Here is a 120,000-nt window from a genome sequence, read left to right as displayed (position 1 = left end):
GCCCTAAGGGTTAAACCTCCTGCATGTGTCTCTGTGCCTGTGATGAACAAACAACAGACTCTGCTGACCGGCTGATATTTTTCCAGAGAAATTCCAGGGAAATGTTCAACTGTCATCGTTCTCATCCGTCCCTTGTTTTGTGATGTTTACGGCTTTTTGTTCCAGTTCTCCGTGTGGACACAGGTGGGGTCAAGCTGGTGAAGTTCACGAAGGTTGTTTTTCAGGCCTTCCCGTCCAGGCTTGCTGACAAAAATGTTTTGATCCCCCCAACTCACCGCCCCCCACCGCACACACCACCAAGACCCATGTCCTGCTGGAATGTGTTACAACAGAGTCAACAACCACGCACACACACGCACACACAAACACAGATACCCACACATTTTAACCAGAATGAAAGCACAAACACAAACACCATGGGGGAATTAGCAGGAAAAGAGAGAAACATTCCAGACATTCCAGAGTCTCGTGAAGGACATGCACATGGCCTTCTGCCCCCACTTTCCTCTACACAAGACACACACACACACACACACACACACACACACTCAAAAGACCCCCAGGCCTAAGCACATGCATCCATTGAGAAATAATCTGGGAGGAGCCCTCATTAACCACTGAGGCCCAGAGAGAAGCCTGCATTGTGCAAAAGTCAGAGACCACCTTTCATTAATTTTTCATAAGATATTTCTAAAAAATATCATATACAATGCGATGCCAATCCCAGTACAGCATATGGGACTCCAACAAAAGGTGCAAGGACATTTTGTTTTCTGTTAAAACAGTCACATAAACTGTATTTGAAGCTTGCATCTTCAAAACATACAATAAAAATCAAGCTCCTCTCTCACTTCCAAGCCTCACCTCTTCCAAAACTACTCAGTGCTATGGGTCTGAAAGGATGCGCAGTAAAGAAGCCCTGTGTACAATGTGTACAAACAAAACACTGAACAAATGTTGTATTCCTGTCACACTGTGTTTGTTATGAATGGTGTAAAATGAAAGACTCCTGTTCCTTTAAATGAGAAAGAGCCACAGTTCACCCCACCCTCAAGTGCGCAGCAGAAGTTCTGAATTTTAGCCATTTCACTTGGTTCTCTCTCTTCTCTGTGCTTGTTGTCTCCATGTTTGATGTTTGATAGTGTCTTACTTAAAAGTTAGTTTTGCTCTGTTTAACATCCTCTTAGCGCTCTCACATTAACACATGAATGTGCACATGCACTCAACAAGTGATTTGTTCGTATTATTTCCCCATTAACCGCAAATGAAGTAGGCCCCTGTTATTTGTTTGTAGGTACTGTTTGTCCCTAAAGAAAAACCCAGATTGGTAAAAACAGCCCTGGCCCACTGAGTTTTTCCCATCAATGAGGCATAAGCGAGCCACATCAGTGAGAGTGAGGGTGGCAGATAACAGTAATATATTGTGTAAGAGCTGTTCCTGTGAAGAGTGCTTTAGAAAAACAATAGCACTGCTAATACCCTCTGGGTCAACGCTCTCCCTCTCTCTCTCTCTCTCTCTCTCTCTCTCTCTCTCTCTGTCCTTCTTTCAGAGTCATTAGCTTTATTTCTAGGAAATCCTGCTTTCCTACCATTCCATTACGGTTCAGTGGACGTTTCCCCAGCAGCTCTTCATCCTCTCAGTTAAATGTTTTGTTTTCCTGTCCTTTGCTAATAGTGTTTCTTGCTCATTGATTTGTAGCACTGCAGGCTTGTCATCGCTGAGTCATTTCCCATAGTCCGCTACGCTAACAGTGACCATTCGGAAATGACAACTAATGATCCATATTTGTCCATGTTACCCACCCCAATGTTGTCATCCCTGGTTCCTATGAGCAGCTAGAACTCCCTGCAATCACACACAATCCTACCGACCTGAACTGAACTGATGCTAACACAACATCAAGGAATATCTCAACACGCTTGGAGGAGAACATTAAGTCCAGGTCTGTTCCTGGACTCTAACCACTTGGACGTATATAGGTGGGTTCAGTTGTTTCATATGGATTCACATATTACAACCATTTAGACATGTGCAGGCGATCTAATTAGATATCACTGAAAACAGTGATCCAAACATTTGAACTCGTGTGCATTCTGCCTCTAATAACAGAGGTACTATATTACAGCTTACTCTCTCATATGACTTTGTTGATGACAGTCACACTGTTAGAGCTATGACTCATAACTCTGCCCTGTGCTGTGTGATGGAAAGACAACTGGCCTCAATAACCACGCGCTACTGCAGGCGGCCATTTTTCTTCAGTCATGTGCTGCCACCTTGTGTTCATATTTACGAACTACACCTCAACCCCAGTTCCTTAGTACACAATTAAAATCGATAGCACGCTCAGGAAAAGTAACTGAACTCATATTCAAGTAAAAGTATTGGTAATTGAGTAAAATAATGACTATAGTAAAAGAAAAATGTAGAATTGTAAAAGTGCTTAGTACAGTAATTAAACATTTGATAAACCCCTAATTATTTTATTTAACTTATAAGCAATTTCTTGTACTTTATGTATTGTATTGGTTCTAGTGCTTTCTTTCTTTCTTTCTTTCTTTCTTTCGTGGTGCAGCAGGTTGGTGTCGCAGTCACACAGCTCCAGGGACCTGGAGGTTGTGGGTTTGATTCCCGCTCCCGGTGACTGTCTGTGAGGAGTTGGTGTGTTCTCCCTGTGTCTGCGTGGGTTTCCTCCGGGTGACTGTCTTTGAGGAGTGTAGTGTGTTCTCCCTGTGTTCGTGTGGGTTTCCTCGGGGTGACAGTCTGTGAGGAGTGTAGTGTGTTCTCCCTGTGTCCCTGTGGGTTTCCTCCAGGTAGGCTCTGGTTTCCTCCCATGGTCCAAAAACACACGTTGGTAGGTAGATTGGCGACTCACAAGTGTGAGTGAGTGTGTGTTGCCCTGTGAAGGACTTGCGCCCCCTCCAGGGTGTATTCCTGCCTTGCGCACAATGATTCCAGGTGGTCTCTGGACCCACCGTGATCCTGAACTGGATAAGTGCTTTCAGATTATGGATGGATAGATTTATTTATTTATTTCAACAAAAATATTTATTGTATTAGTTATTGTGTTTACCTCTCAATCAGTTGATTCTTTTGTCCCACAGCCCTGAAAACTCAACGACACCCCAAAACTCACGATGACATCACTATGATCACATCAAAACTGGGTGGTGCTTTTATATATATGTGTAGTTATATGTGTAGTATATAGCTTTTTATATATGTGTAGTTTCTATAGTGCCGAGCCCAGAGCGGCCCCGACAGGAGCTCTATTCTTCCTATTACAGGGTCAGTGGATCATGACTGTGTTTTTGAAGCTGTAACTTTGAGGTAAATATACTACATAGTGTTCCTTTAAGCAGGCCTAGAGTACACAGGCTTGAGTAGAGTCGGCCCTCCTGGAACCCTGCCCCTCATAGACCCATGGAGCCTACATAAGCCTACATACTGGCATAGTATTTGCTTAAAACAAGGATACGGACCCCGAGGATCCAGAGGGCCAACTGTAGATGTATATTTATGTGTAATATTTTGGTGCTCAGTATTTCTTCAATCACTAACCCTGCTTGTTGTACTGCCATGACTGGCACAGTGCAGAAAGCAGCAGTGCTGTTCAGGCTGTTGATGTCCTCATTCAAAATTCTCAGTCAAATTTCTTGCCACATGGAGGCAGTAGAACTGTCTGCAGTGAATTAACATAAGTTCACTCTACTCTGTTTTTCTGTATGTGGGTCACGTATACAGTGTCATTGTTGATGATTTTGGTGAGAAATTTTTCTGTTTATTCTCAGAACCTACTGAATATAATGACTTTTTCTCTGATATGAAAAAAACACAAGCAGTAAACAGTTACTGCATTAAATTGTGTTTCTCACATGTAAGTGAAGTTCTCCCAATTTCACTTAGAAAATGTTCAAATAGTGAGCATCTGGTTGATTTCAATGTGGTGCATTGTGGGATTGTTTTTGAGGTCACTGAAATTAGTTTTCAGTTGTTTATTACATTTAAAGTTTACTTAGCAGTACCAGTTTTAACTTATGCACAACTGAGATATTGGGCCTAATATCTCAGTTGTGCATAAGTTAAAACTGGTACTGCTAAGTAAACTTTAAATGTAATAAACAACTGAAAACTAATTTCAGTGACCTCAAAAACAATCAGGGTGGCACGGTGGCGCAACAGGTAGTGTCGCAGTCACACAGCTCTAGGGGCCTCGAGGTTGTGGGTTCGATTCCCACTCCAGGTGACTGTCTGTGAAGAGTTGGTGTGTTCTCCCTGTGTCTGCGTGGGTTTCCTCCGGGTGCTCCGGTTTCCTCCCACAGTCCAAAAAACACATGATGCAGGTGGATTGGCGACTCAAAAGTGTCCGTAAGTGAATGTGTGTCTGTGTTGCCCTGTGAAGGACTGGCGCCCCTCCCCTCCCTCCCCCTCTTGCGCCCAATGATTCCAGGTAGGCTCTGGACCCACCGGGATCCTGAACTGGATAAGCGCTTACAGATAATGAATGAATGACAAATATAAATCATTTACATTCATAAATCCACCACAGCAAGGAATTGAGAAGTTGTGGATCTTATTAATGTCATCAAATCCTGACTGAAATGTGTCAAAGTGTACAGTAAAGCCTTCTTTAGAAGAGTAGACACTGTTACTGAAACCTTTTCATAAGCTTACACTGCATTTCAGGAAATACAAAACACATTGTAGATAAACAGGTGAGGCAACAGGTGCTGTCGCTGTCTCATAACTCCAGTCCTGGGGCTAACTGTCCAGAGGTCTGAGTGACTGGGTGAGTGTGTGAAATTGCTCACTGGTAAGTGACTGGGTGAGTGTGCGATGCCTTGTAATGGACTGGTATCCAGTCCAGGATTTGTCCCATCCTGCCTTGCATGGATTGTATGTATTTATTAGCAGATGTCCACAACTTTTGATCGTTTAGTGTACTGAAGTTTTACCTGTATCCTTACACCTGTTCCAGTTCACCACTGAACATATTCGCATAAGCCCCGCCCATTATTCTGATACCTCGGCTCCCATTGGCCGACTGCACTGCACCTGTTTGGCTCTTCGTCCAACCGCGTCAGCCGAGCGGCGACCCAAGATGGCGGCGTCCAGCGCGAAGTATCATCCTCTCACTTTGCGCGGATAAAAACAGAAAGGCTGAGCGGTTCACGAGCAGAAACACAGCCCGGGACGGCGTGGAAAACCCCGCCGGGATTTCAGCACACCGAGAGGGATGCATGCCTCCGGCTCAGGGGCTGTTTGGAGGTGTTTTTAGAGCAAACGTGTGGGGTTTTCCAGCTATGAGCGCCGACAACAAACTTCATTTCTGGAGGAGGAACGCTAAGGTTCCCGGAAGGTGAGGACACCGGGAATTATTAAGTTCCAGTGAAGAATATTTTAATTACTATGACAGTTTCTTAAAGAAACGATTCAACACACGTGGGTTTTCTCTGCCTTTTCTGCTCTGGTGTTTCTCCTGAGCTCCATCAAACCATGAGCTCCAGTCCTCTGCCTTTTGTAAACCTTACAGACACACTGCTCTGCCAAAATATTAAAATCATACCCTAGTTTCTACACTCACAGTCCGTTTTAACAGCTCGTTTCTATATAGGTGCACTTTGCAGTTCCACAACTGTTCAAATGCACTGCATACAATGTTCTTCAGTAGTCAGCACCAGCACAGAGCAAATATGATTTGGGTGGTGGACAATGACATGGTGTTAGTGTGTGTTGTGCTGGTTGGAGTGGATCATACACAGCAGTATTACTGGAGTTTATAAACGCCTCAATGTCACTGCTGGTATGAGAACATTCCACTAAACGCCAAACTACAGCGTTCTGTGACCACTTATATAGGACCAAAGGACAACAAGCACAAACTCTGCAGTGACATTATGTTTACAAGGTGGACTTACAATGTGGGTGTGTCTGATAGGGTGGACAGTGAGTGGACACACTCCAGGGTTAAAATGGGCTTACAAAATGTGCAGAACAACGAATGGACTACAGTCTGTAACTGGAGGTCTTCAAAGTCCAACTGGATGGTCAGTGCAGCTGGTAAAATGAACAGGTAGTGTAGAAACAAAGAGATGGCTTTAATGTTGTTGTATCATTGTATCATAGATATTTAGTGCTTATTCATGAGACTTAAAGACTGGCTGAACTTATAAATCCTTAGGGAGGTCTCTAAGCGAGAAAATGGAGGAGCGAAACTAGCTATTATTTTGACCACCTATAACCACCAATGTCTGTAAATCTGTCTCTTGAGAGTTTTTAGTAGAACAAAAGTTGGTGTAGTGACTAATATGCTGTACAATATCCTGCAGTTACCAGATAGATGGATAGATAGATACTTTATTGATCCCAGAGGGAAATATAATCTACCACTAAAGTGTTTAAAGGAAGTAGGCAATATTTTTGCCTTAAAATTACAGCTTCAAAATCATTGTGATGCTCTACTGAGCTGTACGAAACTTTTGGAGGAGGGTAGGAAACCACCCCACTTCCCTTTGATTTCAGGAGACTGTTGTAAAGGTGAATTTGACTCTGCAGTTCTAGGGGGAGCCCAGGGGCAAAATCTTTAAAGTGCACTATTAAGGGAGTAGGTCGTTGTTTGGGACAGAGCATAGTTTACAAGCTGGCACGTTTTTCCCATGTCGTCCCACTTCTCGTTGAGGGGGAACCTCAGTGTTCCCAAACAGGCGGACTCAGACAGTCTGGGTTTCTTACATCATAAGCCTAAAGAGTCAATCCTATCAACTTGAATGGGTTGGGCTTTTGAGCTGAATAGGAGAGGTGGATGGATGGATGGATGGATGGATGGGTGGACTTACCTAAAGATTGTCATAAGAAAGTGTCACAGAGAAAAGTTCATGTGGCATTATTCAGAACTATTCTGAATAATGGAACATTCCACACCAGCCCACTCTGCTTAGCTCTGTTTACATCGTAAGCCTTTAATTCTGTACACTTTGAAAACGGTGGAATTCAACAGCAGGTGAAAACTGGTGTTGCTTCAAGGAAATATTGATTTTATTCTAATTACAATATAGCAATCCTTTAGTTTCTAGCTTAGTATTTTGTGGTTCTTGATGCATAAATGGAACAGAATGTGGTAATCTCTTGGCAGTGGAAAATCTCTGTCAGCGTTCAAGGTTCAGAAGTCTTGATATCAGAGTGTGTGTTGGTATCAGTGTGTGTGTCAGTATCAGAACACATCTGTAGGTTGTTCTCAGGGTTCAGATAAGAATTGCTGTTTTTTTTTTAAACGTTTAGTGTGTGTTTTGTAGGTGCCGAGCTGGGACGTTGAAGCTTGTTACATTTCTGCTGATTGGGGGTAATTTGTACTTGTTTTAGTTGTTTTTTTCACTCTGCTGGAGGAAATCATTTAGTTCCATTGCTGTCTGAGGTAGCAGTGACTTGCATGAATAAACGGTGATGCACTGAGAGATTACGCCTTGTGGTTTTTTTATTGTCTTGCTCAGTCTTTTACAAAGGGGAAGTCCTAACTGCCTCAGTATTATCTACAGACACCAATAGCTGTTGGGTACTTCCCTGTTGGTGAATATTTCTCACCGCTTTATCATGTTTTTTTCAAGTTAGCTGGTGTAATCCTGTATTGCTGATCATAGATTCTTCTCTACCTTTTTTATTATTCTAAAACACTTGTTCAGGTGCTTGGACGCTTGAGGGAATGTCCTTTTTATGGGTGTAGTGTTACAGTGCTCAGGGACTGAACAGTGTCTTGTGGATTAATTACGGTATTTTCACTGCTGTTATCATAGGCTAGCCATATGCAGATGAGTCCTCTGGCCAGTCGGTATTTATTTTACTTTGAGTTTTGAGTCTCTTGACCAAACACAGCTAGCCGGAGGACAGCAGCGAGGACTCGTTTATCCATGTGTTGTGATGACCTTCAGATAGAACAGCAGAAAAGAGGGGTCCCAGCTAGAATGGAAATTCTAACCATTGCTTTGTCTGCTGTGAACATGTCTGTTTGCATTTGGCAGTAGTTTCCAAAACAAGATTTTCTAGTTTAACGATGAAGAAAGCCCCCATCTGATGGTGTATCTTGAAGGTGGGTGGAGCTTAAGTGTGTGAAGGAAGACACTGGAAGCCAAGCTGCATGCAGTGTTTTTTTTGTTTGTTTGTTTTTTTAAAATATTTATTTATATATTTAGTCGTAGATTTCATTTTACGACTAAGTAGTCACACCTATACGTCTGGTAGTTGTGATAGTTCCTAACACTGTCGCAGACAAATGACCAAACAGTCAAAAAAAAGTGCTGCAGAGTTTTAGCGCGATATAACCGAAATAAAAATAATCGTGAACAATTCAGTAGGCGGTTTGAAGTTGTGGGAGTAGGATTCCAACAGCAGTTTATATGAATGACTTAGTACTAAGTATTATTATAATTTATTTTTATTATTTAAAGGTGGATTAGTTTTCATGAATTATTAACACATGAATAAAAAAATAACAGTAAATTCTAATTCCACCTGTTAAAGGTACAGTTCGTGATTGTAATCAAAAACACTTTATTTGTTTTTTTTTTTATAGAGGTCAGAAGGTGTTTCCTCGCCATTTGTTAGCTCTCCAGTCCGTTTGCATGCTGGAAACCAGTCTAATGTGTTTAGAAAGACCCAGTGCCTTTTAAATGCGTATAAAAACAAACTGGCTCAGTCCGGTATGCTAGGCTCTCGCTATAGCTCTCTCTTTTTATCTCTCTCGCTTTGGCTCTCTCTCTGTGTTCATGGAAGAGGCATCTGGAGTCTTCTTAGACAACAGAAGATTTGACTCTATTCCTGCTTCATCGGTGGATAATATTGACTTATGTTTGCTGTTTTTGATCACTTAAGGTGGAAATGTCTCAATTCAGAAGATGGCCAACTGCATTATTGTATATATATTATGATATATATATTACTCCAGTTACAAATGAGTTTCTATTGTAATACAAAAGGTGAAATAAAAACTGACAGACAAGTTAAACCTCAGCCACATACAAACAACTGTCTTTTTTTTTCCACCTTAAAAGACGCTGAGCTTCTCAACGTAAACAAATCAGAGAACAGCGTTTCCCCACAGTTGTAGATGTTCCCTTCAACTAGAGCAGCCACAATATGATGGTACTAAGTTGAAAGTGTGAGGAAGCCTTAGCCTTAGTTCCTCTGAGCCACAATGTTTCGAACTGTCACTTACACAACACCATCTGACAGCTCAGAACGCTTGGAGGAGAACACAAACAGCTCAGCTTTTATGTCAACTCATAGATACCATTGGGAATAGAAGAAGGGCCTTTGAACTTGTTGATTGACATTTGTGCCTCTTAGAAACACTGTTTTTGTAGTGATGGTGAGAAGGATTTCAATGTTGGGGTGGGGGGTGGGTGTTACCTTGGCAACCTGCTTACGCAACACTGCAGTGACCTAAACACACAGCACAGCAGCTTACTGCTTAACTATATTTTTCTTAAATAAAAGTAACTGCCCCAGTACATTACTCCATCATGAACACAACCTATAGAAACAGTCCTGGAGGTCTTTGTTTAGGACTCTATCCCTCAAAGGGTGTGTGGAACACTGTTCTCTCTGTGTGTAATAAACAATGACTTGGAGATGAGCTGCAAAGGCCCTTATAGCTGCTCTGGTGTGTAATGAGATGGTGTTTCAAAAGAGCACAGTTTGCTGTGGAGGATCTGTTGAAGCTGGAGGGCAGTGGGTGGAGTTCTCCTGTAATACAGTTGGTCACACCCACACAGTCATGTGATTGGTCCTCATGGGGGATTAGCAGATGGGAAGATGACACCCGGTGTTATTGAATAAGCCTGAGCACCTCAGCAGTGTATGGTACAGTAGCACAAGGGTGTGTCGGGGGTTTTCAGGGTCACGTGGTGAAGGCATTGAGCCCTTTCAAAGCTTGTGAGGACCTTGTTTATATAAAATAAAGCCGTCACTAAAGTATTTCTTCTGTTTATTAGGGGGTGTTTTTGAAATGTGAGCTGAATTTAACACATTTGAAGGCGTAGATTAGATTAATGCACATGTTATTGTTATTATCAATGTTCCACAAGTGAACACAGGTCTGGGCTCTTAATGAATCGTCTGTGGCATGTTTTGGTCAAAACACCACAAAGATCAGACACCACAGCACAATTCTCCACACTCTCTAAGCAGGAGGAGATCACACGTCTTGTGTTTGGAGGAGAACAGGTGTTGTTTACTGATGATGCCATCACCTTTTTAGAAAATAATTATCTGTCCACACAGCTGTGTTTTGGATTAGATCTGATTTTCTGGAAGTTCTGGCAGTTTATCTCCCTTTGATCCAGTGATAATGTGAACATTAAAGGAACACTAGGTAAGATTTGGTATTTTTGCACCTGCCGCCTCCAACAGTTGCAGAGTGTGACTCACTTGTGTAGCACTGTCCTGAAATCAAGAGGGAGGGTGAAGGGTGGGGTGTTTTCTGCAGTACTGAGCCTGGAGTTGGAATGATAGAGGCTCTCGTCGCTGTCTAGGCTAAGAAGTTGGTGTGTTCTCCCTGTGTCTGTGTGGGTTTCCTCCGGGTGACTGTCTGTGAGGAGTGTGGTGTGTTCTCCCTGTGTCCGCGTGGGTTTCCTCCGGGTGACTGTCTGTGAGGAGTGTGGTGTGTTCTCCCTGTGTCTGTGTGGGTTTCCTCCGGGTGGCTGTCTGTGAGGAGTGTGGTGTGTTCTCCCTGTGTCCGCATGGGTTTCCTCCGGGTGCTCCGGTTTCCTCCCACAGTCCAAAAAAACACACGTTGGTAGGTGGATTGGCGACTCCAAAGTGTCCGTAGATGTGAGTGAAAGTATGTGTGTCTGTGTTGCCCTGTGAAGGACTGGCGCCCCCTCCAGGGTGTATTCCCGCCTTGCGCCCAATGATTCCAGGTAGGATCTGGACCCACCGCGACCCTGAACTGGATAAGCGGTTACAGATAATGAATAAATGAATTCTAGGCTAACAATTTCTACCTAGTGTTGCTTCAAACCACTTGTTGGCTTTGTACGTCTTTAGCTCATTCATTTCCTACTTTTCTATATAGTGTGGAAGATACTGTGAGAAATACTCTTCCACTGTTTTCATTCACCTTCTGAACAGTTCCACAAATCCCCAGGGCTCGTGCTGTTTGCTTCTTGAGGTCACCCCCTGTGTTTACATGCAGATTTATGCTGCTGAAAGATGCGCTCTGAAAGGCCCGGGCTCTGAAAATGGTGCCAGAGAAGGGGACAGGTCCCAGGTCCACCAAACATGGATCTGGGCCACCAGAGAATGTAATTGAGTTTTATATTTGAACAGTTCTCCTGCTCCAAGAGGCAGGAAGCGCTGCCAGTTTAATGCACAGTGAAGCAGATCCAGAGTAGAGCAAAGTACAGTCGTTTATAATGGAATTATTATTTTATGCTGGTAGCGAATTGGACTCGTGGGCCACCTATTACCTCACTAATTGGTGTGTGTGTGTGTAACAAGTTGGATACACCATATGGTAAAGGTAACAGTTACCTGAGGGAAACTGCGTAGAGGACAAAGCATTCCCCGCTTGAATATCCCTGTGTAAATATACGGCAAATAAAGCCTGGGGAAAGAGCCTGTTTCTGCCAATTTATACATACCTTGAAGATTATTTGTCTTTGTTCACATTCAAAAATTGAGCATTATTTAGCAGTGTAAGGCTACCTCATGGAGCCGCAGTCCAAGCTCTTCATCCCTCTTTAAAAGAATCACTGATATCTCAGAATAAACAGCTCAGTTCATGGACTCGTCTCTGCCGTGCCAAAAGTGCATTAGAGCGAGTAATTAATGATCTTTTTCTCCGCTCATTTTCACATCCACTGAATGACCAAATGTGTGCAGACTACATTTCTTCTGAAATGAAGAGCATTAAGAGGCCAGCTGTTGTTGTTCTGTTGCAGGAACAGTCTCTACTTCTTAGGAAGGATGCAGTTATGTTCCTGTGAGGGTTTGATTGCTTTAAAGTACATAAACATAAGGCAGGTTGGGTACTAGTGTTGGCGGTAGAGCTGGACAATAATTCAATATCGCAATATAAAATGTTTCAATACTTTTTAATAATAATATTTTTTACAGCTTCAGTCACTGATTGACATTTATTACAGGGTGCGTCCATCAGGTCATTGCACTTAATTTTAAAGTTAGTTTAAAAATATTAATATTGACAAAGCCAGGAGGTTGTTGTTCGATGGTGATGTCGTGTTGCTTTCAGTTCTTGAAAGGTTTTCTGTGGCTTTTTTATTGTTTATATCAATATCGGAATTAAATTTTGGCGGTATCATCCAGCTCTAGTCGGATGAATAGTTTTAGATCTCAAACACCACTCAGCCTTATCCAAAAGATACTCTCCAGTTCCATTGCTGCATACCCCACCCTCAGGAGCTTTATACCCCTCCAGGGGACGCTTGGCATTGAGCTCGGTGACTTTAAATTCATGTGTGGCCTCTTCTGAACCTCGGTGTGTCCATCCATCCATCCATTATCTGTAACCGCTTTTCCAATTTAGGGTCGCGGGGGGTCCAGAGCCTACCTGGAATCATCGGGCGCAAGGCGGGAATACACCCTGGAGGGGACGCCAGTCCTTCACAGGGCAACACAGACACACACACATTCACTCACACACTCACACCTACGGACACTTTCAAGTCGCCAATCCACCTGCAACGTGTGTTTTTGGACTGTGGGAGGAAACCGGAGCACCCGGAGGAAACCCACGCGGACACGGGGAGAACACACCAACTCCTCACAGACAGTCACCCAGAGCGGGAATCGAACCCACAACCTCCAGGTTCCTGGAGCTGTGTGACTGCGACACTACCTGCTGCGCCACCGTGCCGCCCCGTGTGTACATTTCAAATAGAAGAATTCACTAATAAAAGGAAGAGAAAATTTGGTATTGTTGCTCCTGGGCTCCCCCTAGTGTTGCAGGTAGTAATTCACTTCTACAGCACTGTCCTGAAATCAAGGCTGAGGGTGGAGGGAGCAGAGGGAGGTTCCTTTGTGTCTGTGAAAAGCCCTTGTTAGGCTGTTGTTATTGTCGTCTCTTCTGTCTTTTTGATATTGTTTAAACACGTAACTGGAACAGACGGATGTAATGCTTAAGTGTGTCACCTCCTTTCTTTCTTTTCATTCTCTCTTTCCTCACAGTTCCTCTAAACGTTTCTTCTTTCTCAGTTTACAGCCCATCTATGGGGCGCAGTACCCACCTCTGGACCCACGGGTCCTCCGCTCGTAAGTGCTGCTATCTGCCTGCTGTCTGCATGGCTAATGACCTGGTTTATTATTATTATATATATATTTTTTTTGGTGCATCGTTTTCATTTCAATTTTTGCATTGGCCAGAGTCCCACTGTGTTGCCTTTTGAAGTCGAGAACATTTTTAATTTTTTTCACCCAATAGTTTAAGAATTTTTTTAGAAATCTGTTTGTTGACTGTGTAGTTTTCTGTTGTTATTATGAGGTTCCTTCTTGTCTGAACTGGTCTTTTTTCTTTTACAAATTTGAAGGTTTCTCAAAGACACTCCAAAGACTACGGTTCCGAACATCAAATCAAAAAAGCCATCCACGTTCCACGAGTTTGCACGGAGCACCAATGACGCCTGGGACATCGATGACGAAGAAGACAAGGATTTCTTCGCACCAGCAGCCCTCTCATCCATTCCCACACAATCACACTCCAAGCCTCAATCGCCTCGGCCAATCGCCAGAGTGTCCAAACAGGCAACGGACACAGAGCCACAGCCTCAGCCAGTGGACAGACTGCAGGCAGTGAGTCCAGAACTCTGCCCAGATCAGTTGAAGGTGGGCAGTGGACCCACCAACGGCAGGGTGATCAAGTCCAATAGTGATGCCCAGCTGAATAGTAATGCAGGTATGGAGGTGTATCCAGAACTGGTTTCATTGTGTGGTGCCATGTTTCTGTTATATTTTTCAACATTATTTTCCCACCAACATGTAGCAATTGATATTTATTTTAAAGCAACATTAGGACTCTGTTGTTGCTACTCTGGGCTCAGCACTGCAGAAACGGCACTATGTAACTGCTGTAAAAGCAAATTACACTCCGCAACTATAGGGGGAGCCCACCAAATTGTACCCTGCGTTGCTTTAAGACTCGGATCACTCTGTATTCCCTCAGTGTATCTGTTTATCCTCTAGAGAGCAGGTCCCCTATGAGGGACAACATGTTAAACGTGTGCTTAGTACAGAACCGCTGATTCATCCAGGCCACTAGGTGTCAGTATAATATGTTTCATAATATTAAGAAGTGTTACTGGAGAAAGACAGACCGGTGCTGTAATAAACAGACCCAAGTTTAAGCTCCTACAACAATTACTGACCTGTCCATGCCACGTAAAGTATGCTATCTGCCAAAACGTAGAGTGGTCTACTGTAGCAGCAACGTTGTAATCACCCACCCACCCACAACAATACTTTATCTAGTGAAACATACGCTAAACATCATTAGGAGTTTGGGGACACCTAGCTTTTTTTTAAAGCTATGATTGTTTTGTCATTTTGCATTAAATTACCATATTAAACTGAAAGCCATTACACCCTGGAAATGAAGCCAGAGTTTATGCGTTTTATTCCCTTGTGGTGATGCGATCATCTAGACGCAAACGTTTCAGGTTTGTAAACAACTCTGGAGCCAAACGTATCAGTGTATGCCTTCAGCGATTATTTGCAACGGAACAGTTTTATACCAAGGAAGCACATTTGAGCTCAGCACAGTGTACCTGAAATGTCAGCATATAGCTGTCTAAGTGCTGATAGAAATGTACCAATTATGAATATTTATGACCAAATTTCATTCAGATTTACTGCCTGTAGAGCAGTTTTTAGGTCTTTGGTATTTAGCTCAAGCTTCTCTAGCCACGGTCGAAATACAAATGGTATTTGTTCTTTATGTTTTTTTTAAATTCTCAAACGAAAGCCAAGTTTAATTGAGCTGAATTGCCCCAAAGCTGGAGTCAGCAATGGCCAAAAGATTAAAAATGCAGGCCCACAGGCTTCAGAGCGATTGCAGGTTTGATGCCCTGTACCAGCAGGAAAGTAGGGGTTGGTTGGAGTGAAGAAACAGTGCTTTCTTCTCCTGCAAAATCCACAGCTGAAATTCCCTCGAGCAAAGCACAACATCAAAAAGCTCCCTTGAACCCTGGATGACTCCAGGCCACTCCAGGTGTGTGTGAGTGTTCTTTGCCTCTAGAGCACCAGTCTCTGTCTCCATTTGTGTGTTCACTGCCATGGATTGGTTTAAAGTCTCAAATCTGCTAATTTTGCTCCTCCCTGTTTGAGTTTCTGAAAGTCTATTTCAATCAAATACGAGAAGAAAACCTGTTTGCATTGACCTGTGTTGCTCTGTTTGTGCTGCGTTTTGATGCTTTTTGTTTTGTTTTCCAGTGCGTGGCAGCCTGCAGAAGCAGCAGTCTCTCCCGGTCCGGCCCATAATCCCCCTGGTCGCCCGCATTTCAGACCAGAACGCATCAGGAGCTCCGCCCATGACGGTGCGGGAGAAAACACGGCTGGATAAGTTCAGGCAGTTACTCGCCAGTCCCAACACTGACTTGGGTGAGTGCACATGAGAACAACAATAATACTAACAGGCCTGACCGCACACACACACACACACACACACACGCACACACACACAACTGATGAACATCTGTGGAGAAGCTAAGTTCTCGTTCTTGTAAGGATCCCAGTTTTTAGTCAAGCAACACTAGGTAAAATTAGGTATTTTTGCTCCTTTGCTCACGCAGAGTTGCAGAGTGTAGTTCCCTTTTACGACACTGTTCTGAAGTCAAGGTTCCTTACCCTCCTGCAGCGCTGAACCCACAGTTGCAAGGACAGAGGCTCCCTGTTATAGCTCAGTAAAGCATCACAATGATTTTGAAGGTGTACTTTTAAGGTACAAAGTACTACCTAGTGTTGCTTTAAATCCATTACCTTCAACTTCAAATTCAACGAGTTAAAGGTGAGGGGAAAAACATGGCTAGCATCTACAAAGCATCTGTGGACTCTCAGGATAAAGTGTCCCCTCGTTCCTTTAATCAAATTTTAATAGTCCTGAACTTCTGCTGCTTCTGAAGCTGGGTTCCACAGCTCTTGTCCACAGGGAGCCTTTGAATGGCAAAATGGACTGTTCTCCCTGATTCGACTCATTAAGCTCTTGATAATTAGCCGTTTTAGGTGTGTTACATTAACTCCGGGACAGAGGTCCCTCAGGACGCGAGATGAGAAACTCCACGATCGGGCGTTTCCTCCGGGGCCACATGAACAGAAGCTACAGCAGAAAGTAGCGACAGAGTGCTGAGATTTCACGACTGAAGTTTGAAAATGTTTTTTTCCCTTCACGTTTCTGAGTGTGTGTGTGTGCCAGGTAGAGGAGTGTGCGATGGTGGGAGTGCTGAAGCAGACAGTGTGTTATTTCAGACTTCCTGAGGTCATGCTGAGAGAGCCTTCTGTTGTATGAGTCTGTCTCCTTCCCGTGCTGCGATCAGGCTTTTTAAACACACCTCGGAGCTGTTGAGAAAGCTGAAGTCGTCTGTGGGTTTTTCGCTCAATGAGCCGCACAAACTGTTATGATTTTATTACAGAAAGTTGCGCCACAAATGTTTAAAGCTCAACTCGGATCACTAGGACTGTCAGGATGGAGAGAGGATGAGATTGTTTTGCCTCTAGTTTTTCTCTACGATGCTTGTTTTAAACGCTAGATGTTGAGTGATATAGTTATGATCCGTACTCGAACACACCCCAAGAGATATGGTTAGAGTTCTTTAGTGAGTGTGAATATGACTTAGATTTGTGTACTTTTATAAAATATGGCATATTCAAGTGTAATTACCAGCTTGTGTTACTTAAAAGGAGAAAGACATATTTAAAAATTATATATGAATTAATTTCTGTGCATATGTACACAGTGTATACATAGGGCCTTCCAACCCACACACTGTGATACAAGTTTCTTTTATTATAAATCATCCGTCCATCCATTATCTGTAACCACTTATCCAATTTAGGGTCGCGGGGGGTCCAGAGCCTACCTGGAATCATTGGGCGCAAGGCGGGAATACACCAATTTTTTTCTACACATTCATCAGTCTATTTTTTGTCACCCAGTCTTTATCCGGCATAAAATAAACGAGTCAGCAATTATCGGAAAAATCAAAGCATCGGTCCGATGCCAATTATCTGCCCGTATCAATATAATTTCTATAACATTGTGCATCGCTAATCTGTTGTCTTTAATACAGTAGGGTGTATGGGTCTGTTCTCTGGTTCTGAACACAGTGTTAGTGTGTTTGTCGAACACCAGTCACTGGGTGGTTTGATTCTGTCGTTCTGATCGATTTAACCCAAAGTTCCCCAAAGCAAGTGAGCCATATGCCACTCATCCAGTCCAACAGTGGTCACGGAGGGTCATGCGAAGTTTTACATAATTGGTTCCAATGCCCCTTAGGGTTTCACGTGAGTTTTTAAAAGACGCAGCCTGCTAATTAGCTAAATGCATATTAAATTACCCACCTGTCATCTCTTGAAGAGAAAGCTCCTGGTGTAAAAGAGCTCGGAAAACGGAAGGTTGTAAGAAAGGCAGATGGAGTTTGGGAAACATGATCACAGAGAGTGAGGAGGCTGCGCTGTTGACGTTTCCTGAGAGAACCAGAGGGGGGAGCAGGAAACACAGAAACGAACAGCAGAACATGGTGTGGTACAGCAGCTTTGCTTTTGATTTCTCCAGTAACATGGCATCTTCATCAGATGAGAGAAAGGAAGGGATACAAACCTGGAGTCTAATGAGCCCCATTCCCCCAGCGATGGGGCAGGATCCAAATCATTAAAATCGCTAACAGACGAGGCAAATAACATTGATTTTTCTCATAGCAACAATGCTAGTCAAGCACTGGGATGAACATTAGTGCAAATGCTTTTTAGACACCATCTGATTTGGCCAAATGTCACTCCAACTCATCTCAACGATATTGGATGGACCCCCATCATGCCAGACAGAATGCAGTTACTCTAGAGACCAGTTTTGTGGGCCTCTATACCAATCCATTCATTCATTGTCTGCAACCGCTTATCCACTTCAGGGTCACAGTGGGTCAGGAGCCTACCTGGAACCACTGGGTGCAAGGCAGGAACACACACTGGAGGGGGTGCTAGTCCTTTGCCAGACGAAATAAATTGACACTCGCACCTATGGACATTTTTGACTCGCCAATCCACCTAGGAATGTGTGTTTTTGGACCATGGGAGTAACCCGAAACTCGTGTGGTATTATGACCCTTTACTGCGTAACAAGTACAAAACATCTCTAGTACTTTGGCAGTATGTACCACCTAAATACTAGTAATTGCATTAATTGCAGAAGTAATTGCATTAAAACCTGGCATTACTGCAACATTTTAAGGTGGAACCTAAAATTCCAAACCAAAATCTGCCAAATAAGAAGCTGAATTCAGCTTCATATCACACAAGAGTTAGGAGTGGGTGATGATCATTGCTGAATGCTTCTGAAAGATACAAGGCCCTAAATTTGAACTGAAGTCCAGTTGCACTCCTCTGATATCACTGCAGACTGGCAGAGTTGCCTCCAGAGCACTGCTCTTATTTGTGTTCTGATGACGTAAAAGGCTCTTGAAAGGTCGTCCCAATTTTTAGGGGAGGGTTTTAACCACTACACTTTGTAACTCAGTTCGAAGGGGGCAAGTTAACACTCAAGGTGTAGTGGTATAAATAAGAAATAGGATGAGCCATCAGTGTATTACAAACAGTGTTAACAAACAGCTGCTGTGTTGATTGTAGGAGAAATGGGCAGGGGTAAGAGCTCGGGCAAACTATGTTAAGAGCCTAAACAAGATGTTAGGGAGGTGGTCTTTAATCTACTGGTTTATTAGTGCATACTGATCAGCCACATAATTAAAACCACTGAAAAACATGCCGTCGTTAGTGGTTCAAATAAAGACAAGTGTACTGGTGATGGTCATGGACACCCGAGACATATGCGTGAGGGTGTCAAATGGGTCAACACCAAGCTGCGACGCAGGGTGTGTTCAGCAGTTTGTTCTTCAGCAGATTTGAGGGACTTTACCAGAAACTTTACTGCCCTAAGGCATCAGGGAACGCGGGGCGCCCATGGGCCTGTCGCAAGATTTGGTCAGTTTTACCCACTGAATACTGGGTACTCCCCAAGAACTGCCACTCTGGAGATGTTTTGTGAGGCTTTGGCAAAGTGACGCATACATTTCTCGCTTTTCCATCATCAACTTCAAGAACTAACTGTTCATTTGCTGTGTGATATACCACAGACCTTGTCACGGTAATCAACGTAATCAGATAATCAGTGATAATCAACTTCACGCGTTAGTTGTTTTAATCTTTTGGCTGTGGTTTACATGCAGGTAATGAGTTTTGTTCTGGACATGTTTTCTTCCAAATTCTAGTAAAGCCAAATATAATTGTCATCCATTTTGCTGATCCTTCATGAAGTGCTTTAATAATCAGATTCATTAACAGTAGCTCAGAAGGGGGCCATGCGTGTAGGGTAAGCTTCGTTATTATTCAAAGAGTTGCATGGGGAAAGTTTTGCTTTGCCGAAGAAAGTGGGAAAGGTACGTGTTCTGATCCAGACACACTTGCCAGTGTACAGAAAGGTCAAACTACATGCTCATAAGCTACTGGATGAGCACTCTGAAAGGAGGGAAATAAAAGTATGCTGGTTAGTGTAGATGCACAATGAAAACGGCCTTCAGATGTTTTTAGTTTGGTGCCTATTAAAAAATTCTTTTCCCACCATTTTCACCAGAGTAATAACAAACTAACTCGAGATTTTACGAACTGAGCGAACTTCCCTGTAATGGTTGAAATGTCCTGCCACGGCTGCTCCAGTATAGTCCAAAAAGCCAGTCCTTCATTTTGTATAGTTTCCATTCAAAACAAACAAGGACATGTTTTTTTTGACTAGGTTAAGACTTGTTTTTCAAATCCAGTCATTTCCGATGACTACCCATGCTGTTATTTGCAGGTCAGGTTGGATTTGTGTGTCCAAATATAACCAATATATCATCGCTGCCCAAAGAAAAACATCTCCAAAATAGTAACTTTCCAGAGGAGGAAAGTTCTACCTTGTGCCTAATGATTCTGGATGAAGTGGTCACAAAATTAATGAATTAATACTATTTTTTTTTTTCCTGGTGATTTCTCCATGTTCACTCAGCCCTGCATTAACTGGCCTTTACTTTTCAGATTTTTCACATACTCACTGGTATTTTTCAATCCGAACCCATTGTTTATGATGTCACAATTATGACAACACCACCCCCTCCCCCCACCACTTTACACTTTTGTTTGTTTGTTTTACTCTATGCTGCTGCTGTCAGTACATGAAGGATATCCACAATGTGGATTTACGGCTTTATTTCTGCTTTTTCCTGTGATTTTCACTTGCCTTGCCTGATAAACTTTGATTGGTAGCTTAATTGTCAACAGCACAGCAATTACTTTTGGAATCAATGCCCGGTTATGTCGTATCTTCCTCGGTGAAGTTCACATAGATCAAAGTGGCACACCGGCGCATGGTGTGATTGCCTTTACTAATTAAAAGTAATTGTTTATTGACGATGAAATGAAACGATGAAGGACGCTGTAAATAAACGGGGTCATATCTCGCCCAACCGGCTGAGTGATCAAAATAAAACAGACCACTGCGCAAATATTTTTAGCGCGCCGGATCGAACGACCTGCACTGATTTACTATATATTGTTATGAAGTATTGATTTCTGCATGTCGTTAATAAGCGAGGTGTTTGTTTGAGTCTGTGATGTATGTGCTCAAGTGATTCGTATTGTGTGTGTGTTGACAGAGGACTTGAGGAAGCACAGCTGGTCGGGAATCCCGAGAGAAGTGCGGCCCATTACTTGGAGACTCTTATCAGTGAGTTCTTTCATATTTTGCATTCAGCCAAAATCTAAACGAAAGTATGTCTGACCTGATTTAGAAGATTGAGAGACTTATAACAATTGACTTTTTTACATTAGAGTTTTTAAAAATATATGTTTATATTTAATATTATTGATTTGAATTGTACGTTTATGCCGTGTAATCAGATACATGGCTTGCAGGGGTAGCTAAAAAGTTTAGCCAAACTTTGCTTAGTGAGTATTGAGTATTAAACAAATCTTGAAATGTTATACACTTGTATTAAAGTTTGGACACTGAAGGTCATGTGACGTGTCATGTGACGTGTCATGTGACCCACCCCACAAACATTTCCTTCCTGCCCCAGGTTTGTATAGCTCTGCTCTGGAGAGTACTGCAGCAACACAGTAGGCTGCAAATTAGCAAGTTTACAGAAATATATAGTGATTGTTCCTTTATTAATTTTGTCCAGGGGGTGTCCTATAATAATAATAATAATAATAGTAATAATAATAATAGTAATAATAATAATAATAATAGTAATAATAATAATAATTAGTAATTATTAGTGTATACCAATATATTTGGAGTTAATTAAAGAAATGTGTGTTTAATATTTATAAAAACACAGAAATCTAAAACTGAACTTAATTTTGTTGTGTAACGTTCTTTATGTAATGGACAGAATGCGTATCTCAAACAGGAAATATCACTTCTGTTAATTTTCCTATTGTAATTGCAGCTTGTTGGGAACGGTGGAAACACTTGTGTGTTCTTTAGATGAATTTTTATATAGTTCTCAGTCATGCCTTATAAAGTACTGAAGAGTAATATAAATACACTGTTTAATGTGCCTCCTTCCTATGGCGAATCTTACAGTGCGTGTACAACTATAAGCAAAATGCTCCACTTTTCATTTATGGTACCTCTAGTCTATGATCCTTTGAAAAACCAGCTCTAAAACCTACAGTAGACTGGATGGTGCTTTATTATCCTTAGAAAGCGCTTTGAGACGCGCGGCTCAGATCATTAGAGGGAAGAATATGTGCGTGTATGTTTGAAAGGCGGTCCTACAAGGCTCGTTTGCGTTTCTCCACATTGCTGGTATTGTCAATAGCACACGGCTCCAGGCAGCACTGTAAAGCAAGTCTCCACCCCATTCTTAAACAGAGCAGCTACTAGCCTCCTTAAGCCTGCCCTGCTTCATGCAGCATTTGCAAGAGGATTAGATGCAAAAGCCTAATTCCACATTTATAAGCTTAAGGAAAGGAGCCGCACGGTGAATGAGGCTTTTAAAACGGCACACAGCACTTTTTAATGCTGTGCCTTTTCATTTAGTGTCATGCATGCGCAAGTAAACCTTTTGTTGTATCTACATATTTACAGCAATAATTTGCATTTAATTTGCGTTTTGGCTTCGGTGTGAAGTGCTCCACAGCCATGGGAAGAGGAAACATGGAGCGATGCAAATGAGTCGTGAGTGTGGGTGCTCATCACACACACACACACACACACTCGAGGCTTCAGATGAGAGTCGATGGAGTGTCGGCTAAGTGATTCCGAATCGCAACCATTATTTATACATCTCCGGCACTTGGTAAACAGTGCATTTGTTCTCGTGAAAACTCATTAAGAGAGAGGGGGGGTAAAGAGAGAGAGAGGGGGATGAAGTAGTAGTGATGGTCGTGGTCATGATGAAGAAATGATAAATCTGATCAAACCCTGCCTTTCAGAAGTTGCACATTTGATCACTGTTAATCTTATTAAGCTCGCTGAGTCTGAGGGATGGCTCTCCTTCCTCACTCATACTCTATAACATGGGTGTTTGTTAGATAGCTACAGAACTGGGCGTTTAGTGTCCTCCTCCAAGCATGTTGAGCTCGAGCTAAGGTCATTTATGCTCCCTATGTTCCTAAATCTATGTCAATTTCAGTTTCAAATGATGTAACCACCACTAGAGGGCACATCTCTGAGTCTCAGAGTCAGAAGTTTTTAACGGCAACAAACATGGCAGTGGTGTAGGAGGTGGTAATGATGCACGTGGTAAAGAGGCCAAAGCAGAAGCAGCGTTGGAGGTGCAGTGGTCTTTGAGGCCATTAAATACATAGCGATATGAGGATGGAGTGTTTTCAATGAGAGAAATTGATGAGTTCTTGTACAACTCCAGTACCCCATGATTTCCAGCGGTGCTGCTCTGTTTTATCTTCCTTTAAGCTTTCAGAAAATATGCACAAATACTGATGTAATAAAAGCAGTGGATGGACAGAATGCTCCAGCTCTATCTGTGTAGGTATTTAACAAAAATGTAATGTTGGCGGATTTGGATGGATTTAGCCAATTAAAACCTGCACTGCTTCCTAGTGTTTGTATGTGGGGTATTCAACATTTCTCAGTATCAATATAATCTACTACGCCTGGGCTTTTATTAAAAATGTATCGATGTAAACTTGCTGAAATCGATACATTCTTTTAATTCTCTTCATCCTTCTTTTAAGAACATTAACACCATACATGTAGTCACATGATTTGGACTCATCCGGTCCGCTACATGGGTGCGCGCACACACATTCACATCTACGGAAACATTTGAGTCGCTAATCCACCTACCAATGTGTGTTTTTGGACCGTGGGGGGAAACCGGAGTACCCGGAGGAAACCCACACAGATACAGGGAGAACACACCAACTCCTCACAGACAGTCACCCGGAGGAAACCCACGCGGACAAAGGGAGAACACACCACACTCCTCACAGACAGTCACCCGGAGGAAACCCACGCAGACACAGGGAGAACACACCACACTGCTCACAGACAGTCACCCGGAGGAAACCCACGCGGACACAGGGAGAACACACCACACTGCTCACAGACAGTCACCCGGAGGAAACCCACGCGGACACAGGGAGAACACACCACACTGCTCACAGACAGTCACCCGGAGGAAACCCACGCGGACACAGGGAGAACACACCACACTGCTCACAGACAGTCACCCGGAGGAAACCCACGCGGACACAGGGAGAACACACCACACTCCTCACAGACAGTCACCCGGAGGAAACCCACGCGGACACAGGGAGAACACACCACACTCCTCACAGACAGTCACCTGGAGGAAACCCACGCGGACACAGGGAGAACACACCACACTCCTCACAGACAGTCACCTGGAGGAAACCCACGCGGACACAGGGAGAACACACCACACTCCTCACAGACAGTCACCCGTAGCGAGACTCGAACCCACAACCTTCAGGTCCCTGGAGCTGTGTGACTGCGACACTACTAAGGCCTGCCTTAGATTTATTTAATATATTTTTGTTGCGAGGTTAAAAGGATTTACGAAAAAAAAAGTATCATCTTAATGTAAGCTACAGTAGCCTCTAGCACCATCACAAAATTACAGAAGTAAACTGCAGACCCCAAACATGTTCTGACTGATTGATTACATCTGAGGGAAGTAGGGAATAGCATTTATTTTTTGCTGAGCTTCTCCTTTAAGGATAAGTAGCAAAATCTATGTTTAGTTTCTTAACAAGCTTAACAAGCATGGTGGGCTTTGGGCCTGGACAGTCATTGAATTTGAAGAGCAACAAGAGAACAAATACATTTTTAACAACTAGCCTCATTTAAACTCAGTCTCTCTCTGTCTCTCTCTCTCTCTCTCTCCCCCTCTCTCTGTGTCTCTCGCTCTCTCTAAGGGCTACCTCCCTGCTAATATGGAGCGTAGGGAGCTGGTTCTCCGAAGAAAGAGAGAGGAGTATTTTGGCTTCATTGAGCAGTATTACCACTCCAGAACAGATGAGCACCACAGAGACACCTACAGACAGGTAACACACTTCACGAGGCGTCTGGCCGCTAGCACAAAAACAACTTTATAGAGGAAAGCGAAGAAAGAAATGTCAGCTGAACACCACTAATGATGCTGTAGGGCTTCCAGCAATGAGCCTGAGCTGACTACAACTCCTGCCTAGTCACGACCTGGGATATGTTTAGAAAAGGCCTTCAAATATTAATGCAGTCTTCTTTTCTTTACCAGTGTTCAGACAGATTTATATTAGATTAGCTTTATTATTGTTCCTTTGATGCAGAATCCATATTAGCGTGTGTTTACACACTCACCAAAATGGTGCATTTACAAGAATTCTGTATTGTGTCCCATTTCATTTAGTTGAGAGCTCACAGTGTAGTTGATTGAGAGGCATTTCATGAGTTCTGAGTGCCATTATCTTTCAATACTTTTATAACAACAATAAACCTTTTTAAGTGCCACTCGTCTTTATTCGCCTGAGGCCGAGTGACAGTCATTACAGAGTGTATCAGGGCTTTAAGCAATTAAAGCCAAATGAGGTCCACTTGCTAGAAATTCCTCCCAGTAAAGGACCAAACTTCATGTCCACTGATTAAACTCACTAACATTTCATGTCATTTCAACAGTCTTTCTTGTCAGTTTTCAAAGTAGGAGACTTTTAACCTACACACTTAAACTCTTAGGGCACTCACATAGTATGACTGGGTGAGTGTGTGAGTGACTGGGTGAATGTTTTTGTGTGAGTGACTGGGTGAGTGTGTGAGATTGACTCCACTTGGGTACTTTTACACACACAGGATGAAATGCTTACAGAACATGAACGCATGAACAAAGGCCCCTCCCATACCCCTCTTACTCTTTCTTGAACCGACAACATGGAGTAAACAATTTGATTGGCTGAATTCAGTGAAGCTATTAAGTTTTAACTGGATCTGATTGGTCCAGCTAAAGCTTTCCTATTGGTCCATCAATTGGCCATCAAAACAGGGTCTTAAATCCGCAACTGCAAAAAGAGATTCGCAGACGCAGCACAAAAGGCGAATGTGTGGATTTTTTTCCACCTCATTCATAAACTCCCACTGTCACATTTGGAACCTTCAGAAGGTTTTCGTTTGCACATTTTAAGCCATTTGAGAAGGTACTGATTCACACATTCACGACATTTGATTTACAAATGCAAATCTTTTTTTCATATTTGTGAATTTAAATTATTATTATTGTTGTTGTTTTAAATTTGTGCATTCCAGTAGTTTTACGTGTATGTAGTTGCTCAAACGCAGTTACAGATTTTGTTTTACGTGTATGTAGTTACTCAAACGCAGTTACAGATTTTGTTTTACGTGTATGTAGTTGCTCAAACGCAGTTACAGATTTCGTTTTTACGTGTATGTAGTTGCTCAAACGCAGTTACAGATTTCGTTTTTACGTGTATGTAGTTGCTCAAATGCTGTTACAGATTTCGTTTTACGTGTATGTAGTTGCTCAAACGCAGTTACAGATTTCGTTTTACATGTATGCAGTTGCTCAAACGCAGTTACAGATTTTGTTTTACGTGTATGTAGTTGGTCAAACGCAGTTACAGATTTTGTTTTACGTGTATGCAGTTGCTCAAACGCAGTTACAGATTTCGTTTTACGTGTATGCAGTTGCTCAAACGCAGTTACAGATTTCGTTTTACGTGTATGTAGTTGCTCAAACGCAGTTACAGATTTCGTTTTACGTGTATGTAGTTGCTCAAACGCAGTTACAGATTTCGTTTTACGTGTATGTAGTTGAGTTGGTCAAACGCAGTTAGTTACAGATTTTGTTTTACGTGCATGCAGTTGCTCAAACGCAGTTACAGATTTTTGTTTTATGTGTATGTAGTTGCTCAAACGCAGTTACAGATTTCGTTTTACGTGTATGTAGTTGCTCAAACGCAGTTACAGATTTCGTTTTACGTGTATGTAGTTGCTCAAATGCAGTTACAGATTTTGTTTTACGTGTATGTAGTTGCTCAAACGCAGTTACAGATTTTGTTTTACGTGTATGTAGTTGCTCAAACGCAGTTACAGATTTTGTTTTACGTGTATGTAGTTGGTCAAACGCAGTTACAGATTTTGTTTTATGTATATGCAGTTGCTCAAACGCAGTTACAGATTTCGTTTTACGTGTATGTAGTTGAGTTGGTCAAACGCAGTTAGTTACAGATATTGTTTTACGTGTATGTAGTTGCTCAAACGCAGTTACAGATTTCGTTTTACGTGTATGTAGTTGAGTTGGTCAAACGCAGTTAGTTACAGATTTTGTTTTACGTGCATGCAGTTGCTCAAACGCAGTTACAGATTTTTGTTTTATGTGTATGTAGTTGCTCAAACGCAGTTACAGATTTCGTTTTACGTGTATGTAGTTGCTCAAACGCAGTTACAGATTTCGTTTTACGTGTATGTAGTTGCTCAAACGCAGTTACAGATTTCGTTTTACGTGTATGTAGTTGCTCAAACGCAGTTACAGATTTCGTTTTACGTGTATGCAGTTGCTCAAATGCAGTTACAGATTTTGTTTTACGTGTATGTAGTTGCTCAAATGCAGTTACAGATTTTGTTTTACGTGTATGTAGTTGCTCAAACGCGGTTACAGATTTTGTTTTACGTGTATGTAGTTGCTCAAACGCAGTTACAGATTTTGTTTTACGTGTATGTAGTTGGTCAAACGCAGTTACAGATTTTGTTTTATGTGTATGCAGTTGCTCAAACGCAGTTACAGATTTCGTTTTACGTGTATGTAGTTGAGTTGGTCAAACGCAGTTAGTTACAGATATTGTTTTACGTGTATGTAGTTGCTCAAACGCAGTTACAGATTTCGTTTTACGTGTATGTAGTTGAGTTGGTCAAACGCAGTTAGTTACAGATTTTGTTTTACGTGCATGCAGTTGCTCAAACGCAGTTACAGATTTTTGTTTTATGTGTATGTAGTTGCTCAAACGCAGTTACAGATTTCGTTTTACGTGTATGTAGTTGCTCAAACGCAGTTACAGATTTCGTTTTACGTGTATGTAGTTGCTCAAACGCAGTTACAGATTTCGTTTTACGTGTATGCAGTTGCTCAAACTCAGTTACTGATTTTGTTTTACGTGTATTTAGTTGGTCAAACGCAGTTACAGATTTCGTTTTACGTGTATGTAGTTGCTCAAACGCAGTTACAGATTTTGTTTTACGTGTATGTAGTTGCTCAAACGCAGTTACAGATTTTTGTTTTATGTGTATGTAGTTGCTCAAATGCAGTTACAGATTTTGTTTTACGTGTATGTAGTTGCTCAAACGCAGTTACAGATTTTGTTTTACGTGTATGTAGTTGCTCAAACGCAGTTACAGATTTTGTTTTACGTGTATGTAGTTGGTCAAACGCAGTTACAGATTTTGTTTTATGTATATGCAGTTGCTCAAACGCAGTTACAGATTTCGTTTTACGTGTATGTAGTTGAGTTGGTCAAACGCAGTTAGTTACAGATATTGTTTTACGTGTATGTAGTTGCTCAAACGCAGTTACAGATTTCGTTTTACGTGTATGTAGTTGAGTTGGTCAAACGCAGTTAGTTACAGATTTTGTTTTACGTGCATGCAGTTGCTCAAACGCAGTTACAGATTTTTGTTTTATGTGTATGTAGTTGCTCAAACGCAGTTACAGATTTCGTTTTACGTGTATGTAGTTGCTCAAACGCAGTTACAGATTTCGTTTTACGTGTATGTAGTTGCTCAAACGCAGTTACAGATTTCGTTTTACGTGTATGCAGTTGCTCAAACTCAGTTACTGATTTTGTTTTACGTGTATTTAGTTGGTCAAACGCAGTTACAGATTTCGTTTTACGTGTATGTAGTTGCTCAAACGCAGTTACAGATTTTGTTTTACGTGTATGTAGTTGCTCAAACGCAGTTACAGATTTTGTTTTACGTGTATGTAGTTGCTCAAACGCTGTTACAGATTTTGTTTTACGTGTATGTAGTTGGTCAAACGCAGTTACAGATTTTGTTTTGCGTGTATGCAGTTGCTCAAACGCAGTTACAGATTTTGTTTTGCGTGTATGCAGTTGCTCAAACGCAGTTACAGATTTCGTTTTACGTGTATGTAGTTGCTCAAACGCAGTTACAGATTTCGTTTTACGTGTATGTAGTTGCTCAAACGCAGTTACAGATTTCGTTTTACGTGTATGCAGTTGCTCAAGTGCAGTTACAGATTTCGTTTTACGTGTATGTAGTTGCTCAAACGCAGTTACAGATTTCGTTTTACGTGTATGTAGTTGCTCAAACGCAGTTACAGATTTCGTTTTACGTGTATGTAGTTGCTCAAACGCAGTTACAGATTTCGTTTTACGTGTATGCAGTTGCTCAAACGCAGTTACTGATTTTGTTTTACGTGTATTTAGTTGGTCAAACGCAGTTACAGATTTCGTTTTACGTGTATGTAGTTGTGAGTATTGTTTTACAAACTGAATCTTTTTGACCCTTTTTTGACTCCATAGCTTCCCTTTGTGCTCAGAAATGTTCGGCCCTGCAGTGGAAAAGGGTCAATGAAACCAAAATATTCCCAATGTATGTTCCACATGAATCATCACCCAACATGGATATCTAATACTAAGAGTTCAGAAATGCAGACTGTTTTGGCCAGTGGTTTATTTGGTTTTGTGCCACAAAGAGAATTAGACCCCACTTGTTCCAATTTGCCAGCAGAGACCGTTAATAATTTAAAACAAATGTTGGAATATTTCATGGCGCTCTGTAAGTGCTGGGACATTGTCTGCAGGGTTATTATGTGATTTGGAGACATTTGGCGAGGCCTGGAAACGTTCTGTGCAGTTTCTTGTGCCTGGTCTCTCAACATCAACAAGGACAAGGTCGTGGAAAATGAACACAGTAACTTCTGCAGCTCGACTGTGCAGGGGGCTGTAAAAGGAAGTCATTAATAAACTGAGAATATATATCCAGTGTTATTAATGGAGGAGCCTGAGATCAATAAGCTTATGGGTTGTAAAAGTCTGGTTAATGGTGCAGGACCAGGACTGGACAGCCGTTAGCCTTATTCTTTCTTTTCCGCTCGGCCGTTCTGTCGCGCTGGCCCCTGGCCACGGGCACCTCAATTTCTTCCTAGCATGGCACAAATGAGTAGCGGACCTTTAGGGCTATTTATGAGGTGGTACCAGGGTGTTTGAATGGCCCCTGGCTGTCTGTGCAGAGACACTAAATGACCTTTTAGTGTTGACACTGGCTCAGCAGCAGGAGAGCTGCCACGGACACAAGCGTGCACACACACGCCGGACTCAACTGGACTCCACATACCTCTCTCTGACCCGTCCATATGTAGCTATTTCCATTCCAGTCCTGCTCGGGGAAGGCAGCTCCCTCTCTACAAAATGACCCATTTTAAGAAGTGTCATTACTGAGAGGAAAGCAGCAGCTAATGTCTTCATCATATTTACATTTTTATCCCGGATTCCTGGCAGAGACATTTGCATATTTGCTAATGCAGATTTGTCCATAGCTCTGTAAGAAAGCAGAGGGGGATTAGCCAAGTCTACATTCCTTTTGAAAATCAAGGCGACAAGGCGAATGTTGGATCATTCACTCATTTAAACATAAAAAAAAAAAAATTCTCAGTCCAGTATGCTAGGCTCCTTTTTGGGCGCAAGGCAGGAACACACCCTGGACGAGGCATAACACACTCACCCAGTCACTGTCACTCACACCTGTGGGCAGTTTCCCCTCAACCACTTCACCCACTAACATGCGTTCTTGGCCTGTGAGGGGGAAACCATTAGCATCCAGATTAAACCAAGTAAAAAGGAGAGACAGCATCTGGATTAAATCCACTAAGACCCAGAGAGAACACCCCGAGCTCGTCATAGACAGTGACGGATGGAACCCAGGACCCCGGGACCCTGTAGCCGTAACCCTGTGTGGGCGACGCCACCTGAAGCACCACCTTGCTACTCTGCGCTACTCATTTATTGTGTAAAAGGCTTTCCATAGAGTTGTGGAATTTTTGCAGTGAAATGCTTTCATTAAAACATTGTCCAGAGGCTACCCTGCTAGATATTGTCTCATTTGCATATCTTAATTATTTTTCTTTTTTGAAACCTCTCAATACACAAAATGCTGGGAAGAATATATCAGTGATCAAGACATGAACGTTAATTGCGATATCTGTTTAAAACAATGACCATGTTGTTAGCCGGGCTGTTTCTTACCTTAGGAGCATTGTCTCATTGTTTTTCAGCTTGTTGTCTAATCAATACCGGTTCATAAAAGAGGATCTATCAATGAGCAGCTATCAGCTTTAACATTAAACCCACCGACCTAAAGTTCTCCCAAGAAAAGCCCCATTTCTGCCATCAGAACAGCACTGACCCATCCAGGAAGTGACTCTCAGGACCTCTGAAGGTGTCCTGTGGTATATGGCACCAATAAAGACAGTTGCACAGATCCTGTAAGTTGAGGTGGACCTCGTTGTATCGGTCTTCGCATCAGATAGCAGGTCTTGCTGGGTCTTGACATGAATGCAGTTAGGAGGTGCACTGAATAAAACACTGAGGAAAGTTATTCCTCAAAATTAAAGGCTCCTCATGAAGCCTGACCCAGTGGTGCAAATGAAAACAAACTTATGGAACAGAAGGAAAGAGGGAGAAAATGGGATTTGGAGCCTTTCAGGAGGTTGATTAGAGAAAAGGGGTACAAAGTGTGTGTGTCTGTGTCTGTTTGTGTGGCGCTACATGTGTCTTCTCAGGCAGTAGAAAGCTCTGAGTGGGTCCGGCTCGTTATAAAGCCTGATCAATACTGCGCTGTTTGGGTTTGATTGATTTCCTGAGCTTACTGTAAAGGACAAAAGCATGTAACTCTATTTAGCACTTTCTGCCTCTTATCGATCGGCTCCCAGATTTCCGCTGTGAATGCCTGTGTTTTTGATACTCTGAATTGTTTGTGTGTTTCTCCCCCAGATCCACATTGATATCCCCAGGACCAATCCGCTGATCCCATTGTTCCAGCAGCCGCTGGTGCAGGAGGTGAGTCTCTTCTTCTTTTGGGTCAGAGCACTCCCTCGCTGCCTTAAATTCTCTCTTTTTTAGAACAAAGCGGACCGTTAATGAACTCGTTTTTTAAGGATGACACTAGAGTTGAAGGGCTTCAAAACTTTAAGCAGTTTCACAAAATTTCACAGCTGTCCACATTATGGTTCCAGTGGGCAAGAAGGTGGAAAAAGAGAAGGAAAGGAAATAGAGAAAAGAGTCCTTATTCATATATGAGCTTCTTCCAGCAGACGTCCAACTTAAAGCACAATAAAGCTGTTGTCTTTAAGAGATAACCAAACTATGCGCTTTCTACAGGTTTGAAAAATATCAGCTCTCTGTTTGTCGTTTCACTGTGAGAAGACCGTTCTAAACAAGGGGTCAGAAAGGATGTGAAGCGGGCAAAAAAGCTGTTACTGAGAAAAGGAAATTTGCTACTGATATTCTCTTTTAAAAATACCTTCCCCAGAGCCCAGGCCTCCACATCACTAAATGTAGTCGCTTTTAACGTTATGATGTGGGTTGAAAAATTAATAAAACCAAATCTATTTGATGGTCTTAAGTTTCTACAAATGGGTCCGTCTTGAAGATCAGGGGCATAACTATGGGTGGGTCAAACTGGACCGATGCCCACACAGTCAGCCATAACCACCTCACTCATTTATTACAACCAAAACATCAGTTGAAGTCATGTCTTATTTGATATGTTCATTTCTTAAAGGCTAAGCACCACTTAATGGACCTCCATGAATATTCCACATTATTGTAGTTACTGACAGATATAAGTATGAATTAAAATGAAAATAGCAGCTTAATTTGCTTTAAAACTGACAATTTTATTAAATTGACGGAAAAACCCGAGCTCGCTACGGAAATTCTCGAACGCGACCGTGACGTCACTGGTGGACAACAGCTGAACAACGCCGCGGTAAAACACCGTTATGACTGACTGTTATGACAGTATCTAGCTAAATAACCAACATTATTCATGACAATAGCCTAGCAATAAGCTAAACTCAAATGTAGAGGTACCGTTATTCTTGTAAATGTGATGGAAGTCGAACTCGAATTCATCTGACACTATAAACCTCCGTAATGCAGCTACGTAGCCGAGTATAATCTGAGCCACAGAGTTTAGCGAGTCAAGCTAACGTTAACTAACACCAACTAAAACAGGCGAAGTGAGTGTCCTTACCCTGTTTACCTCCATGTTACAGAGGCTCTTGAACACCTTTCGTTGGTGTCCTTACATGCCCATATTGTTGGAAACGGTCTTTTAAACCTTATTCCTTGAATTAGTAAGAAATAACATGTTTTCTGACTATCAATAAACACAAGTTAGGAACTCAAATTCCACTGTATTTATTTGTTTGACACTTTGATGTTTGAATAACAGAAATACAACACAATAAACACAGCCTGTCCAAAAAGTATTGAAAAACCACCCTTCATTGCAGTTCACTCTAAAAGGGCAGAGCTAAAATGCTTGTCGATTTCCGATTTGAACAGGTGACCCGATTTGGACTGCGCATGCGCAGCAAAGGTATGTCACGCTCAGCCCCATTCGCTTATAGCAGCAAATAGTCTTCCAAAGCAAAGAAGAGCTTTATATTCAAGGCATAGTAATTTTAAACATGCGCAAACACGGGTTGGCCCTTTCTCACTGTCCTTTACAGTTTTAAACACTTGGACTAAGGAAAATTGTGTTTATTTACAACAGACGATATCCGTGTTGAGGTCATATTCTGTTTAAACAAAACATGACGAATGACGATGTGGGACCTACATGGCATTTAACCAGAAAGGCTGTCAGTAAAGTGTACACAAGCACTGTGTTCTGTGCATGTCCAGTCCAAATTGGACAGCGGCTAAAATCTGGTAGCGTAACCGGTAGTGTCTTTGCAGCGCATGCGCAGTCCAAATCGGGTTTCCTGTTCATATCGGGGAACGACAGCGCTCTAGGCTTGATAAAATGGATGCACTGGGTCTTATTTTCATATTGTAGGCCACTTTACGCAGACATTTTTAGCTCTCCCCTATGTTTGAGCTGAAATGCTTCAAACGCCTTGGAGCTGGAATAACTCGGTATGCTTGTTACAAATGATGTGTAGACAACGTCTCTTAATGAAGGAGGTGCAAACTGTGGGGAACAGCCTCTAGCTTAAGATTTGTGACATGCTAATTGGTGGCTCTTAAATGTCACTTCTCATTAGGTGACATCAGCTTCATGGCTGCAGTGCAACGGGCCCATTTCACACTCGTAAGCAGGCGCTTGTATCTGTAGTTTCATCATCATCACCGCCAGCCTCACTCCGGCAGTTCTCTCTCTCTCTCGTTCTCTCTCTCTCTCTCTCTCTCTCTCTCTCGTTCTCTCTCTCTCTCTCTCTCTCTCGTTCTCTCTCTCTCTCTCTCTCTCTCTCTCTCTCTCTCTCTCTCTCAGTTCCAACACTTCACAGAAAACTCAAATTGAGAAAGTTAGCTTCATACCTTAAACAAACCAGCAAACGTAGGGCAGGAATAGAGCAATCCTCATGTCAGCTGTGCTTTTCAGCTTTTGAAGTGCTCTTGATTGTCTAAAAACCTCTAGAATTCACCTGTGAGAGTGGTAACTAAAGTTGTAAGAGTTAATGATATTCATTCATTCATTTTCTGTAACCGCTTATCCAGTTTTAGGTCAGGGTGGGTCTGGAGCCTACTTGGGCACCTCACTGGGTGCAAGGCAGGAACACACCCTTAAGGGGCTGCCAGTCCTTCACAGGGCGACACACACTCACACCTACGGACCTACCAACGTGCGTTCCCCCCCCCCCCGAAGAAACCCACACGGAGTTAATGATATTTAATACATATTTAAATGCAGCGTAAATAAAATGTAATCAATATTCTGGAGTCAACAGTAGCGACGCTGTGTTTATATATCACTGAATCAAAACACTAGTACGTCATTAAGCTCTGTAAAGAGGGAATTATGTGAGGAAACGGTGACCTAAAAAAATGAACACTTTAATATTCTGCATGTGTTAAAGTGCAGTGGTTATTTTTTGACACTAAACATGTCACATGTCTCCAAAGCATTAACTCATTCACGTTCCTCCAGGGTTGGTTCTAGGGCCTTCAGTGTAATGGCACGGGTGTGTGTGTGTGTGTGTGTGGGTGTGTGTGCGCGCCCGCGTGTGCTTTTGTTGCCGTCCACCTCTCAGTTCACGTCCCTTGCAGAGGTGTCCAAACCCGGGCTAACTGGGCTGGTCTCGCACTAGCGATATCACTCCCCTACTGATGTCACTTAATTTACATTACCATGGTGACACCACTGTCAATCATTCTGCGATTTGACCCACCTTCACAACATAGGCAGGCAGCAGATAGCACTGTTTAGACATGTTAAACTGTGTTGCTGTATTTTGAATATAACACTCTTGAACATGCGTATTCTCTGGCAAATCCTTAACATAAATTTTTTTTATACTTCAATACGAGTGGACAGTGGCTTTAAAGAGAACGCTTAGCAAAGATGAGCAACGCTGGAGGCTTTATGCTGATCCAAGACCCTTGACATAATAGGCTTTTTCATTACTCCTGAATATGAGAAATATGAAATGCTTCAGCAGTATGACACTGATAACATAAGCTGCTCAGATAATCGCTTAAAGGGGTATTTGTAGATACTTTTAAAACTCTGGATGCAGTAACACTCTCAGTTCTTCTGGGAAGGTTTTACGCTGCACTGTGAAACACTCCTGTCAAGGTTTGATGGCATTCAGCCATGAGGTCAGGTACTGCTGTTGGATGATTAGTTCTGGATCACAAACAGAACACCGAAAGGTATCCCAAAGTTATTGGATGGGGCTCCATCTCTCTAGAGAACACACTTCCACAGCTCCATAGAGCCCAAAGCAGCAGGGCTTTACACCTCCAAGTATTAGGCTTTGAAGTATGTTTCTTACTATTCAGTTGAACGTGTGTCCAAAATGTGACCTTAAAGTCTCAGAATTCACTCATAAGGCGTCATTGTGTTTTAGTTGCTGTTCAGGTGGGATTTCCAGCCAGTTTTTAAGTTGTTTAACATTTTTTTAACAGATTTTCTAACCATGTTGTTATGTGCTGCTGCTGGGCTTCCAACAGGGGGTGCTATGGCTGTGTCATGACATTCCAAACGTGGACACTTCAATCCACTCAAGTGCATGACCTATCAGAAAGGCTTTATTATTAACAGCCTATTTTATAATAATGGCCTAACCTGCTAGGATGGATATGATATCGCATTTTTCAGTATTATTAAAATCTAAATCATAAAGCATATCATGCAGATGAAGTCCGTATATTGTACCTGTGCCAGTGGCTGTATTGGTTGTTAACCCCAGGTTGCCTCAGGGTTTGGTTGGAGTTGGCTAAGGATTTTACAACATTTATCTCTCTAAATGGTCTCTGTTCTGAGTGTGTGCCTTGAGTGCAGTCCAGGGTGAAGAGAACTGCATACACTGGGGCCGGGCAGGGCCAAACTGCTGTAGGCTGGATAATGAATTGTTTATAAACTCCAATTGCACTGCTGTGTCTGATCCTCTCATATCAGTGCAACGAATACTAACACACCCCTCCCAGCACCATGTTAGTGTTAGGGTCCTAACCACTGAAGAACAGGGACTTCACAAACAAAAGAGTAGCACAGCTTCTAAAACTCATTTCCTAAAACGACTCTCTGTAAACATTGGGGAATGGAGGTGAACAGCTGCTGTAGTTTTGAAAGTGAAATGTGTTCCCATTAGGGGTGTGTGATATGACGATATCAGATCCTGAACGATAAGAATTTGTCCATGATGCACCATCACAGGGAGATCGTTGGATCGTCCTAATGCACGTACAGTCCGCTGCAGTTCTTATAAGTTGTTTACTTATGATGTAAACATCAGTCGAATGGCCAGATACCGATAATATAAGTCACTACTCTAAAATGTACAACTACTGAATAAAAACCAAACAAATTTGTTATTTCTTAGCATTAATGGTAATGGAATTCGTTATTCCATGAGATCTTTTCCTCTTCCTTAAAATATTAAAAATGCCACCACGAAGCCTGAAGAGCCCACAAACACACACAAAGGATACAAGCGCTTCAAAACAAGACCAAATTTAAATCTTTCCATCAATCCACACATTAGCAATCCTCATGTTTGTGTTAAGAAGACTTGCAAAAAGAGAAAAAAACAGTTCAAAATAAAGTACAACAAATAAATAAAATGTGGACCTCCACTATGGCCGTGTAGCTTGGACTCTCAGCTTTAACGACACGTCCATCAAGTCTGTAGACCAATCAGCATCGGTAGATCAATCAAATGAGTAAAATGTAACATTTTGCTATTAAGCTTTGATAATAATTTTTTTTCTGCAGTAAAATAAATCAATTTCCTTATGGAGAGGTTGGAGTCGTTGAAGATTCCAAAGGAAGATTATAAAGAAGATTAATAAAATTTAGAAAAGTGCCTGAAATGTTTTGTTGTGTTGATCTTATTTTGACCACTGAAGATTAATTTCAATATCTTTAAAAAAAATCAGAAGGCTCTTAGTAACATTACTTCATAAAATTGTGAATTTTAAAATTGTGAACTCTAGTTTATTCACTGCCTCAAGATTTGAGTATGTGATTTCAGATGGGGGGGATAATAATAATCTTGATAATGTATTTTTGCCATATCGCCCACACCTAGTCCCCATTCTTGTTTGATATAGGATTTCAGATTCTCAAAGCTTGGGGTCCCCACTACAGTTTTAGTGTTTTTCATTTTATAATGCACCGACTGTTTTCAGTGGGAACATGTCTGGACTTCTGCTGTTATCCTTACAGAATGTGGACTGGGCTTGTTTTACTGAAATAAACAAGGCTTTCCCAGAAAAAGACATCTAGATGGCAGCATGTTGCTCTAAAACCTGTATATATCATTCAGCATTAACGGTGCCTTTACAGATGTGAAAGTGACCTGTGGCATGTTTTCTAATGCACCCCAAATGCTATCACAGATGCTTCCTCCCTCTCTTAAACCTGGAAAATGCATTTTGAATCCTGTTTTTATTCACACTTTGCACTGCAACCCATCCTTCCTGGAAATAGGGATTTTACATTTTATATTAATGTTTACAGTAAGATGCATTTGTCTTTCTCAGGTGTTTGAAAGGATCCTGTTTATCTGGGCCATTCGGCACCCAGCTAGCGGCTACGTCCAGGGCATCAATGACCTCGTCACGCCATTCTTCGTAGTCTTCCTCTCCGAGTTTGTGGGTAAGTTCAGTTGAATATTGAAAGAAATGTGTCCAAAAACAAAATCTCCTGGCCCAGAGACGAGGAGGGAAGACACATGTCTGGTTTCCGCTGTTTGGCCCAATTATAGCATTGCATCAAGATGTTTTATGATTCTGATTTTCTTTTCCCCGTTTCCTTTCTTTTTTTTGTTCTATTTTTTTTATTTTATTTAATACGCCTGGTGGGTATGAAGGAGTCTGCCAGCTCCTCTTGTCTATAGGCATTCATTCCTTTGCGGCACCACAACACCTGCCACCTGCTCTCACTAATTAGGTTCTTTTCTGTGTAAAAGGGGCGAGCTCATTAGTGTGCGGGTTTGGAAGAACTACCTGCAGACACCACAGCCTTTGCTGGATATAGTTGAGCGCTCACAGTATACGGCAGTGAGTGTTCTCCACTTCTAGTCCCTCAGAGCAACAGCACTACACACTGAAAAGAGGAGTTCGGTGAACGAAATCGAAATCTGAAAAAAGTAGTCCCTCAGCCAGTACAAAATTTGGAGTCTGATATTTGCTTCTGTATTTTGGCAATGGAAATACATGGTTATACATCATTTATTATTATTATTATTATTATTATTATAATGGAAGCTATATGACCTACTGTTAGCAAAAATGGCTAAAAACACACCTTAAAATTACAGCTTCAAAATCATTGCGACGCCTCACTGACCTGTTATATAGAATAGGGTCTCTGTCACTGCTACTCTGTGATCAGCACTGCAGAAACTGCACTATGTAACTTTTGAAGGAGGGTAGGAACCCCCCCTCACCCCCCATGTGATGATTTATTCGTGCAGATGGTTCATGTTAACTATACAACAAACTTGGTTATACAAGACATGTCATTGGTGACTGACTGTATCCCAGTATGTGGAATTGGACTATTCCCACTATTCCTGATAATGCCTCCCTCCACATAAATTCACTTTAGCAGATAAAAATAAGACTCGGTGGGTAAATTGAATAAAAATCCTAACAGCGTGGTGCGCAGTGCTGGAGCTTAGGGTGAGGAAGACTGTCCCATATGTTCAGGTTCATCTCGTGCCTTAACTGACTTGCAGAGTATTGGAGCTAGATGCTTTTTAGCAGGGGATAGTCTGTAATGGAATTTATGAGGGATTTGGCAATTATCCACTGTCTAATTTCCCAAATTTGGTGATTAATTAAGGCAGAGCCTCCTCAGGTAAAACTAACCTTCATTTCCAGTTGAGATTGTGTTTATTGCCTGAGCAAAAGGATGTAACATCAGAGCACACTGATCTAACAAGAACAGACCCCGTGGTCCCTGTACCACACTAGTTTTGATTGCAAAGGGACTCTAGAATGACTTCTTCATACTTGAGACTGTAGAGCCTCCAATTTCCACATTCACTCTTTTACACAGTTCTTACAGATTACAATGTTTTATGTTGTTCTTAAATGCTGTTCCCAATATACACTGTTGTGGGTTCAAGCTGCCCTATAGCAGTCTCGGGAATTGCCCTATTTACCATTGCCTACGTTTGAATATCTGGGTCACTGTGTAGTGCACTATTTAGGGGGCAGTACTACAAAATAGTGGAACCAAAAATAATGCACTATACTATGAGTAGTGTACGGAATTCGACACAGCCTATAGCACTATTACGATGAAATACATTGAGTGCTAGGGTAATGTTAGTTTACAACAGGATGTCAGTAACGTTTATGATGTATTTGGACTGGATAGAACTTGGTGTAAATAACGTGTGGAAGTGGATCAGACACATCATTGCTACTAGAGTTTAGACTGCCCATACAGTCCTGAGATCAGCCCTCCGAATGCTCCATAACAGCCCAAACTAAAGCATCCAGAATCAGAGCTAAGGCACACGAGACGCACAAGCACACCACCCCCTGCCCACATCTCTGGCTGCACCCCAGGTGGAGGGCTCAAAAATATTCTTATCTAAAAAACCACTGCATTACATCATTAAATGCCAACAATTGGACATTGTTTCACAGTGCTTCACAAGGTTTATCAGTTTTTTGGAAGGGAGTAAAACACTGCCAACACTGGGTGTGTGTACTCTGGCCTTTGCGCTCAGTTCTGAGCTGCGGAGAGCTGAAGTTGGAGCTTTGTCTCATTGCTATTCTCCTGCCTTCCTCCCTCCCCTCCCTATTTATTTCCTCTCCTCTGCTGTGAAGGTTAATTACTTCTAGATAGTTAAGGATTACAGGAGAACAAAAAAGCAGTGCATTGATCTCTTCCCGCATGTGCCAGCCTCGCAATGTCACCAGTCCACACACACCGGGACATACCCTCAGATTACCTGGAGCACTGATCGATTTCTGCTCTCTCGCTCTCTCTCACTCTCTCACACTCACTCTATCTCACTCTTTTCCCTTAATCTCTCTCTCTGTTCTCCTCCCAGCTCATTACTGAAAAGCAGGTTTTTCATCCTGATGCTTTGCTTCATTCTGTTTGGACCTTTATGCTGCTAATTTTGTTTGTGGATGTTGTGTGTGTGTGTGTGTGTGTGTGTGTGCACGTGTGTGACTCTGTAAGAAAGACAGAAGCAATAGCTCAAGTTGAATGAGCTTTCATTGATCTGTGAGGTTTAAAAGTTTACCCAGCTTTTCCGTGCTGCACACGCCTCTTCACAGCATGCAGCCCACAGAAATGAGCAAGATGGTCTAGAGCTCGTCTGCAGGACGCCCATCTACTCCCTCAGCTACATGGGGGTCTTCAAAGGCCGGCAGGACACAGCTGAAACACAAGAGATGTTACTGCATTCTCTCGTGCTGACCACCTTAAATAGAGCAGCTGATACATTCTCAGACATAGCTGATTTTAATGCGCATTCTGCAGGATTCAGCTGCTGCCTGATTTAAAGTGGAACGGATGCAAGTACTCCGCCATTTAAGGCGGATATGACAGTTCTATATAAGGCTGAGTTCCCGAAGGTATCATTATTTATACAGATTTGTTTTCTTATGGTTTTTGCACAAATTGTACAGTGATTTTTATTTTACAATCTATCCCACACTCTTTTTTTGTAAGGGTAACTTCACTGCTCTTGTAGGTGTCTTGGGCTGCACGGCTGGGTGACTTTCTAGGACTGCAGGGCGGGCTTTTGCCTTCGCAGAGAACATCCTCAGAGGGAAAAATTGTGTGTGAGACTGAGAGAGGGAGAAAGACAAAGAGAAAGAGAGAGTGTATTGGTTCTCTTCAGCCAGCTCAATAGCAGGTAGTGAAGTGTTTTAAAAGAGAGCCGGCAGGCTCAAGAGTCACATTGCCCTTTGCTTTAAAGTATTGGTATTGATAAGCTAAAGCATTTCAAGTGCTGTGTGTGTGTGTGTGTTCATCTGATCTGTCTGTATCTGTGTCTGTGTCTCTGTGGGTGAGCATGCTCTCAAAAGGCAGACCATCTCACTCCGGCTAGAGGAGTGTCCTATGGAGTATACAGTACAACGGCCTCCGGTTCTTCTTCACTTCTCTAAAGTGCTGAAGGATTCTGTTTGGTTGATTATTTCTTTGTTATAACAATGCTTCTTGGCAATAAATCTTATACCATTGGAAAGCCTGTTAATATCCCTTTTAAATGGTGCCACATTTGTAAGGAACATGCATTTGTGGGATGAGCAGTAGAGCTGGGTATGTGTTGTGCCCATGAAGAATTTGACCAAAACCTGTCTGTCGATGCCAAACAGCTTATTCTGCCATTGACTCGTTTGGTGTTCGGTGGTAGACTGGATGATTGAAGTTTGAAGACACAAGAAGTATTGGCAATTTAACAATTTATTCATTTAACAAACAGGAGCCTCAGTAGCGTGTGGAAGAACTGTACACTGCCACAACAGCCTCCACCTCCTCCTCATGTTGGTCACACTGCTGTGGGATGGCATAACATTCTTCAACCAGCATCTGTCACAAGTCAGCCATCATGGTTGTGTTGGTGTCTGGCACCAACAGCACGCCCAAGCTAATCCCATTGCTAATCCCAAAGTGTTCAATGGGGTTGAGGTCAGGAGCTGGCAGGCCATTCCATCCTCTCCACTCCCACATTCTGGAGGTAGTCTCTGATAAACCCCGCTCTGTGGGGAGCGAGCGTTGTCATCTTGGAGGATAGAGTTCGGTCCCAAACTGTGGAGATATGGGATTTGCCAGTGAGGGAGATGCCGCCCCACACCATCCCAGACACAGGGAGAACACACCACAATCCTCACAGACAGTCACCCGGAGGAAACCCACGCAGACACAGAGAGAACACACCACACTCCTCACAGACAGTCACCCGGAGGAAACCCACGCGGACACAGGGAGAACACACCAACTCCTCACAGACAGTCACCCCGGAGCGGGAATCGAACCCACAACCTCCAGGCCCCTGGAGCTGTGTGACTGCGCCACTAACCTGCTGCGCCACCGTGCCGCCCCTGTGCCATCATTTTAAAGGGAAATTAACAGGCTTTCCAAAGGTATGCAATGTATTGCCAAGAAGACTTGTTACAATAAAGAAATAATCTACCAAACACAAATTTCCTTACTTTTTGTCTGTCATAAACTAGCAAAGGAGTCCCAGCTTAAACTTCACAAAAGTAAAAGAGAAAATAACCCGTGTGGATCAGTAAATGTTGATTTATATATTCGAGCCATGAAACTACTCTGAACGAAAAATTTCCATTTATTATAGTGCTTTGATCAGTTTTGTTTGATGTGTGCCTGCTTCTCCCAATGGTGCTACAACAAGAACAAACCCATGTGAAACAAAATGGCGGAAGCAGTCTCCTAGACCCTGAGCAGTCACAAGTGCCCTGTTCTGTTGAGTAACTTTTACAAGCTTGGGTGCCAACATTATATAGTGAGCGGTGCAGCTTTTTCTGTACTAGACATTTCTACTTTTCTTGATTTGTGGCTTCACCTCAAATGTAACCAGTAGAAGCCGCATTCTTCCTTAAAATTAAATCTGCTTTTTATATAAATATACATATATCTGTTATTGTAAATAGTTTTTTCAGTGTCTGAGGGTGCAGCACGCGGTGTCTACCTCTGTTCTGCATTGCAGGTTCACCTCTGTTTTCTAGGTGCTGCAGTTTGCTATGGGTGTTGAAAAGTGGAGCATGGCACAATGACCTCAGTGCTGTTAGGACTTAGGGTATTGTGACTCCTAAAACCTCTCTTTGTGCCCTCAAACGAGATTTCCTCTGCCTGCTTCAAAGCTGCTTTTTCCAGCCATGCTCTTAGACACACACACACACACACACACACACACAGACACTGTGTGTGTGTCTCCAGGCCGGTGCAGTAGAGTGTCGTGGTGCAGAGTGTGAATATTGGAGGCTAAAGCTAAAGGGATCAGGAGTAATAGCCTGAGTGTACATCTCCGTGTCATCCGGTCATCCAGCCTAGCCCTGCGCCTCACCGCGTGGCCAGGCAAGGCCATTCCTTTCCTATTCTCGGTAGCCTCCCTCGCTTTCTTCTTCGGCCATAATCCTTCGCATTCCTCTCCTCCCCCTCTTTTCTGTCCAAACACCTGTTTGGCCTCACCTCTGGCGCTCCAGCTGCTGGTGCTGCAATGCAGGGATATCACTGCGCTCTTAGTGTTAAAGGAGGAGGGGGAACGGACACACACACACACACACACACACACAAAGATAGGGATGTGTTCCACCTCAGACCCTGGATGAAGGCTGCTAAGCGTTTATTGGGGATTTAAAACGATACCTTTGGGCCAAAATCAAATTTATAGAGGTTTCAGTCAATACCTCAGATCAGCAGGGACCTGTGTGTTTTTGTTTCTTTAGTTTTTAAGGTGAAGCTATGAGGTTAATGTAGCCTCAATTAAAAACCAAGCGCTCCCCGTGTCTGTGTGGGTTTCCTCCGAGTGACTGTCTGTGAGGAGTGTGGTGTGTTCTCCCTGTGTCTGCGTGGGTTTCCTCCGAGTGACTGTCTGTGAGGAGTGTGGTGTGTTCTCCCTGTGTCTGCGTGTGTTTCCTCCGAGTGACTGTCTGTGAGGAGTGTGGTGTGTTCTCCCTGTGTCTGCGTGGGTTTCCTCCGAGTGACTGTCTGTGAGGAGTGTGGTGTGTTCTCTCTGTGTCTGTGTGGGTTTCCTCCGGGTGACTGTCTGTGAGGAGTGTGGTGTGTTCTCCCTGTGTCTGCATGAGTTTCCTCCGGGTGACTGTCTGAGGAGTGTGGTTTTTAAGGTGGAGGTATGAGGGTAATGTAGCCTCATTTAAAAAGCAAGCGCTAAGGAAGCCATACAGAATAGTAAACAAACGACTCTGCCTGACCACACTGCTCACCCATTTACACTAGCGTTCATTTGGCAGTGGGCATTTAAGGCAAAAGTGCAGACAAAACATGATTATGATTAATACAAAAGGACAGTCATAGTATACGGACAGGACAGGGAAGCACGGACACATCACACAGTTCTGAACATGTGTAGTGGATGATTAATGTGCAAAAATATGTATTTGGAATAATCAGCAATGTCACGTAGTATTCTCATTAGGCTGATATTTCTCTGAATGTTCGTAAGGTTAAGCAAGGCCAGGTTCTGGTTTGGGGATCACAGGTCTGTCATTTGCTTATAGAGTCACTTCTTTTTTTAATGCGAGGGTTATGTTCTGTCAGATGTTGTGGAAGTTTCGTTATCAGAAGAAATAGTGGTAAATGGATTAGAAGCATTCCTCATTTCACACACACGCCTCCACCTCTACGTTGGAATGATGTGATGGGGTGCTCAACGTGATTCGCTGTTAGCCTGTGTGGCATGATGAGCTCAGTCTGTATTGCTGCCTTCTACACTTCACTACTGAAGATAAAAATGGGGCATGAAAAGGGTTTATTAGGATCCAGATCGGCCTCTTCCTCCTCTGAGGAATGCAGTGTTGCTCTGACTGAAGTGTCGGGTCGTGGCGGTCCGGGTGGTGGCTCTGTGACGCAGCTGCTGCTAACTAACTTTGTCACAAAAGAGATGGATTTTTCTCTTGTCAGTTCCAGGCCCTTTTTGCCACCGTCTCATCACACGCCTCTGTCCTGGTAATGGAAAAAATAACAGCGTGAATTCTGCGTCCATGGAACCACCGCAGGAGCTGAGGGCGACTGAGGGGAGCAAGTCCTCGGAGCAGAGCTACATACCACCGCCTCGTCTAAGATTCTGATTTGTTGAATAATGGAAACTTTGAAACATATAGAATATTTCAAACGATTTCAAATGGACAATTTATAAAATTAGTTTCAAATATTTAGAATTTTGTTGGATAAGACATTGTTTAAAAAGCGTGATTAAGAAAATAACACATTAATGCACCAGAATCCATCCATCCATCCATTATCTGTAAGCGCTTATCCAATTTTAGGGTTGCGGTGGGTCCAGAGCCTACCTGGAATCATCGGGCGCAAGGTGGGAATACACCCTGGAGGGGGCGCCAGTCCTTCACAGGGCAACACAGACACACATACATTCACTCACACCTACGGACACTTTCGAGTCGCCAATCCACCTGCAACGTGTGTTTTTGGACTGTGGGAGGAAACCGGAGCACCCGGAGGAAACCCACGTGGACACGGGGAGAACACACCAACTCCTCACAGACAGTCACCCGGAGCGGGAATCGAACCCACAACCTCCAGGCCCCTGGAGCTGTGTTGTGACCGTTCTACGTTCTGGTGCCTGAACAGAACGGACCAGCTGCAGCACTTAAGGTGGAATAACAAATATCAATAACTTGATTCCCCTGCTGTTTCCGACTTGTTTAGAAATGTCCTTGTTTACTACAAACATTCAGTGAGCTCTTCATTGTGGGAGTGAGAATATGTACAAATACAGGCCTCAGTTTACATGCTTTCAACACAGCGACTTAAAGCTTGTGTTTGTTCATTCTGTCTTTCATTCATTCATTCTTTATTTATTTATTCACCTATTAAACTTATTTAAGAGATTGGGATAGTTTGTCTGGGTCTGCATGTCTCTCTTTTTCTCTCTCTCCCCTCTCTTCTCTCTCTCTTCTTTCTCTCTTCTCTCTTCTTTCTCTCTTCTCTCCCCCCTCTCTTCCCTCTTTCTCTCTCTCTCTTCCCTCTCTTTCTCTTTTCTTTCTCTCTTCTCTCCTCCCTCTTTTTCTCTCTCTCTTCCTTCTCTTCCCCTCTCTCCTCTCTTTCTCTCTTCTTTCTCTATTCTCTCCTCTCTCTCTCTCCTCTTTCTCTCTTCTTTCTCTATTCTCTCCCCTCTCTCTCTCCTCTCTTTCTCTCTTCTTTCTCTATTCTCTCCCCTCTCTCTTCTCTCTCTCCCCTCTCTCTTTTTCTCTCTCTCCTCTCTCCCCCCTTCTCCCCTCTTCTCTCTCTCTCCTCTCTCCCCTCTTCTCTCTCTTCTCTCCCCCCTCTTCCCTCTTTCTCTCTCTCCTCTCTCCCCTCTTCTCTCTCTTCTCTCCCCCCTCTTCCCTCTTTCTCTCTCCTCCCTCTCTTCTTTCTCTCTCTCTCTCCTTTCTTCTTTCTTTCTTTCTTTCTCTCTCTCTCTCTCTCTCTTTTTGTGTGAGTGAGTGAAATGAGCAGGAAAGAAGAGTTTTGAATGTTTTTGAATCATGTCTGTACACAGCAGCACTGTTTATCACACACCGTTTTAACTGTGAAGCACGATCAGAGCAGAAAGAGAGACGTGGAGAAAAGAGCACTAAAGAAAACTGAGAGATGGATTGTGTGTGTGTGTTAGAGCAAAAGAGAGCGAAAGGTAAAAAGAGAGTGTTAGCAAAAGGGCAAGAGATACTAAAGGGAATACTAAAAGCAGGTTGAGAAAGATGGAGAGTACGAGAGAGAGTGAAAGGTTGAGGGAGGGTCCTAAAGACAGGGCTAGGGAGCATTTATTAAAGAGGTGAGAGAGAGAAAGACCGAGTTGGAGTATTAAAGCCAGTGAAGGAAAGTGTGCGAAAGAAAGCATGGGAGAAATGGGGAAAGTTACAGAGTGTGTGTGTGTAGATGTATAGAAATAGATGCGTATACAGAACATTAAAGCAAGGATGGCTATATGAAAGAGGGGAATAGAGGGAGTAATGAATGGAGAGAATAAAGATGTGAGTGGTGTTACTTAGCGCTCTGACAGCCGTGTGTTGTTGGAGCACACAGGCATGAACTCGTACCCTGAGGAAATGCTAACTAGAACACACGAGGGAGGAGTGAGAGGATCTGTGATCTCCTCAATGACTGTGTGTGTGTGTGTGTGTGTGTGTGTGTGTGCGTTCTCTTTTACAGATGAGGATGTGGAGAACTTTGAAATGGCCCTCTTGCCTCTGGAAACACAACGTAACATTGAAGCTGACAGCTTCTGGTGTATGAGCAAGCTACTGGATGGAATACAGGTGTGTCTTTCTGTGTGTGTTTGTGTTTGAAGATTTCCTGGACAAAAAGAATCCGTCTTCCAAAGTCAAGTTCAGCAAAATGCTCCAGAACACACATCTGTAAAAATAGGGGTGGGTGATATGACAGAAGTACAGCATCCCTGAACCTCCAGGTAGAGGTGGCTGATACCGAAAATGTAAAAGTACTCACAAAACACACAAGGTTCATCATGCGATTTCATAATTCAGAGGTTTGGAGCATTAAACACATTGCAGTTGTGCCACATTTCATTACAGTCTCCAACTGTGTATACAGTGCTTCTGTTAAACATGTCAGATACTTTAATTTCTCTGCAGTTGATCGTATTAAAGCTGTTAATAATGCAGTTGGGCGACACGGTGGCGCAGCAGGTAGTGTCACTGTCACACAGCTCCAGGGTCCTGAAGGTTGTGGGTTTGAATCCAGAGTGTGAGGAATTTTGTGTTCTCCCTGTGTCTGTGTGGGTTTCCTCCGGGTGACTGTCTGTGAGGAGTGTGGTGTGTTCTCCCTGTGTCTGTGTGGGTTTCCTCCGGGTGACTGTCTGTGAGGAGTGTGGTGTGTTCTCCCTGTGTCTGCGTGGGTTTCCTCCGGGTGACTGTCTGTGAGGAGTGTGGTGTGTTCTCCTTGTGTCTGTGTGGGTTTCCTCCGGGTGACTGTCTGTGAGGAGTGTGGTGTGTTCTCCCTGTGTCTGTGTGGGTTTCCTCCGGGTGACTGTCTGTGAGGAGTGTGGTGTGTTCTCTCTGTGTCTGTGTGGGTTTCCTCCGGGTGACTGTCTGTGAGGAGTGTGGTGTGTTCTCCCTGTGTCTGTGTGGGTTTCCTCTGGGTGACTGTCTGTGAGGAGTGTGGTGTGTTCTCCCTGTGTCTGTGTGGGTTTCCTCCGGGTGACTGTCTGTGAGGAGTGTAGTGTGTTCTCCCTGTGTCTGTGTGGGTTTCCTCCGCGTGACTGTCTGTGATTAGTTTATTTATTAATTTTTTTTAATAATGTGGACAATTGTGAGTAAACTTGGTGGTACCCAAGTAGCTGGACGCTGGCATAAAACCCTTGCTCTTTTTGAGGAAATGCCCCATGGATCTTTTATGACCTTGAACAATCAGGACCTCAGTTTTACAGCTCACCCAGAGCTTTTGTTCAGTACAGTGTCCCTGTCACTGCACTCAGGCATTGGGATCCACAGAGTTGGCCACAGCAAAACCACCCTCAGCAGCCACCCAAGCTTTTCCTCAGGTGCCTCACCAATAGAAATGATTTTGAGTTACAGAAAATATGCAACACATACTGCCCTGCGATGGGCTGGTGCCTGTCCAGGGTGTGTATATGTGCATATATTACACTGTGTCCTCAAACACAAGCTGTACGTCTTCACACGTTTCATGCATGTACCTGCTCTGTAATCCCTCACTCTTTGTCAGAGGAAAGACTATGCTCCCTGCCCCAGAACAAAAACACAGTGTCCTTCTGATAAAGCGGATGGATTTTCCTGTATTTTCGGTACACAATGACATTATGATAAACTGCAGGATGATATCCGAAGGTCCGTGAGGTGGACCCCCTCATATCTCCTGTATTTTATCACGGTGACCTTGAGGAGAACAAACTGCTGGATTATCTTTTCTCCCAAAGGACAGTGAATACAACTCGCTCTAGAGCTTGAGTACGAGGAAACAAACGGGCCGTGAGCGTGACGCCAGCCTTGAGCATGAGACACTTCAGCACAGGACGGCAAAGGCTGTGGGTTTTCAGTCTCAAACACACACAGGGGTCAGGGCAGCCCCCTGTAGGCAGGATCAGTCGACGCTTGTGACAATGTTGACGCTCTGCTGGGTTTACTAGTCTGAGCCAGACACACACTGCATGCATCCCTCACTCATCCATCCATCCATCTCTCTGTCCCTCCATTCATCCACCCAGCCATTCATTATCTGGAGACTGGTGCTCACTGACCCTCGCCGGCCTGTAAGGGCAGAGAATCAGAAACACAATCACTCTTAATCTGCAGCATGTGTCTCGCACGTCCAAACTCATTCGGCACAGTTTCTCAGGGACTCTTCCTCACACCGGCTGTGACCGATGTGCTTGATTACACAAGTCTAAAATCATTATTATTACATTTTCTTTAAATATCGTGCACTTTAGCTCTATATTGGGCATATATTTTAAAAATGTTCTCCACAATTTACTCATTGCCAGCTCCAATATCAAATCACATGATGATACCCAGCCGAGAAAAGGAAAACTAGCACGTGTTTTAAGTGTCTATTTTTTAAAGAAAACATTTTCAGACACTTCTAACTATAACTGAACATCAACACGCTTGGAGAACACCAGCCAAGGCTTCCAAAGAAATGTCGGCAGGAAAATAAAATGCATAATGAGATGTTTCCATTCACTACACATTTGCCAATAAACTTCAGATGACATTGGCTCTGATCAGGGGAGGCATAAAAACAAGTGAGAGGGCTTTTGCTTAGATCAGAATCGTTTGTGCAGCCTTTTGCAGTCACGTTATGGCTGTGATGCAGCTGAGAGTCACCCGGAGGAAACCCACACAGATACAGGGAGAACACACCACACTCCTCACAGACAGTCACCCGGAGGAAACCCACGCAGACACATGAAGAACACACCACACTCCTCACAGACAGTCACCCGGAGGAAACCCACGCTGACACAGGGAAAACACACCACACTCTTCACAGACGGTCACCCGGAGGAAACCCACGCTGACACAGGGAAAACACACCACACTCCTCACAGACGGTCACCCGGAGGAAACCCATGCAGACACAGGGAGAACACACCACACTCCTCACAGACAGTCACCCGGAGGAAACCCACGCAGACACAGGGAGAACACACCACACTCCTCACAGACAGTCACCCGGAGGAAACCCACGCAGACACGGGGAGAACACACCACACTCCTCACAGACGGTCACCCGGAGGAAACCCACGCATGGAGCTGTGTGACTGCGACACCACCTGCTGCGCCACCGAGCCGCCCCACACTTCATATATTTAAAAAAATAAAAATAAAAAAAAGGTTGATGTTATATTTGTTTGAAGCTTCTGTGTGGATTGTGGCGTATATTACTGGTTCCTCATGTTTTGACAGCTGTGTGGTCTCTGATTTTTGCACAGGGCTGTATATGTCTATGATGTACACAGTAATTTACTGTCAATGTACTACAGTAATGTAAACATGCATTAAAATAAGAAGCTAAGCCACCGTTATTTATTAATTTTGCATATTTGCTTTATGAATGTTCTAAAATGTATTGCCAAAATCAAGGGGTGAAAAACCCCAGCTCTGCCCAGATGTTTGATATTAAAATTACCAGCCTTGAGATATGAAATATGAAACCACCTGCATGTGTATGTACTTTTTCAATAGGAAGCCTACACAGATGTAAAAAAATAATAATAATTTCATCTCATTTTCTGTAGTCAGGTTGTAAACATTGATTCGGAAGTTTGTAACTGTGATTCTGCACTTTTGAATGGCAGCGTATACAAACACAGCATGCAGTTAGATAATAACAGTAAATTACATTGTGTATTGTGGCTGTTGTATACTTTAGAAAACAGGCACCGAAACACCATTTACATGATATAGAGCTGTAAAGAGACAAGCTAATGATGTTAGAAGCTTGGCTGGTGTGAAATAAGAGGATTTGTGTGTGAAAGCGAATGAGAAAAGGCAAGATAAAAAAGGGGGGAAAAAAGAGCAGGAGTTAGAAAAGCCAGCAGAGAAAGAGAAAGCAGGCAATGGAGAGACTGAGACGGAGATAGAAAGAACACTAAGAACGGTTTCAGTTAATTAAGCTCAGCCCTTCACCGCTGTGCAGCATTAAGAGCAGCGCTAATAGAAAGCCATTTCAGGAAGCAGCGTGTCTATCAGCGTTATTGATGATGTGTGCTCTGCTCTTGCAGGATAACTACACGTTTGCCCAGCCTGGAATTCAGAAAAAGGTAAAGGCCCTGGAGGAGCTGGTCAGCAGGATAGACGGTGAGACCCTCGGTCCTATAACACTCTCTTAACACTCACTTAGCATAAGATTGAGTGCAGATTCAGTACCTTCTTTACATACGACATGCCTCAGTTTCCATTAATGGACATTTAATTTACATGACACAGGGCTTAGATTTAAGCAGAGCCAATAAAAGACTATTAAGCACCTCGTGAGCCAATGGTTGTCCGTATTGAAAAAATTGGGATCTCCCTTTGTAGTGTTAAATTCTTAATGTCTTTTATATCTTTTAATATTTTTAGTGTTACTTTTCTCATAAAAGTACAATTATACGGAGTGTGTATTTGTATTAAAAAGTGGTGTTATATGTATTCATTCATTCATTATCTGTAACCGCTTATCCAAGTCAGGGTCATGGTGGGTCCAGAGCCTACCTGGAATCACTTTGCGCAAGGCGGGAACACACCCCAGAGGGGGCGCCAATCCTTCACAGGGCAGTGTTATATTTACTATGTTAATATTGTGATACACAAAGGGTTAATGCATTTTCATCCACAGTTCTAAGGCTAATGATATGCTTTCACTTGCTTTCACTTGCACCACAGTTTCCAGAGACCTCTCCCTGAGAGTTGTATTATAAAGGTTTTATGCTTTTTCTGCCCATATTCCTCCACACTGCTTCGCTCTGCTGGCCACGTGGGCGTTTCTCTGTTTTTATGGAAGCGAAGTAATCAATGTGTCACAGAACCAGGGCAGGTGTGTGTCTTCTCTGATTGGCTAAACACAATATACTACTAATCAACATTTTCAGTCAGTGTTGTTGTAATGTAATTCTAAAACAGCCGTCAGAGCTTTTCTTTGAAACAGAGTTTGACGTGTGTGTTGTTTCCTTGCTCCTTGTTGGAAAAGACCCACGCACACACCCTCAGCTGTAAATGGAAAGGAAAGCAAAGGAAACTGTTTTCCTAAATGGTTGTTCTGTGTTGCTTTATAAAGGAACTGCTCCATGTCTTGGGGATACTTTTCTACAACAAATATGAGACACGTAATAAAAGTAATAAATCTATTCTGATGAAGCTCATATTGTTGACATTCAAGCATGAATTCATTCATATTGGCTTTTCCTGTCAGCGTTTACTGCCATGAAAAAAAAAAATAGATAAATCAAACCCAGTGCAATGACATTTGAAAAGCTTTTTACATGAATTGCTTTAATGTGGCAGGCCTCAAAACTGAGGCTTGTGTTTTAATCTGATTTTTTTTTTTGGCCTCCAACAGTGTTAACAGGCCAGAGAGGGTGAACCTGACATTCAGAATCATTTCTAAGAATATCATTAACACCAGTTCTGAGGATCACTTCGGCAGCAATTATGGGAACCATTAGAGCAACTGCCTACTGTTCCCTCTCTTTCTCTAAAGGTTGTTCCTTTTCAAGTCTGTGTGATTCAAACCCCAGCGTGTCAGGACTGATCAGCTTTCACTTCCAATATCTCTTAATTTTTGCTTTTGTACAAGACACAATTATTGCGGAGAACGAGTGCTAATCTTATTTCTGTTTCAACCTCTCATCATTATGAATACGGAGAGTTATCAAGTCCTTTGAAACTTTATGACAAAGGAAACTTAACACGTCATGATTTGAATGGTTGTTTGACATACAAACTTTAATCTTGTTCAACGCTTCTCTGTTTTCAGCTCTGAGTGAAACACTAGAACAGATAACTCTTGGACTAAATGTGTGAGTTTAAGTGTGTTCTAACCTGTGAGAGAGCTAACAGACAAAGAAATAAATGTAGTGCTATACGCTACATTTTGATTTCACATTTCACACTATAATCACATCGTATATAATCACATTTGTGATTATATACTAATTAAAAAGTAGCTGATATTATTCAGTTCACATTCACTCACACACTCACACTTATGGACATTTTGAGTCGCCAATCCACCTACCAAATGTTTGGAACATGGGAGAGACACAGAGAGAACACGCCATCACATAGTATATAATCACATTTATGATTATATACTAATTAAAAAGTAATTGGTTTTATTAATTAATTAATTCAATGTCTGTAACTGATTATCCAGTTCAGGGTCGCGGTGGGTCCGGAGACGACCCAGAGTCACTGGGCGGGAACACACCCTGCAGGGGGCGCCAGTCCTTCACAGGGCGACACACACTCATACATTCACTAACACACTCACACTTATGGACATTTTGAGTCGCCAAACCACCTACCAACTTTTTGGAATGTGGGAGGGAACCAGAGCACCCCGAGGAAACCCACGCCGACACAGAGAACACGCCATCACATAGTAATTAATCACATTTGTTTAATTAAAAAGTAACTGATTTTATTAATTAATTAATTCAATGTCTGTAACTGATTATCCAGTTCAGGGTCGCGGTGGGTCCGGAGACTACCCAGAGTCACTGGGTGGGAACACACCCTGGAGGGGGCGCCAGTCCTTCACACTTGTCACACTTATGCACGTTTTGGGCAATCCACCTACCAACTTTTTGGAACATGGGAGGAAACCGAAGCACCTGGAGGAAACCCACACAGACACAGGGAGAACACGCCAAACTTCGTACCCATAACCCCAGGACCTTGGAGCTGTGTGACAGAGATACTACCTGTTGTGACACCTAACTGTTACGACGACCAAAATATTTTGTCTTTCCCTGTAGGCCATAAGGGTTTCCGTTGCTTATAAAAATTATTTCCACCTTATTACTAGCTTAATATTAGCTTTAGCATCAGAAACTGCTAAGAGGCGCTATGAGGGACACTCTGCACTAAAATTTCAGCCTAGAGACTGACGAAGAAATCAATCCCTTCGTGAGGCTCCACGATTAGAGTGTGAAAGCATCAGGAACACGGTGCGAGGGAGAGGAAAATGGAGAAGAAAGAGTGAAGGGAAATGACTCTCCGTCTCGGCGGGAGAAAGAAATATAAAGCGTGAGAGTGAGGCAACGTTGGCGATGAAATTTCAAAGAGAATATAAATTTCAGATTAAATGTTAAAAGTCTTACTCACTTTAACGCATGCGACACGCAGCTGACTGTTTGGCATCCCTTGTGATGCAAAACTTGCGTAATATATTGAGAGCACTCAATACCGTGAGGCTTTCTGAAATTTTAAGGAGTTGCTACTTTTTTTTTTTTTTTTTTCCTTTTCCCCCCCAGCCCCTTTATCAGGAGTTTATATTGCTCTGGCTCTGTTAAAGTGTCCATTATCATTCTGATGGATGCGGTTTCCATTATTCTCCTCTTGGGGCTGCTTCAGACTTCGGTGATATCCATCATGAGCACAGTCAATACAGGCTCGTTCTAAACGCCATCCTTATTCTTGCCTTCCCCTGCTGAATGGAAAGCTTTATATATTAAACACTCTTATTCTGAGCGCTCCTGGCACCGAGCCGCTCGCCTTCCACCCCTCTCTTTATTTCCAGTTGAATGTAATTACACTGAACGCTGTGGGAGGGTGTCGCCTAAACGTGGCGAGACGGGTTCGTGGGGGTGGGGGTTGATGGCATCTGTGCTTCAGAAAGTCAGAATATTAGATGCCTCTGTTTTCGCTTGTTTCTCAGACCTGCTGCTGAGGCGAGGGTCTTTTTTGTGGTGGTCCATTCCAGTCCTTATTTTCACTCCTATTAAAATAAAACACAATATAAAGAAATCAAAACAGATCCACGCCTGAACAGCCCAGACACTAATACAGTTCCAAAGTTTGGAATCGCCCCTTTCAATTCAATAAAACCAATATTGTCTCAGATTGTGTATACAGCAGTCAGCCACAAGATTAAAACCGCTGACACGTGAGGTGAATAACATTGTTTATCTCATTACAGTGACATGTGACAAAAGAGAGTGGGGTATATTAAGGCAGGAACTGAGCAGTCAGTTCTCGAAGACGACATTGGAATCTGCAAATATGTGCATGAGCTTTACGATGGTCATGTTGTTTGGGTCGTCTAATGTGGTGTTCCTTGAATGGTATGAGATGGTGACTACCAAAAGGGGTCATGAGCACTGATGCAGAGGCTAGCCCCTCTAATCTGATCCTATACACTGTACACACTTGCCGCTTAGTTTTCTATTGCTCTGCATACCTTGTTTGCTTGATCTGAAATTGATATTGTAAACAGGAGTGTGTATGTCCTGCTTTTCTCATTCCAGAGGACATACACCTTCATTTCCAGAAGTGTGAGGTGGAGTATCTGCAGTTTGCCTTCCGCTGGATGAACAATCTTCTGATGAGAGAACTACCGCTACGCTGCACCATCCGTTTGTGGGACACTTACCAGGTACACACACACACACACACACACACACACACACACACACACACACACACACACCTCAACCACTGCTGGTAGGCATAAAAAAACTGCCGAAACATTTGGAATAAATGGTCATATTAGTAGTTGACATTAAAGTCCACGATCCTGTAAAACCTCATTACGAATGATATATTGCTGCTTGCTTTTTGCCTAAATGTTTCTCTCTACTGGAGTACAGTAAATTCCACATCAAATATCAAAATATCAATTTCATTGAAGCTGAAATAATCATCCTGTATTGCTGTAAGCAGTGATTCCAATATTTAGAGCCGGTCGTAGGGTGCAGATTTGCTGCCAGTTCTTGACCGGTCATGGCTGTTGATGCTTGAGGAAAGCCTTGAGTTATTCCAGTGTAGGGACAGTCTCCAATTATCATTTATAGTGTGGACACAAGGATTAAGGTCTCTGCAGGGACAGCTATTATTCTGCTTACCCAGTCCCAGCTAATCTAAATATACAGTCAAACAGGGGCACAGCTCAGTAGTTGAACAACATAGAAGATGTTTTGCAGTAATAAAGCTAGAAGTTGTGAGATACTGTTGTTTTGCTGTGGTTAATGGGTGTTGCTAGGCAGAATTTAAGTCAGACCTAGTGTAGTATGTGTAAAATACATTATTCATTAATCCTGATCAGGTTCACGTTGGATCCAGAGCCCACCAGGAGTCTTTGGGGGCATCAGGCAGAAACACACTTTGGATGGGGCACCACTCACTCAGTCACTCGAACACTCAATTTCACACACTCACCCAGCCAATCTTCACAGCAAGATATGTTTTTGGTCTGTGGGAGGAAGCCCGCACATACACAAAAAGAAAACACCAAACTCCTCACAGACACCCACAGTGAGGTTTGAGCCCAGGAATTCAAGATCCTGGAGCTGTGAGGCAGTGACACTACCAGCAGTGCCATGGTGCCACCATAAATTACATCAGTGTTAAAATAAATAGTTTAATTTATATTTATCCTGGTTCACTAACAGTAAACTATGGCTGCCAAGTAGCATTATGGCTAAAAATGATTCTAGGGCATTTCTGATGTCTCGCCACCTTAATAAAGACTTATATATTACCATAACATATGTATAAGTCAAGTCTTTTACAACAGATTTGATGGCTCAGCCAAGTGTGTTTTATAAACCAGTTTTTTAGGGGCGGTAATATCCCTGATTTTTAAAAGATAAATAAGGCAGGCTTTTTATGGCCCAGAGATTTACATCATGCTGGAGGTCATTGGTTGGTTCAGACGGACATATTGGCAGCAGATGTTAGTGCTGAGGTGTCAGCCTCCCATGTTTCATGTCCTCTAAGCAAGCAGTCACAGGAATTTATTGTCGGGCCACATCTTGGCTGCAGCCTGTTATATTCTTAGTTTTCTGACCATCTATATACTTCAGGCCATAATTACCTCTTTCATTTTGTTCAGTTCATACAACTGAGTAAAATCTGCAGAGGATGTATATAGTTATCGCTGATGGAATTGATAAGTTTTTGTACTTCAGAGAAATTATTGTAGCTGGTGAAAAGGGCTTGACTTTGGACTCGGTCCTTTGTTCATTTGTATTCTCGTCGAATAGATCGAGTCCTGATGGATGTTCTGACTGCTTTTCATCCTTGGTCTCAGAAATCTTTTTGATATGTCTCTTTTCTTGATATTCTGTCCTTTATGTCTGATTTTCTGCTTTTTTAATTTCCCGTTTTTACATCTAACTCACAAAGACTTGTGGAAAGTGTATGAGTGAAGGCATATAATTACAAACAACTGAGATTTACCAGAATCCAATGTTTTTCAACTTGCGCATTTAACATGAGCTAAAATATTTTGGTCCAGTAGCATGTATAGGTTAAAAATCAGGCTAAAAGTCACATGGTGTGATCCTGGCTTTAGAGAGTGTTTCAGATTCACAAACTCTCTAGAGCCCTTTTCACCCAGCACAAGAGAAACTTGGAGGGGTCTGGCGCCACGACCAAAAAGACTCTGAGGGATCCGGCACCGCGATTGGAGAGACTTGGAGGGGTCCGACACCGCGATCGGAGAGACTCAGAGGGGTCCGACGCCACGACCGGAGAGACTCAGAGGGGTCCGGCGCTATGACTGGAGAGACCCGGAGGGGGGCGACGATGTGAACGGGGAGACCACATGGTGTGATCCTGGCTTTAGAGAGTGTTTCAGATTCCCAAACTCTCTAGACCACTTTTCACCCAACGCTGTGACAGGAGAAACTCAGAGGGGTCCGGCTCTGCGACCGGAGAGACTTGAAGGGTTCTGTCACCGCGACCGGAGAGACTCGGAGGGGTTCGGCGCTGCGACCAGAGAGACTCGGAGGGGTCCGGCGCTGCGACCAGAGAGACTCGGAGGGGTCCGGCGCTGCGACCAGAGAGACTCGGAGGGGTCCGGCTCAGCGACCGGAGAGACTCGGAGGGGTCCGGCTCAGCGACCGGGGAGACTCTGAGGGGTCCGGCGTTGCAACTGGAGACACTAGGACGACTTCAGAGCTGCGGTTGGAGAGACTCATTAGACGAGGCAGGCCAAATGTAAAGTCTTGGAGATGCATTGAAATCTGATCACTCAAACTACTTTCAGAGGTGGTTTGGGACACATCAGGCCATATCACAGCTGTAGCGTGAAGGATAATGTGTTCTGGTTTGTCCTCAACAACAGATTACTGTCCGTATCCTCTGCAACATTGCTCTAATCTCTCGCGCCATGTCCTCTCCCTTTCTCATAAATTAGCCCAGCCGTCTGCACGATTAAATAGTTTGTAACAGCCATAGTTGGCATTTGAATTCATGGGACTTTTCTGTCTGCAGTGAAGCAGTATGTGGCCGCCACGTCCTTCAGCCGAAATGATCTAGAAATAAAACCTCAGTAGCATTCATTGAAGATGCGTTCATAATGCCATGTTCTGATCAGAACACCCAAGGTACATGTTAATGCCAGTGTTTGTTTGTTTGTTTGTTTATTCAGGTTTAAAGCAGAAGAATGCTGTGGTGTTTGGTTAACTTCAAGCATCATCTAGAGTGGTATGAAGGAAGGAATGTTGTCTGATCTTTGGTCGTGTTGTGTAATTTGCCTGCACTGCATTTTTCTGATTGAATCCTGTGCCCCAAGTCATTGAGGCCAGTCTTTCCTGGCCTCGTCCCTGAGTGAGCTGGTTCAGACCAAGTCTGATGTATGCGCAGTGTTTTTTAATATGCTTTAATAAATATATGTGTGAACCCTCTTCACGGAATGCTTTATAAATCCAGCTGGAAAATGAACGGAGTGCTCCTTTATTGGGTCCGCCTCCTCTGGCTGCTTAGTCATACGATGCTTTCTGAGTGGGTTTGTGCCTAAGGCTGGACTGAATAAGCAATTCAAGGAAAGAGCTTCATTTGTTTGAGAGGAATGAGGTTTATTTCCTGCTCCAGTAGCTAACTGCTCACATGATGTATGGCCTAGACCAAAGGCACATGCTGAATTTAGCTTCATGTTTGTAAATATTTGCAAATATGTTTATAAAAAGAAATATATACATTAAAACTGTATTTCGACAGCTTTGGCCAGCAGAGACCCAGCGCTTGTACGTAATACAGTTGTACGCAAGACAATACTCTCAGTCAACCTTGGAGTACAATGTATGGATTATTAACTTGAAAGCAAATTTGTTATAGAGTTTGTGCAAATCTAATCACGTCTGCTTAAAGGTTTTGATCCGTGTTGCAGTATTTACTCATTTTTTGCATTTTTCTTCAGAAAACATATGGTAAAACAAGGCATTTTGATTTTGTGCCACATTTTATGTAAAGTACAGAGATTTGAGAATTGTCTCGCCGCCTCATCTGACTCTCTGAAATCACAGAAATCATGTTTATGTAAATGCACAAAGACCAGGTTAAAAACAGTAAAACAAACTTTTTTTTCATTCATTTATTTATATATATAAATCCCATGTTTTTTGATTAAGACAAAAAAACTGACTGGGTGTTCCACGTGTGTGGGTTGGTGGGCTCCAGATCTCTGAACAAGATCTGGTGTTGGGTTCCTCACTGGATGGAGATGGGTGTTGTGCTCCTCACTGGATGGAGATGGGTGTTGTGCTCCTCACTGGATGGAGATGGGTGTTGTGCTCCTCACTGGATGGAGATGGGTGTTGTGCTCCTCACTGGATGGAGATGGGTGTTGTGCTCCTCACTGGATGGAGATGGGTGTTGTGCTCCTCGCTGGATGGAGATGGGTGTTGTGTTCCTCGCTGGATGGAGATGGGTGTTGTGTTCCTCGCTGGATGGAGATGGGTGTTGTGCTCCTCGCTGGATGGAGATGGGTGTTGTGCTCCTCGCTGGATGGAGATGGGTGTTGTGTTCCTCGCTGGATGGAGATGGGTGTTGTGTTCCTCGCTGGATGGAGATGGGTGTTGTGCTCCTCGCTGGATGGAGATGGGTGTTGTGCTCCTCGCTGGATGGAGATGGGTGTTGTGCTCCTCGCTGGATGGAGATGGGTGTTGTGCTCCTCGCTGGATGGAGATGGGTGTTGTGCTCCTCGCTGGATGGAGATGGGTGTTGTGCTCCTCGCTGGATGGAGATGGGTGTTGTGCTCCTCGCTGGATGGAGATGGGTGTTGTGCTCCTCGCTGGATGGAGATGGGTGTTGTGTTCCTCGCTGGATGGAGATGGGTGTTGTGTTCCTCGCTGGATGGAGATGGGTGTTGTGTTCCTCGCTGGATGGAGATGGGTGTTGTGTTCCTCGCTGGGTGGAGATGGGTGTTGTGTTCCTCGCTGGGTGGAGATGGGTGTTGTGTTCCTCGCTGGATGGAGATGGGTGTTGTGTTCCTCGCTGGATGGAGATGGGTGTTGTGTTCCTCGCTGGATGGAGATGGGTGTTGTGTTCCTCGCTGGATGGAGATGGGTGTTGTGTTCCTCGCTGGATGGAGATGGGTGTTGTGTTCCTCGCTGGATGGAGATGGGTGTTGTGTTCCTCGCTGGATGGAGATGGGTGTTGTGTTCCTCGCTGGGTGGAGATGGGTGTTGTGTTCCTCGCTGGATGGAGATGGGTGTTGTGTTCCTCGCTGGGTGGAGATGGGTGTTGTGTTCCTCGCTGGGTGGAGATGGGTGTTGTGTTCCTCGCTGGGTGGAGATGGGTGTTGTGTTCCTCGCTGGGTGGAGATGGGTGTTGTGTTCCTCGCTGGGTGGAGATGGGTGTTGTGTTCCTCACTGGATGGAGCCATCATGCACCTTTAGGAATAGGTTAAAGGAATAACAATAAAGAATAGAGAAAGAGCAAAGAAAAGCATTTATTTCCACAGCTCCTGTGATGTAACCTCTCACTTCCCCCATGCCTGTGCAGGCGCGGAGATAATCTGACAGATAATAGGATTAATACATGAATAGATTTTCCTCGAATCCCTGTGTCACAGGGGAGAAAGTGCTTGAATCATGGAAATGTTTCCAGTGTTGTTTCAGCCGAAGCGTGTTATTTATAATATTATTTATTTTTATCTAGATTTTTGTTCAATTTCTCCAGAGTTCAAAGGTTAAAATGTAAATAAGGTCATTCAGAATATGTTCAGGTGAACTGCTTCATTCAAGAGAAACATTGTATATCTGAATTCTTCTCAGTGGTGGTGACAGGAACCAGACATCAGAAGGTTGGAATGCTTTTAACGCTACAGCAATATGGAGGGTGAGGGATGGAAGGTGTGTTTCATACCATGAAGCATAAGGCATTGGGCTGTGCAGACCCATCAACCAATCATCATTCCTCTCTAAACTCAATATTTACTCACATCTACAGCAGGGTTCGTGTGTATCACTCTGTATCGGCTGCATTTTAGAAACTGCTGTAGGTGATTGGAGGATTACTTTTGTAATTTGGGAGGTTGTGATTGCTTCTCTTCTGCAGATTCTCTGTCTCTGAAGATGACACCCCAAGAAGATTGTTTCCTCACCCTGTCAGCACTTGGGTATCATCGGCTGTCTTCTACAGATTTGCAGTCAAGGTTTGCAGGACAATATGGCCGAAGGCTCATTGCCCAGACAATCCGGAACAGACCGCACGCAGCCAATCTCCATCTCTTCGGGCTGCCAGGAGGTCTGCCATGACTGCCCTTCACCGCCAGGCCCATTTGCTCTGGTGTCCAGATTCTGCCTATGACAGTTGGATCATAGGGTCAAAGTGTGGAGAAGACACGGAGAACTCTAAGCTGATTGCTGCTCTGATAGAGCAACATCTTTCGGTGGAGGCCATCTGATGTTGTGGGGCGGCATCTCCCGCACTGGAAAAACGAGGCTTGACATCATTGGAGGCTTCTCAATTCAGAGAGATATCGAGAGATGAAATTCTCCAACCAGTGGCAATCCCATATCTCCACAGTCTGGGGCTGAACTCTATCTTCCAAGATGACAACACTCGCCCCCCACAGAGCGAGGTTTATCAGAGACTACCTCCAGAATGGGGGAGTGGAGAGGATGGAATGGCCTGCCATCGTCCTGCCCTCAACCCCATTGAACACTTGTGGGGATTAGCTTGGGCTTGCTGTTGGTGCCAGAGTGACCAACAGGACCACATTGGCTGACTTATGACAAATGCTGGTTGAAGAATGGGATGCCATCCCACAATAGTGTGTGACCAGGCTGGTGACCAGCATGAGTAGGAGGTACCAGGCTGTTCTTCTACACGCTACTGAGGCTCCTGTTTGTTAAATGAATAAATTGTTAAATTGCCAATACTTCTTGTTTCTTCAAACTTCAATCATCCAGTCTACCACCGAACACCAAACGAGTCAAAAGCTACTTGGCATCAGCAGAGAGGATTTGGCTATTTTTCATGGGCACACACACGTGTGTGTGTGTGTGTGTGTGTGTATATATATATATATATATATATATATATATATATATATATATATATATATATAAGCAGTTGTTAAGCAAAGTTATTGCTTTGAGAGATGTGACGGGGAGTGTTTTATTCTCACTGAGGAGCATTGAGTCCAGACGTTTATCTCCACTCTCTTTATTCTCTATCCCTTGTAATTGCATGTTAGAGCAGGAACACAAAGGCGCTGCCCCACAAGATCAATTAGTTTCCACAAAGAGCTCAGACGAGAGAGGGAGAGAGAGAGAGGGACGCACACCAGACAAAAAAGGAAAGTCATGTTGATGTTCCAGTGCAATCCAGTGTCTCCACCTTGCTCCTGATCCATTAGAGACAGTTCATTCTCTTGTGGTTCGTCAGGACCTCATTGCCCCTGCTCTCTTCTCTACTCTTCTCCATTTGTGTCCTCTCCTCTCCTGTCCTGTGCACTCACTTCTTCTCATTCCTCCTTTCTTCGCTCCTTGTCTCTTCTCCTATTCTTCTTCTGTTGCTGTCTCTTCGATTCTCTGCTTGTTGTTGTTTCCCCACTTTTTTTACTTTTTTTCCTCCTCCTTCATTTTCTCTACTCTGACTCTCTCTCTCTGTCTCTCTTTCTGTCTCTCTCTCTCTCTCTCTCTCTCTCTCCCTCTCTCTCTCTCTCTCTCTCTCTCTCTCTCTCTATATATATATATATATATATATATTTCTCTGTCTGTCTCTCCCTCTTTCTCTCCCTCTCTCTCCCCTTTCTCTCCCTCTCTGTCTCTTTCTGTCTGTCTGCCTCTCTCTCTCTCTCTCTTTCTCCCTCTTTCTCTCTCGCTCTCTCTCCCCCTCTTTTTGTCTCTCTCTCTCTCTCTCTCTCCCCTTTCTCTCCCTCTCTCTCTTTCTCTCTGTCTGTCTGCCTCTCTCTCTCTCCCTCTCTCTCTCTCTTTCTCCCTCTCTTTCTCTCTCGCTCTCTTTCTCTCTCTCTCTCTCTCTCTCTCTCATATATGTTGCACATTTTCCTCAAAAGTTTAAAATGTACTTCTCTTACTGCCTTTTTCCCTTTGCTTTTTTTCCTCTTTTTCTTATTTTCTCTCCACATGCTCCCTCTCTCGTCCATTTTCTTTTGTCTTTCCTGGTTTCTCTCACTCACTGCTTGGAGAGAAGCAAACAGAAAGCGAAACGCAAACAGGAAAACAAGAACAAACCTATTTATAGCCAGACGCCTTGCCTCAAGTGGCTGGAAGTACTGCACTGAGAGACAGAGAGACAGAGAGACAGAGAGACAGAGACAGAGAGAGAGAGAGAGAGAGAGAGAGAGAGAGAGATGGAGTGTGAGAGAGATGGAGTGTGAGAGAGAGAGAGAGGAGTGTGAGGGAGGGGGTGGTATCTTGAGACACGGTAGACTCTATATTAATGCCTTGTTTATTAGCAGCGGTGGTGAAGGTGGTAATTGACATGATTGGTTTCCTCAGTTGATGAATTAAACTGCTGCTGAATAAACAGCTGGAATGAGCTGAGGATGAGTCTGCAGTGGTTCAGCCAGTGCCCCACACACCATTCACTGAGACATTCACTTCAAATACATGTTAAATAACTGAAATTTCAGGCTCATTATTTAAAGGCCTCTCCTAAAAGCAGGGTTTTCACACGTCGTGGAAAAGCATGGAATATTTATTCCACATTGTCCTCTGAGACGTTGCTGATTGCCGTTTCCACGCAGTTGGGGTTCCTCAGATCACACGCTGCTACAAAGCTGAGAGTGTAAAGGCAAGCACATGCTTGAAAGTAGCCATTGTTTGAATAATATATATTTTTTTATTAAAAGTCTTTTCTTGCTGTTGTTTCTGCAGGCGGAGTCGGAGGGTTTCTCTCACTTCCACCTGTACGTCTGCGCAGCTTTCCTCATCAAGTGGCGCAAAGAGATTCTCTCCATGTGCGACTTCCAGGTATTCACAGACTTGTGTGTGTGTGTGTGAGAGAGAGATTATCTTTTCAACGCCACATGTACCTAACTTCTAAGAAATGCCCTGAACATTATCTTCTCAACTTCAATTTTAACCTGGACTGTACCAGCCATGGTACCATGGAATGCTTGTCTTTAATCGGCCCACTCTTGGACCACTTGTAGTGTATGAGGCAAACTGCGATGGGGTGTATCAAGTTTGAATGTAATTCCAGGGACTCAAATCCATGCTCGTTAGGTGATAGCACACTCACTGTTGAAAGAAAACGAAGACCAAAGACAGTGGTGACCCCCCTGTTGTGATGCTATGTGTAGGGCGTTGTGTTGTTGCTGTGTATTTACACAGGCTACAGATCACTGCTGATGCATTGAGTGTATTTTATTTAAGTGTGCATGCTGTGGCCGGCTCTGCAAGGGTGTGTGTTGTGTGTGTGTGTGTGTATGTTGTGGCTAAATGTGTGTGTGTGTATATGTGTGTTAAGTGCATGTCATACTCCACACTGCGCCGTCTCGTCTGAGCCGTCACACACTCCGTGTTGATCGCAGTAATTGGTGCTGCAGCTGAGCCTCACTGTAACTGCATTACACACACCAACGGTCAGCCCACCTCAGAGACCCCCCCCCCCCCCCCGAAACACACACACACACACACACACATTTTTCTCCTCTTTTCATTACTATTTCTATCTTCTCTTCTTTTTTTATTCTCATCTTTCTTTGCTTCCGCTCTCACTTTCTCCTTCACTCTGTTCATTCCCTCCTCCTCCCCCTCTTCTTTCTCCTTTCATCTCTCAACATCTCCCCTTCATTCCTCCATTTCTGTCTTTATCGCTTCTTAACTCTTCCCTCTCTCGTGTGTGTGAGAGTGACTGGGTGAATGTGTGTGTGTGTGTGAGTGACTGGGTGAATGTGTGAGTGACTGGGTGAATGTGTGAGTGACTGGGTGAGTGACTGGGTGAATGTGTGTGTGAGTGACTGGGTGAATGTGTGTGTGAGTGACTGGGTGAATGTGTGTGTGAGTTACTGGGTGAATGTGTGTGTGAGTGACTGGGTGAATGTGTGTGTGAGTGACTGGGTGATTTAATGTGTGTGAGTGACTGGGTGAATGTGTGTGTGAGTGACTAGGTGATTTAATGTGTGTGAGTGACTAGGTGATTTAATGTGTGTGAGTGACTGGGTGGTTTAATGTGTGAGAGTGACTGGGTGCGTGTGTGTGTGTGTGTGAGAGTGACTGGGTGAATGTGTGTGAGAGTGACTGGGTGAATGTGTGTGTGTGTGTGAGTGACTGGGTGATTTAATGTGTGTGAGTGACTGGGTGATTTAATGTGTGTGAGTGACTGGGTGATTTAATGTGTGAGAGTGACTGGGTGAATGTGTGTGTGTGTGTGTGAGTGACTGGGTGAATGTGTGTGAGAGTGACTGGGTGAATGTGTGTGAGAGTGACTGGGTGAATGTGTGTGAGAGTGACTGGGTGAATGTGTGTGTGTGTGAGAGTGACTGGGTGAATGTGTGTGTGTGTGAGAGTGACTGGGTGAATGTGTGTGTGAGTGACTAGGTGATTTAATGTGTGTGAGTGACTGGGTGATTTAATGTGTGAGAGTGACTGGGTGAATGTGTGTGTGTGTGTGAGAGTGACTGGGTGAATGTGTGTGTGTGTGTGAGAGTGACTGGGTGAATGTGTGTGTGTGAGAGAGTGACTGGGTGAATGTGTGTGTGAGTGACTGGGTGAATGTGTGTGTGAGTGACTAGGTGATTTAATGTGTGTGAGTGACTGGGTGATTTAATGTGTGAGAGTGACTGGGTGAATGTGTGTGTGTGTGAGAGTGACTGGGTGAATGTGTGTGTGAGTGACTGGGTGATTTAATGTGTGTGAGTGACTGGGTGAATGTGTGTGTGTGAGTGACTGATTTAATGTGTGTGAGTGACTGGGTGAATGTGTGTGTGAGTGACTGGGTGAATGTGTGTGTGAGTGACTAGGTGATTTAATGTGTGTGAGTGACTGGGTGATTTAATGTGTGTGAGTGACTGGGTGAATGTGTGTGTGAGTGACTGGGTGAATGTGTGTGTGAGTGACTAGGTGATTTAATGTGTGTGAGTGACTGGGTGATTTAATGTGTGAGAGTGACTGGGTGAATGTGTGTGTGTGTGTGTGTGTGAGAGTGACTGGGTGAATGTGTGTGTGAGTGACTGGGTGATTTAATGTGTGTGAGTGACTGGGTGAATGTGTGTGAGTGACTGGGTGAATGTGTGTGTGTGTGTGTGTGTGAGTGACTGGGTGAATGTGTGTGAGTGACTGGGTGAATGTGTGTGAGTGACTGGGTGAATGTGTGTGTGAGTGACTGGGTGAGTGTGTGTGAGTGACTGGGTGTGGTATATTCCACACAGTAGTGCAGATGCTGACCATAATGCGTGTCTGAAGATGTCATGCAATAAAACTATGCTAGTAATGTTATTAATAGTAATAATATAGTTTTATTGCACATCTTCAGATTCATGCGTTATTCATACATGTAGTGTATATTTTAAATGTATAAATAATAAAATAGTAATTTCAGGCTGAGAATTAGAAATACTGAGCTCTGAGGAGCCATTTGCTTGACACACCTTACATTACACAACAGTTTTCAAGTGCCATGCCACCACTGCTCAAACACCACAGGAAGGTCATACTGAAATTTGGAAAAAAATTTGGTGGAGTTCCCCTTTGACGTTAGGTTGTGATATGCTTTGCTTTAGTTTGGGAGCAGTGCACAGGGTTTGTTACAGATTTGTTACAGAATCAGATCTGAGTTCAAGTATCCCAGCCATTCACTCTTTTCCATCACTGCTTTCTGGAAGTCCACATCAACGTCTTCTGCCATGTCTTTCAGGGCCTGCTAATGCTCCTGCAGAACCTACCCACAATACACTGGGGTAACGAGGAGGTGGGCTTGCTCCTGGCCGAAGCCTACAGACTCAAATACATGTTTGCGGACGCTCCCAGCCACTACAAAAGATAAGGATGTCCTGACACACTGAGCACGGCAGTGACCAACACCCCCTCTCTCTCTCTCTCTCTCTCTCTCTCTCTCTTTCTCTCTCTCTCTCTCTCAGTCTAGAGGCATTTCCTTTATCTTCTGTTACGTTTTTGAAGGGGCTCCGTGCTGCTGGGGCAGACTGGAAAAAAAAAAGAGATCTAGAACAAAGAACACAGTTCCCCCTGCTACAAAGCAGGTGGGCTTCACTTTGAGCAGATGAAGACCAACTACTCACCTCAACTTTTATCAAACTAATAATGGGACACAGAAGAAAGCAGAGCACAGTCTCAGTCCCTTTATGAAAACTGTTTTTATTGAGTTTGATTTTTGATTTTAATAACCTCCTGCATTGTATCCGCTCGCACTCCTGATGCTTTTATAGCAGAGTCGTCACTCCTCCTTTTTCATACTCCAGGTGATTTCATTATTTTTATTTGTGGTTTCCATGACGAGGGATGTTTTTTCTTTTTAAATGTTTGTTTGGTTTTTGTCCTGCTTTCCTTCTGCCTTCGTTTCTCCACTGGACCCCAGCAGCACCTCCGGCTCCACTCATCTCCAGTAGACAAACCCGCAGCAGCCAATCAGGGTCACTTCTGATGAGATGCAGCAGTACACGACTCTGGCCCTTAACAAGGGACGTTTGGGCTGGATGCTGGCAGAAGACTGTGAATTGAAACAATCAAGGACGACGTCCTACTTTCTGAAGGTGGCCTAGCTTCACGTGAAGCCCACGCATATTGCACAAAATGGAGTTAAAGATATAAGCACGGGACTTTGTTCACAGCGGCGGAGTTTCCGAATCAACTACTGAGGTGATGTTCCGGCACAGGCAGCTTCGCACTGTGGTGATGTGGTGAAATATAAATAATAATGTTTATAGCCAATGAATCCATTTAGAGAGAGTGTCTGTGCACCCATCGTGAAAAACAAAAAACTACTGAGTCAGTAATGCAAGCTGGAAAATCCTTGTGCAGCTGCTGTCTGTTTTTTTGCCCTCAAAACTGCAGGTAGATGATGTCCTTTTACGCTGATCCAGGACCAGCTCCTCCTGCCCAAAGTAATAGGTTAATCATTGAAGCAGTATATACAAAACTGACCCTGGATCAGTGTAAAGTTACACTGCTTTCATGTGCTCTTGGGTGGGCTGGGACAATGAGTCCTAGGGCTAATAAAGGAAAATAATCACATTATCGTACGTTATAGTTAACAGTTGTAAATCATATTTCATTATAATGATCGTCGTCATGGTAATAATAATCATTCTAAACAAGTGTCTTATAAATAACAGTAACACACGGTGGAAAATGAGGCAAAACCGAACTAATTGTGCATATATTTGCATATTTTAATGTTCCAAAATGTGGTGTTAGAGCTGAATTTATTTCATTGTGACGACACACTCCAGAAAGTGTTTTGCAGGAGAAACTCTTATTGTGCCTTTTATATTTTCCCTTTATTACACACATAGAACATCACTTTGATGTCACATGTTGAAGCAGGACAGGGTACGGTAGCAAACACTGCATTCTGGAAAAATTCAGATTCCGAAAAAATCGGATTAATTTTTCTAAGTAGGTAATAAGACCGTTTTTTTTTATTATTATTTATTTATTTATAATTAAATAAAATATAAACACCAGAGAGTCCCACCTGCCCAGATCTGACTTGTCCGCTAACAAACGCCCAACACCATGCTTGAGTGAAGGGGAGGAGGGTCCATCGTACAGAAAGATCGGGCCAAATTGGACTCCCTTGATCTCTTCTTGATAGATACAGTGCTGAGACTGTGGCACTACTCGAGAGCCCCTTAAATCTACAAGGAATTTGGAGACGTTTCTGGTTTGCATACTTTAGTTGGACATTAAAGTGAAATTCAATATGGATATTACTCCAAATGATTATCCAGTTGTGAGAGATGCTAGGTTTGTAGTTATTTTCCCCCTGTAGGTTACTCATACTGTCCTTACTCAGTCGTCACTTAGAACTTTAGAGTGTGTACACTATCCTGGTCCCTACTGTCCCATAAGTACTTGGAAAAAAGAATGTGCTACATAGACCAACACTGGTTCATATATCTATATTTACTTCCTAATCTAGTAAACATATTCCTCCTCTGAGAAAACGACCCCCCAGTTTGCACTTGAAAGCAGCCGAGGACTCCTCTCCCCAGTTCTGCTAAGCACACAAGGTAAAAAAGAGATTGCCAGATATATTATTTCTTCAGCGGAGACAGGTGAATAGCTCCTCTTTGCATTACCTTTTAACTCAAAGTAGAATTACATGGTACTTTTAAAAGCATGAAGATACAATAGGTGAGTACTTTGTAGATTTGATTTGATTCAGTTTAATTTCCAGATTCAGCATACAAAGATATGCTATGAATAAATTAGGTACCGCAATATTAATCCCACACGTTATTCTCTTTTTTGACTTTTTCCCAAATTCAAAAGGACTTGTTTCCAAAGAGGGCTCGGATCACCTCATATAACCAAGCAATCAGTTTTCTAATCCCATTGATAGTTTTAATAATTAACGAAGAAGTGTCTTTCTACTTTAATTATAGAAGAAAATGGAGTGTATGTGAATAGAGAGAACTGTCAGGATCGGTTAAAAGTGATGGTGTTATATTGGCCATGCTTCTGCGGAGAGATGAAGAAGGTGGGAGGAGGATGCTGATGATGAAGGCTCTGAGCAACACCTTGTACCCAACACCTTAGGCTTTCCACAGCTCCACATGCATGCTGGGTAATGTCGCGGTCATAAAAGCCCAATTACTTCTAATATGGAGGTTTTTGGGTGAAATGGAAGGCACATTGATTAAATTGGTGAGAGTGGTGGAGTTTCAGTTGGCTTATTAATCATGGCATATTCAGAAAGTGTTACCACTGCCTGGCGTCTTCAAAAGTCATCAGATAATATGATCCGAATGTATGGGGTTATGGCGACATGTACCACCATCACTGCTTTAAGACTGTTACAGTGTCTTTACTATAAAGCATTGACAATTGAAAATGTATGCTTTTTTTAAAAACTGGAATGTGTTTTTCCTTTTTGAATTTTATTTGTAATTTTGAAATATATGCGTTACTTATGGGTTTAAAAAGTGATATTTCAGCATTCCAAAACATTTGGAGTCCAGAATATGTTGTTTCTTTAGTTTGAAACTAAAGCTAACTCTGCTAACAAACATTGAAAAGCAAATGGCTTTTGTAAATACATGCCAAACTATTTATATATTTTCTTTAATTTATATTAATAAGCTTCATAATGTCAGTGATGTTTTAGTAAAATCGCTCAGAATGATATTATTCACACATTGAATGTAAAACTGGAACTGTGTTATCGTCCGCATTGCATTTGTTTTCTGATGCTCTTGAGATGTAAAATGTTAGGCATGGAATGAAAGGTGATAGTGTTTACTCTAAAATGACTAATTTTTTTAATTTGACTGAGATTTGTTGCTGTATTCCAACTGACTGTAAATCACACAGCATCCTAAATTCCTGCTTTATTTACTTATTAGGTTTACAATTAAAGTTACAAAGCATTTTTATCGTAACATAAAATTCTCATTTAAAATGTAAACATTTCCCGTTCTGTTGTCATATTGTTCCGTAGAATGAAATATGACATTTATCATTTGAACTGGAAATGAAGTAGTTTGAAAATGCAAAATGATAAGAATTTATTCGTCACAGCATTCATTACGAGTTCTATGAAGGAAAATGCGATGCTAAAGCATGTGCATTTGTTCTGTATTTGGGATAACATTGTATCTAAAGGTACATGAGGTAAAAAGGTAATTACAGTGTTGCTGATGGTTAATGTAACTAATTTATGCATCATTTATATTGTAAATTTTTGTAATTTTTTGAAATTTTTGAAAACACATGGATATATACAAAATACAATACAATGACAAAAGACTATGAGAATGTATGGATTTTGAATTACAATTAAATTACAGACAGAAATTATTTAAACCTAATAAGACCTGAATGTAATTTTTGAGTGGGTTGAGAAGGTTTAGAGGGCTATTTGTGTGACTGTCGACTTCCGGTGTTTGTTAGCAATGTTAGCATCATAGCCCTTGTTCCACACTAAAGAAGCAAAGTTTTGACTCCAAATAGACCTTGACCCATCGACTGCATCTGGGTTCAGTGGAAAATCTTGTAATTTTATTTTGCAAGGACACTGTTTCTTGAAATGTTTTTAATTTTTTATTTAATATTAAAATGGGTTCTTTTTTTTGTGTTGAAAATGTGTTATGCCATGGTATAAAAACAACAGTTGGTATTTAATTGTCTGACTGAGTATGACACACCCACATTTTAAAAAGCACAGAAATGTTTGCAAACTCCTACTATTCCTTTTACTTTTTTGAAATTTTGCGCAGAAAAAAACGGTCAGCAGTTACACCTGTGTTCTTAAGGTGGAACATCATCTCATGAAAGGATGTGGTTCTATGTGAAAGGCTTTTAGGTAAATACTGTCCCTTCCAATCTTTGGTGTAGTGACATAGTTTCTGTGCATCAGGAAACCTCAGGAAAACAGTAGTCCTTCTACAAACAGCTTCACAGAGAAACAATGGGGAATGTAAGTGGCGTGGAGATTGTGGCAATTTTCATGGAAAATAAGCACTTTTCCACCACTCTTCCAGCAAAACTAAGCATTTCAGGCAAAAGTGATATCAGTTCTAAAAACAGGATGTGTAATTTTATCTGCAGGAAATTGCGCTAGATTGACTAAGTGATTTTCCTTTGTCTGAGCCAGTTGTTTCTCTACGGGGCTTATGCTTAAAGTGCATCATTGTGATGTCATGAGTGTTCATAAATACTCCCTTTTTGCTTGTTCTCAGCTTGGAGAGAGGCAGCATTATTGCTGTTATGTGGTTCCTTTTCTAAACTGCTGCAGAGCTGTAGTAATGCCTTTATTTAAAAGCCAGTATTTTGTTTAAGTAAAGAACAAGAATCTCTATAGAGTTCTGGTGCTCAATTCCTGGAGGGATGCAGCAGAGTGCGGTGTATTGTTCTCTCCGCTCTCACACACGTGATTCTGTTTGATAATTAACTGAGTTGAATGAGGTGTATCGTGTTTTGGAGCAGGAAAAGTATTGGCAACCCTGCAGGAATAGTTTTTCTTAATGCTAATTTGCTTTTCATTTCTGTGCCTGTTCTTTTCTCCTGTGGAAAGCTATTTTATTTCCAGGCTAAAATATAAACAGGCTTAAAGAGGCATTCCAGCTTGAAGTCTAAGTTTTTGCATGTTGTTTGTGGTGATGTTCAGCAATTCATCTGTTTAACAGCAGTCATGAATTCATTTTATTTTCATTACATACGTTAGTTTTTATTACGACAAACTCTGGGACTCTATAATCTAGTTTTTTAGTGTTACACTAAGCCAGGTATATAATATTTATAACAGATCTGTTGATAAATAATTTAAAAAATATTTGCAAAAGTTGCTGTGATTAAAAGCAATTAATTCCATTAAAACTGAATATTCTGAATGTAACATTTAAATAATCAATGTAAGATTGAGCACAGTAAATTATATTTTTATTAGTTATTTATATTAATAGTGTCTGCGAATTAAATATAATCACAGGAATGAAATTTGGAGATAAATGGTGGAGTATGATACGCATGACAAACCTTTTAAAAAAAAAACAAAGATTATCTCAGTGTACTTTTGATCACTTTTGAATTAAGCGACTCTTAATTTGCTTTAGTATCAGACACAAGGTTTAATAGAGAATATTAACGCTACAGTGCGACTCGTGGCTTAGACATAGTTTAACCGAGGAAGAAGATGAAACAGGAGGTGTGTGTGAGAGAGAGAGAGAGAGGACGAAGAGTATGATATAATTCAATATATATAAGATCTCTTCAGAACGCATCGGTAGTGATGCTGTGTTTACATCGCTGGATAAAATGGCTAATATGTCACTAACCTCTAAAAATTGAACTGTTAAATTAATTAATTAATTATATATGCCTTAAATTCCCACATGCATTATCATGCATTACTACATTAATTTTAACTGCAAAAATTATTAGCTTATAGATTAGTGGCTAACCTAACCGACAAAACTGATATCACAGACATATTTTCCCCTGAGAAATCAACTCAGACTGAGGTAAAATTTTCCACACGCTTTAATACTGTTATCCTCCTCCTTTGACAAGTCTTTTACGTTGAAGAACAGCTACAGATCTACAGCTGTTACAGCTTCCTAGCTTTAGCATTAGCTAACAGGCTTCTAGCTAACAAGTCCCTCCTACCTTCCCGACTTCTAGTCCTTCTAGGACTTTTCCTAGATTTTAAACTGGATATTCTTGCTCCAGACAGTAATGCTGCACAACACTAAGAGGAAGATGTTTACAGCAGTTTTATCCATTGCTTAATTCAGACTTCAGCTGGAGTGCCCCTTTAATCATATCCTGATTTTCCTAGCCCCAGTGTTTGGTGTGTAAAATGTGATCCCTATCCTCTAACCCCGCTCCTGAATGTGTAAATGACCAGACTTGATTTTGACCTAATGATTGTTCAAGGCTCTGACACACTTCTGATGATTTTGTTTGTACGTTTGATTTAAAGCACACTGTGACGTAGGATTGACGCCGATCTGCCTGCAGCTGTGTCACTTACGCTCTTCATTAACTCCTGAAAGCATTTTTCTTATGATTCCATTGTTTATACGCAATGCTGATGTAAACAGAGTAATTAGAGCTGCAGAAGCTTGGAAATGTGTTTCTTTGGGCGACTGACTGGGGGCTCCTGTGGAGGGTGGGTGGCATTTTTAGGGGGGAAATATGGAATATTCATTTCTCTCTAATTAGGGAGCTTCCTGGTTTGCTTCCTCTTTCTCTTTTTTGTGCTACCACTTATTAAAATTAAAGCATAGACCTTTTAATCTACCAGTTACTAACATATACTGCTATAGCACATCTTTCAGTCTATGTTCGTCCACAGACCAGAAAAAATTAAAAAATTAATAGGTTCGCTTTATAGTTCCACAGATACACAGTTGTAGTCCATCTGCTCTGTGTTAGTTGTTAGTCACCTTTCACCCTATTCTTGAATATTCAGGACCCCGCAAAGGCCGTGTATTCTCTGTGTGGTGTATCATTCTCAGCACTGCAGGGGCACTGACGTGGTGGCGGTGTTTAAGTGCGAGTTGCTATCTCCGACTTTACGTCTACATTGTGAACAAAGCAGCTGTAGCTAATAGTGGGCTGTGAGTGGGCACAGTGTTTTAAAACTCCAGCATAACACACACTAACCACCACCACCACCATGCCATGTCACCACAGCGATGAGAGTCATCCACCACCCAAATCATACCTGCTCTTTTGGGGGTTCCTGTTTGGTTTTGTAGAAACACAGAGGTCGTTTTATTGTTTGGGTTGATCAGTATATGAGGCAGTAAACACACACACACACACACACACACACACACACACACAGCCATCAGCTCTGTGAGATGGTCTTGCAAGTGAGCCTTTGTAGAAACTGAAAAGGTCTTCCGGACGCTCCTGCACTTCACAGCGATCTGAGGAGACAGAACACGGCTTTCTACAGCAGTGACGCTATGTTTTTTATTTATTAATTTTTTTCTGAAGGAAGGAAGAGAAAAAAAAAAAGAGTCCACTGGTGCAGCCACCATGTTTATTTATAGCCATGTCCTAGGTGTCCTAAGGTATTTGTCTCCTCCTTCTGACTTGTCCTGGGTTCCCCTGTTTTGTATGAGGGATATCCCCCCCCCCTGTTTTTAATGATAGCTAAAAATGAAAGGTAGTTTGTAGCCACTGAGTCGTAGGCTAATAGTCGGCCACAGGATTTCATTCATTATTAGAAAAATGTATGTGTGCTTGAGGTGTCTTTTTTTTCCAGGTCTAATTTTCTCAGTGTGCACAAAGCTGTTGTTAAAAATATATAATTTTGAGAATAAAGTTGACTTTTCAAGATTAAAGCCAACCCCCTCGACATCAGTTTTACACCTTTAGCCAAAATGCTACAACATTTACTGGGGGGCAGTGGATTGTTTTCTTAAATTAACGACAAGATATTGCAGGCATTTTCTTGTAATTTTTTTTATTTTTGAAATCTTACTTTCTCAATTTTTGAAAATTTAAAGTGTGACTTTGTTTAATTAAATTTAACCATTAGACATTTTTTAACACTGTTTCTTTAAAGGTGTAATAAAGTGTCCTGTTTTTTCGGGGGTGGGGGGGGTCATATACTTGCCCTGGGTTGAGAAAACTGACACGGTGCTTTCTCCTGCATTATTCAGCCGGGGCTTGCTGCGAGTTTCATCAGAGCCATGTTTTGGGGTGTGTGATTTTGATGATAATTTTCTGCTGTTGTACCGTAGCTTGGGCAGCTTGTGGCGCTTTGATTGTGTTCACAGTTTGCAATGCAAATGTGGCGCTGATTTTGTAGCTCATTCCTTTAACAAGGCTCTGTACTTTATCAGTCTGCTCAGTAAGAGCTGATCACATATCAGATCTCACCTTCACGTCCCCCCAGTCATCTAAAAAAAACAAAAACGAGGGTCCGACTGACCCCAGAGCCGTCTGATACAGTTTACAGAGACCTGCCGGCTTTGGTTTCTTTTCTTTTGTTGTTTTATCTCATTGTGGCTTAAGCCAAATCTCCTCCAGTCATTACTCTGGCGTTTCCCTGTGATCAGTGCTTCAGTAGTCAATGCTGGGTTTAGCCTTAAAAGGAAAGAGTACAGTTCTGTGCTGTATATGTACTTTTTTGTTTATATTAAACGATTGGTACTGTATTGGCTGTTGGTTATTTGTTTTTACATTTTGGGATGTGTGTGGGGTCTAGGTATTCATCACGTCGTGGGGATTAAAATCTATTAACACACACGTTGTGAGGACTTCTTCTCAAGGTGTTTTCCACAACATATCCATCCATTATCTGTAACCGCTTATCCAATTTAGGGTCGCGGGGGGTCCAGAGCCTACCTGGAATCATCTGGAGGGGACGCCAGTCCTTCACAGGGCAACACAGACACACACACATTCACTCACACCTACAGACACTTTCGAGTCGCCAATCCACCTGCAACGTGTGTTTTGGGACTGTGGGAGGAAACTGGAGCACCCGGAGGAAACCCACGCGGACACAGGGAGAACACACCAACTCCTCACTGACAGTCACCCGGAGCGGGAATCGAACCCACAACCTCCAGGCCCCTGGAGCTGTGTGACTGCGACACTACCTGCTGCGCCACCGTGCCGCCCTTCCACAACATATATGATTACATATACAATATAATATAACTTATTTTTTAAACTTGTTTTTTATGTATCATTTTCCTTATTCAAGGCGGCACAGTGGTGCAGCAGGTAGGTCACACAGCTCAAGGGACCTGGAGGTTGTGGGTTCGAGTCCTGCTCTGGGTGACTGTCTGTGAGGAGTGTGGTGTGTTCTCCCTGTGTCTGCGTGGGTTTCCTCCGGGTGACTGTCTGTGAGGAGTGTGGTGTGTTCTCCCTGTGTCTGCGTGGGTTTCCTCCAGGTGCTCCGGTTTCCTCCCACAGTCCAAAAACACACGTTGGTAGGTGGATTGGCGGCTCAGAAGTGTCCCTAGATGTGAGTGAATGTGTGTGTGTGTGTGTGTGTGTGTTGCCCTGTGAAGGACTGGCGGCCCCTCCAGTAGACGTAGGCAGATCGATCCAAATATCGGTAATACCGATACCAACGCAGGTATTGGTATAGATCAATACTCGTGGAAGAAGATCGATACACAAGCCTTTTTTCCTCTCCCACCGCTCTGTGTATCTGTGTGCGAGGCAGCGCAGAGCACCCTCCCACCTTTCGTCAACTTGCGAGGAGCAGCATCCCGCCCCCTGCTCCCGTCTTTTGCTTCTACAGCTGCATATGGCGAAGACTTTCGGTATCAGTATCAATATCGGCGATGCTAGCCCTGTATTTACTTGGTATCGGACCGATACCAAAACTCCCGGGCTCTGGACCCACCGTGACCCTGAACTGGATAAGCGCTTATAGCACTTGTTTTTTCCACAAATGAAATTATATTCTCCGCTCGCAAATTTTGAATTGGATCCAATGCCATAGATCAGGCTGCTGCCCTTTAATTAGCACGGCCAATGCATAAACACTCCCAACTGCTCCCAACCTCTCAGCCGTTATCGTACAATGTAAAGTGTCTAACGAAGATGCACAACACTGTACATATCAGGAGCTTGTTGCATCTAATGTTGCTAATTTATAGATAGACGCTTATTGATCCCAGAGTTAAATTCTATTTATTGGTGAGGTGTAAAGTGGGAAAATGATAAATAAAAGAGGAACAGTTTTGGAAATAAACAATGCTCCTGAATACACATACATGTACTTGCTTGGGAAAAAATGGTATTTATGCATCTCTAATTATTATTGTTGTTATTTATCATTGTTTCATAATGATTGTTAAATAATATATATTTTTCTTATTTAATATCTATTTAAAAACAGCTGAACAAATAGGATGTAAACAGCATGTGATACACACCGATTGAATGCCTGTATTTGCTGCAGCTGAAATCCGGCAACCCGTGGGTGAGAGGAAGTGTTTTTGTGTGGATGTGGTGGGTGGGTGGCCAGCTCCATGTTTGTGTAGGAGGTTTATTAGTCTCAGGGTGCTGTGTATGTGTATAATAATAATAAAGTGGTGGGTATCACATGTTTGTCAAGGCCAGGGGCATTACCACGTAGGTGTGAAAATGTGTCTTTTCTGTTAGGAGGGCAGTGTGTGTCCATTCTGTGCTGGAGTGACAGGACGTGTGTGTGTGTGTGTTTCAGAGACAGAGAGCCAGTGCTGAGTGACAGGTTGTGGCTCTGAGTCCTGTCAGCCCATCTTCAGGCCTGAGGAAATGACAGCAGGAATTAGCACTCATTAAGCAATTATAGCGTTGAGGGCAGGGTTAATGACCTCATGTTCCCTCGGCTCATGGCCTCAGCCCAGCGGCACCTGCGTCTGCACCAGCTTCGCACACTTACGCTTCAGTCCCAGCATTCACTCGGACCTGTTTAATAGCATGTATCGTAGTCTCAATTCCTGTGCTTATTTAAAGTGGGATTTTAATGTACTATGTAAACACCTAAATTAAATGATGTGTATTACCCATTCGGCGGGACAGTGACGCAGCAGGTAGGTGTCACAGTCACATAGCTTCAAGGACCTGGAGGTTGTGGGTTCGAGTGTCTGCATGGGTTTCCTCCGGGTGACTGTCTGTGAGGAGTGTGGTGTGTTCTCCCTGTGTCCGCGTGGGTTTCCTCCGGGTGACTGTCTGTGAGGAGTGTGGTGTGTTCTCCCTGTGTCCGCGTGGGTTTCCTCCGGGTGACTGTCTGTGAGGAGTGTGGTGTTTTCTCCCTGTCTGCATGGGTTTCCTCCAGGTGACTTTTTGTGAGGACTGTGGTGTGTTCTCCCTGTGTCCGCGTGGGTTTCCTCTGGGTGCTCCGGTTTCCTCCCACATTCCAAAAACACACGTTGGTAGGTGGATTGCCGACTCAAAAGTGTCCGTAGGTGTGTGTGTCGCCCTGTGAGGGACTGGCACCCCCTCCAGGGTGTTTTCCCGCCTTGCGCCCAATGATTCCAGGTAGGCTCTGGACCCACCGCGACCCTGAACTGGATAAGTGTTGCAGATAATGAATATTTCCCAGTCCATACACCCAAACCTAGGCCCTCAGTTACGGTATGCACGTCCGCTGGATTGAGCCATTTTGAAAAGCCTAGATGATTATTACAGCCTACAGATTAAATTCAATAACTAGTTTTAAAAATAAAAGCGAGTAAAACAGTAGCAGAAAGTCCTGTTCATCACCACAGAAACACATCTGTAACTCGAGCTGTTTAGTTTAGTTCTGTGGCGCTCTCGCTCTGTGTTTAAATGCAGTTAGCAGACTCCAGAATTTGGACCCAGTTCCAACTTAAATAATGTAATTGGAACAGCAAAAATAGGTCAACGTTACCCACCTGTGGATCTGAAATAGGGCTTCATTTCTTTTCATGTTTTCTACGGTCCACACGGCTCCAGATGCTGTTTCTCAGTTGTGGCTGAGGCAGTTAGCGCCAAGACACTAGTTTGTTTCCCATTTACTGAGCCAGGGCTGTGTACAAACACTGGAAGTCTTTTAAGTGCGCAAACACCCCGGAGAACCAGCAAAACGGTGAGGAAGCATTCTCTAGATATTTCAAAACGTTTTATCTGATTAAAGTTGTGAACATCACCTTTAAGTGATGAGACTGGCATTGGGGCTCTTTTAATGTGTGTTTTTGTTTGTTCTGGTTTCACAGAAGTGACTGCTGCATGAGGGAAGACGTTAATTGCATCATCACTGCGAGACGAGGGCTATTTTTGCACAGTGTTGGACCTGAGGAAGCTCGCAGCCCAGCGGGGGAAGTGGGGACATGGTCTGATGATGTCACCATCATCCAGATGTGGGGTGACAAGGAGCCTATAGAGGATCTGGTACTGCCTCCAGAAATGGGTCTGGGGTAAGGGTGGGTGTGTGTGTGTTTCTGTGTCTGTTTTAGTACATTTTCAGGACAAAAATCTTCTGACAATAAAGGAAACCTGGAGGGTTTGTTCCACAAAGCAGGATTTCTCAGTTTAGCCAGAAGTATTGAGCCCAAAGACATGCCTGTCGAATAGGGAATGAGCTTAGAGTCAAGAGTTATAAGTCCAAACTGAGAGATTCTGCTTTGTGGAACACCATCCAGGATAATACATGTTGTATTTGGTGTCGTTGTTCTTACAGTTTAAGTACAGCATATCATCACTGACCAAAGAAATACATTAGCTCATTGTCTGTAAGCGCTTATCCAGTTCAGGGTCGCGGTGGGTCCAGAGCCTTGGGCGCAAGGAGGGAACACACTCTACAGGGGGCACCAGTCCACCACAGGGCGACACACACTCACTCATTCACTCACACACTCACACCTATGGACACTTTTGAGTGGCCAATCCACCTGTGCTTTTGGACCATTGGGAGGAAACCCGCATGTACACAGGGAGAACACACCTCACACCTCTGACAGTCACATGGAGCAGGACTCACAGAGACGCGCTTCTTGTGTCGCCCCAAAGCAAAACATGCATCTCCAAAGTAGTAACTTTACAGGAGAAGGAAAAAAAAACCTTTCTATTAGTTCATTCATCATGATATTTTCACAAAATGTGAAGGACAGCTGCTGGTTTCAAGTAAAAATATTATATGTTTAATGTATTATCAATATATAACCATTATTTAAATTAGTCATCCATTCATTATCTGTAACCGCTTATCCAGTTCAGGGTCGCGGTGGTTCCAGAGCCTACCTGGAATCATTGGGCGCAAGGCGGGAATACACCCTGGAGGGGGCGCCAGTCCTTCACAGGGCAACACAGACACGAAGGAAACCCACGCAGACACGGAGAACACACCACACTCCTCACAGACAGTCACCCGGAGGAAACTCACGCAGACACAGGGAGAACACACCACACTCCTCACAGACAGTCACCCGGAAGAAACCCACGCAGACACAGGGAGAACACACCACACTCCTCACAGACAGTCACCCGAAGGAAACCCACGCAGACACAGGGAGAACACACCACACTCCTCACAGACAGTCACCCGGAGGAAACTCACGCAGACACAGGGAGAACACACCACACTCCTCACAGACAGTCACCCGAAGGAAACCCACGCAGACACAGGGAGAACACACCACACTCCTCACAGACAGTCACCCGAAGGAAACCCACACAGACACAGGGAGAACACACCACACTCCTCACAGACAGTCACCCGGAGGAAACTCACGCAGACACAGGGAGAACACACCACACTCCTCACAGACAGTCACCCGGAAGAAACCCACGCAGACACAGGGAGAACACACCACACTCCTCACAGACAGTCACCCGGAGCGGGAATCGATCACACAACCTCCAGGTCCCTGGAGCTGTGTGACTGCGACAGCTACCTGCTGCGCCACCGTGTGGCCCATTATTTAAATTATTGTAGTATGATTTGAGTTTTAGTTTGATTTATTGCATTCTATATCTCCACTGTTTTAACTTGTACAGCACTTAGGCAGGTCTCTAGTATTTTAAATGTGCTTAAGAAATAAAATTTGACTTTAAATTATGTGGTAAATTAACAATATCGCTTCGGACAGCAATGCTGTGCAGTATAAAAACATTAGTGACAGAATTGCTTATATCCATGTGTCTCTAATCTTTAATTTAATGCATATTTTACATAATTTAAAAGGGCTGTCTGCTGTTTACAATGTGTCATTATATTAGGAAGACCTGACCAATAGAAATGCTTTAAAATAACTTTGAATTACCCCAAGTCCTGGCAAGGGAGAAAAACAAGTGTGTGTGTGTGTGTGTGTGTGTGTGTGTGTATGTGTGGTTTGAAGGGGACTGACTGACAGCAGAAATATGTGGAGCTTCTCTGTGCTGTAGCCTTTGTCACCGCTGACGGGAGGGGATTTTCAGCAGCCTATTTTGAATTTTGAAAATAGATTTTAGCCCCTGCATTAAAAACAGTGGTGCCTGATATTTGGGAAGTACCTGTGACAGACCCAACTCGGACAGTCAGCTCTTGGGGGCCAGTCTGAGGTGGGGCTTCTGGTCTAAAGATGAATGGAAAAATACTCCTGCAGTCCCAGAGCTTTGTTAAATTAATGTATCTCTTTTTTTCCTCTTTCTATCTCTCCATTTAATCTCCACTCTTCTCTGCTCGCTCACACACACACACAGGTCGAGGAGAGACCTGTGTGTGGCCTGTTGTGATTTGTCCATATATTATCACTCGTGCATTCTGCGGTGTGGCTTTGTGGAGAGGAGATTTGTCATCAGTCTCCAGCCACAGACACACACACACACACACAGTTGCCTCCCTCAGATACACTTGTGTATCCATCATAAAAGGCCTCTGCAGAGACTCATCCGGCTGAAAAATTGATCAGCGCGGTCAGTAGAAAGTGCTTGAAAGCGGCCTTCAGAAAAACGCTGCGGTGGTAGAGAGTTGCAGTGGGGTCAGTGTGGGACAGAGAGAGCGCAGAGGGCCTTTTTGTGTTTTAGGGGCTAGACGGGTGCATACGGGGATACAGGTCTTCTTCAGCTTCCAAATGTACACCGTCTGCACTAGACATGGAACTATTAAATTGGTCGGGCAATTTCACACACTCCCACAGTCACGCACACACACTCGCCTATGGACAGACAATCCACTTATCGATGTGTTAAACTGGAGCATCTGGAGGAAACCCACACAGTCACAGGGAGAACACAGCACACTCATCACAGACAGTGTCCCAAGATGGGGATCAAATGCCCAGCACCACCATTCATTCATTATCTGTAACCCTTATCCAGTTCAGGGTCGCGGTGGGTCCAGAGCCTACCTGGAATCATTGGGCGCAAGGTGGGAATACACCCTGGAGGGGGCGCCAGTCCTTCACAGGGCAACACACACTCAGACCTACAGACACTTCTGAGTTGCAAATCCACCTACCAACGTGTATTTTTGGACTGTGGGAGGAAACCAGCGCACCCGGAGGAAACCCACACAGACACAGGGTGAACACACCACACTCCTCACAGACAGTCACCCGGAGGAAACCCACGCAGACACAGGGAGAACACACCACACTCCTCACAGACAGACACCCGGAGGAAACCCACGCAGACACAGGGAGAACACACCACACTCCTCACAGACAGACACCCGGAGGAAACCCACACAGACACAGGGAGAACACAAACACAACTCCCGGAGCGGGAATCAAATCCACAACCTCCAGGTCAGCACCACCATGCCCCTCTCAAAATATTATATTTATTTAAATTATAGTTTATTATTTTGTGTCATGAATTGTGAGAAGTTAAACTCTTAGAGTGAAATGAGTTGTATATAGTTCAGCTTTAATAGAACGATACCAAAACAGTAACAGCCAGATCAATAAGTTTAATTCATTCATTGTAAGCTCTTATCCAGTTCAGGGTCTCGGTGGTTCCAGAGTCTACCTGGAATCACTGGGATAAAGGCGCGAACACACCCTGGACGGGCGACACACACTCACTAATTCACTCACATACTTATACCTAAGGACACTTTTGAGTGGTCTATCGACCTACCAACATGTGTTTTTTGACCGTTGGAGGAAACCCACACGGATACAGGGAAAACAGTAGCCTAAGATGAAAGACTAGGAGACCTAGGGTGCCTAGGTAGTGTCCATCTAGGGTCTCTTCAGAACTAGACCAGACCAGGTGCACTGAGGCATGGCTTTTAATTGTATCGCCATCTTTCTCTCACTCTCTCTCTCTCTATCTATCTATCTTTCTCTCACTCTCTCCCTCCCCCATCTCTGTATCTGTTTTAATGTCTCTCTCTCTCTCTCTCCTTCCCTTGCTCCCTCCTGCTATTTTTGCCATTTAACAGTGATTCCAAAACAGGCAGCGACGACATAGTCATGTGTGAAAGTGTGTGCACCTCTGGAAAAGTGGCATGCTCTGTAACTGAAACTAAAGGGCAGTGGTGGAGATTTTAATGCAGTTGGTGTCTATTTACTGAATTCGGATCGTTACATTGAAAAATGTAATGTTTATGGAATGTTATGGATTTTTAACATTTATTTTGTCTCAGTAAAATAGCAGCTCAGTGCAAAGAGCCATTCATGATTTATTTACAGGGAACAGGGAGTTATAGGTACAGCTATTTTTATTAGTTCATGTAGAATACATTTCCGTTAGCTGCCAGAAAGGCCACTGTGGGCTGCCAAAGGACGCTGGTGTGTTTAGAGAGAGTGAGGATATTGTAAACGGCGTCAGGCAGAAGAATTTGACAGATGCTGATCACTGTAGTGAGGACTTTTCTGCACTAATGCCGCATTACTGCTGCCTCTCGGCAGATTCAGCTCACACACCACCAGGAGAAGTGCTCTGTGTATAATGTATTGACTCCGTAAGTGCTAAACGCTGTAGATGTCAAGGCAACAGGCCTAGGATTGTATAAAGGCTGCGACATGAGCATCTCCTTCAAGATACTTCCACTCAAGCATTCCCCTTTTTTCTCAACAAAGCAGCATCGACTCTGGGCCCGGAGTGCTTATAGCACGCTGAAAACTTGTTATAATTTATTGAAGGCACTAGTGAATGCGGATGTCGTTTGTTGAGATGACAGACTGCGTGTGTGTGTGTGTGTGTGTTTGTAAGTATGTGTGGGTGCACATCTGCACCACTTGAGCTGGCACACAGCGTCTTCAATCCGGCTCAGTGAATCTTTCATGTCCCTGAGGGCCACTTTGCATCATTTAAAAGACATCACGAAGGCTACAACTCTGCTGTCACAACAAACAACGTATACACACACGGAGCTGGGCTCCGGCAAACGGGCCGGCCAGACTTATACGCGGCCTTCGAGGCCTCGACACTTTGAAAATGACCTACATCGTGGACAACTGAGGTTCTAGATGTTGTTGTCGTCGTCGTTTAATTCTGTTGCAGTTTGATTGAGTATTTAAATACTTCAGGCTCAAAACAGGCTCCTTACAGTCCGTATTAAAACAGTAAGTCATGAGAGGCTGTGCATTCCTGGGATTTTACCACACATAAGGGGGATGCTCTCAGAGACTGTTGGACGCACGGTGAAATCACTGCAATGCGCTGCCTCCGTTGCTTATTGTTTTAATAAAGTAGGGGCAAGATTTATTTTTATTTCTTTTATTTTATTTATTCTAGTTGCCCGTCCTGACCTAATCTTCCCATTCCACCCGGGCCTGGGACCTGACCCCAGGGGCACCCAGATGGATGCGTAGCAAACATTCAAACACACCAAACTCTCCACAAATTATGACCGGAGGTGAGGACAGAACCCTGACCCCTGCCAAATCCACTCACAAGTCACAGTTAAAAATAATTGGCCTCCATTTTATACTCTTCGATCAGTTCAACAACTCTATGGGTCCTGTCTGGGCCGTCCAGGGAGTGAGGCCAGTTGTACACTACTCATTCACCTCCCAAATTCGAATGGCATAACCAGTGATCCCATAACCAGTGATGCTCGGGCCTCTGCACCATTCCAGAACCTCTTCAAATGGGCCCTTTAATGATAAAGGTGGGGTCAAATTAGGTCATCTCTCTCCCAAACTATAGCTCCAACCACACTGGGCCAACATTAACGCATGTTTTGTTTTTTTTTCCAAAGGTTAAAGCAACTCTAGGTATTACGTTTACCTTAAAATCACAGCTTCAAAATCACTGTGATGCTCCACTGACCTTTAATAGGTAGAATAGCGACTCTGTCATGGCTACTCTGGGCTCAGCGCTACAGAAACTGCACTATGTAACATATGGAGGAGGGTAGGAAAACTCCCCCCTTGCTACTTAGTGTTGCTCTAAAGGTTGGCCCCTATATAAATCCCCTTCTGTGTTACACTGACAGAACCAGCCCATTTTTAACCCATGTGGACCCCAGTAAAATCTACTGACTAGGTTAATAAACCCTTCACATATTGAGTTCAGCATCGCATCTCTCTCAAGGTTTCAAGGTTATAGATAAAACCATAAGAGACGACCATCAGACCGACCGCACGCACCAAGTGCATCTCAATGCCTCGTCCCCCTGTGAATAATGCCAGTGGGTTAGCAATGAGCTTTTACCATCTCCTCTTGCCTCTGACGTTAAGGGTTTGGTTCCAAAGCCGCTTAAAAATGAACCGACTAATGAACAGCATAAAAGCAGCCGCACACCAATCGAAAACGACGCCACGAGCTAAAAACCAGCTCCACCGGGCAAACGCAGCCGTGACCACACTGATGATCCACTGGGGTCTGTTTAATTAGTGTAAAATGCAGGTTAAAAATGGGTTTTACAGATAATTGTCGAGCAGTTATGCACCTGAAATTGAAATAAATAACAGCAATTTGATCATGTTTTTATATTGTCAGCTGCAGCATCATTATCTTATTGCCTTATTAAAGGGACATTAAGTAGGAATTGTAGCTTGAAACTACAGCCTCAAAATCATTGTAATGCACCACTGAGCCGTAATAGGGAGAATACAGTTTCTGTCGTTGCTACTATGGGCATAGCACAGCAGAAACTGCACTGTGTAACTTTTGGAGGAGGGTAGGATACCACACCCCTTGCATCACCCCTACCTTTTGATTTCAGACACCCGAATGCATGCTTACTACAAAGGTTTGTTTCTTTTTCCCCCACTCTTTTTTTCCATATGTCCCCTTTAATGTGGGCTCTTGGTTTTTAAGGTGTTTAAAGCAGAAATTCCATCCACAATGGGATTTTTCTCCTCCGTGTGTCAGTGCAGACTTTACATAACACATTCAAGCACATTCTCACAAATGTTAAGCTACCGTAAAATTCTCTTACCATACCTTTAAAGCTCTTGATGAGATGCTGAAGCAGCACTGAAAGGTTTTACTTAAAGCTTTACTTCTAATGACTTGAAGATTCTTCTGAACTCCCACCTGGCTCATATCAGTGAATTAAATATGAGCGAATGGGAGCAGACATGGGTCAAATGCATATTTAAAGCGAGGGGTGGGGGGGGGCGTGGGATGGGGGCTGGGGGGTTACGGCTCCAGCTCTTTTGTATATACGTTCATAAACTGATTTTGAAAATGCAGCTTTTCACTAAAAAAAACAGCCACTAAGATGAGCTGGAGTTTCAGGAGCAGGGTCTGCATTAAGCATTCCACTTCTAGATCCAAACGCTTTGGACAAGAGGAGGGATGGGATCCGTTTTGATGTCTGTATTCCAAATGTGTGGAAGTGAGTTAGCTGCCTTTGTCTTGCTTTTTATTCTTTCAACCTTTCGCTCTCCCTCTCTCTCTCTCTCTCTCTCTCTCTCTCTGCCCCATTATTAGAGGCAAAAAAGAGGAAAGGAAATATAAGGCAGTGTATTTGTTTGAAAGTTGGAGTCTGTGTGAGTGTGGGTGTGTGTGTGTGAGAGAGAGACAGAGAGTGAGGGTTGGATTTGTGCCTGCTTTGAGAATGTTTGCTTGTGTGTCTGTGTGTGTAGGAAAGAGAAGGAGACACAAGGCATGTGCCTGCTTTGTGTGTGTGTGTGGGTTTGTGTCAGAAGTGTGCAGATGAATGATGTGGCAGGTTTAAGTGAGGCAGTGAGTGTGTGAGGTAGCTCAGCCTGTCACTCTGATTGATTTCCTTTCTTCAAGCAGCACCAACGTCAGCAGCTAATGCAAACAAGCGCTCTCTCTCTCTCTCTCTCTCTCTCTCTCTCTCTCTGTCTGTCTGTCTCTCTGTCTGTCTGTATCTCTCTCTCTCCTCTCTCTCTTTCTTACTCTCTCTCTCTCTCTCTTCCTCCCCTTGTGCTAAGAAGCTCTGGTAACACAGTTGAATCAGATTTTTGACTCGCTCCTCTCCACAGCGCTGCTCCTGTGTTTTTCTTCCGCTCTCACTCCTGATTATACTCATCAAGCACTAGAATAACAGATGAGCTGAGTGCGGGGAAAGAGAAAAGAAAAGAGAAACTTCCAGAAGCAGGAACTTTGTCTTTGTGTTCATATGTGTGTCTTATGTACACTCTGTTCCTTTTTTAGGATGGTGCTAAAGAGTGTTTGAGAATGAGTGTGTTTGTGGTAGGGGGACTGTACGTTTAAAAACCTTGCTTTGTGCACAGGAGCACAGTCGGTCAGGCACAGGGAAGTGTCTTTTCTGACATACATGGTTTTCAGGGCTAACTCAACCCAAAAGAGCCTGTTAAATTCTGTTATGTAGTGTTCTACTGTCACATGGCAAACCCAGAATCATCCACACGTCTAGTGGCAATACATTACATTATACATTACTCCAGCTAGCGTTTGGCATAGGGCTTGGTGATCTAAGACTTGTGTGCAGTGCCATGACAGTGTCACGCTTCATTGTGACCTCTCCTACCGTCCTTCAAAAGTTACATAGTGCAGTTTCTGCAGTGCTGAGACCAGAGTGGCAACAATATAGCCTCTATTCATCCATCCATTATCCATTATAAGCGCTTATCCAGTTCAGGGTCACGGTGGGTCCAGAGCCTGGAATCACTGGGTGCAAGGCAGGAATACACCCTGGAGGGGGTGCCAGTCACCAATCCACCTACCAACGTGTGTTTTTGGACTGTGGGAGGAAACCGGAGCACCCGGAGGAAACCCACGCAGACACAGGGAGAACACACCACACTCCTCACAGACAGTCACCCGGAGGAAACCCACGTAGACACAGGGAGAACACACCACACTCCTCACAGACAGTCACCCGGAGGAAACCCACGCAGACACAGGGAGAACACACCACACTCCTCACAGACAGTCACCCGGAGGAAACCCACGCAGACACAGGGAGAACACACCACACTCCTCACAGACAGTCACCCGGAGGAAACCCACGCAGACACAGGGAGAACACACCAACTCCTCACAGACAGTCACCCGGAGGAAACCCACGCAGACACAGGGAGAACACACCAACTCCTCACAGACAGTCACCAGGAGCGGGAATCGAACCCACAACCTCCAGGTCCCTGGCGCTGTGTGACTATGACACCTACCTGCTGCACCACCTCGCCACCCCTATAACCTCTATTTTTATTCAGAATTATTCTGAATCTGTAAGCATTCAATGACAACATGATCAGTCCCCTTTACTGAAAAGTGGTACTTTACAAAATAAAGTGGCAAAGCTGGGTATTGTTATTATATTCATGATCTCTCCCTTTTAACACATCGTACCAAGCAGAGCATACTGTTGGAAGACATAGACACACCATGGTGGCCGCTAGTGTGCACCCTTCCTCATCCTCTCACCCTGCCCTCCCTCTAACTGAAAGGTGGACCCGAATGGACGCATCAGTGTCTGACGGTCCTCTGCACCAAGATGAATTCACTGTCTTGGCGGTCTGAAATACTCCAGCCAAAACACGTAATTTGATTGCCCTGACTGCAAATTAAGTTAGCGTGATTCAATTTTCCAGCCGAGCGTCTCAGGCAGCCATACATCACTGCCGACATATTTCATTACACGCCCCCAGGCTGGGCGGGGAGAGGGGCGTGGCCAGTAACCAGGCATCATGGGAGTTATTATTCAGTGGGATGTTTGTTGGTCAGCAGTGGACGCTCCTAACAGTCCCAGCATTCCTCCATGGCCGTGGCTATTTATAACCAACACACACAGAGCTGTCAGTGCACACCCACACACACACACACACACACACAGGGTTGAACATGCGACTGAATCACAGGCAGGCAGATAACAGCGATTGCCCACTTGTCTCACTTTGTCTCTGTCCACACCAAGTGATGATGGGAAAGGCTTCCTGTGTTTGTGTGTCTGACTGTGGGTGTGTGTTTTTTGCAGCTTGTGGGGATACGGTGTGTGTGTGTGTGTGATATCCTTAACTCAGTCAGTGATATTAAGGGTCCCCCTGTAGTTAATTTTTTTTATTACATGATTTATTTGGCTAAATGCCATCAAGTTCTCACCAGAGTGTTCCAACATCTGGTTTACAGCCTTCTCAGCAGAGCAGAGACTATTACAGTCGCAAAACCCCCTATTGATAACCTTCATTTCAGAAGAAATGTCGGATGGGCCGGTGTCCAGGAACATTTAGCCGTACAGTACACGGTGCCAGAGCTCGAAATGCAGGGGTTGAGCTGCTTTTATAAATAGTGCTACTTATGTAAGACTTCCTTTTAAAGACATTGACATGTTTGCACCAATTATCTCAGGCCTGGGTGAGGAGAAAAAAGCTTTGCGTTTGTATCAGAGATGAAGACAGGACGGACCACCCAGCAAGATCTCAGCAGGTTCCCTGCATTTCCATAGCCCTGCACAAGGTGAGCTTCCACACCAGTCGATACTAAAGCGTTTAAATACAGCGCTGGTTTCCTATGGCTTTCTCACTGTGTAATTGGAAAGGCGTGGTATTGATTGTATTTGGAAGCCTATGGCTAATGAATAGCCCTCAGTACGACATCACTCCTCCAGCCAGAGATGAGGTTTTACTGCAAAGCACAGGTCCAGCCAGTCATAACAATCCTGCTCTTTTATCCCTTTGTTATGTCTACTACTCATCCACTGATAATGTTCACCCCTCTGACATGTGCCCTTCACGTTAGATCGGTTACCTCCTCATACTGACATTTACTTCTGCGTTATTGCTTTAAGCCTCTTTTTACAATGGGCCTTTTAAAGCTTCAGAATTGTCGAGCCTGTTGTCCCATCGATCTATTCTCACATATGTTTAGCTCTTGTGTGCTGCTGAATGGCAATCGAGACCCAGTGTGTTTGAGTAAATCTATGTGGTTGTGTGAGCTGAGGATGAAAGTTAACCCAGCTTGGTCCCCATTGGTGAGACTCAAGTTAAATTACCCTATTTATTTTTGGAGTTTAGAGTCGCTGCAAAATTTAGAACAAGTTGTCGCTGTCCAATTAAACACGTGTATCTCCGTTTATGTCAATGATTAATTTACTACTTAATTTTGTGGGAGGGCGGCACGGTGGCGCAGCAGGTAGTGTCGCAGTCACACAGCTCCAGGGACTTGGAGTTTGTGGGTTCGATTCCCGCTCCGGGTGACTGTCTGTGAGGAGTGTGGTGTGTTCTTCCTGTGTCTGCGTGGGTTTCCTCCGGGTGACTGTCTGTGAGGAGTGTGGTGTGTTCTCCCTGTGTCCGTGTGGGTTTCCTCCGGGTGACTCTCTGTGAGGAGTGTGGTGTCTTCTCCCCGTGTCTGCGTGGGTTTCCTCCGGGTGACTGTCTGTGAGGAGTGTGGTGTGTTCTTCCTGTGTCTGCGTGGGTTTCCTCCGGGTGACTGTCTGTGAGGAGTGTGGTGTGTTCTCCCTGTGTCCGCGTGGGTTTCCTCCGGGTGACTCTCTGTGAGGAGTGTGGTGTCTTCTCCCCGTGTCTGCGTGGGTTTCCTCCGGGTGACTGTCTGTGAGGAGTGTGGTGTGTTCTCCCTGTGTCTGCGTGGGTTTCCTCTGGGTGATCCGGTTTCCTCCCACAGTCCAAAAACACACGTTGGTAGATGGATTGGTGACTCAAAAGTGTCCGTAGGTGTGAGTGTGTGAGTGAATGTGTGTGTGTTGCCCTGTGAAGGACTGGCCCCCCCTCCAGGGTGTATTCCCACCTTGCGCCCAATGATTCCAGGTAGGCTCTGGACCCACCGCGACCCTGAACTGGATAAGGGTTACAGTTAATGAATGAATTAATGAATTTTGTGGGGAAAATGTCATGAAGAATGGACCATTAAAAATACTTGGAATTAAATTTTTACACTGACTTCCATTGAATGTTTTTTCCTCCTCCTGCAAAGTTACTATTTTGAGAGATGCATGTTTGTAACTGAGCAGCTACTAAGTATCCTAAATTATTTAGGACTTGTCACCATCCAAAATTTAACGTAATTAAATAACACAATGGTCCTTATTGGTCTATATTTTGATCAAAACTGTGTTGCACTCAATATAATTACGCAGAATGGATTTCCAACAGAACAAGACATTTCTGGCAACACAGATTAATGTGCTTAAGTCAATCTGTTTGTTAAGACAGTGACAAACAGTGTAAAAGTTTACCCATAGGGAGTAAGAAGCACCTCACTGGGGATGCAGGAGACTCTCATGGGGAATGTTAACTTAATTACAAACAAAACTAAGCCCCATCTCTAGTATTTCTACAATCAGAAAATCTCTTCTTCCACCACATTGTATCTATATGAAACGTTATTCAATATGAAACATTTTTGTGGTATAAAATATGCTGTTTTGCTCCAAAAAAAAGGAATTCTTTAAAGTCTGGCCATGTTTAATGCAAGTGAATAAAAATCAGAAATGGCAACTCTAATCTATTCGGGGTTGAGTTCTCTGTGCCAAATATAAAAAAAGGACCATCTAGAATATTAACAGCGAAAGTTGGCAAGGTATGGGGGGCTGTCTGGGTGACTTGCATATGTGTGAAAACACCTCTGATGCAGGCATTTGTTTTAGAATAAAAGCTGTCATAGGCGATGCCTCTTCCTGGGAAGTCCATGGTTATTTCAGCAAGACAATGGCAGATATACACAGAGTGACTGTAGTTAACTGGCTTGCCTGCAGTCCATATCTGTCTCTTATAGTGCATAAAAAAGGGAAGAATCACACAGTGGCAAGCCCAAACCATTAAGTAGCTGAAGTGTTTACGCAAGAATGGGCAAAAATTACACTCGTAGAAACCGCAACAATAAGTATTCTCAGTTCCCAAATGATTAAAAATGCCTTTGCCACAAATTTTGTAGCATTTTGCAGGCATCTTTACTAAACACAGTCAATTTTGGTCAGTGGGAGCTTTGGGAATGTTCTCTTCGTGCACTGCTCAGTTAAAGAATAGTTTTTTGCGTTTTACAAAATGTCCAAACTTTTGTAGAAAAAGGGTTTTTACAAATATCATTCCAGTCCAGTGTCTACGAAAAGGTCAGTGTTAGCTGGTTGTGTGCTGAATGTGTTGTGTGATGGCTGTTGAATTTTGCAGGTGCCTGCCCTCTGGTGAGTGGCTCGTGACTTTGTTGGGTATAAAGATTGATGTCCATTGTCCAAATGCACAGCAGCGAGAGTGCTAACGCTTCTGTGGATCCTCAACCACATTCGCAGCAAATGATGATTGCTGCGGCCGTGTTAGTGAAGCAGAAGGTTGGGAATACTAAACGACATCCATTATATCTTATCTGTCCTCTCTCTCTCTCTCTCCCTCACTCTTCTTGCTTCACCTCCTCCCTCTCTCTTGCTCTTGCTCTCTTAAAGCTGTTAGATTAGCTCTACTGTTCTTGTCTTCTCTCATTATTTAGTAAGTATTAGAGTTGATGTGATTCTGCCGCACTGCAAACTGCGCTCCCCAACTTTCGCCACCTCAGTGCTTCTACGCTTTAGCTGCTCTAACCTCCTACTCTGAAAAACAGTGATCTGGAATTTGTACATCATCTCCACATGAATAAAAGATATTACAGCCACACATTTGACCTGACCATCCTCCTCCAGTACATGTCTTTTTTAGCAGCCGATGTTGCACAGTGGAATAAACTTCACAGAGCATTGGTGTAACACCAGGAGGTCACAAGTTCAATCCCAGGAGACTCTCCTCATTTTCTCTGGGTGGGTAGGTAGAATGGCTGCATTCTTCCCCCCTGCTCACTCAGTGTGATGCTTGCCAACATTTGTGCTGACATTTGTAGGCAGTCAGTGTTCTTCTCTGAGCAAGCTGAGCACCAGTGACAGAGCTAATGGCACTTTGAAAATATGCAGCTCACAGAGGAAGCTATTGCTAGCTTTCATCCTCCCAGCTTGGTAGCTTTGTTAGCCCTTTCCCACCAAAAAAATACTCTGGTTCTTGAACAAATTCCATTCAAGATTCTTGTAACGTTGGTGCTCTCCAGCGAACTGGCCCCCATGTGGTTCCAGCAGTTTTGTAGGGGACCATGGATGCGTCATCAGCGTGGGATGTTGCAGGGTTGTTCAATTCCAGCTTTGCTCAGAGCGAGAGATAAAGACTTAGAGTCAAGACGAGGTCATGGTTAATTGTTTACAGCGGGTGTTTACAGATCATAGTGAGATATGATACGTGTGTAAATGTTTCCGAGTTCTTAGCCGTTCTGCTGACTCATGAATAACAGAGAAAATTAACCAACACACCATGTGTAATGCTGATCATAAACACACAGATGGAGCATCTTCCTGCTTTATTTTCTTCTGTTTATTTAAATAACATGCTGTAAATGGGGCAGCAGGTAGGTGTCGCTGTCATACAGCTCCAGGGACCTGGAGGTTGTGGGTTTGATTCCCGTGTGTTCTCTCTGTGTCTGTGTAGGTTTCCTCCGGGTGACTGTCTGTGAGGAGTGTGGTGTGTTCTCCCTGTGTCTGCGTGGGTTTCCTCCAGGTGACTGTCTGTGAGGAGTTGGTGTGTTCTCTCTGTGTCTGCGTGGGTTTCCTCTGGGTGACTGTCTGTGAAGAGTGTGGTGTGTTCTCCCTGTGTCTGCGTGGGTTTCCTCCGGGTGACTGTCTGTGAGGAGTGTGGTGTTTTCTCCCTGTGTCTGTGTGGGTTTCCTCCAGGTGACTGTCTGTGAGGAGTGTGGTGTGTTCTCCCTGTGTCCGCGTGGGTTTTCTCCGGGTGCTCCGGTTTCCTCCCACAGTCCAAAAACACACGTTGGTAGGTTGATTGGCGACTCAAAAGTGACCATAGGTGTGAGTGAATGTGTGAGTGTGTGTGTTGCCCTGTGAAGGACTGCCGCCCCCTCCAGGGTGTATTCCTGCCTTGCGCCCAATGATTCCAGGTAGGCTCTGGACCCACCGTGACCCTGAATTGGATAAGGGTTACAGATAATGAATGAATGAATGAGTATGAACTGTGGTGATTACTCTGAAGTCCTATGTTACATTAGATCATGTGATCAGAATGCTACTAATGAAGTCTTTTTCATCTAACAGCGAAGCAGTCTGCCCTTTGCCCAACAATATTTTTCAGTTTGTCTCTTTCTGGGAGTTCTTCACCATCAGACGTACGCAATAGAGACAGATTAGAAACAAGTACAGGATCAGTGACCACAGTCCAGCCGTCTCAGAGAGCAAAAATCAAGTGAGTCTGAGACAGAGATCAGATTTGTTTCTGATTTCCTGCATGTGCTGGGAGATGAAACACTTCTGACTCTCCTCAGAGGGTCACTGCAAAGTTTGGCCCTGGGGGAGGAGGGGTGTGAATGACCAGTGCTCTGTAAGAGAGTCTGTACATACGGCTTTCTTTCTGTATTTGTGTGTGTCTCCAAGCACAGACATATTCTAACATCAATTAAAGTGGACTAGAGTCTCTATCTGTAGAAATGCAAAGTGTAATGGAATGGTCAGTGGCACTGGTAAAATATAAGGTAGATATATATGAAGATTATAAACAAACAGGAATCATTTTGTACATTGCACAACTAAACACTGTGGGTCTGCAAGGATGTGGTGCTTTCAACAACCCGTTACAGAGAAAAGGCCAAACAGCTTCAATGATGTGAAGCACAGCTTGTTTAAAGCACCAAAAAATACATAGTGCTAAGATTTACTCTTGAAATGTGTGTTAATGTCATAAAAAAGTTGGGGGTGTGTGTGTGATCATTTTCAGTTATAATCATTAAAAATTACATTATCCCAAACAAAACCTCTGTGATGGTCCTCTGGGGGCCTTATATTGAAGGCGAAAAATGTCCAAAGAAGTGCACCTATGTGGTCATTAGAGCTGATAGAATGGACGAGTGTAGAAAGAGGAGTTTGGTATAAAGTGAGACAGAGAGAGAAAGGAAGAGCAATACTTCTCCGTCTTTTCCTCTGTGCATATCTCTCTTGGGCTCTTATATAGACATTTTTTTTTCCCATATATTTCCGTTCTTGATATTTGAACAGTTTTCCCATTTGGTTTCTATTTCCGACTTTCATTACAGAGCTGGAGAAACATTATGCAACAAATGTGAGCTGATACTCAATTACTCCCTCTCCTCCTGATGCATGTTCTCCATAGATCCACGCAGGGCTTTAGTGCTCCACGCGCACAGATCTGTTTAACATGTCAAAGCTGAGTCGCTTTCCATTCATTCTCTTCAGCTCAGAGAGAGATGGAGAGATCATGGAATTCTCTGTGAATAGGAGCAGCCATGTGGAGTGCAGTGGAACGGCATTCTCCTGCCTTCTGATACATCGCCTCGACACTCGGGTATAGATTAGAAACAGTCAGATTTACTGAAAAACATGACACATTCAATCAACCTGAATCAGGCCTCTACCACAACTCAGTGTGAATAAATTAGATAATATCAGAGCTTAGTTTAGTTTTAATTTCTACTGAAAGCCACTGGCCTTTTCATTCTCCTCCACAAACATACTCACTCATAGCAACTGTTGTTAGGTTAGACAAGCTGCAGTTGTTGCTAGGTAGGACAAACGTTCCATAAAATATAGTAACACACAGCTAAGACTTGGTAGTAAATGTGCAAAAATAAACTCATCCCAAATTCAGTCATTTTCAATTTCACTCTTGCTTTGTTTCCATCAAATCAAACATAGCTGTTTTCCACCAACGTGGAACTGGTTCGGTTCCCATTCATGAACCTAATTTGGAACCGTACAGGGTCCACCAATATATATTCAATGCATAAATGAGAAGATAATTCCCAGCTGGGACCAAAAAGAGTAAATTCTTCATTGCGAACCGTGATGTGTCCATCTTAAGAAAACGAGAAAGATTCTGAGCCTCAGATAAAGTATTTTTACACAGAGGTACAGTGTCATTTACAGCATCCATCCATTATCTGTAACCCTTATCCAGTTCAGGGTCGTGGTGGGTCAAGAGCATACCTGGAATCATTGGGGGAATCATTGGGAATACACCCTGGAGGGGGCGCCAGTCCTTCACAGGGCAACACAGACACACACACACACATTCACTCACACACTCACACCTACGGACACTTCTGATTCGCCAATCCACCTACCAACGTGTGTTTTTGGACTGTGGGAGGAAACCCACCCAGACACAGGGAGAACACACCACACTCCTCACAGACAGTCACCCGGAGGAAACCCACGCAGACACAGGGAGAACACACCACACTCCTCACAGACAGTCACCCGGAGGAAACCCACGCAGACACAGGGAGAACACACCACACTTCTCACAGACAGTCACCCGGAGGAAACCCACGCAGACACAGGGAGAACACACCACACTCCTCACAGACAGTCACCCGGAGGAAACCCACGCAGACACAGGGAGAACACACCACACTCCTCACAGACAGTCACCCGGAGGAAACCCACGCAGACACAGGGAGAACACACCACACTCCTCACAGACAGTCACCCGGAGGAAACCCACACAGACACAGGGAGAACACACCACACTCCTCACAGACAGTCACCCGGAGGAAACCCATGCAGACACAGGGAGAACACACCACACTCCTCACAGACAGTCACCCGGAGGAAACCCACGCAGACACAGGGAGAACACACCACACTCCTCACAGACAGTCACCCGGAGGAAACCCATGCAGACACAGGGAGAACACACCACACTTCTCACAGACAGTCGCCCGGAGGAAACCCATGCAGACACAGGGAGAACACACCACACTTCTCACAGACAGTCGCCCGGAGGAAACCCACGCAGACACAGGGAGAACACACCACACTCCTCACAGACAGTCACCCGGAAGAAACCCACGCAGACACAGGGAGAACACACCACACTCCTCACAGACAGTCACCCAGAGGAAACCCACGCACACAAGGAGAACACTCCACACTCCTCACAGACAGTCACCCGGAGGAAACCCACACAGACACAGGGAGAACACACCACACTCTTCACAGACAGTCACCCGGAGCGGGATTCGAACCCACAACCTCCAGGCCCCTGGAGCAAATATGTTGTCAGATTGTTGCTGTGGTTTTCCAGGTAGTTGTTAGGGTGTTGCTAAATGGTTGTTATAATCTCACAGGTAAATAAGAGTGATGCTAGCTGGTTTCCAGCGTGTTAAATGGTTGCCATGGTATCCCTCCTGATTACTAGGCAGTTGCTATGGTATCCCAGGTGGGTGCAAATGCGAGAGCTTATTACTTATTATGCCGAAAAAGCTTTTTAAACTTGAAATTGAATTTTAAAGATATAATCAGACAATTTGTGCTCTCGTTTTAGAGCCCGGTCGTGTTTGGGTTTGGACTGTGTTTTGATGTTGACATCCCAATGTTCCAAATAGGCTTTTTTGTCTGATAACTTGACTTTGGTTAGCAGCACAGCTCTGCCTCTGCTGTGTGTTAGAGGTCAGTAGGTTAATGAATCTCAGAAGCAGCTAACATACGGTTTTAAAGCCAACCTCTTGGGTTTTGAGTGCTTCATTTTGCAGCGCTCTTTGATTACTCCCGGTTCTCTACCTCATTTATATTTCAGAGCTAAAAGGAAGGCAGGCAAGTCCAAGTGGGCTTCATACATTCCAGTTCATTAATAATATGATTCATCAAATGGTCATCATTAGCTGGAAAGATAAATCATGTGTAAATTGGAGCTGTCTTTTTCATCGTTGTTGTTTTCAGTTTATTTTTGTCCTTGGTTCCATTGTGAAAACTCCTCTGTCTCTTGTGAACAGCAGATATATTAATAATTACACTGACCAGCCACAAGATTAAAACCACGGACAGGCAAAGTGAATAGCATTGATTATCTTGTTACAGTTGCACCAGTGAGAGGGTCATGACTGTCCAAGGCTCACTGATGCTCGCTGGGAACAATAGTAAGCTTCTTTCATCATTTTTTGCCAAATATATCCCACTTTGACAGGTGCCACTGATCCACTTTACCTCTCAGTGGTAGTGCAGTTTCAGAGCCCTGGGTAACTCTGACAGGGGCTCTGTATTCTCTGTACTACAGGTCACTGAATCATCACAATGAAATGAAAACGTTATTTGATGTATCTTTAATTTAAATTGCCTTCTCTCATTTAAGTAAAAGCTAATAAATTGATAAATATGGATATTACATTTCATGTTTTGTTTCATTTGTGGTGGTGTGGATGGAGCTGGAGGTGTTCACTGTTGATGTGGTTGGGGCCTGTTCTTAGTTATAGTGGTGGGAGTGTTTTACAAAGTGTTGATGCCATTGACGTTTATGGTTTCTGAAGTACTGATAGTTGAATTTTTGCATACACACATTATTCCTACAATCGAAGGTTAACAGGAGTGCAGTCGGGAGGGCTCTGTGTTGGTTGGTGTTGACAGAATTGAGGTTGATGCCTAGGTAGCAGACACATTTGGGCCAAGTCTGACTCACTTTTGGGACTTTGGGCTCAGTTACGGTACTCGAGAGAGTCGTGTGGCTTGGATGTGGGCCAACTGTCTTGAGCCGGGCTTGACCCGAGTTACAGCATGTGTTTGAGCCTGATGTGATTTGGTCTGCAACACACATGATTTCTGGCCGTCATAATGTAGACCTCTGGTTGAGTTAAGGCAGGTGGATAGACTCATGGCATCATTCAATTCCAAATGTGGGCCATAAGAGAAGTGCAGATGTGCCACATTTGGGCCAAATATTCATTGCTAATGGTGCAGGGGTTTTGGTGGATTTGTACTGACTGAGCTAGTGAGTTGGTGTGATGGCAATGATGATAACAGTTTTGGGACTGACAGTGTTGGGGTCTTAAAAGTTGTTTGTTGTTGAAATGGTAATGGTGGAAATAACAGTTTTATGGTGTTTAACATGGGCGGCATAGTGGCGCAGCAGGTAGTGTCGCAGTCACGCAGATTCCCGCTCCGGGTGACTGTCTGTGAGGAGTGTGGTGTGTTCTCCCTGTGTCTGCGTGGGTTTCCTCCAGGTGACTGTCTGTGAGGAGTTGGTGTGTTCTCCCTGTGTCTGTGTGGGTTTCCTCCGGGTGACTGTCTGTGAGGAGTGTGGTGTGTTCTCCCTGTGTCTGTGTGGGTTTCCTCCAGGTGACTGTCTGTGAGGAGTTGGTGTGTTCTCCCTGTGTCTGTGTGGGTTTCCTCCGGGTGACTGTCTGTGAGGAGTGTGGTGTGTTCTCCCTGTGTCTGCGTGGGTTTCCTCCAGGTGACTGTCTGTGAGGAGTTGGTGTGTTCTCCCTGTGTCTGCGTGGGTTTCCTCCAGGTGACTGTCTGTGAGGAGTTGGTGTGTTCTCCCTGTGTCTGTGTGGGTTTCCTCCGGGTGACTGTCTGTGAGGAGTTGGTGTGTTCTCCCTGTGTCTGTGTGGATTTCCTCCGGGTGACTGTCTGTGAGGAGTGTGGTGTGTTCTCCCTGTGTCTGTGTGGGTTTCCTCCGGGTGACTGTCTGTGAGGAGTGTGGTGTGTTCTCCCTGTGTCTGCGTGGGTTTCCTCCAGGTGACTGTCTGTGAGGAGTGTGGTGTGTTCTCCCTGTGTCTGCGTGGGTTTCCTCCGGGTGACTGTCTGTGAGGAGTGTGGTGTGTTCTCCCTGTGTCCGCGTGGGTTTCCTCCGGGTGCTCCGGTTTCCTCCCACAGTCCAAAAACACACGTCTGTAGGTGGATTGGTGACTCAAACGTGTCCGTAGGTGTGTGTGTGTGAGTGAATGTGTGTGTGTTGCCCTGTGAAGGACTGGCGCCCCCTCCAGGGTATATTCCTGCCTTGCGCCCAATGATTCCAGGTAGGCTCTGGACCCACCGCGACCCTGAACTGGATAAGGGTTACAGAGAATGAATGATGAATGGTGTTTAACATCATTGAAGATAGCAGAGTTACTGCTGCCGGTCAGACTTTTCTAAAAACTCAGCAGAGGGCTTTTAACTTGAAATGATACAGGAAGAGGAGACATGATGATGCCCAGTGTAGTCGGATCACAATAACATTTACAAAGCGCTACACTGGAAACACCGGTGTTGGAGGGAATATTCACATTGGTCACGACCAGCTTGAGGAGGAGGGGGGAGTGTGAGAAAACAGAGGATCGGACTTAAGACCAAGCTCAATGAAGCTGATACAGATCAGTAAAATAATGCTGTGATCGGCCCCAACACTGATCTTTTAGACCAGATCTGGACATCCCTAATTGAAGGTGCTGTTGGTGTTTACAGTGTGTTCTTTACGCTGTATATGATGTGAATATCAAAAGTGGTCTGGTCTTGTGGAGGCTGGAGAGGTTCGTAATTATTGATGATGCTGACACTGTGGTTGGTGACGACTTCACAGCCTCTAGTGTAAATCAGACCCCGATGGCGAGGCCCTGTGCTTGGCTCTTGGTAACGTCATTGCCTGTAGTTGATGAGGCCTCTGCGTGTGTGTGTGTGTGTGCGCTGCTGGGGGCTCCCGTGTCATGCGCCTGTGAATAGAGTCAGTTCCTCTCTGGCGGTTGCGCTACGTGGTTTATCGCTGTGATCGGCACGTTGCTTAGCAACCCCACACTTTTCATTTGGCGCACTGGTATTGGTCCTGGCAGTGGCAGATAAGTGTGGGATTTGATCATAGGCTCACTCGGCAGACTTCATGCTTTAATTTTCCCCCCGCTGTCGACGCGCTGTAATAGTTTTAGAGGAGTGTGTAGCTTTGAATAATTAAAGCTGAAACGTGGGCCCGTTCGGTCGCACACAACATGTCTGCTGTTGCTGGGAGAAGGGGGGAGGCCTGTGCTGAGTGAAGCGAGCTTTCCACTGGGGAGGGACACAGTTAGCCACACTGAAAGACCTTGTGTATTTGTGGGTGTGTTTGAAGCTTAAACTTAGTTCAAGCTGCTGTTAATGCCATCCACGGTGACTGGCAGAGCTGTGGCTGACATGAACCAGCGTAAATACAAGCCGGAGAGAGCGGGAGAACTTTCCACAACAAAAGGAGCGTGAGGCTGGAGAAATGCACACAGAGTCACGCCTCGAGCAAACACAATTACACACTGGAGTCTGCGCAGATTACAGCGCTCAAGAACATGGGGATGCTCTTGTTTTTCCTCTCTCTCTCTCTGCTCTACCGAGGCTCCGTTCCCCTGGGATTTACAAATGAGCAGAATGCAAGTGAAATGAGTACAAAGATAAAAGAGGAAAAGCCCACAGAGGCCGGCAGAGTGCAGGCAGTTTAGAGCAGCTCTGTAGCTCAGGTGGAGAGATACACTACGGCTCTACTGAGCTGCAGAGTGTCAGATCAGGACTTAGAGGAAGCATGCAGAAGGCTCAGGGTCTTCGGAAAGGGGTGTGTGTGTGTTTGTTCTGTGTGTACATCAGGTTTCAGTCACACTGTGGGGACTTTCTTCCATGTGTGAGACACAAGCTGGTCCCCACAAGGTAAGTTATTACTTTTTAAAATGTAGAGATGTTTTAAGTTTATAATTGGGGTTAGGCTAGTAGCCGTGTCAGTCACAGATGCTCCACCCACAATATGATGGAGCGTTGAGCTGGCCTCACAGTCAGGAATCCACCTGTTGCATTCTGAGTGGCTACCTTTACATCCACGTATACGCACTTCTGTGTATAATTTTGTAGGCAGACTCCTTTTTTAAGATTGCCTCCTTCTATAGGTCATGCCAAAATAGCAGCCTTGTGATTGGTTCTTTTGGGTGTCAGTCAAATTTCCTTTTCCTGCAGTAGTATGTGGTTCTTGTCCATGTTAAAGAAACACTAGGTAAGATTTGGGTTTTTGCTCCTGAGATTCCCCATAGTGTAATTATATTTAACAGTGCTGTACTGTAATCAAGTGTCGCAGTCACACAGCTCCAGGGACCTGGAGGTTGTGGGTTTGAGCCCCTAGTGGTTGAGCACAGTCCGGGTGACTGTCTGTGAGGAGTGTGGTGTGTTCTCCCTGGGTCTGTGTGGGTTTCCTCTGGGTGACTGTTTGTGAGGAGTGTGGTGTGTTCTCCCTGTGTCTGCGTGGGTTTCTTCCGGGTGACTGTCTGTGAGGAATGTGGTGTGTTCTCTCTGTGTCTGCATGGGTTTCCTCCGGGTGACTGTCTGTGAGGAGTGTGGTGTGTTCTCCCTGTGTCTGCGTGGGTTTCCTCCGGGTGACTGTCTGTGAGGAGTGTGGTGTGTTCTCCCTGTGTCCGCGTAGGTTTCCTCCGGGTGACTGTCTGTGAGGAGTGTGGTGTGTTCTCCCTGTGTCTGTGTGGGTTTCCTCTGGGTGACTGTCTGTGAGGAGTGTGGTGTGTTCTCTCTGTGTCTGCATGGGTTTCCTCTGGGTGACTGTGAGGAGTGTGGTGTGTTCTCCCTGTGTCTGCGTGGGTTTCCTCCTGGTGACTGTCTGTGAGGAGTGTGGTGTGTTCTCCCTGGGTCTGTGTGGGTTTCCCCCGGTTTCCTCCCACAGTCCAAAAACACACGTTGGTAGATGGATTGGCGACTCAAGTGTCCGTAGGGGTGTGTGCATGTGTGCGTACATGTGTGTGTGTCGCCCTGTACAGGACTGGCACCCCCTCCAGGGTGAGTTCCCGCCTTGCGCCCAATGATTACGGGTCCCACCGCAACCCTGAACTGGATAAGCAGGTACAGACAATGAATGAATGAATAAATGTATTATAATCAATGGGGAGGGGGAGTGTAGGTCCCTACCCTCCTCCAAATGATACATAGTGTGTTTTCTGCAGTGCTGAACCCAAAGATGCAAAACAGAGGCTCCATTCTTGCTATTAAAGCTCAGTGGCGCATCACTATGATTATGAAACAGTAATTTTGAGGTTAAAATATTACATAGTGTTCCTTTAAGGGGCGAAAACTACCAGACAGAGCGTTTGGCAGTTAGAGGCAAGGCTAGTCATAGTTATGGTTAGGGTTAAGGAAAATCTTTGTATAGTATTTTCCCTGAACCCACAGACAAGGCTGTGTGTGTGTGTGTTTTCCCACACAAAATTGCACAGCAGTAAATTGTTATTTAATTAATGCAACCAGCTGGTGCTTTACACAAATGCGGAAGGAAGGGGCCACCCATTAATTAAACTTATATGTTCAGTCAAAACAACCATTAAGAGCTCCTTTAATACACTCACCTTTCAGTTGCACACATATCGGTGTAATTTTCTGTTGAGAACGTGTCTGTATCCCGTCTATCCGCTCTGCGCTCACTCTTTTATGTTTCCATCATTCTGATCCTGAGCCCACGCACCTACAGCTGTGCCCTGCCAGCGAAAGCTTCCAAACGTGTCGATGTGCTAAATGACAAACAAGCAACTACCCACACACACCTCAGCTGCCTTTCACAGTCTTTTGCCATGTCACCCTGTCACAGACCAGGAGAGAGTGTGTGAGTGTGGGATGCCCTTTGATGGACGGCTTTGCCCCACCCCCAGAGTAGGCCCTGACACCACTTCATCCCAATCAGTTACCGTAGATAAATCAATTTATGAAATAAACGTAAACAAATGATTAAACTGATTAATGGATGAATGAACAAATGTCAGGATGAATTCAGGAATATATGAATATAGCATTGATAAAGGCACAATGTGAATATTCTATTTAGTTGTTGAGGTCTCTGTGTAATTTACAGTTCCAGAGAATAATTCAGGAGGTGGAAGACTGTTATTTTTAAGTATAGTCACATAGCTCCTCTTTTCACTTGGCATTAAAACGCATCCCAAATTGACCACGAGAGCAAGCTACTGTTCTGACATTTCAGCAGACACAGAAAGCCCTTAACAATGCCCAGAAGATGTGGGGGCTTAAGTTTCCCGAGATCAGAGGGAAGTTTCTTTAAGAATGTAAACTCTTTTGAAGGTCCTCATTAAATGAACATAAGTGCCTTTTAGATCCTGGCCTGATTTCCCCCTGCTTTACTTAACAAACGCTAACTTAGCAAGTTTAGCTGCCTGGACTGCAGTAACATACACTGCATGGCCACAAGTTAGTGGACACCTCCTCATCCAGCATTTCTACCGGAGTTAATAGGGCGTCTGACCCCTTAGCTGCGGTAACAGCCTCTACACTTCAGGGAGGGTTTTAGATGTCGGAACATTTGCTGTGAGGATTTGGTTTCAAGAGCTGACACCACTCCAGCTCATCCCAGTATGAGTATGTTCCACAGCCCAGTTTTGGGGACTTTATATCCGTCTGGTGCACTCTTGGCATCGGGCAAGGTCGCATTTAGCTCGTGTGCTGCTCCAGAGGGTCCCATTTAATTTCGTACTTCTGAATACTCTTCTATTCTGATAATACCAGTAAATTAAAGGTCTCTGTGCACTGTTGGGGCACCTTAAAAAGGACATGTTATATTTTGGTCAAAATACCACAAGGATCAAACAACACAGCCATGTTCAGAACGGATCTGCAGAAATGCAGTTGTGATATATGACTGTCCCAAGAAATAAAGACCCCTCTCACTCTGCCTAAAGACGGGTTTCCTTGCCGGAACAGACCTGATTCAGGTCTCAAGGGGCTTCATAAAGCTCACATCAGCTCAATCAAGTGTGTAAGAGAACAGATAACATCAAATCAGTCCAATCAAATCAAATGTATGTGTATAACGCTATTATAGACAGAATTCCAGTGAAGATAAAATTTTAATACTGAAATGCAAATATGAGGAGTTGGTGTGTTCTCCCCGTGTCCGCATGGGTTTCCTCCGGGTGCTCTGGTTTCCTCCCACAGTCCAAAAACACACGTTGGCAGGTGGATTAGTGACTCAAAAGTGTCCGTAGACGGCACGGTGGCTTAGTGGTTAGCACGTTCGCCTCCCAGCGCTGGGATCTTGGGTTCAAGTCCCATCTGGGTGGAGTTTCCATGTTCTCCCTGTGTCTGCGTGGGTTTCCTCCGGGGGTCTCCGGTTTCCTCCCACAGTCCAAAAACATGGAGGGTAGGTGAATTGGCTTCTCTAATAACTGTCCTGGTGTGTGAATGAATGTCTGTATGTGTGAGCCCAGATACGGATTGGTGCTCTGTCCTGGGTTAAACCCTAGTGCCCGATGCAGTCCTCCAGGTGGACGGTCGTTCCTGGTTGAGAGTACGCTGTGCGCGTTTGGCTGCCGCTTCTCACCAGTGTGTGTGTGGATTGAGCGTTCTGAGCAGTGTGGATTGTAAAGCGTCCTTGGGTGTCTAGAAAGGCTATATAAGTGTAAAGATACATACAAAAGTGTCCGTAGGTGTGAGTGTGTGAGTGTGTGTGTTGCCCTGTGAAGGACTGGAGCCCCCTCCAGGGTGTGTTCCCGCCTTGCGCCCAATGATTCCAGGTAGGATCTGGACCCACCACTACCCTGAACTGGATTACAGATAATGAATGAATGAATGAATGTAAATATGTAAAGAATGTAAAAATCCCTCAGGAGAGCACCCCAGGGGCAAACGTGGCCAGAAAAACTCGTTCCGAGCTGAGGAAGAAACCTTAGGAGGAACCAAGGCTCACAATCTACGCTGGTCAATCTACTGGTAATTGTTAGGAGTCCATGAAAACTTCAGTGTAGGGGGCAGCTCCAAGGCAATTGGTGGTGACTGGAGTGTGGGCAGCTGGTCTGAAGCGTGGAAAAAAGGATCTCAGGAGCTCCACAGTCATCCATCAGTGTCCAGACGGACCGGTCGGTGGTCGTTTACTCTGAAAAAGGTAAAGGGATGGAGTTAGTTTTAATCTGTTTGGGTGAATGTAAAGCAGAGAATGTGAGCATTTCCAGAGTGTGGCTAATGACTCCGACAGATCTGACTATGACAGCTTTAACTAAAAGGAGAGGAACCAGAAGGAGACACAGACACAAGTGCTTCCTGAAACACTGGCATCCCTCCGCTCCACCGTCAACAAACCTGAGTGATCACGTGAAGCGGCGGGACTACAGCACCATTACTGAGTAATCGTGGAGGCTCATAATAGGAAACTGTATCTTGAAGGTATTCAGGAGCGAGCCCATGTAGGGCTTTATACGTTAATAACAGGATTCTGTAATCAATACAGACTTTAACAGGCCGCCAATGAAGTGATGAAAAAACTGGACTGATATGTTCAAATTCTCTAGTTTTAGTGAGGACCCTGGCTGCAGCATTTTGAACTGGTTGACGTTTACTTATATTTCTGCTGGTGCATCCTGACAGTAATGCGTTACAATAGTGAAGCATTGAAGTAATAAAGGCATGTACTAATGTGTCTGCGTCCTGCAGGGATAAGGCTTTTCGTATCTAGGCGATGTTGTGAAGATGTAAAAAAGCTGTCCTAGTGATTACTGCCTATGTGTTGATCAAATGATAAATCTGGGTCAATTATGACGCCAAGATTTTTTGCTGCTGAACCAGGTTTAACTGGAAAGTCAGCGAGATTTAAATTTAAATCTGATCATTTATTTCTTGCCACCTTTGGACCCAAAAGCAGAACTTCTGTTGTGTTACTGTTTAGAAAGAGGAAGTTACGCAACATCCAGCCTTTCACTTCTTTTACACAGTCCTCTATTTTCTTTAATCTGTGTTTGTCATCAGGCTTGTCTTATATGTACAGTTACGTGTCGTCTACATAACATTCAGTCATTCATTATCTGTAAGCGCTTATCCAGTTCAGGGTCGCGGTGGGTCCAGAGCTTACCTGGAATCATTGGGCGCAAGGTGGGAACACACCCTGGAAGGGGCGCCAGTCCTTCACAGGACAACACAGACACACACATTCACACCTACGGACACTTTTTGAGTCGCCAATTCACCTACCAACGTGTGTTTTTGGACTGTGAGAGGAAACCAGAGCACCCGGAGGAAACCCACATGGACACGGGGAGAACACACACAGTCACCCGGAACGGGAATCGAACCCAAAACCTCCAGGCCCCTGGAGCTGTGTGACTGCGACACCTACCTGCTGTGCCACCGTGCCGCCCTGGCAGTAACATATATGTAAATAATGTAAATAATAATGGCCCTAGAATAGAGCCTTGAGGAACTCCAAATCTTACTTTAGAATAATTGGAAGATAAATCATTTACTTTTACGAATTGATAACGTTCCGTTAAGTAAGATTTAAACCATAAAAAGGCTGTCCCTGTGATTCCAACCATGTTTTCCAAACTTTCTAGGAGAATACTGTGGTCTATCATATCGAAAGCTGCGCTGAGGTCAATAAGCACCAACAGGGATACGTGGCCTTGATCAGAGCTGTCTCGGTGCTATGATGTTGCCTGAATCCAGATTGGATTTTTCATATATATGATTCTTATGTAGATATAAACTAAGTTGTTGGGCCACAGGTTTTTTTGTAAGATCTTGGAAAGAAATGGTAGATTAGAAATAGGCCTGTAATTAGACAGTGTACTAGCATCTAGATTTGGTTTCTTGGTCATAGGTTTAATAACTGCTAGTTTAAAAGCTTTGGGTACATGGCCCAGGCTAAGGGATGAGTTTACTGTAGTTAAAAGAGTGTTGATAATAGCTGGTAGTATTTTGAGTTATATTGTGGGGGAATTGCATCAAGTGTGTAAGCGGTACAGTTTGCAGAAGTAATAATCTTCTCTAGTTCTAACTGTGGGTGTGGGTTAAAAGTTTCTCTTTCTTTTTCAGTTACGTTATGACTTATATCAGCCACATCGGGTGGCAGCCAGGTCAGATTTAATACCCTGGGGTTAGTTTGTCGTCTAATATTCTCAATTTTATTATTAAAAATGTCAATAAAAACGCCACTCGTGAGAGTTGCTTGAAATGGTGGTTCAGTACCTGCCTGATTTTTTGTAATTCTGGAAAACACACTAAACAGTACTCAAGGATTACAGTGGAACCTCTACTTACGAACATGATTCGTTCCGTGACCCAGTTCGTAAGTGGAAAAGTTTGTTTCTCGAATCAGTTTTCCCCATTTAAAATAATGGAAAAGCAATTAATGTGTTCCAGCCCCCACCCCTAAAGTCACCCTTTTTGCACTGATATATGTTTACAACACTCTCAAATTAGTAAAAAAAAATACATGTAGCGTTAGTAAAAATAAAAAAGAAATACAGTGGTAACAGTAATAAAAAAGAAATAATAAAGTTTTAAGTGGTTACACATTGCTACCTTGAAGACGTGACGACTGGCTGGAGGAGTAACACAGGCACTGGCTGTATGATGGGAGGTGGGGGTGGGTGGAATAACGGAGAGTAGGCGGGTGAATGTGGGGAGACGAAGCGTAGATACGGCTTAACTTAGCACGAATTTCGATGTCTGCTATTTACACTAATGCTAAATTGCTAAAGCTACAATTTGCTAATCTTAAAAGCTCACTCAGGTCTGGGCGCTGGGAGACTCGCCTATTGGGGTCAGTGGCCATTTCCAGCCGCCGGCTCGGAGGAGGCTCGGGTTCGTTTTTAGAGTCATGGTTCGTTGGTGGAGGCAAAAAATATTCAAATGCCCGGTTTGTATCTTGGAAAGTTCGTTAGTAGAGGTTCCACTGTATATTTATTATTGTAGATCAGCGAGGCCAGATATGCTGAGCAAGCTTTAGTGAGAGCATTTCTACCCAGTAAACATTTAGCCATTGATTCAACGTTGAAATAACGTAATGACTGCCAACGTTCTCTTAAGGTTGAAAATGAAAGTTGAAAAGACGTCCAAACACAGACATTGAAAAGACGACTATTAGACGTATTTTGGACGTCCATTGACGTTATTAATTGGGTCCGAAATAAATTACTTGTATAAAACGCATTTTGGACGTCCACTGACGTTATCGATTGGTCACCACTTAACTAACTTATTAAGATGGATTTTGGATGTCCATTGACGTTTAAAATATGTCCTTGACGGACAGACTACTTTTAGACCTATTTTGAACGTCCAGGGACATTCCTTGTTTACTGGGTATACATTTATAAGGCCATGGCACACCCAAGGCTGGCCTTTTATTAAAGCACAGTATTGGGGCTTTATCCCTGCTGGTAGACTCTTGGCATTGTGCGCGCATCCTGACGCTTGGGCGCCCTTCTGTTTCCTGTTTTTTCCTGAACTTAATGTACTCCATCAGTGAGGAATTTCCTTCCTGGGACACACCTGATTTAATTCATGTGGGGCTTGATAACAATGACCTGTCAGTTCAATCAGTGTTAGAGAATAGAAAACATGCAAATGAACATGGCCTCTCAAGGGTTTATATCTACAGCTGCAGGGCTTTGAGTGTGTGTATGTGCGTCTGTATATATGGTGTGTTGTGGGGAGCGCTCGGACGCTTCGTGGAGGGGTCCTCATCATTCTCTGAGAGCGAAGTGATGGCAATTTTATCTGGATCTCGCTAACACAGTCCCAGCCCTGGCTGAAACATTATCTCTCTGCACACACGCTGGAAATGCACCAGATTACATCAGACTCATGGGAGAGGTGCTTGGAGGGCACTGGTCTAGAACCAGTTTTGTGTTTAAAAAATTCAGCATGTTATTTTCAGCCACAGGAGCATCTGGATTTGTAATGTCACTGATGATATGTATCAGAATGCAGATGCTGCCATTTAAAATGTGAAAAGAAAGCAGTGCGGTACACTGGTGGGCAGCATATATACCTCCAGTTTCCAAAGTGGGATAGGGCTACAAGAAAAACAGGTAAAGAGAAGTGAGGGGAAATGCCTCTCTTAAGAACTTGAGGCTTGTTTAAAGCTGAACTTGAATCTGTGTCAGAGTAATGTTATGTGTAAGTATATTGTGCCTCTGTATTTTACCCATCCATCTCATAAACAGAACTATATTGTTATCTCATTAATTAATTTATATATATATATATATATATATATATATATATATATATATATATATATATATATATATATATATATGTCATTCTTATTTGTCTACTAAAGATCTAGGCTAACTTCCGATGTTTCCGTCTGATTGTGTGCTGTCAGCTTGTTTACAGCTTTTTGATCAACAAATGATTGCTTACTGTTTTTTTTTTTCCACAAAGAAATAAATACAGTACAGATATTTGTGCATTCGTCTTATGGTACAAATACAATAGTAACACATCCAGTTGCATGGCGTACCACCGCAAGCACTTGGCAACATCCTAGTAACCACCCGGGACGATAGCAACCACCTAGCAACAGTTAACACATTTGAAATACCACATCAGCGAGCACTAGAAACACAGTAGCACCTGGAATGTCTTTAGCAACCAACTAAAATAACACAACCACCACCTTAGCAACCACTAGGGATGTCTGAGCAACTACTAAGTAACTCCTTAGCAACAGCCTTAGTAATGACCTGAATTACAATAGCAACCACATAGGATACGATAGCAAACACCAAGGAACAACATAGCAAGAACTTAGCAACCACCTGAAATACCAAAAGCAAAAGTAGTTTCATCCTAGTGACCATGTAGAGCAGCCTAGCAACTGTTGCAAAGCCCTACCAACTCTTCTGTTCATGAAATGCAGTCATATAACTAATAATTTATTTATATATATTTTTTTTCTCTCACTATCATGATATAGTAATTTGTTAAAGAATTTTAAAGTCATACTTTTGAATGAGTTGGTGTGGAGTCTGTGATCTAGAACCAATAATCCAACATCAGTATTTGATCTCAGTATTGCCACTGGGGTTTAGTCTAATCTGATCTCCATATGTGGGTGTTCCAGTACCTAGTGTAACTATTTTTAGGAAAAGTAGAAGCAGTTACTGCAGCAAAAATGGAACAAGCTTATCATTAATAGTCTTTGTTTTAGAAGAACTTCTGGTTGAATGGATATCTTTAGACTTAGAGTGGTATGCAATGTTGGCACAGACATAATTCAGTATTCACTGAGGCTGCTAATGCTATTTTTACTTGTGCAACGTAAGCATTTCTATAGATAATAGCATGTCACGCAGTGTCAGAACCCACGTAAGCGAGTCTATTTGAGATTACTGAACAACTCGACATGGTCTGAAGCGAGCGTGTGATGAATTAGGCATGCAGGTACATGTGTGTTAGTCTGCGTCTGTATTCACCGAGCACCTCAAGAGCCTGAGAGCCGATCTAGCTCATGACTGTGATAAATACAAAAGGAATCTAATCTCAGATCAGTCCCACAAACTGAAATCGGGAATACTTTGAGAATACCAGCAGTGGAGTCTTCTATTACTTCTTAGGTACATTAGCCTTGTAGCTATAGTGAAAAATTAAGAAGCAATCTTAAGACACCAAACATAGCTTTGTGGATCAACAGGTCCAGGGTATTGCGGGCCAGGGATGAATCCTCACCTCGGGTCACTGTCTGCGAGGAGAGTTGTGTGTTCTCACAGTGTCTGTGTGGGTTTCCTCCAGGTTGCTCGGTTTTCCTCCCATAGTCAAATAAAACGTTGGTTGGTGGACGTGCTGCGTGGCATTGTACACAGATGTAAATGTGTGATGCCCTGTGTTGAGGCTGTTGGTGAATTTGACCAAAACATTGGTTTTAAACATGATTTCAATCTCCACAGTGACACCATGGGGTCCTGACCTAGCAAATCTGCGGTTGAAGGGAAAAGAAATGATTGGTTTGTGCTACCTGTGCTTTGAAAAGGGCTGATCTGTGGAAGGAGGCTGTGGCTGCTGAGGTAAAGCTGCATGAATTTAAGAAGGTGAGACAGAAGACGTGCAATCCTCTCTCCTGCTCCCGCTTCCCTCCACTCCCTATCGTGCTTGAGCCTCTAAAGGCAGAATGTGATTTGAAGAATCATTAGGAAATGCAATGCAGTTTTCACATTTAAATAATGGCAATGTGTGCATTGAAAAGTAGTTACATTCATTCATTATAAATCCATAAATTTGTATACATTTCTCTGTGGACAAGTTGGGGTAAAAGCGTTCTTACCTGGGGCAAGAAAAGCACCCATTCCTGTAGTAAATAGCCCCCTTATTTCAGGTAAGAAGGCAACATCTCTTGGGTTAAGAAAGGCCATTTACTAGGAGCAGAAACAACCCCCTACTTGAGGTAAACAAGCCTCTTTACTTGGATTAAGAACGTAATTTGCAAAATGCCCCACATACCTGGGGTAGAAAGCCACCATACGTCATTTAATAAAGCCCCCTTGCCTGAGATAAAAACAGTCCCTCTATTATTGGGGTTAACAATGCATTTTACTTGGGGTACAAAGCCGAGAAACCCTGCTCTAGCTGGGGTAAAGTTCCTTAACCTGCGGTTAGCAGGGGCTACCCCATCACGCAAGTTAATTAGAGTTGTTACGGGTCTTTACCAGTTCAGCCCTCACTGCAGGTTCCGTTGCACCACATTTTCTAGACCATCCTCTGCTGTTTAAGTGCACCTGGCACCAGCAAAGGTCCAATAAACCCCCACTGCAGTCTCACACAGGAACTATACAGGGGCTTCTCTGCCTAATATATGGATTGTATTAACATGGTTACGACTGTGTAAATCGCAGGCCACAATAAAAAGAGATGATTCATCCAGCAAGAGTTCCTCAAAATCAGGTCATCGTGAAAATGTTGCTGAGTCGCCTGTGCGGAAACAACAAACTCAGGGAGGTCATGCATGGCATGATGAGATTTTATGTTGCATCCTAATGCTGCTGGGCGTATTCAATTAAACAGGATTAAACTAAATTCCAGAGATGAGCCAAATTTCAATTTACAATTCAGATTTGCCCATGCGCTCTTGAGCAGCTTACTTTGGCTAATGAATTGAACCCATCTCTTGAGCGCAGTTGATTTTCTGAATGAACCCACCAAGTTGGTATTGGTGCTATCTAGCTATCACCTTCCATGAATTTGGAGCCCTGTAAGGTTCAGTTGTGTCTAAAATGATTCATATCAGATTGCTGCATTTCAGTGGAGTTGGTCAAACTTTATTTCATTGCATTTGAAAGATCAATAGAGGCTTATAAATGTAATCATGCATTAGGACTTCACTAGAGCTGCATCACAGCCTTATTCATGGGTTCCTGTTGGTATTGGGCAGTTACTACCTGGGGTGGGTACTGAACCTGTTTAATAAATGGGCAGTGTTGTTACCTACTATATGCTTTAGCCCCTATGAAGGGCTACTCATTAATTCATTCTTTTATTTGTTTTCTTGCTTCATAAGGCTACCTAGAATCACTGGATGCGGGACAATTTCACTTACACACACACTGTAGCCAATCCAGCTACCAACTAGTGATTCTGGACCGTGGGAATAAACCAAATAAACTGGAGGTGTATTCTCCCACCAGAAACTGGGAGAAATCTCTAAATCCTCACAGACATTGACCCGAGGCAGGGATTGAACCCAGGACCCCGATATCCTGGAGCTTTGTGGTAGCTTCACTAACTGTAGTGCCACCGTGCCACCTGCAGGCTACTCAGTATCTCACAAAGAGGCTGTTTTACAGTGTATTTTTGTCCATTTCAAGGCACAGCACAGTACAAACCCAACCTGATTCAACACATAAACCTCCTGGAAATAAGCTGATATACTGAGGCCAGTATGCTAAAGCAGGGAGAATGCGTAGCCATGCGATGTTGTGGCTTCTTCAGCCCTGGACACCACACTGCCAAAGACAAGAGTTCCGATATAAGTTCAATACATGCTTCATCTTTTTCTCCCTAAATTACCTCAGTAAAGTCATGCAATAAAGCGTCCTGGCTGATATCGACAGGTCTAAGCCTAAAGGTCAACAGAGAACTGTTAACTCCTATGGCATCAGCCCATCGTTTTACAGCTCTACTGAAACGTATGCCTGCTTCTAACGTATCAGTTTAGTTAATGTCCACCATGTCAGTCATTATGTTGAAACTGAAAAAAAAATCAACCCTTTAATCAATAATTATAATTGTGCAAGCTATTTGGAACCAACCTGCCAATGATCAGCTAAAAACAAACTTGAAAACCATGGCTTATGCAGGAATTTGAGCAGGGCTTGTGCAAAGTTGTAGAATATCAGATCTATTCCCTGTCCAACTTGTCAATCATTAGGTTTTCAGGTATTCACATTAAAATTCTACAGCAGCGCCTGTGCTGAGCAGTCTGTTCAGTTCAGGAGGAAAGCAATCCTAGTAACTGAGAAATCACATGAAATAAATGACCTGCTGCAGTTTCTGAGGGTTTATTTTTTATTTTTTTATTTTTTGTTAGTGTTAGATATACAGAGGTCCAGGCTCTTGCTCTTAGGTTGCACAAGGACATGTTTCTAAGCAACGCATCCTGATAGAGAACAACAACATCCACTTATCAAGACACCCATTCATTTTCAGCCACGTTAAGGACCAGCTGACAGCAGTTTTGATGGAGGATACTGCATGAGCTGAGTCCACATTATAACAACGCTGCGATTCAGTTCCTATCGCTGCAGTGTTTACTGGGGCTGCAGAAATCGGAAAGTGAAAACTGATTATAAAATATAGGTATAAATAATTACTGTGATCCAAAACTAAACATCCAACATCAGAACAAGACCTCAATGTATTCTGAAGGCATCAAACGCTCACAGCAGTGATAATATCTACCTAGAACTGTGGAGGCTATTACTGCTGAAACATGAAAAATTAAAAACCCTTTGGAAACTCTTAATTGCAGAAGAAATGTTGGAGTGTGTAATGGTGGCATGACTGGTTCTTGGGTTTGATCTTCACGTCCAGTCACAGTCTGTGAGGAGCTTCTCACTGTGTCTACATTGGTTTCCTCCAGGTGATCTGGTTTCCTTACACAGTCCAAAACAAATGTGTTTGTAGGTGAATTGTCCACAGGTTCGGGGACCACTTTGACCCAGCTTAGGATGAAGCATTCTAGGTGAGTGTGTGAGTGAGTTAATGAATGAATAAACGATTGACTGGATGAATGGATAAACAAATGAATGAATATTTGAGTCTGTACACTGTTACAAAAACTGCTACTGTGGTGGTACTTTTTGCTGTCAACGTGGTGGTATCCTCAAGAGTACATATACAGTACTGTCCAAAGGTTTTAGGCACCAGAGATTATGAGATTTAAAAAACTATTTATCTGAGCAGTAAGTGTTCATTTGCTAAAAACAAACAAACAAACAACACCCAACATTAGAATAAACCAAATCACATTATTCCAGTTTGATACTCTGTGTGTGAATGTGTTGGTTTAACTTTTTTCAAATCTCTCCTCGTGGAGTCTGTATTATTTGAGGTTATCATCCAGTACCTAGTTTTAACGCTTAATAAATTCATTCATTATCTGTAACTGCTTATCCAGTTCAGGGTCGCGGTGGGTCCAGAGCCTACCTGGAATCATTGGGTGCAAGGCAGGAAACCGGAGCACCCGGAGGAAACCCACGCAGACACAGGGAGAACACACCACACTCCTCACAGACAGTCACCCGGAAGAAACCCACGCAGACACAGGGAGAACACACCACACTCCTCACAGACAGTCACCCGGAGGAAACCCACGCAGACACAGGGAGAACACACCACACACCTCACAGACAGGCACCCGGAGGAAACCCACGCAGACACAAGGAGAACACACCACACTCCTCACAGACAGTCACCTGGAGGAAACCCACGCAGACACAGGGAGAACACACCACACACCTCACAGACAGGCACCCGGAGGAAACCCACGCAGACACAGGGAGAACACACCACACTCCTCACAGACAGTCACCCGGAAGAAACCCACGCAGACACAGGGAGAACACACCACACTCCTCACAGACAGTCCCCCGGAGGAAACCCACGCAGACATGGGGAGAACACACCACACTCCTCACAGACAGTCACCCGGAGGAAACCCACGCGGACACAGGGAGAACACACCACACTCCTCACAGACAGTCACCTCAAGCAGGACTCAAACCCACAACTGTGTGACTGCGATACCTACCTGCTGCACCACTGTGCCGCCCTCACTTAATAATGGGTGCTGTTGATTTAACAAATTCAAGCAAATCAAGGAGAATCTGAACAAATCATTGTTCTTCAAACTCACTCTCACCTACTACTTTATAGAAAAAATTATATTTCTTATTGGTTTTATAATATTTTTTTGTATTTACTGTAATTATATATACATTTATACAAGCACCACACTTACTGAGAAGGCATTAGTTTAAATATATATCAATATCTTAGGGGCCTAAGACTTCTCCACAGTACTGTAGGTACATGAGGGAACATAATTGTACCTTATTCAATTGTAATTGTAGATTTTAAAATTGTGTTGATTTCATACGACCCATTGCATCTCCAGGACTTTTATTGTGTTCTTTTATTTTACACAGATCTTTAATGAAAGTTTGCAGATATTCACCTCTCCTTCTGGAGAAGAGAATGTAATGTACCTGTGAGAACACAACTGGACTTAAGAACATTGTTGTACCATATTAACTGTTTGTACCTTAAGTGACCAATAATGTACCTCTAATGTACCGTACCTTTTTTTCTGAGAGTGTAATTAATCCCAGTCCCATGTGTAAACATCATTTAGAAGTGCCCATAACCAAATCCAGTTGAATCATGATAAAGCGAGATCAGTTTTTCACAATCTGGCCTAGCTAACATCTCCTGCCAGATTCATTTGCGAAAACTGTAGATGTAAATAATTCACTGATGTCTGACATCAGGGACAGTTTTCCACACTAGCCGTTCCATAATTGTAGTAAGAACTGGCCCAGACCAACCATGCAAGCATGAAAAATTCAAGCTCTCCTGTACAGCTCCTCTGTGTTCCTGCTCAGTGTGAGGGGCTGATGTGGTGGGCACAGTGCAGCCTTTAATTTTTATATCGCAGATATTCTCAGATATAGTTTTCTTGACTTCGCTGCCTAGCGTCTTCAGCTCAGTGCGGCTGTCTGCGAGTGTGTGCCTGCGAGTGCTGTCTGAAGCCAGAATACTGTGCTGCAGACCCTTACCGCACTAGTGAATAGATCTATGAAAAGACTGGCTTGGTATTATGTAATAAAGATTATTTCTTTTCCACTCACTCTGGGAGCCAGTGTGTTTTAATTAGTGACTGAAGCTGAGGCTACTGTACCTTCTACGAGGATGATGGATGAATAGCTGAAATGTGATTTACAGAATTTGATATACTGTTCACAAAGCTACAGCTAAAATAATGATACCTCTCCTGACAGCCATGTAGAACACATAGATAATGCTGTTTGAAGATGGGTTGACCTTGGACCAAACTGCATGTGGAAACTAACACCTGTGCCAGTAATGTGGGGGTACATATGATCTACAGACCCCACAACCCATCGCTGTGTCCCATGATTCTCCACAAAATAAGGGTTGTACATTAGGTTTATGCCCCCTAGTAACAGCTTGGATGGAGCTCCATCACTCCAGAGAACATACTGGACCTGGCATCTGTCATATGACCTTTGGTCGGCTCTTTTCTATAGAAAGAAGTGGAAGTGTTTTTTTTTAAAGTGTTTGTCGCAGTGTACAATGACAAGTACATGTGAAAAGGCTTGGGAAGAGCGCTTTGTTTATTATATCTTCTTTAATGGAATATGTGCAGAGAAACACATGCTTAAGGGCAATTTTCTGAGCGTGGCCTTAAGCATGTACTGTGCCAGGCTCGGTAGGTGGACGCAGCATGGAAGCTAATTCGGGCTGATGACATTTTTATTGCAAGAGTCATTGTTAATTGTGCTGTATTTAATATTTGCTGGTGGTGTAGCTGTTTATTGAGTTGCAATAAGGCGTTCACAGCTGGAGAAGCAGGTGTGGAGGTTGTGGATGTATGCGGAGAGCTGGGAAAGGATGCTGGGATTTAGATGACCAACATGCAGGGGCAGGAAAAGGCTCAGTGAAGTGAAAAATATATGGATATATTTATTCACAGCTCTCCAGTCTCCAGTGTATGTGCATGTGTGTGGGTGGGTGTGTGTGGGTGTATCTGGCTGTGCAAGGATGCAAATTCTTCCAAAAACATTCTTGTGCCTGCTCGAGGGGAGATTTCCTTCAGGGCTGTACATTATATTGTTGGTTAATCAGTATTATGAGATTGGAGATATGAGATTTTACACCTGTGCCAATATCTCACGCTATAGTGTGAACATCGGACGTATCACTGCGATTATACAACACTTGCATTATTGCTGTTTTAAAAAAATTCTTTACATTTATTTGTTTATCACCATTCCTCAAGGTGAAATGTCTTTTAGACCTTTTCAACTAGAACGGAATGTAGTCAGGATACAGTCATGGTTAATCCACTGTTTACAGTGGGTTCAGATCATAGTGATATATGATAAACGTGTAGATGATGCTGGGTTTTGTCTGTAGAAGTTCAAAGTGAGTCATTTGGAGTGTGTCTCCAGAGGCATTCTGCTGAGCTCATGAACAAGAGCAGCAGAGGAAAGTAATTTGTGCTTGATTCGTGCTTCCACAGAAAACACAGACAGAGCATTTTTCTTTTTTTATTTTCTTTTGCTTTTAAATCAGAAAGTAGATAAAGTGGCTGAACCAATTCAAAGTCAGTGAAAGAAAAAGTCTATCGGGCAATCTGATACCCCCTACCCCCCTAAACCACACCACACCACACCACACCCAACTGTCTTGTAAGCTCTGGTGTGTCATTGCTATGTTACGTGTATGTTGCAGAATAATACTCGAAGAGCTTATGTCAGAGTGCCATTATTGTGCAGTATTAGCAGAACCTGAACATCTCTCGGTCACACTGCGGGGTTAACCCTGACCATGACCCCAATATTAGGTTAAAGTTAGCCCTTACTATAACCCTAACACTAACCCCAACAATCATCCAACAAACTCTAACATTAACCCTTTACTGAACCGTAACTCTAACTCTAAACATGCTGGTACTGTAATTGTGCTAATGGTGGGAGATCTTGTATTTAGCATTTAGCAGTGTTAGCATCACATAAAAGCTAAACTACAAAACACAGTTGTCCCACATAAAATATTTTGCATTTAGTGTTGTGATATCAAGGTCAAGCTCAGTTTTAAACTGTTGATGTGTCTTTATAATATGGCATTGTAACCTAGATGTTAATAACAAAGTCACTGCTCTCAATCTGGAAGATTAAAATAATATTAATAATAAAGCTAGTAATGTTAGCTCAGATAACAGAACTAGTCTGATTTTTACACAAATACTGTTAAACAGCCTTTATCTTTGT

General features: G+C 43.5%; 1 protein-coding gene across 3 annotated transcripts; it reads left to right on the top strand.

Moving 5' to 3' along the window:
* The first annotated feature begins 5,128 nt into the window (after nt 1-5,128).
* Nucleotides 5,129-71,849, top strand: tbc1d22b (TBC1 domain family, member 22B). Of its 3 annotated transcripts, XM_066644722.1 has the most exons (13): nt 5,129-5,360; nt 13,208-13,264; nt 13,540-13,904; nt 15,437-15,604; nt 20,899-20,969; nt 24,656-24,784; nt 31,733-31,798; nt 37,958-38,072; nt 47,304-47,410; nt 51,361-51,436; nt 55,588-55,715; nt 64,414-64,509; nt 67,397-71,849. In XM_066644722.1, the coding sequence occupies exons 1-13, from the start codon at nt 5,242-5,244 to the stop codon at nt 67,523-67,525; spliced, it is 1,626 nt and encodes a 541-aa protein (XP_066500819.1). In that variant the 5' UTR covers nt 5,129-5,241; the 3' UTR covers nt 67,526-71,849. The 3 variants fall into 3 exon arrangements, with proteins under 3 accessions (XP_066500819.1, XP_066500820.1, XP_066500821.1); XM_066644723.1 differs by lacking the exon at nt 24,656-24,784; XM_066644724.1 differs by lacking the exons at nt 64,414-64,509; nt 67,397-71,849 and adding an exon at nt 58,716-58,920.
* Nucleotides 71,850-120,000: the final 48,151 nt, after the last annotated feature.

The sequence above is a fragment of the Hoplias malabaricus genome, chromosome 14, assembly GCF_029633855.1.
Source record: "Hoplias malabaricus isolate fHopMal1 chromosome 14, fHopMal1.hap1, whole genome shotgun sequence".
Classification (NCBI taxonomy): domain Eukaryota; kingdom Metazoa; phylum Chordata; class Actinopteri; order Characiformes; family Erythrinidae; genus Hoplias; species Hoplias malabaricus.
This window is presented reverse-complemented; position numbering and strand designations above follow the sequence as displayed.

What these genes read in the sequence shown, in the direction of transcription:
- tbc1d22b (XM_066644722.1), top strand. Translation starts at nt 5,242, where the DNA reads ATGCCTCCGGCTCAGGGGCTGTTTGGAGGTGTTTTTAGAGCAAACGTG. An exon ending in TTACTTGGAGACTCTTATCA is followed by an intron (nt 20,970 to 24,655) that starts GTGAGTTCTTTC and finishes GCTCTCTCTAAG; the next exon opens with GGCTACCTCCCTGCTAATAT. An exon ending in AGCAGCCGCTGGTGCAGGAG is followed by an intron (nt 31,799 to 37,957) that starts GTGAGTCTCTTC and finishes TGTCTTTCTCAG; the next exon opens with GTGTTTGAAAGGATCCTGTT.